The sequence below is a fragment of the Dysidea avara genome, chromosome 6, assembly GCF_963678975.1.
Source record: "Dysidea avara chromosome 6, odDysAvar1.4, whole genome shotgun sequence".
Taxonomy (NCBI): domain Eukaryota; kingdom Metazoa; phylum Porifera; class Demospongiae; order Dictyoceratida; family Dysideidae; genus Dysidea; species Dysidea avara.
In genome coordinates this window covers 21,732,834-21,844,311 of record NC_089277.1, presented here as the reverse complement: position 1 = coordinate 21,844,311, position 111,478 = coordinate 21,732,834, and the positions used below count along the sequence as shown (strand labels likewise).

The 111,478-nt window shown below is 37.3% G+C and overlaps 6 protein-coding genes and 1 non-coding gene across 8 annotated transcripts; 2 read left to right on the top strand and 5 right to left on the bottom strand.

Annotated features, from left to right (window-relative positions):
- Positions 1-1,407: 1,407 nt before the first annotated feature.
- On the bottom strand, positions 1,408-36,434 carry LOC136257425 (uncharacterized). Of its 2 annotated transcripts, XM_066050625.1 has the most exons (45): positions 36,307-36,434; positions 27,810-28,023; positions 27,625-27,758; positions 27,468-27,559; positions 26,151-26,215; positions 25,036-25,353; positions 24,256-24,588; positions 24,107-24,201; positions 23,887-24,060; positions 23,699-23,828; positions 22,750-22,872; positions 21,936-22,058; positions 21,752-21,889; positions 21,489-21,611; positions 21,298-21,441; positions 21,005-21,127; positions 20,820-20,957; positions 20,505-20,630; positions 18,061-18,201; positions 16,215-16,421; positions 15,888-16,160; positions 14,144-14,404; positions 13,976-14,086; positions 13,683-13,771; positions 13,464-13,627; positions 13,364-13,415; positions 7,428-7,493; positions 7,257-7,371; positions 7,048-7,206; positions 6,872-6,944; positions 6,692-6,791; positions 5,519-5,619; positions 5,333-5,462; positions 5,171-5,277; positions 5,012-5,120; positions 3,428-3,581; positions 3,313-3,379; positions 3,194-3,260; positions 2,608-2,696; positions 2,426-2,552; positions 2,333-2,374; positions 2,204-2,281; positions 2,107-2,146; positions 1,921-2,022; positions 1,408-1,861 (listed from the first exon to the last, which is right to left on the bottom strand). In XM_066050625.1, the coding sequence occupies exons 1-45, from the start codon at positions 36,307-36,309 to the stop codon at positions 1,608-1,610; spliced, it is 5,874 nt and encodes a 1,957-aa protein (XP_065906697.1). In that variant the 5' UTR covers positions 36,310-36,434; the 3' UTR covers positions 1,408-1,607. The 2 variants fall into 2 exon arrangements, with proteins under 2 accessions (XP_065906697.1, XP_065906698.1); XM_066050626.1 differs by lacking the exon at positions 21,298-21,441 and having other exon boundaries at positions 21,005-21,060; positions 21,548-21,611.
- A 3,247-nt stretch (positions 36,435-39,681) lies between these two features.
- On the bottom strand, positions 39,682-51,650 carry LOC136258628 (uncharacterized). Its single transcript, XM_066051968.1, has 8 exons — positions 51,159-51,650; positions 48,747-49,275; positions 48,332-48,475; positions 48,011-48,246; positions 47,812-47,949; positions 47,671-47,754; positions 45,891-46,083; positions 39,682-40,068 (listed from the first exon to the last, which is right to left on the bottom strand). Exons 1-8 carry the CDS (start codon positions 51,557-51,559, stop codon positions 39,931-39,933), a joined length of 1,863 nt encoding a protein of 620 aa, XP_065908040.1. The 5' UTR covers positions 51,560-51,650; the 3' UTR covers positions 39,682-39,930.
- Positions 51,651-59,763: 8,113 nt separating this feature from the next.
- Positions 59,764-78,677, bottom strand: LOC136257426 (uncharacterized). The gene is made up of 8 exons (XM_066050627.1): positions 78,180-78,677; positions 71,650-72,178; positions 71,244-71,387; positions 70,800-71,062; positions 68,437-68,592; positions 68,302-68,385; positions 60,715-60,913; positions 59,764-60,374 (listed from the first exon to the last, which is right to left on the bottom strand). The coding sequence occupies exons 1-8, from the start codon at positions 78,578-78,580 to the stop codon at positions 60,252-60,254; spliced, it is 1,899 nt and encodes a 632-aa protein (XP_065906699.1). The 5' UTR covers positions 78,581-78,677; the 3' UTR covers positions 59,764-60,251.
- A 1,792-nt stretch (positions 78,678-80,469) lies between these two features.
- On the bottom strand, positions 80,470-91,627 carry LOC136257409 (krev interaction trapped protein 1-like). The gene is made up of 19 exons (XM_066050602.1): positions 91,389-91,627; positions 90,778-91,055; positions 89,832-89,951; positions 89,637-89,778; positions 89,086-89,413; positions 88,955-89,037; positions 88,757-88,900; positions 88,080-88,236; positions 85,647-85,781; positions 85,225-85,266; positions 85,122-85,172; positions 84,983-85,058; positions 84,324-84,511; positions 83,407-83,534; positions 83,231-83,351; positions 83,000-83,077; positions 82,087-82,170; positions 81,644-81,760; positions 80,470-80,623 (listed from the first exon to the last, which is right to left on the bottom strand). The coding sequence occupies exons 1-19, from the start codon at positions 91,418-91,420 to the stop codon at positions 80,561-80,563; spliced, it is 2,367 nt and encodes a 788-aa protein (XP_065906674.1). The 5' UTR covers positions 91,421-91,627; the 3' UTR covers positions 80,470-80,560.
- Positions 91,624-104,720, top strand: LOC136257410 (pyruvate dehydrogenase E1 component subunit alpha, mitochondrial-like). The gene is made up of 11 exons (XM_066050603.1): positions 91,624-91,781; positions 93,001-93,069; positions 93,567-93,743; positions 94,630-94,756; positions 98,862-98,953; positions 99,189-99,287; positions 100,192-100,341; positions 100,679-100,750; positions 100,799-100,866; positions 103,295-103,403; positions 104,437-104,720. The coding sequence occupies exons 1-11, from the start codon at positions 91,740-91,742 to the stop codon at positions 104,596-104,598; spliced, it is 1,167 nt and encodes a 388-aa protein (XP_065906675.1). The 5' UTR covers positions 91,624-91,739; the 3' UTR covers positions 104,599-104,720.
- Trnay-gua (transfer RNA tyrosine (anticodon GUA)) lies at positions 92,804-92,887 on the top strand. Its single transcript is given in 2 exon segments — positions 92,804-92,840; positions 92,852-92,887. It is a non-coding gene; the product is annotated as a tRNA-Tyr (tRNA).
- An 820-nt stretch (positions 104,721-105,540) lies between the features above and the next one.
- On the bottom strand, positions 105,541-108,614 carry LOC136258693 (myosin-13-like). Its single transcript, XM_066052039.1, has 2 exons — positions 108,537-108,614; positions 105,541-108,477 (listed from the first exon to the last, which is right to left on the bottom strand). Exon 2 carries the CDS (start codon positions 108,450-108,452, stop codon positions 105,795-105,797), a length of 2,658 nt encoding a protein of 885 aa, XP_065908111.1. The 5' UTR covers positions 108,453-108,477; positions 108,537-108,614; the 3' UTR covers positions 105,541-105,794.
- Between the last annotated feature and the right edge of the window lie 2,864 nt (positions 108,615-111,478).

The following is a 111,478-nucleotide window of genomic DNA, read 5'->3' as shown; positions in this document are numbered from 1 at the left end:
GCAATTGACAGTTGTCCAATTCACTGACCGATTTTCGGTCCTTTTTGCATTTCTAAACAATAAAATCGCACTTGCTAGTATAAGTTCTAGCCACAGGGCAGGTTTATTACTATTCGCATGCATGAAATATGCGCTTATAGTCATCCTTGAAGTGTTGTCAAATCCCCTACTATGCGGGTGGGGACATAGTGGGGATTTGACAGCCGATTTTGCCCCAGTAGTGGGGAATTTGACACCATGATTTGTCAAATCCCCTGTATTCCCCATCCCCCGGGGTGGCAGGGGCGGATCCAGAGGGGGTTCAAAGGGTTCCATGAAACCCCCTTTTTGAGAGACCCTCTCTTACTCGAGATACTCTAATAGAGCAGTCAAATCGAGATACTCTAATAGAGTAGTCACAGTAGTCTTTGAGGAGCAGTGTAGCAAGTTATGTATACAGTTATAAATAAGAAAATATAGTTGGTGAGGGGCAGCTATTGTCAGTAGGTGATAACCCTTTTTTTTTGTCTTCAACCTATAGCTAGGCTGAAGTTATAATTTCAAAGTGGAACTCCCCTTTTTAAAAGTCTGGATCCGCCCCTGGGTGGGGCATGAAATTGACAAGTTCATAATAGCTAGAGCCTGTTGGTGTGCCTCAAGCCTGTAAAACTGATTATTTATTAAACAGGTACAGAAAGGCAATTGCCTATAGTATTACCTGATCATAAGTTGTACATTAGTGTGTGCATGGTGCGTGTCCAATAATTGCTTTAAATGATATACAGAGGTAGCACTAACAACTTCTACAGGAAGAAGATTCCAAGAGTTAATCACGCATTGGCTAAATGCATGTTGGCAAATCTCCCTGGTACACATTGGTTTATACAATTTGAAAGGATGACCTCTTGTAGGTAAACTTGAACAAGAGAATTATATGATTTCAGTAAAGCAAGTAAAATTTTCCAAATACTATTCTGGTTCCAGACATGTCAAGTTTTGTTAGCTACATAGCACCCTTGACTATATATGCACGATTTGCATAGAATTGGAATATTTCAACAGGAACCAAATTTAATGCTAATATATTGATTCCACTGATACATGATCTATTTTCAGTGAGTGTGTTATGGTCTTATGGACAGGCTTAAGCTTGACCACTGAACAACACATGTGATTCCATCCATATTTTATTCACCATTCTTATTTTGTTTGATTCCAATCATTGCTGGTAATTTTTGCTTATATACACAGATTTATTTTGCAGTTGGTGTATGTCAAATATTTTGAGCCCTGATATTTTCTACTCTGCTATATTTCTGTCTTCCACACCAACCACTGCATAAATAACTAACAGAATTGTGGACTATCTGATTGTTCCCTTTTGTATTCTCCAAATACTTCAGCAACATATTGCTCATGGCTATATAATTCTTTTACTGCTTGCCTCATTCTCCAATTACATTTTGAATATAAAACTTTGCACATGACAATATACTGTATGTACTGTACGCCTGTGTTATTACAACTGTACTATTAATAAGAACCTGCAAAGCATGTAGAAATTATAGCAGATGTATTTTCTGTACAAAAGTTACTTATGACAGTTAGCTACTGTTTAATCCTGTTGATTAAGGTATAAGAGTTGTATCTTCATTTCCATTTCCAACTTCAGTATCAACAGTTTTAAATGTGGATACTTGCTCATCAAAACCAGAATACTCTTTAATGGATGACTCGTTCTTCATATTTTCATTTTCGACTGTTGATTTCTTGTCTTTGGTCTCATCAGTGCACTCCTGCTTTTCAAGACCAGTACTACCCTCTTCAGCACTTGAAAAAGTCAATATTGCTGCCTGGGGTTCTTCATCTCGTATACTTTCATCTGTAATATAATATAACATTACATGCTCATATCAACACTAGCATAACTATACTGTATACCTGATGCATTACTAGAAAATCCAGTTTCCACTTGGGATTTTAATTTCTTCTCATCTGTACTATTGTTTGTAGATTCCCTTTCCATTGTATGCATGTCAGAGTCTGTGTGTAACAACAAATTACAGTATGGTAATATGTATAATGTGTATAGTGTGAAATTCTAAGTATAATGATTTTTTCGCTTACACTTTTCCTCCAATGTGTGGGTATTTGAACTGCTTCGTCCCTATACATCCAATTATTAAGACTGCGATTATCAAATGTTCAATTGTTGATTACTTACTGAACGCATCCTGTTGTAAACACTATACATGCTACCAGATCTCCAAAAGTGGTAGCGTTCTTTAAGTGTTTTAGCAACCTGTTAATCAATATAAAAAAAGTATATATACTTTATTCATATCTTGTTCACCTGTTTGTTCCTTAGCACATGGATCACAAATATGAAGACACCCTAAGATATGAATATTGAATTCATCTTGCTACATGTGGTTTGTTGACTAACTTGTAGAGAATTGAGAATTGCAAATATCCATGCAAATACTTGAGTGTTTTCATTCACAGCAAAAATACCAATTATCCATGTCAACCCAAGTACTGGCAAAAGAATTATTGTAGCCTTCAACAGTTCCCTGAGTGTCAATAGAGTACAAACTAAACATTGTTATCAAAATAATTATCACTTACTTTACTGTGTCTTTATTGGAAGAAACATTTTTGTTATTTCTACTGGTGTATATAACTTTTAATGTAATCCCCAGAAACACAAGGTTTATCTGTAAATGGAAGTCATTTTAATAATAAAGTATAGCACAACCCAAACACAAGTACTAGTTCACAATCAATATTTAATAGTGCAAGTGATATATGAGATCACTAACAAGTCTGTGATAACATGCTATTGGGCACCGATGTCTCCAGGTGTCTCTGAGAAGTACAGGTGAGAATGCTATATTCCTCCTCATACAACTCTGATTTTAAAATGTTAACAGGTACTCTATCATTACACACAAGCATAATAAATGTTAACATCATGTAGTATACTGTATGTGGTAATGAAAGCAGCTACTAGTGATAAGCAGGATTAAGACTAAGAATTAAATTGCACTGTGATCAAGTGGTTTGTCTTTAACTGGCAAGACTTGTGCAAGTAAAAGTACGTTCCCAGGACTTTGCTTTTGCAACCTGTCCACTGATGAATGTGAACTTGAGATTGGATTGCACAGCATCCTACACAGCATCCTACACAGCATCCTACACAGCATACACATACCAAGATGATAGTTACTATTGGTGCAATGAATGCTGCAATGGCTCCATCTTCTGACTCTATCCAGCAACTATAGAAAAAGAACACTACACACATGATAATTACTAATGACATACACTTACTAGTCATCATTTCCATAATGTTCATGAGCTAGTCCAACAGATATTGCAACAATTGGAATAGCTGGACCTAAAGACCAGAATACATTTGATACTTGTAAATGTAGATGGTGCTTACCCCATCCCAAGATGAAGAAGAATCGTCGACAGTTCAGTTTATTACCAAACACAGTTACTAACATCATGTAGAGCATTACTCCTTCACATAACATCCAACAGAAAGCAGAAGTGAAGAAATATTGTAGAAGAGCTGCCACCATTATGCATGTGCCCTAAGAAAACAATGTATAGTTATACTTCGTATTATTCTTAATATGGAACAATGCTATTAAAGTCTCAGCAAGTTCTAATGGGTACTCAATGACACCATGGGCAGAGAAATATGGGGGCAGGGGGGGCAACTGCCCCCCTCCCCCCACTTTTACAAGTGGAGGGGCAGTGCCTCCTCACTTTTTCCAATGCCTAGTTGCCAAAGTAAAGCAACTACTTTAGTCATTAGCCAACTTACTTTGCCTTTATTTACTGGGATTTGTGCTAAAGGTTATGCAAGCATGGAACACTGCATGAATCAGTACTGGGAGTACACAAGATCGATATACTCTAATAGAGCAGTCACTTAACTACTCTAATAGAACATTCAGCAGAATCATTATAAGTTTGCCCTGCTATATGCAATTAATTCAGTATGTCTTTACTAACACTTATATCTATATGTATATAATCAACAGAATGAGTCTATCTGAAATGCCTTCATTTGCTGATGTATCTAATTGTACAGTGCAGGGGCAGATCTAGGGGGGTTTCTGAGGTTTCCAGAAACTGGTCAAGTGTATTCAGGTTATCAAAATTATATTTTACAGTGATTTGCAATGGTACAAAAGTTCAGATCGAAATACTCTAACAGAGCAGTCAACCACTTTAATAGAACAGCCACATTTTGTATTTCTCTCAAGAACTGTAAGTAGCTAGCTAGCTACTTTATATACCTGTGCCAACACAGTGAAAATTAGTCCAAAATCTTACAACAGAGTGTTAAAATCTGAAAATCTTCCTGGGAGCATGCCCCAAGACCCCCAGAACAACATCCATGTCTCTTGTATGGTTCAAATGTAAAATTTGCTCTGTCCCTTAACTCTTTAGTCTGTACCTGATACTGTACCAGAAACAAACACAATTAAGCAGCCTACATTATATCTAAAGTATATTTTTAAACTGTCAATATTACTACCAGATTCAATTTAAAATTACACAATTTTCTGGAAAATCTTTGCCCCCATACCCCCTAGACTTAATTTTGCATATAGTAAAAGTTTGGAAACCAGTCACCAAAATTCCTGGGGCCGACCTTGCAGTGTCTCAACAATAGTCATTGCATGCATAGCAGTATCCTATTCAAGTACACATGTTCCACTGAAAATGCTCTCAGATTCAATCTCAAAGCATCCAAATCTCAACATTTCTCTGTGGGGGCATGCCTCCATACTCCCTTAGTATTGGCACGCTTTGCATGCTAGAGTGCAAAGCACACTAAGGTACAGTTAATGATTTTAAAACACTTTGTAACTTACAGCCAACCCACATGACTTGCCCCCCACTTTTAAGTACTGTTCTCCACCCATGATTGACATTCTAATGTAGTACACATCAAACTTCAAAATAATTTATTAATATACAAACAAATGTATCAATTTTAATTACTCACCCGATATTCAGTTGCAGTTTCTATGCCAGCAAGGAACACCACAAGTCCCAAAGCAAGTGCAATACTCAAATTGAGATGTATAAAGAGATGATTGATTCTATCTTTGGTACTGTAAACATGATAATGTTTAACTGTGCACATGAGTAGGTTAAGTCTTACTTTAATATAACATATGCTAATATGACTATAGCAAGGCAAAGACACACAAGAGATATAGCACATCCAATGAAAGAAATTATTGAAAGTGCCTTGTCCTCTGTAGCAGGCTGCAAAATATTAGTGATAACAGTGATGCTAATTGTAGTTAGCTACAGTACTTACTGATCTGTCATGTATGGTCACAAGTACAGCAAAACTAGTCAAGTGAGTAGTAAAACAAGTTACTCTTGTTTCATTAGAATTGTCTTTGTCCAATCTCACTCCTTCACGTGACCAACCACCAGCCCGACCACTGTAACAACAGATTGCATATATAATATGCTACCACACATGTTTTACTATACTTACAGTTGAACATCCAATATGTTGTGATCATAAAATACACATGTTCTTTCTTGCAATGACACTGAACGAGTTTGGGACAAATCAGACATTTGTGATCTGTTTTTCTAAATAGGAACAGTGCAACAGCTGTAGTACTCATATAGTTTACACAGTATGTATACAGGATAGTGGTGTAATGCTGTTACAGTAGCTACCAACTAATGTATTTGATTTAATTGACTGTTTTATGCTATGCAGGTGATTCACCAACTTTTAGCATGAAAGTCTCACAACTGCATAACAAAGACTACTCTAACAAAGCATACTCTATATAAAGGTGGACCGATACCGATACTATGCCGGTACCAGTGGTATCGGATCGGTATCGGTAATACAAGGTACAGATACCACAGTGGACACTCACCACTTTTATTAAATCATCTCTAGCTAAGTTTCCAATAGCTAATAACTTAGTTGAGTTAATCAGTAACTTAGTTGAGCTAACAAAGTAGCGAAACGAAGCCTTTGTTACTCTTTTCCAAGTATTGCTGCAATTGCTCCATGTGTATTCTAATATATTAGAGCACGTGAATCCTTTGTAATTAAATGGTAGTGCAGTTGTTCCTCAAGTAATAAGCTTATGACTACTTGGCTTGCTTTTTCATGAAAAGGTTTGGTCGAAAAGCTGTAACAAACATTGTACAATCAATGGCCGCCCACACAATTAATTGCCTTATCAATAAGCTTTCAAGAAAATCAAGAAATTAGTAAACCACAATGATGCTTATCATGTTTAGCCGTTATACAATGAATATTTTAAAACTTGATTGAACTGAGATCAATCAATTACTGTGATATTTTAATAGCTAGCTATGTATCACAACAATGAAATTTCTATAATAAACTTGTCTAGGCTTCAATGTACAGTATCGGTATCGGTATCGGCAAATTATTTCAGTACAAATACTCGTATCGGAAATATTGGTAAAAAGTGGCATCGGTCCATCTCTAACTCTATATGTCAAGTTCTAATGAATATCATACCTCTGCATGGTTATATAAATGTAAACAGTTAGGACATTTTGACCAAACAGGTTCATGGAAGTAAAAGATAACTCTGCTCATAACGTTTACAGATAGTATGTACATTGCTATCATATATACATGTATGTATATATGTGTGTAGGTGTAACTTACCACATCAAATGTCATCATTATAGACTGCTCATCTCTAACATCAACAGATACAGGTAGTAGAGCAGAAAATGTTGGAGATATTTGCATAATAGCATCAGTTCTGAAAAAAGAAAAGAAACCTGAGTTTATTCTACATGCATATGCTACAATTGAGGTAGTAAAGATCTTTTCCCAACTTACCCATTATTAGGATTTGGTAGCTGTAACGAATTATCTCTTAGTACTGTATTAGTGATCGGAAATCCTGTAGTGTCTGTAAAGCAATTAATCTAATATATTCATGCAAGAATATCCATAGATGGTGTATTGAAGTGCAGTTAACCTCATTCAAATAAAAATGTGCTAAAAATGCTTACTTGATGGAAGCTGCTCCATAACATGTCGTAGAACACTGTTAGGAATCATAATCTGAGTATCTCCTCCAGTGAAGCTTGTTAAATTATCTTGTTCATCTGGGAACACATAAGCCTCTCCAGCTTGTATATTTTCATTGGACAATCGTTGTGCTTTGACAACTGTAGGTTGTCCATGATGATTCATTATTCAAGTACAATATCACACTTACCAAAGTTGCTCTTTGCTATAGTTGCTCTTGTTGTTTCATTGTTAAGTGTCTCACCTAAAAGCCTTCCAAATTGTTCTGTGCTGTTTACTAGAATCTGGCTAGTCTCTGGTGATGTCTAATATGGCACATGTTAAATAATTTGATAACAATCAAATACTTCTATATATGTACCTGCTCCAGTTGTTGCCAAGTATTCTGGTCTGTGCCTACCAGGTTATCAATGACTGTCGATATTTCCTATGCATTATCACACAATTACGTATAAGTGTGTACTGTACAGTACATATAGTCCTAAACAAAATGCTACCCCACTGCCCCCAAAATGCAACTATTTCAGAAATAGCTAATGAAAATTTTCTTCATCTAATTTTAATCAAAATAGGCACAGAAGTACAACATTGAATTTTTGAAATCCACCCAAGTGCAGTTTCTGGTCTGTTAGAATGTGGCAACTACACTGGCAGTCAGACAGAATGAGCACAAATGAAATACTCTAATACAGCAACCAGCTAAGACTATAATACTGAAACATCCTTATAATGACCTATAATACAAAAGCAACAGCATTATTGATAAAATATGGTGGAAAAAGTTTGGTATTTCATGACCATGATTGACATATTGCCTCAAAATACTGCTGGTCCCATATAAACACAAGGCCTTATTTAGTCATCGGGGGTATTGACAGAAATAAATGCCTGAACAAATCCAAATGCAAGCCTTTCTGAACAGAAACAACAAGGTTAACAACAATGTGGAAGCCATTCCATGGCCATCCTTTCAACATTGTTATAAGCTGAGGAATACGTCAAGGAGAATAACACTCTGAGATACATATGTGACTGAATTTGACAAAACAAGGCTTCGACGCACAAAGCTTTGTTAGGAGATATGGCGATTTTAAGGAATCATTGTGTAATAACTTCCCAGTGCCTACAGCTGTGCAAACAAAATTTGCACCAATTGTTCATCTATTCACTAGCTATCATTTAGTGGGTGTATACATTTCTGATACCCAAAATTTGCCCTGTTTTGAGCAGCTTTTTTCGAGCGGGTAATAATGTCACAGGCGGTAGTAATAGGGTGGGAGGGTGGGGGTGGACGGTGGTCTTAATATACGGGTATAAAATGAAGTAAGAAGACGATTGGAATCCAGAGGCCAAGTTTGGGCTCTCCATGGCCCTCCATGGCCCTCAAATTACTCCAAATTGACTGAGAACACTATTGGCGAGCTCTCTGTGAAGTCTCAGCTCACTACACACCATTATCACAAAGCCATGGCCATTTAATGGTGCCAATTTCACACTCGTGGCTTTGACAGGGTCGGAAGAATGCTGCTACAGAAACCAGACTTGTCAGTGCTGAAGGAAGTACAGTGTGAAATATGATAGTGTATTAGACCAGCAATCCATTTCTGGTAAAATCGTAAGTTTGATTTTGTGTGTGTGGAAGCCTTGTTATGTGAAATCCGGTCACATATGTGATTGTTAGCCTTGTATATAAACATACAGTTAGTTGCCTGTCTCATTTAGTGGTCATGGTAAAAAGTTGCTTGAAAGAAATAAATGTCTGAGCCATATTCAAGACATCACAACAAGTATTTTGAGCACTACTCATGTACAATGTCATCAGCATAGTGCCTATTGGTCTGCCTGTCTGATGGCCTGGACACAATCATTAGCCTAGAAGCTAAGCAATAACTACAGTGCACAACCACTGTTTCATGCCACAATTACAAATTCCGTGTGTATAAAATAAGACAAACTGTAGTATTCTATAGCAGCACTAGGCCTACGCCAATTATGCCAGCAAAATTTAGGGCAAAATAGGTAGCCAAAAGCATTGAGCAAAATGCTAGCATAATAGGCACAGTTTTTGTGCATTAATTATCAGAGAAGCTGAAACTATGCCTAATTTGCATAATGCACAATTGGATAGTGTGTAATCATAGTAAAAATCAGATTTACAGCTACGTTGTGAAGTAAAGATTAGTTAAAGATCAATATACTCTAATAGAACAGTCACCGCTTGTTGAGTTATCCTAATAGAACGTTCACAGATGCATTAGATAATCTAATAGAGCACTCAAGACACAATTTTATATGAGTATATTTGGAGCATAATGGGACACAACTGGGCATAATTGGAACATAATAGGAGAAATTTTGGAGCATTGCATAATAGGCAATTTCAAAAGCATAATAGGCTCAGGCTTAAGGCGGTTACCTGGAAGTCGTGGTTTTGAAGCCATTACAAACGAAGCCATACTTCCTGCCACAAAAATTCATTTATTGCATCATGTGATTCGTGTTTACGTAATAATTAAAATGGCAGCTGCGCGTACTAAGGCTCACTGCCTTGTAACAAGAAGAACTTGTTACTATTGTGCGAGTATTATTAAAGAAGACATTCACTAAAGTAAGTAGAGTAGTGTAGAAGCTTTGTTCACGGGGATTCAGGTAGTTTGCACGAAACTTAGGCGGCATACGTCATTTGTGGTTTTTTATGGTATGCTAAAGTGTTAGTACAACTTTCTGCGTCAGTTTTTTCTTGTATACTAGTGAGGGAGACCTCCGTATTAGCGTAAAATAAGCGACTGGTTATTGTAGCAGGGCCACATGTCGAGAAAAAAAGATTTTTGTTTTGCCTGTTGATGTTACAGCAGGTTTTAGGTCCCTTCGCGGTGGCCAAAAGGGTTACAAAATCCCATAGCTGTGTTTCAGCCTGGTATAGGCTGAGGTTGTGTTGATTGCGCCCTGCTTATGTTGTTAAAGAATAGATTACATGTTTTACTTCACCATAATGTGCAACAAGCTTTGCGTACACTGACGCCGAAAATATTATTGCATGCTCTTACAATCGGCTCTATAGCATTATAGTTCAGCATCTAATGGCCGTACAAATCATCATGTAGGTAGAGGAAGAGCTGGGCTACAATGTAACGGTGTTTGCTTTCGCGTAGCTCTACAAATGTGTTCACAACTGAATTTTAAAAATATCCTTCAAACCGGAAATTGTGAGGTAACCGCCACCTTAACTGCAGCACAATGCAAAAAATCATGCACTTTTTCATAAAAGTATGAAAATTTCTACATAAGTAGTACTCCTCAATTTTTTTGATGTAATGCTGTAAAGAATTTTGCAGCTAATTAAAGTGATCATAACTTCAACATGGAATCACCTATTAACTTCAAAGAAAAACCAAGTTGTTTCGTTCAACAATATCTTTGGTACCATGTTTAACACATTAATTAGTGCACTATACTAACCATCCAGTACACAGAACTACATAGTAACCATATATCTAAATACTTGCTATAAACTCAGAAGGTTGACTGAGTTATCAAACAACAAAGTCTAAACTTCATTTCAAAAAAAAACAACAATGGAATCACCATGAACTATTTGCAAAGGTGTATTACACTCCAAATAACTATTCTATGCATGCAGTTTACTTACAGTGTGATCCATTCCACAGCTGGTTTCTTCATGATTTGTCCCATTATTGCTGCTGCACATGCATATCTACACTCATGTCCACCATGCCATGTCTACATAAAGCAGCTGCTTTACCTGATGTATAACACTTTCTTTGTTATCAAATGATAGTTTTCAACTTGAAGAAAAATTCAACTTGCTATTATCAAACGGTACGGTCGTACCATTTAAGTAGGAATCCATGTGAAATTTTGTGCGCCGCCCAAAATCCTGCCTTTAAAAATCATCCTAGAGATATCTTACGAGACGAAAATCACCTTTACGGAATAGTACTAGTCCATATAATACATAAAACAGCATTAAATACAACAAAACGCTTACAGGTGGTCGGATACAGAATTTTAAAAATCGCCAAAACTTTGAATTTTAGACTGACTGCCTGACTGCCTGACTGACTGACTGACCACAGTTGCAAGCCTAGAGGCCAAACAAAGCAGAGCACAGCCACCATTTTACGCAACAATAGCAAACTCACCAGTGGGATGTGCCTTTTGGGGTTTCAACGAGTGTGTGCCCTCTGTGCCTTGTCTTTTCTTTTATCTTCAATCAGGCTGCTTGTCTTCTTCTTCATCCAACGAAACCATATCGAGGCGCTAATTTTCCATATCAACACTTTCTTTAAGCAGCATAATAGATGCCACAAGATTATTTAAGACGCTTAGACTATGCTACTGTACAGAGAAATAAATTATATTCCCCCCGGTACTGTACGGATGTACTGGTACTAGATAGCTCCACGATAGGTCACAAGATCACTCCCGATCTTCATTCTACACATTATCGATCTATCAATTGAAACCACGATGACACACCCCTTTTGTACTAGCTGTATTTCAGTGACCACACACCTTCAATTTGGAAGGCTGACTCGACATACTCTATAATCTATCAAAACCATGCGCCTTTTTGGGCAAGCGCACATCTTGCAGGCTGCCTCGAGATACTCTAACACAGCAGTCACCCTAATAGAACAGTCACATGTTTATAGCTAGCTGTATGCCTTAACAAAAAAAACTAAACAAACTAGTATATTAAAAATTATAAATTTAAAAATAAAGTAGGAATCCAAGCGATGAAACAAGAGAAGAACGATGGTAGCTATTACAGCATAGCTCGGTGGGAAATTCCTACTTTGGCATTGAACACAAAACAATGGCTATATCATGCCAAAGTAGGGATTTCCCACTGAGCTATGCTGTAATAGCTACCATCGTTCTTCTCTTGTTTCACTACTTTTTATCGCTTGGATTCTTACTTTATTTTTAAATTTATAATTTTTAATATACTAGTAAAATGTTACACTTTGCACTATTGCATAACAAACGTGCACTATAGTCGGTACGCGTTCACCTGAGCCCCTGCCAAATATAGCAATATCAAAGAAGTGAACATGTGTTCACTCCCAATGGTTTTATACTGGAACAAGCATGTTTTCATGTTGTAAACATGTTTGCGTGCCTGAATCGTCCATACTAAATGTATGGGATATATTTAAAGCCTCATAACTCACTTGTTCTTGCCCGTATCAAAACGCTTTTTTGATAAACAGTTCCAGTATTAAAGGGCTTCACAGCACTACTAAATTTTTGGGCAGCTGGCCCATGTAACAAGAGTTATTAACAAGAAACGAGGGCTCAGGTGAACGAGAACAGACTATAGTGTGGGAACGATCCGGCTATCCCAGAAACGGCTCTGGGTGTGTACATTTCAGCACTAGTGCATCTTGCTATTAAACACATTTTACATGCAAGTTATAATGAGGCCAATATTTATTCTATGAGTGAGTTATGATGCCATGCTGTCATTTGGCAGCAGTGGGGCAGCAGTGGCCATTAATGGGTTAATACTGCCTATTTATCTTCTCCATGTTTTGCAAAATAACTCCGGGCAAATTGTATATTAAGCACATCTAGTTGTATATCAACAGTGTTGCTCTGGTTTCTCACCCAATAAATAATAACTTTGTCGGCACCGCAGGAGCTTCAAGATAACAAGCTAAGCCAACTGTTCAACAGTTCTAACATTCATGCCAAGGTACTTTTCAACCATTGGAGTTTGCAATTTGTTTAGTCTAAATAAGTTAGATACTGCAAGCAATGGCAGATCTAGAAATTTTCAGAGGGGGTTTCAGATTCCACTCAACTTCAGCCTAGCTGTAAGTCAAAGACCAAAAAAAAGTCACAACCTGCTGTAGAACGCCATAATTGTGATTTCAAAGGCAAAAGTATGAAGTTTATCACCAGTAGAGAGTCCTTCTATAACAGATTATGTATAACTCGATCGTGGTGATTTTATCACCCACACAACTACTCCTCAATAAATTTGGGGTGCATGCTACTTTCAGAGAGGGTTTCAGCTGAACCCATTGCAACCCCCCTGTATCCGCCACTGGAAAGCAACTGGAACTAAGCCACTCGGGACACTACAGCTTCAGGCCTTCAGGGTTACTAAATCACTTAATTCCCTTGGTCTTGGTGTCTAACTATTATATAATTGCCACACACTTACAATGATACATTACAGGTCCATAATGTCTAACAGCAGATATGTACACTTATGCGCATGTATAGCAGCCACTAGTAAGATTAAAATGTTTACAGTGTTATTACCTCAAAGAACATGTTAGTAGGGCTCAATCTGTACACCACTGGTGATGTAACACTGAAATATATATGATTACAATCAATAAAACAAAACTGGATATCATACCTGTTTAAAGATGAGACAATATCAACTGTTATATTAATCTCTGTTGCATATACAGGTTGATCTTGCACTGTAGTGAACTCTGCAAGCATTGTGGCAATTTCCTCAACTTTTCTTATTCTCTCAGTTTCATTTAGCTCATTGACAGATGCAACAAGATTCATTGACTAAACAAATCATGTATTTGGTAAGAGGGAAGATACAGTAAAGAACATAGCTCACCTGATTCAACAATACCATAGCTTCTTCTCGAAAACAAAAGATTTGTTCTTCCCATTCATTTCCACTTTTGCACCTCCTCCGTACAGTTCCTGAAATACAATGAACAAATTTAAATAGTAATTAGTAATAGTGCGGCTGTATGACAGCAAACTACATACATTTCTCAGATTTATATTTTATAATATATGCAATGATCAAATGCAACTAATCTCTCCTAAAACCTATTTGATTTTTATGTACCGCATAAAATTACAAACAGATATATTTTACAGAAATCAGCAGTAATTAAGCACCTTGTAATCCAGGTCCAGAACATGGCACCTCCACAGTAGCACCAACACGTATTTCATTCCATATAATGGTAAATCCAGTATAGTGTACTGTGACTCGATCACAAAATTGATCTTTATAAGGAAAAATATATGTACATTATATACATCATGTAAATTCTGTACACTAACTTAGTATCAGTGTAGCTACTGGTGATCTTCCAAATCCATTATATGTATTCCTAACAGTACACTGATAATTTCCTGTATTATCTCCCAAAGTTGTTACAATAAGATTTGGTGAAGTTTCTCCACTAATAGGGATTCCATTGAGTAGCCAGCCATATACAAATGTACCAACACCCACACCATTAGCTGAACATGAAAATGTGACTCTTTGTCCTCTAGTAGCATTAACTGACAATGGCATAATGTTTGCCACAGGTGGATGTGCTGTAGAAACAACATACGTATTGTACTTGAAACCTGCATATAAATACTGGCAGGTTTTCTGTGTAATATTTTTAAGTTCAAAATTAACTGTGTTACTGTATGTGACTTAGCCACCTACTCTAAAATGTCAGAAAATCTCAGTGACTAAATACCTAAGTATAAAATGCATAAAGACTTTTCCAGACATGTACATACAAATATGATCATGATAACTTCATAATGGTAATCCAGTTATCCTTGTGTATATGTACAGGTGACTTTATCAAGACACCTGGTATACTTAGTGTGTCATGTGGCTAAGAAAGCAGGTGACCACATCATGGGTATTGAAGGAAGAAAGAAAGCATGTTTTTCACACATGTATAGCTGCATGGTATTTTCTCAAAAGCACATGATTTCTGCAGTATGGCTTCCCTCCATCTTTGACACCCCTCATACCAAATTTAAGCTTTTATATGTTTGTGAAATACAAGCTTTCATATTTAGGCATAAGTTTTTTTTCTTCTTTATGTTTTGCAGTGCCCTGATTTTTCTTCTCTTGCACACTTTGCAAAAGCCAGCATGAAACACAATTCATAACTTGATTGTCATAGTGTACATTGAGGATGTATTGAGGTCAATTCTCGTACTATATACGGTGCAAATCTGATAACTATCTACACAATTAGAGATGATTATTTGCACAAAAAGATTAATTTTTTGTTATATTTACAGGGTAAAATGTTCGTGGGAATAACTTGAAGATCGGTCTGTGTATGGTTAACCATCATAACTCAAACTTTTTGTGGATTAAATAAAAGAAAGTGCAGTGACAGCTACAATAAAAATCCAACATAATATAAATTGTGTGATCAAAATACTCACCAAGTGGCAAAAGGTGCATAAAATACGTTGAAAGGAAAAAGCTGCCAGGGACCTCCATACCTAACTTCCAACCCTTAACCACAAAACCGCTGTTGTCAAATGCAATTTCTACCTTAAAATGAAAATTTTAGTTCAGATCAACTTAATTCTAAAAGTTCGTAATTATCAAAGATCTATCAATGGAAAATCTAGATTGTTCTAGAACATTCAATGTGTGTTCTATTAGAAGTCCTCGAAAAATGTGCACTCTATTGAAGTATTACAAAAGAAAGTAATGGATGGTCAAATCAAACCTATAAAACCTACAATACAATACTATTGCAACTTCTGTCTTTCATGATCATCATTGTGTCTGTAGATAAGAAGAAATTGGGTGAAAACAATCCCCAAACCATTGGCTTTAGGTTAGCTATTTAAAATACAAGTGAGATCCATGCAAAAACAGCTAAGATGTAAGAAAAGGTGTGGCTTTCAAAAGCCTGGGAGAAAAACAATTGTGAAAGTAAAGGTGGCAGTCAATGATGTTACAGTAGTTTTAATAATGCACACAGCAACACTTTTAACAGCTTAGCTGTTATTACATTTTATATACATATATTAATACAATGCTCATAACTACCTCTGATACTAAGTTTAGCATAATCTGAATAGTTGCGTCCATGTTCATTAACAGCCACACATCTGTATTCACCACCATCAGTTGGTTTTATGTTAACTAGAGGTAGTATAGTGGACTGTTCTCCCTGAACATTAACTGGGATATTATCACCCCCTCTCTTCTGCCAGTAATAAGTTGATGCTCCAGCAGCAGAACATGAAAAGTAAACACTAGTAGTATCATTGTTAATTTCAATCGTCACATTCACTGGGTGATCAATGATTTGTGGCATTGCTGTGAAAAAGAAAGCCTTACAAGTCTCATTTGTGCATGAAATTCTGTGCTTACTGGAGTCATGTATTACAGCTCTGGCAGTCGTCAAACTGCCCAGTCTTACTGTAATTCTAGTTTCAGGTATAATTTTCAAGGTAAGAATAAACACTTCATCATCTTCATCAACTACTGTATCATTTACCACAGGTATGGTGACATTGACAGTTGTTATTCCAGCTTTAAATCTAACATTTAGTGGAGCATCATCGTAGTCATCACCAGCTAATATAAATGAAAGACATAAATAAGTACGTATAAAGAATCAAGCAATCTGACAATGGACTATAAGTGACCCACTGAGTTGATTAGTCTTTTATTTTTGAGCTTTTTATGGGAAAACCAATAGGCTGTTTAAAGTTTCATCCTTATCTGGTGATTGAATACTTTTGTAGGAACAGTTTGTACACAGACTACACTGAAAATAATTACAGGCTCTCACTTATCAACCATAGGTAATAAGCACAACAGGCTATGGGGTTAGGACCAGTCTCATTGTGTTCACCATGAACTGGGGGAATTCATCAAGGTACAGTTTTTGGTTTATATTTACCCATGCCAATGCCGGATCCAGGATGGGGCATTTGAGGCAAATGGTCCCTCCCCCCTCCTCACCTTTTGGAGGAACCATACTTCTGATTAAAATACTAAACTTTTGTCAGGGCTAGATCAATTAACTCATGAAAACGATATGTACATTTTAGTAGCATTTATTACAAATTCACCTGAAATCAAAGCAAACCGAAGTCAAACTAGCTGTGAAATTGTTCCCAGCACCTTCGTGCGTACTAAGCACCTCTAAAAATTATTATCATGTTGCTGTTTAATAGATTCGTAGCCTTTTCCTATGCTTTTACACAGCTTTTAAGACTCCACAACAATCTGCAAAAGCCAAAATGTCAAAAATCAACAGTGAGACACTGCTAAGTGGTGATTATTTGCTGCTTCAAAAAAGCAGCAACTAAGAAGAGAATCTGACATTTCCCAACCACCTACAACTTAGCCTGTTTGAGCCCGCCCCCTTGCCAGCTCCTGGATCCACCCCTACATGCAAAAGGCTGTTCAAGTATAGAAATGATAACAATAAATTGACACTTTACCACTATGTAAACAAACACACATTAATTCACATTTGTGACCGGATTTGCAAAAAGGGGTCTTCCACACACATCCAATTCTATGAACTTGGAAGACCATAACTTAGTGTTCAAGTAATATATAAGCCTGAAAGTTTCTCCATCCATTACGCTAAGATGGTACTCACTGCTGACCAAAATTTCAAGTCATTAGCATTTTCCAATCTGAAGTTACAGATTGTCAAAGTTGGTAAATTGGATGTGTGTGGAAGACCCCTTTTCGCAAATCTGGTCACATTTATAGAATCCAAACTAAGATATTCATGAAGAAGTGAATCCAATGGTATACAATATCAATTTGAGCCTTCTTTCACTATTTACTGAATGATTGAAACATGTGTAAAATTATTCTTGTAGTGCACATTTTTTGCCCAATGCAATTTACTTCAAAACCATACCTAGTTGGGTAGGTATGTTGATAGCAGGTCAGCAGGTCATATAAAGATTTTAGCTTCAATCAGTGTATGCGGTAATTATAAATACACTTATAATTTCTGCAATTGTGTGAGTAAAGTTGAACAGATAAAACAGTAATTTGAAAGCAAAAAAAATACATACAAGTTAGTGGTAAATAATAGTACTAGAATCAGCCTTTATATAATAGCTGTACAGTTTTTTTTAACTTGCAAGTTTTTTAAGTAAGGTATACCCATTCATACATCAACACCATCACATAGGTGACAATCAGCCACCTAATACACTATTATGAGAATTAGCTAAGTAGTTACCTTTGGCAGAAATTGGTGATGTAATTATAGAAAAATTAAAATCATTAAATGCCACTCCCCCAACCAAGTTTATAGTAACCAGTATGGCTCCCGATGCTTCTGATCCATCAAATTCTGTTTTGCTGAACTGTATCATCAAGTCTGGGTATGTCAACATGTTGGTCATTATTATACTGTAATTGTACTTATACACATGCATGCAGAAATACAGTGTATTATGAAGTGTAGTTCATACCCCCAATACATACTTAACATGCTGCTACATCATCGCTTACTGTTCTCCAGTAATATGTCTAGTTTTTGTAGGCCCATTCACATATTTTAATTACTGAGTTTTTTTTACAAGGAGTTTCAAAACACCATGAAGCTTTTGTGCTTATATTAGTCACATGTCCAGTTAGCTCTGAATTCCAGCACATGTAATCATGAATAAGTATTAACAATGAATTATAGCCACTATAGAAGTTAAAACTCATAATGTCAGCACAAATTACATGAAGCTCTATAACATTACTGGTTGTTGCTGAGAGTGCCTTTATCTCTACCACTTCTAAAGACATACAGAACCTTATCTTTGATGTTGCTAAGGTACTACTACAGTAGCTATTAATCTCTAATATACATCAGTGGTGTAGCTACCATTGAGGCAATCTAGGCAGCTGCCTTGGTAAAAAAAATGCCCACCAAATCAGGCTGAGCAGGCCTGACACCCTGAATTTTCTACTCAAACATTACTAAACACAGGGGTGGCGGAGAAGGGGGGGCAAGGGGGGCTGCAGCCCCTGTGAAAAAAATTATGGAGGGGCTTAGCCCCCCTGAAATTATTCAATAGCATTATTCGAGATACTCTAATAGAGCAGTCAAGATCGAGATACTGTAATAGAGCAGTCACAGTATTCTTTGAGGAGCAGTGTAGTAAACTATGTACTATGTAGTTATAAATAAGGAGATATAGTCTAGTTGGTAGAGGAAAGCAGCAGGTAGCCAGCAGGCAATGACCTTTTTTTTTTTTGGTCTTGGACTTACAACTAGGCCATGGCATCATTATGCTAGACCCCCAGCCCCCCCTAAATATAAGTGTCTGCGCCGCCTCTGACTAGACAACATGACTGTACCACATAGCAGAATCTATGGCTGTAGTACTGTTGTAGTACAGAGCCCACAGTGACAAGGTCTGGCATTCGTTGGACCACTTTCTTGAATCTGTATGAAAAGATCAAGATACTCTAATAGAGCAGTCATCGTAGTATACTCGAGCATTCAGTATAGATTACAGCCACTGTTCTCATTACACTGCTTGGTCTAAATCATGTACATTTATGTTAATTGTCTTCAAATTACTTTTCAAAAGTTCCAATGAGTCAACTGCATGGCAATGCATTGAGCTAATTGATTAGCAGTTTCAATCAAAAAATAGCCTCCGCATGCCATATTTTCTTGAGGGAGCATGCCCTCAGACTCCCTAGGTTGGCATGCTTAGCACATGCAGTTGAAAGAGATAATCTCTGATTTTAATGGCACATCAGATCAATAAAAAGTATCTGACCACTCAAAATATCTCCGGAGTGAGTTTTTTTGTGTTGAGAACAATAAATTAGTCTAATAATTGAAGCATGGTAGTATACTGTAACATGAAGCAGTATAAACTTTGCTTCAGTAAAAAATTTTTTTCCTGTCTATGCCACTGTATGTATAGAGAGACCTAATGTAATGTGACTCAAGTTTAGTAATTTCAATCAAATGATTGGGCACATAAATCTACAGCATTTTGTGAATATAAAAACAGTTTTACGTAACAGCTATTGACTTGAAACAAAACCCAAATTGTATTTTAGTATGAGAACTTTTGTTTTAGTTTTAATGTTCTGGGTTATTCCTATATAAAGGAAATGAAGACAAAAGGATAAAATCTTTCTATGGACATGTTCTACCAGCTATATTTCATGCATTTAAAAACACAACAAAAATAGTCACAAATCCACTGTACTGTCATTACTTAAGCATGCAAATCCTTTAGAAATGATTCATAACTCATTGTCTGCATTCACTGCAAACATGTTTTGGTCAGTTTGCTATTCAATGATGAATCAGTCCATATGTAGCTCACATAGTTCACAAATAATATAGTTCCCAAAACTAGGAACGCAAAACTTCAAATAGTCGTTGTTCTTCATCGCTTTGTAATTAATAAACCTTTGTTGCTACATCCTACCGTTTGTAGAACAATGTTTAAACTTTCTTTTCATATAGCTTTAGGCTAATAACGTTAGGAAGGTTACCTTACCTGGCCATAAACATTCATTTAATGTACAGTATCCCTGGGTTAAAATTATACTTTAATACAATGGATCATTGGATAAAGATTGAATAATATGGTATCTACTGAGAGAAATTAATAATTTAATAAACTATTTTTTATTAAGTGTAATCCTTAATATACTTACTGTATACTGGATAACTGGTAGATATAGGCAGCAGGGAAGTCATGGATGATGTGGTGATAACTGCTGGCGTGCTGACAGAAATGATTGTTCCAGTTTCAATGGCTGTAGTTGATGTAACTGAGCTTACTATAGAATCGTGAAAAGGAAGTTTGAGTACAAATAATTAATTCCCTTAGGTATTTGAATCCATCACTTTGGCAAAGAGATTCATCCTGAGAGAAAAGTGATTGATTTCTAGCAGGCAACTTAATTAACCAAAGTGAAAATTTATTTTTCAAAGTGACAAATCCAATTGCCAAAATCTGTAGACTCTACCTGTATAACTGGTATGTGTAGGTGTTAAGGAAGTCATGGGCGAAGTGGTGGTAACTGCTGTGCTAACTAGAGAAACAATGGGAATGATTGTTCCAATTTCAATGGCTGTAGTTGATGTAACTGAGCTAACTGTAGTATCTGTGAATAGAATTTTTGAGCACATTTCCCTTATGCTAAATACATACCTGTAGGACTAGTTGGAGAAGTCATGGTGATAACTGTATGTGTGGTCACTGGAGTAGAAACAATGGGAACGATTGTTCCAGTTTTGATGGCTGCAGTTGATGGAACTGAGCTTGCTGTAGTATCTGTGAAAATTTATAGCACATTTTCCTTGTAGTTTTGTCAATTGAATTCATCACTTTGGCAAGAGATTCACCCTGAGATAAGTGATTAATTTCTTGCAGGCAATTTAACCGAAGTGACAAATTTAATTTTCATGGGGATAATCTCAAATGCCAATACCTTTAATATTTACCTGTATAACTGGTATGTGTAGGTGTTAAGGAAGCCATGGACAATGTAGTGGTAACTGGTGTGCTAACAACAGAAACAATGGGAATGATTGTTCCCATTTCTTTGGCTGTAGTTGATGTAACTCCCACTGAGCTAACTATAGTATCTGTGAATAGAATTTTTGAGCACATTTCCCTTATGCTAAATACATACCTGTATGACCAGTCGGAGACGTCATGGTGATAACCGCATGTGTGGTCACCGGAATAGAAACAATGGGAACAATTGTTCCAGTTTTGATGGCTGTAGTTGATGTAACTGAGCTTGCTGTAGTATCTGTGAATAGAAAGTTTGAGTATACATAATTCCCTTAGGCAATTGAATCCATCGCTTTGGCAACTTAATTAACCAAAGTGAAAAAGTGAAAATTTATTTTCATAGTCACAAATCCAATTGCCAAAATCTGTAGTATCTACCTGTATAACTGGTATGTGTAGATGTTAAGGAAGTCGTGAGCAATGTGGTGGTAACTGGTGTGCTAACAACAGAAACAATGGGAATGATTGTTCCCATTTCTTTAGCTGTAGTTGATGTAACTGAGCTAACTGTAGTATCTGTGAATAGAATTTTTGAGCATTTTCCCTTATGCTAAATACATACCTGTAGGACTAGTCAGAGAAGTCATGGTGATAACCGCATGTGTGGTCACTGGAATAGAAACAATGGGAATGATTGTTCCAGTTTTGATGACTGCAGTTGATGTAAATGAGCTTGCTGTAGTATCTGTGAATAGAATATTTGAGCACATTTGTGACCCAGTCTGAGAAAACTGGTCTTATCACCCATGTCAGCATATTCGAATTTTCACCAAGGACATAAAGCTACATGAATAAACTATCTAATTCCACAATCAAAATCAGCTATACTTGAGTGGTCTGGTTTTGTTGGCTACTTTTCCCAAGCTCAGTGGCGATCCGTACGTGTGGTGTGGGGCCTTAATGGAGCTTTGGTCGGCCTGGGGATGACTCTATGTGGCTATACAGCTCTGTGGCGTTGAATAAGTACCTCTGCTGTGAATTTCCTTTCATTTTAGCCAGTTTTGAGACCTCAATGGCCCAAAACTTGGCCTAATTCATCCTTTGGCCTTCCTTTTCAATTTTTGAACACCATCTTGCCCGCCTTCCAGGGCCCCCCTCCTCCCACCCAACTTGCAGCTCGCCTGATACAGTCAACCTTGGTTTTAAAACTATCTAAAATGGCAGGAAACTTAGTTGTTAGCTACTTGCACAGTGGATGCTCTGGAAGGTAAGGAATTGGTATAAAACATGTGAAAATTTGGTACACATAGTTTCAACCATTGGCGAGCTACAACACACTAAATACTTAAAACCGACGTTTCTCGATACTTTTAAATAGGCGATAAGCCCGGTTTTCCCAGACTGGGTCACATTTTTCCCTTATGCTGAATACATACCTGTAGGACTAGTCATAGATGATGTGGTGATAACTGCGTGTGTGTTCACTGGAATAGAAACAATGGGGATGATTGTTCCAGTATTGATGGCTGCAGTTGATGCAACTGGGCTTGCTATAATATCTATTAATAGAAATACATTAAAACTATATACATACACAAACAACTTCTTAACTGACTGTTTTCTGCAATATATGTAGACCGTGCTAATTAAAATAGAGGCAATTATAATAGGATATGCTCCAGCAATGGTACCTATTGATACAACAGGATAGACACCTAATAATAGTAGCAGCCAGCTAAAGCTAAGCTTCAACAGCAGCAATAGCACAGCTCTACTTTTTATTCCTTCATATCAGTATGACCCAGAACGCTTTCAACACAATTTTGACTTTTTCTGCTGACTGACTAACTGACTGACTGACTAACTAACTGATTCCTCCACACAAGTGTAACCCAATATAACAGCTAAGGCTATAGAGTTGATTGTTTCACTGCTACATGTCACTTCAGCCTGATAGGTGCCTTTTGGCATACCAACAATACATACAATGCACAAATCATGCTTTGTCCTCATTTTCCTTTACTGACAGCAGAAGGTGTCAATTTGGGTCCTACATACAGTATAAGTTAAGTCATCACCCTAACATAACAACCATATATGATTCCCAATAGAATATCTCATGTGTATATCATAGCTGTACTATAACAAAACAATAAACAAGTGTATTATTTTAAAAATGAAGACATTGCAGTAGACAGCGATGATATTATTACAACATACGTATATAGCTATATTTGGGGAATTCCCTACTTTGGTACTGAATTACCAAGATGTATTGGAACTATATATAGCATAAAACACAAACAAAAACCAGTTTACATTTACTGATATACTAGTTCAGTAAATAAAATGAAACTGGCTTTTTCTATAAACAAATCAACTTACAAGTACAAAGATTATCAGTGCATGGCCTCAAAAATACTGGACGAATATTTTCATCACATTCACTGTCTGGCACAATCATTCCCCTCCGGACACACTCCACCTCACGTATCTGACTTCCACCTTGACAACACTACAACAAACAAAAACACACTTCACTGATATTTACAATACTCAGTTGTTAACTGTACCCTGCTCCAAGGGCCAGTCCGCCAACCAGAATCATCACACTGGTCCATTCCACTACTTTCCTCCTGTTCAGGTCTTGTAAATGAATTACAAAACATATTGTCCACTGTAACATTATCATGATTACTATCTACACAAGCCACTGAACATATCTGAACATCCGAACGACAAATGCACTGCAAAGTATCGGTTCAATTTAAAGTAAAAGAATGTGATATTTACCTCTTCAGATGTTGACCATATGCCACAAATAGGGCATTCATCTGGATTAGGGTTAAGTGTTTCCACTGCTGGAATATGACACACTGGACATTCACCTAAATCAGCAATACTATGGTCAAATAACACATAAGGGGAATACAGTAACTGACTTAAAAGGGTAATATTTCCACTATCAGCTCCTGCAATATTTGTAGCTACACATTGATATATTCCAGCATCCCGTGGTTGGAAGCTATCAATAGTTAATACTTCAATGATGTAGGAGTCAGATGAGGTTGATGAGATATTGAAGTTGGTACTGTTACTAATCAATATTACATCTTTAAACCATTCGATAGTAGGTGTGTCTACACCAGTAACATTGCAGTAAACAAAGACAGTTGCACCAGTGTTAACTGTAGCTTCAGTGTGAATTCCAATGCTAACAACTACTTGTCCTGGTTCAGGAGTTGCAAGAAGGCTTGGTAAAATCTGTGATGGATCTACACATGCATAAAACACAGCAGTTATAGGCTACAGAGTTCAATACTTATTAAAAGCACATAATGACAAAATGTGACTGGCCCTGCGATAATAGGGCAATGCCATGTGGGCACATGATTTTTGCCCACTTTTTCAAACGTTCATCGTACATAATTTGTTGTACCATTATGCTATGGCAATGCAATTTTCAGCTCTTAGTACGCATTTAAATGGCATTATGATGCACGTTACAGAATGCAAATATTTAGTTCCAGTAGTGAGATATGATCTGTAGAGTGACTGGGTGTAGTTTGTGCCCACATGCCCTATTTTCACAGGCCCTGTCACAAATAATATGGCATAATGGTGATGATATTGTAATACAAGTCAACTAACATCACACAATACACATGCCATAGTTACATGACAACACCCATGGCTGTGGCCATCATCATGCAGTTCCTCACCAAACACATTTATGGTGGTAGTGTGTTCATCATATCCCACATCATTGTCAGCTCTACAGGTATAACTGTCACCGTTCATATTCAATCCTATATTAGGTAATGAAATCACAGAAGCATTGATCCATGATGAGTTGAGTACTCCATTATGAAACCATCTAACAGTTATTGGGAGTGTTCCATTAACAGTAGCACAAATAATAGTAAGATCAAATCCATCAATGATGTATACAGGAGATCCTATCTTTACAGTCTTGTTCCCAGGATCAACAGACTGTGGTCGTGGTGTGAATGGCCCTTCATCAATATGTGGAAATCTACCTGCATTACAAATAACTTCTTGAACTCATGTCATATTTAACCAAGGCTATAAAAAAGAAAAAGTTCTTTTTTCTATCAACCATACAATGTATAACAGTACGTACAATGACTACACTGCAGACATCATAATGGTACTGTTAATGGTAGTATTCTGGAGCATGTAAAGGTTTGTATGATGGTATAACATAGCAAGCAAGTGACCGTTCAATTAGATTATTGCTCAACTGTTTTATTAGATCAATTTGATAATTTGTTGTTCAGAAATTATGTACTAACAAACATGTATCCTTTCTATGGTGTGTTCTTGATTCAAATCTGCAGTCATGATTTCTCAGTGTTCTACCAGTATGCAAAATTTTCTTGAAACCTTTACAGATGAAGAGTAACCACTACCCAGGAGGAGTTTCCACTAAAACATTACAGAGTAACTATCACTCATGATAGTATGTGGTATTCCTTTCAGCTATATGTGTCTCCTTCAGTGTAATAGTTAATGTCAAGGAGCTTCCTGGTTATGGGAAGTCTTTTATGGGCATTTTTGGACATTTTGGATGATTTTATGGGCATTTTTCATCGTTTTTAACATATGTTCTTAGTATGTAATAGAGGTTACAGGTGTCAATAACACAAGAAACAGGCATAGAAAGCAACCAGGAAGTACTCTAAATAGAAATAGTGTAAAATTTAAAAGCAATATTATTTCTGTATTGGAAATCTGTCTTGAGTTTTACGCAATTAAGCAATTACAATTGTCAATTAAATTTTTTATGTCAATGCATAATACAACAATGATATACCTTCACTGATTGTAGCTGTAAACAAATTAGCCCAGTAATCAGAATATGAATCAACAAATGCAAACCTGTGAAAGAACACAAACCACACACTGTAATAGTACATTTTATAATATTAAACAGAAACCTAACAATGTAATATCATGCGGTCATTGGTAAAAAATAAAAATCTAACTTTCCAGGCTGGTATACAAACTGTGACCGTGGTTCCTCTATTAAATAAAGTGCTAATAAATATACTCTAATAGAGCATACACGTTTCTAATGGCATGTTGTACATTATTCATCAGAATACTGTAATTAAACAGTTATTCAGAGAATTCAAACAATCTTCACTGTCAGTTTGTTTATGATATTGTAGTCCATTAATGCCGTACACACATAACCTTTCAAATAACACAAAGGAAAAAATTAACAGTAAACTTGAGAAACAAATTACAGTAGTTAGCTATTAATTTGAATATACTGAAGTTAAATGCTGCATTACTAAGAGACTATAAAACAAGACAATATTCTGACATTTTCTTATGATAAGAACTGGTACAGTTGTACAGCCACAATGGTCTGTCAAACTAGATATAGGCAAAGGGTTGCATAAATTGATTGGACAGTTTCCTAAATTGTATACACTCAGATAGCAGTATGTAGAACATGATAATGTTATATGCCTTACTACAGATGCTATATGTGTGGTTCCAGAGGTTGGCAAAGGTACATTTGCAGTCATTCCTTAGGTTGCAAGAATGGTTTAGATTGATACTCTCTAATAGAACAGTCGCTTTGTAGTGAAATACTCTAATAGAGCATTCATCGATTAAAATGTTCCAAGATAATTGTTAAGAAATGTTGCTAATCTAGGAGCATAATGCAAGCATAATGGAAACAAAGAAGAGCAAAATAGTTTAAAATTTTGGGAAGTTCCAGGAAGCATTTTGGGCAAATATACTCAGACCTAATGCTATCTCATAGCAACCTTGTAACTGCAATTATTGAAAGAAAACATTGTCCCAGCTTAACCCTTAGGCTGTACTTTGATGGGATGTTATGGTTAGACATCCGTGTAAATTCAACCAGATTCTGTTTAAAAGCTGCCATAAACTGATTGTAGATAATACCTTTAAAATGAAATGAGAAGAAGTCCTAATGCATGTTTGCGGTTGATCACAAACTGCTAAGACAGTGTGAATGTACAATCTCGTTGAACAGACTCTCATGGATATGATCTCTATTATAATGTATACTGTATCTGGGCATGTGGGCATATGCTAATACACAATCAAAAATGAACACAATATTGTCTAGCAGAACTAGTACCCTCACCTAAACCTTATAGCACCAGTTCCAATAGGTGGTGCAGTCCATGAGAGAATAACTGAAGTTTTTACATTGCCGTTGGTATGTGTAGCAGCTGTCTGTGTACAGACACACCAGAATAATATCATTGTGTAGTTATATTTGATGTGAAGAACTGTCTTACATTGTTTCTACACTGTGCTTGATAGTTAGTACCAGACAGAGTAAATGTTCCAGTAGGAGAATCATCAGCAACTATCCTTCCCTGTATCATGAAGCCTCTAAAATCAGTATTTCTCTCACCACCAAACATGGTAACTGCATAATCACACTATAAAGCTAACAGTATACACAATGTATTCCACTCACTATTGTAAGTTTGACCAGCATTGTACAAGTTCCCCTTAAAACCACTGAGGTCCACAGAGAATGGAAGTGGATCAGTGGATGGAGAAGCACCATGGTCTGGCACAATATCTGTACCAGTTTCACAAGCATCAGGTGGAGCTCCACTACTCCTACCATCCACTACCACCACTATTCCATATATGCTGCTCAACAGCATGGCATAGCTAAGCAGAATCTAATACCACAAAAGCACAATACATGAACATACACGTGTATATATATATCAAGACACACGATAGTGTGTCGTGCGGCCCAAGAAGCCGGCACGCCACACCGTGAGTATATTAACAGGAAGAAAGAAAACGCAATTTTCACACCTATGTAGCTCTGTGATCCCTTATCCGATTGGAACCAAATTTGCTAGAGACGTGCCGCCCAGTTAGGGGAGTCTACATACCAAATTTGAAGAAAATCGCTCCAGCCAGTTCCGAGATACGAGCGAGCAAAGTTTCGTTTTAATTTCTTCATTTTTTTCTTCTTCTTCTTCATCTTCTTCATTTCGCACACTTTGCAAAATTCGCCATAAAACACGAATGCGTGCTCGGATTGGGCTGAAATTTGGCACACTTAAAGGGCTCATTAAGGCGGATCTCCGTACCAACTTTGGTAGGAATCCGATGAACATTCACGGAGTTATGACCGATTATTTGCGTAAAATAAGGTCGAAGGTCTGTCACGACTACAGGGTAAACCCCTTGGAGGAAACAGTTGAAAATTGATATGTAGATGGAGCAACCATCGTAGGAGTGCCTTTTTGTGGTTTGAAAGGAATCGAGATAAAGACCATGGAGATATGACACAAAACCCAACCTGTGTCAAAATTACGCGATTGATTTTTATGAATAAAAAAACTATTAGTTTTCGTGTCTATCAGGCAAACCGCTTAGAGCAACAAGCTGAAAATCAGTGTGTAGCTGGAATAATCATCATAGACAGTTCTTGCAGTAGTACAGAAGTATCGGAGTACAAATCACTGAGTTATGATTCAAAAGGAAACTACGTGCAGCAAATGCGAGATCGAGATACTCTAATAGAACAGTCACCCTAATAAAGCATTCAGCTGCATTTATAATTTACTCAGTTATATTACATTGTAAGTTATTCTGTAGGGAATTCAGCTACAAACAAGTCACCCTGTAGTCAGATCAGCTAGAAGAAGGTACCTAATAGAGAGTTCAGCTACAAAGAAGCCATCATGTAGAGAGTTCGGCTCAAATAAATCACTCTGTAGAAAATTCAGCTACAAACAAATTGCCCTGTAGAGAGATCAGCTAGAAGAAGTTACCTTGTAGAGAGTTCAGTTACAAAGAAACAATCATGCAAAGAGTTTAGCTGCAACAAATAATCACCCAGTAGAAAGTTCCGCTATGAACAGATCACACTATAGAGAGTTCAGTTAGAAACAAGTCATCCTGTAGAGAGATCAGCTCACATTGTAGAGAGTTCAGTTACAAAGAAACAATCATGCAAAGAGTTTAGCTGCAAACAAATCACCCAGTAGAAAGTTCCGCTATGAACAGATCACACTGTAGAGAGTTCAGTTAGAAACAAGTCATCCTGTAGAGAGATCAGCTAGAAGAAGTTACCTTGTAGAGAGTTCAGTTACAAAGAAACAATCATGCAAAGAGTTTAGCTGCAAACAAATCACCCAGTAGAAAGTTCCGCTATGAACAGATCACACTGTAAAGAGTTCAGTTAGAAACAAGTCATCCTGTAGAAAGATCAGCTAGAAGAAGTCACTTTGTAGAGAGTTCAGCTACAAAGAAACCACCATGTAAGAGAGTTCAGCTGCAAACAAACCACTCTGTACAGAGTTCAGCTACGAACAGATCACCCTGTAGAGAGATCAGCTAGAAACAAGTCATCCTGTAGAGAGTTCAGCTAGAAGAAGTTACATTGTAGAGAGTTCAGCTACAAAGAAACTACCATGTAGAGAGTTCAGCTGCAAACAAATCGCCCTGTAGAGAATTCAGCTACGAACAAATCACCCTGTAGAAAGATCAGCTAGAAGAAGTTACCTTGTAGAGAGTTCAGCTACAAACAAATCACCCTGTAGAGAGCTCAGCTAGAAACAAGTCACCCTGTAGAGAGTTCAGCTAGAAGAAGTTACATTGTAGAGAGTTCAGCTACAAAGAAACTACCATGTAGAGAATTCAGCTACAAACAAATCACCCTGTAGAAAGATCAGCTAGAAGAAGTTACCTTGTAGAGAATTCAGCTACAAACAAATCACCCTGTAGAGGGTTCAGCTAGAAACAAGTTACACTGTAGAGAGATCAGCTAGAAACAAGGCACCCTGTAGAGAGTTCAGCTAGAAGAAGTCACATTGTAGAGAGTTCAGCTAAAAGAAACTACCATGTAGAGAGTTCAGCTGCAAACAAATTGCCCTGTAGAGAATTCAGCTACAAACAAATCACCCTGTAGAAAGATCAGCTAGAAGAAGTTACCTTGTAGAGAGTTCAGCTAGAAACAAATCACCCTGTAGAGAGTTCAGCTAGAAACAAGTCACCCTGTAGAGAGATCAGCTAGAAACAAGCCACTTGTAGAGAGTTCAGCTAGAAGAAGTTACATTGTAGAGAGTTCAGCAGTTTAGCTGCAAACAAATCGCCCTGTAGAGAATTCAGCTACAAACAAATCACCCTGTAGAAAGATCAGCTAGAAGAAGTTACCTTGTAGAGGGTTCAGCTACAAACAAGTCACCCTGTAGAGAGATCAGCTAGAAACAAGCCACCCGTAGAGAGTTCAGCTAGAAGAAGTTACATTGTAGAGAGTTCAGCTACAAAGAAACTACCATGTAGAGAGTTCAGCTGCAAACAAATCGCCCTGTAGAGAATTCAGCTACAAACAAATTACCCTGTAGAAAGATCAGCTAGAAGTTACCTTGTAGAGAGTTCAGCTACAAACAAATCACCCTGTAGATACTTCAGCTACAAACAAGTCACCCTGTAGAGAGATCAGCTAGAAACAAGCCACCTGTAGAGAGTTCAGCTACAAAGAAACTACTATGTAGAGAGTTCAGCTGCAAACAAATCGCCCTGTAGAGAATTCAGCTACAAACCAATTACCCTGTAGAAAGATCAGCTAGAAGTTACCTTGTAGAGAGTTCAGCTACAAACAAATCACCCTGTAGATACTTCAGCTACAAACAAGTCACCCTGTAGAGAGATCAACTAGAAACAAGCCACCCGTAGAGAGTTCAGCTACAAAGAAACTACCATGTAGAGAGTTCAGCTGCAAACAAATCGCCCTGTAGAGAATTCAGCTACAAACAAATTACCCTGTAGAAAGATCAGCCAGAAGAAGTTACCTTGTAGAGAGCTCAGCTACAAACAAATCACCCTGTAGAGAGTTCAGCTAGAAACAAGTCACCCTGCAGAGAGATCAGCTAGAAACAAGCCACCCGTAGAGAGTTCAGCTAGAAGAAGTTACGCTGTAGAGAGTTCAGCTACAAAGAAACTACCATGTAGAGAGTTCAGCTGCAAACAAATCTCCCTGTAGAGAATTCAGCTACAAACAAATTACCCTGTAGAAAGATCAGCTAGAAGAAGTTACCTTGTAGAGAGTTCAGCTACAAACAAATCTCCCTGTAGAGAGTTCAGCTAGAAACAAGTCACCCTGTAGAGAGATCAGCTAGAAACAAGTCACCCGTAGAGAGTTCAGCTAGAAGAAGTTACATTGTAGAGAGTTCAGCTACAAAGAAACTACCATGTAGAAAGTTCAGCAGCAAACAAATTGCCCTGTAGAGAATTCAGCTACAAACAAGTCACCCTGTAGAGAGATCAGCTAGAAACAAGCCACCTGTAGAGAGTTCAGCTAGAAGAAGTTACACTGTAGAGAGTTCAGCTACAAAGAAACTACCATGTAGAGAGTTCAGCTGCAAACAAATCTCCCTGTAGAGAATTCAGCTACAAACAAATTACCCTGTAGAAAGATCAGCTAGAAGAAGTTACCTTGTAGAGAGTTCAGCTACAAACAAATCTCCCTGTAGAGAGTTCAGCTAGAAACAAGTCACCCTGCAGAGAGATCAGCTAGAAACAAGCCACCCGTAGAGAGTTCAGCTAGAAGAAGTTACATTGTATGGAGTTCAGCAGTTTATCTGCAAACAAATCGCCCTGTAGAGAATTCAGCTACAAACAAATCACCCTGTAGAAAGATCAGCTAGAAGAAGTTACCTGGTAGAGAGTTCATCTACAAACAAATCACCCTGTAGAGAGTTCAGCTGCAAACAAGTCATCCAGTAGAGAGATCAGCTAGAAGGATCACCTTGCAGAGAGGTCAGCTACAAAGAAATCACCCTGCTTCATCTTTTCTTCTTCCTGTAGTAAAGAAAAAAATGACAGGTTAAAAAGCCTTAAAGCCGGCCATAGGCCAGCTTTGGGGTATACAAATACAAAAAGAAGTGAAATCTAACCCAAAACAGCCAAGCTGTAAAAAAAGAGTGCGGCCCTGAGAAAGGCTATGGTGAAAAAAGATGTGAAATCCAAGGTGGCGGCCAAGAAATGGCTGTGATGGTAGGTTAATAGTAAAAATTTTAATAACAACAATTCAGTGAATTTGGTGCCGCTTGGTCTTGGCACAAAATTCACCTGAATTGTCGTTATTAAAATTTTTACTATTAACCTACCATCACAGCCATTTCTTGGCCGCCACCTTGGATTTCACATCTTTTTTCACCATAGCCTTTCTCAGGGCCGCACTCTTTTTTTACAGCTTGGCTGTTTTGGGTTAGATATATATACCAGCTATATACATTACAATGGCATATTAGGATTACGTTTGTGGACATGCAACATTTAAACTGCTCACATAATGAACACTTGAGTAGTGACTTATGCACCATCTCTGTATACCTCATGACACTATCTCAGACATTTAATCACTACTTCAGTCTTATAGCTAGTCAGTAGCATAATTTAAGCATGACCGAAGCAGAGATTAATTGTCCACCAGTAAAGCCGCAAGTGTAGGGGCCTGTCTTGTTCCATTGCTTGATGCTGTAATCTCATTAACTTTATAGATGCTTGTTTGTTCTTAGTGTGATTGGTGAGCCTACAAACACCACATCAAAGGAAAGAATGGCATAGGCCTTATCATTAAACTAATTTCACATCTGAAGGTGCACCCAACTATATCAATTACTGATAACAAAGTGGATAATCCTTAGCTATGTTTTGCCTGCTACAAATGAAGAACATTATGAGAAGCTCTGTAATTAAAACCAGTCACTACAGAAATTACTGACAATGTCTGTTAACTAGCACAAAGAAGCTATTACACACAACCTGAGAATCAGCATGCACCTACCTGGTAGTGGAGAAGCAAAGGAAAACAAAGGTAAGTCAATGATGCATCCACTACAGTTGCTGCGGTAGGTGAAAAGGCATGTCTTGGACCAAAGTGATGTTGAACAGCATTACAGCGAATCAACCCATAATGTAAATATGTTAATCATAGTTGAATTGTGCTTGGATGAAGGCATCAGTCAGCTATGTAGTTAGCCATTATAGTGGAAAGTACTCAGTTGAAATCCAATAGAAGCTTCTTATGATTGAGGTTGCTCTGGAGGCACATTTGGGTTTGATTACATCAACTAAGGTGTCATGAAGGAAATTGAGGTTGTTTTTTTGGATGAGTCAAGAATCATATGTCACTTTTATTATTACAACACAATATTATGATAATCACACATCATAGTATATGTTTAGTCTTCATTCTAATCATATTTCATTTATGGCAATATAGTTTGAAAGGATATTCAGTAAGCAGTTTTTCTGCTAAACATGACAACATATCAGCTACACTTGTAGTTATTCAAAATTTGTATGCACAATTACTGGTGTGGCTCAAGTTTTACTTTATGCTACTAGGCATGATTTATATATAATTTTCTGTTTCCATATATGTGCCTACATGAACACAACAGTTCCTTGGTAACTTTTATCAAAAGAGGTTAAAACCAATTCCTGTGTTCATGAACTTTTATGTATTCAACAGTACTAATGGCACCACTGTAATAATAACCATATATGGCTATGCTAAATAAATCTACGTTTGTGGAAGACTCTCGCTATATAGTACCTCACTGTCTAGCTAGTGTAGCCTCAATGTTGCTGGGATATGAAGTGTGAATGTCAACAATAACACCACAACTGTCTATACAACTACATTAAATTATACAGGGAACTGTTAATCACATCACTCTCATCCAGTTTATTATTCAGAGCTAAAGCTACCTTCAAACCTTTGTGTTTACCAGTGACCAGTAGACTGAAGACTTCACCTCAAAATTATCATATGTCTATTTGGTGGACAAGCCAAAAAATAATGTGGTATATGTCACTATCAGCAGAGAGGAAATAATAACATTGTAATATTGTAATACTGTTTATGATAATATATGTGTATATGCTTGCGTGTATACGTGCGTGTATGTGCAAAAAACTAATTTGGTTTTGCCACCAGTATGTAACTACTACTACTCTATTACTACTTACCACACACACACACGCACGCACGCACGCACACGCACACCACACACACACATACACCACACACATACACCACACACATACACCACACACACACAGGTGTATATATTCCTACTAGGTGGTTTCACCTAATAATTAAGACTTGGTCACCAACAGAACCAATGACTTTATAAGGACAGGTGCCTGGTGGACAGACTATCAAAATATAAAGTGCTACATAGCCCCCTGTGTTGTTTACTCTTTCATGTATTCTATTGATATAGTAGCAAATGAGAATATCATGATTAGTAGTTTTATTGTTTGATCTATTGAAATGATATCATTGTGTCTATCAATCCATCTGTTTAGAGAAACCAATAAAAGAATACTAGTATCAAGCTCAGCAAGTTACCAGTCAGGTTAAGTGAAGCCAACAAATATCACTGTTTACACAATGATTAGCAAGCCATATAAAATCATTGACACTAACTAGTCAAGTGAGGTCATGAATGTAATTAAGCAGAATGTAAATTTACACATAGAAATTAAATTAGTAGAAAATTATTTCACTTTAGTGGAAAACTTTTCAATTTGCTTAGAAACTGCAAAAAATACCTGTTCACAGTATCGTTTTGGTAGTGTGTGTGTGTGTTTGTGTGTGTGAGCACGGTCTCACATGCTTTGGCCTATTGACACCAAACTTGGAGGACATGCTCAATGGACTATGGTAACTACATTTGTATTTGTGAGAAGTACCTATATACCTAGATTTCACAGGGAAATAATAGTACAAATGGGTGTACTGTTGTAGTGATTCTGTTTGTTTACATGGTTTATACAGCAGCTATAGGCCAGGTAAACTTATGAGCTCCCATGGACATGCACTGTCTAACATTGTAGCTGTACCAGACACTATCTGCCTTTGCTTGTTTGTGTTGTTTTACCAGTTAGGCACTGTAGGGAAAACTAGAGGCAGAGCATTTACTACTAGCCTAGGAGCCTAAGTGAAAGCCCTTAACTTTGGTACTCTGTACTCAACACCATGTACTCTGTGAATGATCAATGTATATACCTGTCAACAACATACTAAACGGTCTATAAAGCTACTCTAACTGCTTGAAAGGACTACATAAATATCACCATTTGGGTGCACATCATTGCAGACGTCCAGGCCTATGACATGCTCAGTTATGGTACACTTTCATGGATAGCACCTAATTACATATCAGTATGTTAGCAGAATTTATACAGACACAAACAAGCACATGAATGCATATATGTGCATTGCAACCACATCCATAAACTGGTAGATGCAGGCCACTTCTTTTGAGTACACACACACACACACACACACACATTGATGTCTTTACATCCAACATATTAGGTACCTACTCTCACAGATGGATATAGCTATAATTTCTCCACATCAACAAGTCATGGTTAACTATGATGGTTCATGTGTGACAACACTGGATTTTAAAGGTTTTCTATCAGCATTAGTTTAATACAGGACCTTGGTATCAGGCGAGACAAATACCTCAAAGTAAGTTTAGTACACATATGTATGTATAAGCTATACATGTACATAGCCATAGCTACAAGTCAGCAGATTAATACTCCGTGTCGTCTAGAGTGTCTAAGAGTGACACAGGTAGCTAGCTACAATGCTGACTTCAAAATACATCTTGAAATGCACCTGGGTATAACTAGAGGAGCTAGCTATGACCAACATGAGTTCAAAATAGGAGATATAGACGCGTATCGTGGAGTACTTCAGTAAAACACTGCTTTCTTCAGGATAACTCAGAATGTAGATGATAACTTCACACTACACAGCGTTATATTTATACGAAGTAGAATCTACAACATTACGAACTCTTACTATGATGCTGTCTACGCCGCAAGCTAGGCAAGACACATGTAGCAGCAGGTGGGTGCGAAATGCGTGCATGGCTATATTTCTAGCTGCTTAATTTATCATGTACACATACCATTGAGAGGGTCGGTTGAGCTACAAGGCTGGTTATCAACGCGTATAGCTACCGGAACAGTTCACGTTAGGCTGTAAAACCATTAAATGTCAAAGTCACCGATGGCTCCAGTACTTTATTATTGAAATTTGCCTCACGTGATTTTTCAGGGAAACTACGTACCAAATATGGTATAAATGAAATAAAGGGATTTGAGGAACTCAGGATGTGTTGTATTATGCACCTATCAATGTTAAGCCCCACTACCCCCCTCCCGGGCTTACTAAGGGATTAGTGGGGGATTTTCGCCGATTTGATCAGAAATTTTGCCCCACTAGTGGGGCATTTGACCGTTCGAAATTTTAGGCGCTTGCTTTAGCTCGGTATTGGTAAAACCGGGAGGGGAGCGGGAGCGGGAGATTGCTTGGTAAAATCAGGAACCGGGAATCGGGAGATCACGTGTCAATCTTTGCTGTCACAAGTAACACACATACGTAGCTAGAGCGCCTGCAGTGCTGTTTTAGTTTGCACGTGATTACAAGTGGGATATTTAGGAGAAGTCGCACGTGATTTCCCGGTTCCTGATTTTACCAAGCAATCTCCCGCTCCCGCTCCCGCTCCCCTCCCGGTTTTACCAATTCCCCTTTAGCTTGCGAGCTATGAGAATTGATCTGTTTCCTAAAGTTTATTCCAGCGATACTACATGGAGATTTGACCACTAGTTGTTCCCCAGTGGGTGGAGAATTTGATTTTTCAAAAAGTCAAATCCCCACCATTTCCCCTACTACGCCCGGGAGGGGGGAGGTGGGGGATAACATGGATAGGTGCATTAGAGCAACATTTAACCGGTTTAATGGTGCATGCTTCATACTCTATAGCTAGTCCATTTTAGTTACCCATGCAGGACCAGTATTTCACCCTCTTGTATTAACATTGAGACATGTCAATACTCTAATAGAGCAGTCATTATACTAGTGTTACAATGAGACTGAGTCACATTTACAGTCTCTAATTTACACTACTATCACCACATTTACCACTGATATTTAATTAATGCAACAAGCTAGCTAACTCATCAGAATTTATTTATTAATTTATTTATTCAAGAAAAGGGTACTTCAAGATAATAAGTCGCTCTCTAAGATTCCTGTGAATAAAATATATGAAATTAACAAGGAGAAGACATCTTAACCACCTGGCAGACTTTTGTAAGCATTCAAGCATAAATTGGATGGCTGGAGGTTTGAGGCCAGTAACATACCATGAAACAGTCTGTAGGACCAGGTGTCTTACAGACCTTCAGCACTTGTGCTGTAAAGCCTAATAAATTAAACAATAAAAGTAAATAATCTACAGGCTGCATAACCAGTAAATTTGCATGTAGTCAACCTCAGCAGTCTACCTGAAGCACATGAGTCATGACACTGGAATATTGAAAAGATTAATGCATTAATTAGCTATTATGTTGTGACAACTACCAGTATCACTGACTTTTAGAGCAAACTTGACAACTATTGGACTGTAGCTGGCCATGGATATGGACATAAAGACCTTATAGCCTAATTTCAGTATCTATTGTACTGTATTGTGCTTATAATAATAAGAAGAATAAGGCAAGTTAATTTATATAGTGCTGGCAGTCACGTCAAGAGTACATAATAAAAATAGGGAGGGAGAGTGTCTAACTGCCAATACAGCCTGTACAAAATCACTGCTTATTATTGAATAGACAATGATCTTTGAACAAATTAACACTTTTACTGATGATAGAGATCTGTTGATAGGTGTTGAGTGCTGTTGATAAGTGTTGAATAATGTAAAGCTTTTGCTCTACCAATGTGTGGATTGTCTATAATACGCAGTGATTTTGGCTGAAGGTGTCCTAGTTAGACACTCTCCCTCCCTATTTTTATTATGTACTCTTGGTCACGTGCATTTAAAAAAAAACTTAGACAATAAACCTAAGAAAGCAAAAAAAAGTTGTCTCAGCAGGGGCTCGAACCCGGGCATCTATACTCATAAGCAATGATCATAACCATTATACCACTGGTGCTGCAGCTACTTACCTTTCTTAGTTTCTACCTTATAAACATCCAACTGAAGTGACTTCTATATATAACAAGGGTGAAGAAGAAACCAAAGCTGAACCCTAGCCTACCCCTAACGCTAAAGGACTACTTTTTGTGTCCCCTAAAGTTGAATGCTCAGGGCAACCTACTAGATGCGTTCCCAAAAGCCAAATTCCTGGACATATTGGATGCATACCAACTAGCTCGTCTAGAGACAACTGGTTTGTTTGATAGTCCAGCAAGAAATAGCCGTTCACATTCATAACCAGTGCCGGTACTATATCCACTTTGTAATAATACTGTGTTTTCATTTTTTCATAAGGAGGCTTTTTAGGTGCATTGGTACAGGTGTGGCATAATTAATTTAGCACTACTGCTACTGTTCTTTTTATCAGCCACAATTCTCATTCAAATGCAATTTTAAGCTGGCATTCTTCAAACTGCTGTTTAGCTATATAAATAAATCTGGGTTGTACCCTTTAGATATCCAATAACTTTACCTCACGCTCACACACATGAGTAAACTTAAGTATTTACAATTACACTTCTCCTAGCTGTACTTTTATACAGTGGACTCCTTCAGGTCCAACACTATTGGGAAATTATTGCACAAGCTATAATACTGCTGATTTGAGGCCTAGACAGATGTTCTTTATGGGGTACGGTTGTCCAGAATTCATATTAGGGGTGTCCTTTAAGAGTACATGCATAATATAACTGTAGCTCTTTGCAACTTTCTTCTACATGGCCTCCACATTATTAAGTAGGGAAGTTTGAAAGCATGTGCACCATGCATATGTACACATCACCAGCTGCAACATGTTACTTGGACGGCACTCTTCCAAAACGTTGTATATCAGCCAATAAAGTGTAAATCTTGAATTAAATATCATGTACTAAAATAGTTAGAAGCTAAGTACAGTGGTGAAAAGCAGGAAGTGAAAAGGGAAAGGCTAAGCTCCAAGTAATAACTTTACATATTCACTTGGTACAGATTAAGTTTTAAAATTGACTACATCATTACAGTAGCTATCTTATACTATATGCATTGCACTGTATCTAATTTTCAATCTAACCTCCTGCTATGTTAGACGCTATACATATTGTGTGCATGGCACTATTGAAGTATGTTGTACAAGCAAATGTCATTTGATACTGGTAATAATATTAGCTATATATCAGAGCATTTTTACATACACATTAGTGTCAAATTTTCTTCTTACCAAACAGCATACTGAGATTAACACCTTTGCAACACTGAAATAGTATCAATTGTACTATAGCTATAGGTTAAGGTTTCTATAAAAGTTTATGGTGCAACTACATAGTTATGATGCATGACATAATATGACTTAAATATACTCAGTAAATACTATAGTCACAATGGATAAAATACATGCCAAGATTACTGTAACATAGTATTCATTCCTCTGTCATTAAAGAAGCACATCATATATCTATGCCAGATATAGTAAACAATCAGTTGTAAATAGTCACTAAATGTGATTATGAGTATTTTACCATTAGTGTTAGTAGCATGTTATCACTTGTGCATGTTATTGAGTATTTGTGATCATTAAAGTTTGTTGTGTGATCTTGGTGTAGGCATTGGTGGCCTGTCAAGTATAGGGTCATGTAAAGGCTGTTTTTCGTCACATCCTTCAAAGTGACGGCCATCTTTACGTGGTAGTGGTGGAGTTTCTGCCAAACTACTCTGAAACAACAGAAAGAATATTCAGTAGAGGAATATGATAACTCATCATTAACAATAAACAGGTATGTCAAAATAATTATATCCTTGAGTGGTAAAATGCAAAATTTTGTGGTTTCTCTTCAGTGAAATTTATTTATGCTGCGCTGTTTAAAATAAAATGCTCCCCAACAATACAACACAGATTTTCACCTCTCTCCATCCTTGAAGATAACATTCCTTGAAAGCCTGTACGTATATTATTATATGTAACACTTTCACACCTCAGATCAAAGGAATTCTTTATGCTACAAATGTGATGTGGCACACTTTGCAGTGCAACATCTAGATGTCGCACACTTTGACTTTGCAGTGCAACATCTAGATGTCGCACTGCAAAGTGTGCTGACAACTCATTACTGCATTCCATAAACTGTACAGCTTTAATGCTTCTTACTATTGAATACTGTAGTAAAATGTATATGAAACCTATATGAGCAACATCCACTTTACATTGTGGGCTTCAGTGGTCTCCTGTGGCCTACAATTGAGCCCTCCTGTGGCTCTCAATTGAGACCAACCGAATCCCACAATCAAAACTGTCTCATGGTGATAAGGTTTCTTATACATTTTGAAAACCTTACATAGTAAGTACTAGTGTTATAGTAAGAGCTAATGTGAAGCTTTGATATAGTAACCATAATGATGTATTCAACCACCACAAAGGATCCTGGACAAATGCCAGACCACATTAAAAGCACCCCCAACCACATCAAAGGAATTTAACTTAAACGTGACTTTAGCAGCTTAAAAGTAACTTCAAAGGGTTAGAACTACTTTAAAAAGCACCTTCAAAAGCTTAAAAAGCTACTTTGAAGTGTAACATATTAGTTGCAATACTGTAAGTCGAGCATTACCTGATATGTACGCACTCGCCCTCGGGCCTCGTGCGTACATATCAGGCAATGCACTCCCTACAGCGTTACAACCATTACATGATACACACATGTTCACTTATTGGTATTACTACACTAACTTCCAACACCTGATGAATCAAAGACTAATTTAATTTATTACTACACTAACTTCCAACACCTGATGAATCAAAGACTAATTTAATTACACATGCTGTCTTGTGAGTAGAATTTTTGGTGAATCAATATGACTCACCATTCTGTGTTTTGATGGCTCCAATTAGCTAAAAGTAGTGCATGGTAGAAAGCATTTTCCCACCAAACTAATAATAAAATATTTGTACATAGCAAAAGCCCAACAAGTTAAACATAATATTTTAAAATAAATTGTTTATTGAACTGAATTTATACACAGCCCATACCACTTTATGTCACAAGCTTGGGGTGTCAGACTAAAAAGTGGTAAGGTAAGGCTCAGCCTAAATGACACCAAAGGCAGCTTGGGGAGGTCTGGGGGAATGCTCCCCCCCCCCCCTGAGTAAAATAAGTAGCTACTACATTTTCACTATACTCTTAGTTGTTGCTTCATCAAGTTTGAAAGTTTTGCTTTTTTTAATTTCAGCCATAAAGTGAATGGTGAGGCTCCCTCACACTTACTCTGAGAAATCCTTAGCCATTGAGTCAAGGAACCACACCAGTTTGAGAAGAACAAAAATGTGATTTTAGATCATATGTACTTGCATACTCCCTCTTTTACATAGGGTCAGGAGTTGCCTTCCAGGTATGGTAAGTGACACCACATTTCAGTAAAATCACCCAAAAGATATGTATTAAAAGTTCGGGTGACCATTGTGTATTAACTGGAAAATCAAAAAATTAATAATTACTGATTTAGTTTTATTCAATACCATAATAGCTAAGTTATTAAGTAATATAAAAGCATTGACTAGCAAGTAAAAGCAAACTTACAAGCACAAAAATAAGTGATATTCACACCAAAACAGTCAGCAATGCTACAAGTCATGCTGTATGTGTGACCAGATTTTACACAACCAATCCAATCTGGTAAAATCAACTAACACCACCAGCGGATAGCTACACTATCGCACTAATAATTTTGACTCTCAGTACTACTCAAACTACTCAAGGCTGGTTTTAACAGACGTCTGGTGTGGAGTGCTCAAAAGGCAGTTTCGGGCCTTGTGAAGGACTTGGCTTGGCACGAATCAGTGGTTTACTGGTGGATGGCTGGTGGATGGCCTGACATTATTGGCCAAATGTTCTTTCTGCTGATTTTGGCCACTAAGAAGCCAACACAGCCCCTGTAATCTCATGTCTAGACTTCAATTGTGGTCTGCCTCCATTTGAAGTCTATTTTGCCCACCTATGCCATCCCTGGCAACCTTCGCCCTTTGTGAGCACTTGTGATACTACTTTGCTCATCCAACTGCTCAGATTTTCTCTTGCTTGGTGGGAAACTCTACAAGCAGCTAGAGCTGGGCAATACTAAAATAATATCGAGTATCAAGATATTAATTTTCAAATCGTATTGTGAAATTTAGTTTCTACACTATCGTGATAGTCGTAACACTTCTAAATGACTACTAAGTAGTTCTATTCATGAACCATACTCTTGCCTTTTCACAAGAAAAGAATAATGATTAGGTGTAAACAATGTATACATTAGCAAGTTTGTTCACAAAAATTCTCAATTGTACAGGCAGCTAACTAGTGGTCTGTCATTTAGATACTATTGGGATACATATCGTTATCATGATATTTTCATTACTATTGATCATCCTGTGAAAAGTTTGCTATCGCCCACCTCTACAAGCAGCTACAAATACTGGAAGCAGTCTGAAAGGTACAGTAGTGAATAGACGCATTTCTTGTATAATTTTATAGCATGCTTGCTATCACTAGCAACTGACTTGAATTCTTAATCTTGAAACTTCTAATGTGTGATTTGGAAGGTTTTTTTTCCAGATTCCAGTCACATACTATTATACTATAATATCATTGCAGTTTTGGCTGTTGGCACCTGCATATTTCACAATTTTTAAGCCTAGCTTGTTGCAGGTAATATCTTTTATACAATTGCAACTTCCTTGTTTACAAAGGCACACAATGTGTAGTTTATTAAAGAAATGTGACTAAGTATGTAATACACACAAAAATTCAAAGCATCTTTTAATACTAAACAACACGTTACAGCTATAATTCTGCAGATTTTGTACTGGTTATCCTCAGCTTTGTGAATATATTAAGAACTTCTGTTTTGATGCAAGAATTCCCAGCAATATAGAACAGTGATTGTGTAAACCACTATTATGATGAATATAGCAGGTTAATCCACACAGTCAAGTAAAGAACAGTGCATGGATGAAAGTACTGCTAGGAGAAAGCACTGTAGACGGAACATCTAATTGGTATTCAGTAGAAGCAGACTGCTTTAGAACTGTGGTTATGTGTCAACCCACTTTCGTAAGTGAATCTCCAATAGCTATATAGTATGTTAGTAGGGATGCTGTGATTATTCCAGCATGGGAATATAGATAAGTGTGAGAATCATTCATTATTTGAAGCAATTATAAAGGCAAGTAAATGCACTTAAAAAGATCATGTACTCTAATAGAGCAGTCAGGTATTCTATTACAACTGCCACACAATTCTAATAAAGCAGTCATATTGAAATGAAATATTGTATGTAATTTAATAAAACAACCATGGAACAAGCTGAAACATCAGTATAAGGATCTAATAAACTGATGACCAAAGATGGTGGCAAAATCATGTTCATTTCTCATGAGCATAACAAGTGACACTGCTCAAAAGCATAATGCTCAAATTTTCAGAGCAAAGTAGCCTAAAAATGGTTTTAAGATGAAATATTGCAAGAGATGCCAATTGCTATTAACATTGTTCTGTTTTACCCACACTTTGGGTGTTATGTATGTTCTGCATTATAGTACTTGCAGCGTATGCACATGCTACTATTATACGCTACTATTATATAGTACTAGGTTAAGATGTTTTAAAACTGTATGGAGTCATATCTGTGTGTTTGAAGGCTTGAAGAAGATAGTGTGGTATAAGACACACAAGTTTCATAATGAAAGGTAATCATGCTATACAAGCCTGGAAGGTGGCAACAAATTGTTAACATGTATTGGTTTGACTGCTCTATTAGAATATTTGAATGTTAAATTAGAGCATTTGCCTTTCTCATAGAGCAATAATTTCAACAACATCTCATTCTTGGTTGGTAAACGCTTTCTCTTTTAGCCAATTAAGAAGAGGCACACCCATTAATCCCATCGCATGTTCCATGGACACCCAAATATTCTAAAGTTATGTCCAGTACAAAATTCTCATGAAATTGGTGACCTGTATAATTATTATAACAAGTATACAGAAAAATCTGAAATTTTTCAACTAGAGTAGAGACCATAGCACATCGATAAAAGTACTGAAACAAGCTGGAGTAGTGCATGATATTAAATCACAGTAAAACAATAAGAAGTGTTATATCCCTATTGTGCATTTCCATTATGGTATCTTGAGCACAGTACACTTTTTATTGTTTTACTGTGATTTAATATCGTGCACTACTCCAGCTTGTTTCAGTCCTTTTTATTGATGTGCTATGGTCCCTACTCTAATTGAAAATTCCAAAATTTTCTATATACTTGTTTGTTAACTTTTTTGTAAATAATTATTATGACTGGTAAACCCATGCACACAAAGCACATCTGAAATGGCACCGCACACCCCCTACCAATTTAATACCATCTGAAAAGTAAAGTATTCATTACGCTTCATTGTCAGCTATGTTCAACCCGTTACACAGCATTTCGGATCAAGAACTGTTCGAAAAGTGCCTCTGCAATCCACGCATACTGAAAGAAAAAATGGTGCTGCATACCCCAGTTATATCGATTATTGTCTGAAAAGTGAAGTATCCATTACGCTTCGTTGTTGGCTATGTTCAACCCATTACACAGCAGTACGAATCAAGAACTGTTCGAAAAGCACCTCTGCAATCAAAATAAGCCACTATGAAAAATATGGACGATTTCTGTTACAAAGGGAAGTCATCATGTGCTACTACCAAATCGACACTTTTCATTGTCAGCAAAGATGAATGGGACACAAAGGAGGACACTGGTAAGTCCATGAAGAATGCATTGTACATACTGCGGTATGCCAAAAAGCACTTCTCAGGCCGAAGCAACGTCGAACAGTCAAAACATCAAGCCTGTAGCCTTAACTGCTATCGAGTTATGCTTGTCTGAAGGCATCAGTCAGTCAGGCAGTCAGTAGAAAGTTCTGTTAAATAAATTATTTTTAAAATTCCGTAGCAATCTGTTGAAAGCATTTTGGGTCAATCTGAAAGCTTGTTTGCGCTTAGTTATACCTAACCAATACTGCCTTATCGTCCTCAGGGAAAACTGAGACTGGTTTTTAGGTGAAATTATTTCATGGGCCACACTTACTCCTTTGTGGTCCCTACTATACAGTACCATCACACTGTATGATTATGCCAGCATGTAGGTGCAATTGATTCCCCAAGCCTTTGGACTACTAATAAATATACAACTAAGAATGCACTGGCTTTCAGTAAAAATGTAGTTTTGATCAACTGGATACTGTCATCTGGATACCGTCATCTACACACCGTCTAGCTCTAATGAATGAAAAAGCTAGTGTATACAAAATGTAATGGTTTGGATCCAATTTTTTTTGTCAAATTTATGAATTCATTACAGAGGGGAGCAAAAGTTAATACAGGTACCATAGGCCAAAAAAAGTTTTATTGATATGTGCAAATAACAATCTGAACCAAAATGGCTTGTGTGTCACAATATAGCTTGTTCTCAATGAGGTTGCAATTATACACTTCATATAATCAGTAGTGTGACTGATACATACCATTGTTTTGTTACTTCTTGGTGGTGATTTTGGAGGTGTGGCAGTACCATCTGATTTCCGGTTGCTCTTTGGTGACTGATGTTGTGGAGGTGTGGCTGTGAATTGTGTTGTTTGATTACCTGGTTTTTGCCCATGCTTGCGAAGTGGGTTGTATAATCTTTTCACCATATCCAGAACACTTGACTTCTTTACTCTACAATCACATTCGCAAGACCACTACATGTTATTATGTGACCACATTCAGGCACCCACACACATCATGTTATTCCTTGAGTTGATCACTTTGTATGCTATTGATCTAATATACAATTCTTTCAGTGCATTGAACAGTAATGGATCAAAATTTGAAATAGATTAGCTTACTCCTATACATTACGTTTGTTATGGTCCTTTAAAGTGATACACCTGGTTTTTGTCAATTCCGGATCCAGTAACATAATATGTGTGACTAACTTAGTACAGTCTTACCACATTTAGTACAATTTTTTGCAGATTTATTTAATATGTTAAAATAACAATGGGGACTATGGAAGTTGACAATTGGTGCAACTAAAAATATCCTATACAGGTATGGTACTTTCAAAGTTAATTGCACTGGCAATCTTGGCATAATTGCAATGGACAGCCCGAGATGTGGACACCTGGATAATCAGCACACTTGTCCAGTTTGCATTTCAGTGCATGCATTTAAATCAGGACACCTCTCTAATAAGGACACTTTAGCATAATTCCAAGATATCTGGAATTTATAGAGGTTCCACTATACATCAACTATACATCAATCAATGCAATATCACTAGCCACCGATTGTGTACATACAGTTGTATATTATGTACACATACATAGTTCAAGTATTTATTCAGCACATTAAGGAAGAACTTCCCCATAATATTATGATACTTACTGTTCTACTACAGGTATCACTATTCTGCATAAGACTGGGGATAGGGAATGATGTCATAATAATTACAAGACCAATAATGTGTTATGTACCTACAGTATAGTTTAATCTTGAAAAGCTTCTTGGTACAGTTTGTATTAGAATAAGTAATGATCTTATCATGATTACACCTGTGTTATTGTTTGTTGAATTCTTACCTATTAGCTAGTAGCAAGATATGGTTAACTCCACACTTTGTTTTGTATGTACAACTAGTACACATATACATTTAATGTGCATTGACTGGTCATCATCATGACATACAGGTGTGCATACTACAATGGAACAGTTTGAATTTAGCTGGTTGCCAATAAATTTATGATAATAAACTTACAAGGTTGAAGGTTAATAGTTTTAGCAAGGGGTAAAGGTCAATATTGGTGAACTGTTGTGTAATCAAATCAGATACCCTACTACACAAGGTTCACTAATGTGATACTAAGTGTGATCAGAAACAATATCTCTTGTAACTGTAGGATTTTGTGGGCACACAGGAATGTGCCAGTCATCTATAAACTAAACTGTCATTATTAAAATTTTTGCTATAATATAATGTACAATCATAGTCATTTCTTAGCTGCCACTTTTGATTTCATAACTTTTTCACCCTGCTGGCCTTTTGGTAGGCCACACTCTTTTTTACAGCTTGTTTAGATAATATTTATAGCTGTAATAGATCCTTGAAAATGTTGAATCTCTTGTAGTAGCTTTCATGAAAATCTATAACATCTCCCTGTGGAAATATCTTTATGGACCCAGCTTGGATTCCATGTATAGGGGTTCTTATATTACTAGCACCTTTTAAACAAAATTAATGCATAAAACTCCATGCATACTTACAAGGCCCAATGATTAGCTTGAGCCCTTGCCAAATCCTTTTCACACTCCACAGAGCTGTGTCTTCTGATAAGTACTGCTTTAGGCCTAATACATACCAACAACAACACTGTGAATACCTTGATATGACAAACATCAGTATACCTCAACTTGTTGTCCTTCTTTATATCTGGAGACTGGACAAGATCAGTTTGGCATTGTGATGGTGTATCAGGTGGACTATCATGATCATCAGTGTCTTCGTATTTATGGATGTGATGTGGTTGCATTGATCTCGGAAAGCTGCAAGAAGAACACAAACTAAATTAATGCCCAACTATAATAAAGTAATGGCTATACAAACCTCTTACAGGATGCATACTCGGTGACCATCACTTCGACATTTGGTGAGAATTTTTTCAATATTGATTCATTTTGCCAAAGTCGTGCAACATTTTGTGGCATATTGAAGCCATTTATACCTTTGTCGACCTTCTCATACTCATGAATGCGTTTTGATCGTGTCAGTTTGGGACTGCCACTGCAAACTTCTCTTCTAGGTAAACTATTTGACTTGCCACATGGACTCTCTGAACGTACCTGTAACATGATATAACAATCATAGTGCTGGTACATATATTGCTATTAATTGAGCACTTCTGAAATATGATAAGAGATCAGTTACCTGAGTGACATTCTTCACTGTGCTGGAGTCAGGTTGTTGTACTTCATTGTGGTATTGAAATGGATTCTGTAAATGATCGATTTCCTCTTTAAGTTGGTCAATTTCTTTGGCCTGCTGAACAATTTGACTCTCCAGAACTTTATTCTAATAACAACAAGTACATAATCAATTGTTCATGAGACACGAGAAACAATAAAACTGTGAATAATGACTGAGCAAGCTCTAATTTTTGCAAATAATTTTTAGGGGTATGTAAAGTCTGAGAAGGGAGAGATCTGTATGTGGATCTATACGTATGCGTAGATGTTGGACATCACTGGTAAGACAATTATAACTAAAATTTCATATAGGATACTTACACTTACATCTTAGACACTATGTTAGACAGGGCTACAATATTTAAGCAACATCATACCTGTTCATTAGCTTGGTCTAGCAGTGTTGTTAAACTAACTGATGAATGTTCCTTCTTTGTTTTCTTAAGATTCTCTGACACTTCAATAATGCTGGGTCGTTCAGATGGGTCATCATCCAAACATGATATTATCAGGGGCTTGAGATCGCTAGTAACACCTGTTACCTTATCAAGGTAAGGTTGACGCCTCTCAACTTCAGTTAATGCCGTAGGCTTCCTTTTCTGTTTATCATACATTTTAATTGCTAGTGGTCTGGGCCATTCTTGGGTAGCAACATGTAACATAACTGCCCCAAATGAGAACACATCCAAAGCAATTCCATACTCTAATGATGAAGCGTCAGACATTGCCTCAGGAGGCATGAAATCAACAGTGCCTGGTATTTTTGTAAGAGACATTTTATGGTCCGGTCTAATAACTTTAGCTACTCCCAGATCACTGATCTTGGCTCGTAAAAATGTTGTCAACAAAATGTTATTTGATGATAAGTCACGATGAACAATGGGGGGATTGTGAGAATGCAAGTACCTGTCAAAAAGTGTGTGTTTCTAAGATACAAAGAAGAAATGACACAGTACTTAAACTGGTATGCAACTTGACCAATATAAAGTTCCAGTTTTCAGAAACATTTAATGCTTCACACGTAGGGATGCCATTTCAGAGATATTTTATTACATAACATATAGTATGGTTTGATTGCAGCGCATTCACCTAAGCAGTAGCTGACATGTAGCAGCAGTAATATGTAATCAGAAACCATTGTAGTAGTTTTAAATCCATTTAACAGTTTTCATTAAGTACATATTCATGAGGGATGTTTCATATTGTGCAACAGTTCAGGTTGCCAGGTACTAATTGTACCCATTGAATGCAGTTGCATACCTTGTGACATTCAGAAATGACCATCTGCATTACACTCCATTTTCAACTATGTTCAGTTCAGCCCGTTACAGTTTTACAAATGAAGAACACTACGAGAAGGACCTCTGCAATAAATCCAGTCACAACGGAAAACTCGGATGATTCCCAATACAAATGTAGGGAAGCCATCATGTGATGTTACTATGAATTGACACCTTGCACTGTCAGCAAAGATAAATGGGACACAAAGGAGGACACAGATAAATCCATTAAGCATGCATTGTACATACTGCAGTATACCAAAAGGCAGGCTGAAGCGACGTCAAACAGTGAAAAAATAAATCCTGTATCCTTAGCCAGTATCAAGTTTTGCTTGTTTAGAAGTATCACTCAGTCAGTCAGTCAGTCAGTCAGTAGAAAATTCTACTGGATAATTTTTAAAAATTGTAGCAACCTACTAGCAGTGTTTGCAATAACATGTTACTTATGTAATGAGTTACATAATATTATTACTTCTTGTGGTAACTAAGTAAATAACAAAATACACTTATATAAAAACTAGCAATATATTGTAACTCAAGTTACTTTACTTACAAATGTAACATGTTACCTAAGTAATGACGTTAATGTAACAACAGGAATAATTTAGTAATTTTATTACTAAATCTCATTACTAATCCACTGAGTAACTCCTAGCCACAACGGAGTAAACAAAGCCCATTAATCTTACTGACCAGCTGCTTTCTCTTGTAGCCAAGATTTATGCATTGTCCAACAAGGTGATCATATCACATGATAAGTTGGTAGCTGCACACATGACAGTGTACACAAAGTAATTATAATACTGTAGTTACTTTATTTTAAGGAAATAGCTATGTAACTGTAACTAAAGTAACGATTTACTTTTATAAAAAGTAACTACCCCAACACTGCCTACTGGAAGCTATAGCACAACTAACCAATATTGAGTAGCAGCAACATGAACGTATTGTGAGGCTGATTAGAAAGTGCAAACCCGCTCTGTGATCTCTAGTCATTTACACAGTAGCTAGCTATTACCGTACAATATGATATTGTACATACAGGATAGGGTCTACTAGCCACCACATTGATTCATGCATAGCTAGCAACAGAGTAGCTATAGTATGTACGCGTTGAGCTGAATCCTCAAAAACATTTAATAACTCATGGATGCAATTACACACGATCTTGAAATTTGGCTCATTTGTAGTACAGCTTGCATGATCTGCTAAAAATATTTCAAAATCTTTTCGTTCGAATGTCCAACATACTATTTATGGCCAATCAAAATTTCACCATACATTTCCAATTGGGAAACCATAAAAGTACAGCGTCCATTACAGCCCTTACCCGAACTTGTAATGGAGCCAAATCGTATGTGTCTGTTGTTGACACCTTTGCTGTCACCACTAATCATCTGGTTGGCTGAATGTTAACTCTTTTAAGAAAAAAAAACACTTGATTTTTAGCTGTTTTTCAGGATCCAGCTCAACTTGTACATACGTACTATACCTAGCTATGTAGCCTACCTCAGACCAAGAGACACATCCTCCAGGATACACAACTTGGCTGTAAGGGGGATCTTCTGTTGACGTTCTAACGACTTTCGCAGACTCTCGTTCATCTTCTCCATAAACATAATGGGTGTAGGGGTGCCATGCCTGAAGTAAACTCCCAAGAATTGCACCACGTTTGGATGCCGCAGGTCGGCACATTGCTGACATTCTCTTAAGAAGTTTTCCTTCACTCGCAGTGAGCCACCAGGATTTACGTCACGTAGCAGAATAGAATGAACCTCCTTGGCGGCGCATATCGTTCCACAATAGTCCACTTCAAACACTCTACCATAAGCTCCCACTCCAATTTCCACGCCTGTCTCCTTCACTCCACTTACTAACAAACTTGTTAAGGGTCCAGAGGAGACAGCCATTAATAGCTACAAAGACGTACTAAAGATAAGTCTGGTCAGTACACTTGCGCAGATGGAATGTATTAAATTGTGTACAGCTAGAGAGAAGGCCGGTCTGGCTTGAAGCATCCTTATAAGAAAGCCGGGCGTCTGCCTTTTTGTGTGTGCACGTGAGTCCATACGTATAAGGTCAATGCAGGGAGGTATAATTGTTGCATATATATGCTCAGTGCCTACTAGGTACAAGTCGCTAGAGTGCATCAAAGTATTATCTGGCCTGGGTTGCAGCGCGCAGTATGTCGAGCTAGCTATTATTTCAAAGTGGCTAAAACATGTTATCACTCTTAAAAAAGGGCTTTGATTTTTTTAATTTTGATTCAGCAGGCTAACCTTACGCCACTCCAAATAAATTCTCTGTTTCCCGTCCACCGCCCACATCTGGTTACTAAATATTCTATTATTCCGTATTCGTTCATTATTTTCGGGTTATTCTTGCATACTAATAGGCTCTTGAAACAGTGTCAGCTCACGTGTCAGCAGTGCTACGAAGTCAGCACAAACTTCCCGTTTGAGCTATTTTTGCAACTTACAGAGGAAAGAACAAGCTTAAGCATGCTTTTATGCAGCCTTTTTGGCTGTGTCAGGCAAATAATGGCTTGAAGAGCTAGCCAATCTTATAAGAAATAGACCCCCCCGCCCTAATGCAAATATACCTGAAACTAGGACGGGAAACAGAGAATTTATTTGGAGTGGCCTTTACCTTATAGTTATCTTTATGCATATGGTCAGTTTTATTACCTACACGGTATCCACCCTGCTGAGGTCTATTTTCAGTAGCTACTTTTCATTAATATAGAAACCGTAGAACATAACATTTTGACAGAAACAGGCAATAGTCTATAACTATACTTACACAACACATGAAGTGCTGTGGTAGCACCTCCAGATCTAGGTGCTATTTTTTTTTACTGAAATAGGCAAACTTTAGCACTTCTAGGTGCTACCATAGCATCTTTAGGTAGTTTTAACAGTGTGCTTTTCTTCTTTGCCACTATTTTTAAATTTATTTATATAGTGTGTAGAAACTCTAAGCGTGACACACAGATGCAAAGTGATTACTTAATACTAAATCTACATAATCTAAAATAAATAACTATACAATAATCCTTCAAAGATGGCGACCCCCTTTACAATTGTGCATGTGCATGTTGTCCATACTGAGAGATGCATGTAGAATTAACTCTAGAGCTGATGTAGTCTCCCTTTAATCATAATCAATCTGAACGTTCTATAGTGGCAGACTGTTGAAAAAGTGCAAAGTATTAGCTAGTACAAAACAATTGCTAGTATAATACCTAGATAGCCTAAGAAAGTGTCTGAAGAGTCACATGGCCTGGGATCCACAATTTCCCCTGTGTTCAACCAGCATAATTTCTTGTATTTATTGATGGTTTACAAGAAGTGGCTAAGATAGCTAGCCTAGCAGTGAAAAAAGGAATCAGCCTTCACAACAACCAGGATTAAGTCAAGTTTGGCAATGGCTTCAGTGATGTTCAAATAATGACATTGTGATTAAGTCATTACTAACATCACCACTATTGCAGCCATTTCTTGACAGCTATAATTTTTGCACCATCTTCCATAGAAATTAGTTAAAACTGTCTTGATATGCTTTAAACGTGAAAGACAATGTAAAGAACATTACTCCTCACGATCAGTTTATTCTGCTTGGTAAAAGTCCTGTGGTTTCTTTGGTAAAATGCTACAAAGGTACATGTCTATACCATAACCTTACCTAGAGGTGGTTATAGTACATGTATTTTAAAATTATCTAAGTGTGATATGGGTTGAGGAGCAAACAAACAGATCAACTTGCACCACAGAGGTCAAATTATGGCCTAAAGGGGAGAGTAACTATATGCTGTCACAGTCCTCAAGGGCTAATCCAACCACTTTTTCCCATCCTTCTCAGTATAGCTATCCTGAGAATTCAGCATATCTTCTCTTTTTACAATACACTTAACTCAGCATAAAAATTAATGACATGGCAATGCAGCTATAACAATAATAATTATAATATATAAGTATAACGTCTAGCTACTTTTACGTAAATGTCACTTTACTAATTGGACATGACATTGTGTAGCTCTGATCATGAATTCATGATGATATCTAGCTATAAGCTCTGACCACTAGTGGTTGATATATATAAGTATATAATTTCAGGATGCTATTATAAATTATTGGCAAGATACATACATGCAGGAGGTTAGGTTGCCACATAATAATTGACATCAAACAATCTTAATGACCACTCTATTGGCTACTAGCAGGCCTTCAGTGCAGCATAAGTAGTTAATTATTTTTTGTAATTGTATTCTATTTGCGCTGTACTGTAAAGCTTCTATTACTATTGCTAAAGTGTACTTTATTTGATAGTTCCTTTAAAATATGTCACTGCTCTATTAGAGTAAATTATGAGAATCTACATACACTCATATACTTTTCCTGTATATTAGGTGATATATATCAACTGCAGAAAATCTGTTCAATGCATTCTGCATTATATTGGTAAACTTCCAAGGTATCAAGACACACGGTAGTGTGTCGTGCGGCCCAAGAAGCCGGCGCGTAACACCCGTGAGTATATTGACAGGAAGAAAGAAAACGCAATTTTCGCACCTCCGTAGCTCTGTGCTTCCTTGATGAAACAAGACGATTTTTGCTGTGGACATGCCCCCCAACTGCAGCACTCTACATTCCAAATTTGAGCGAAATCGCTTCGCGCGTTCCCGAGATACGCGACTTCAAAAATTGGCTGAGTTTCTTCGTTTTTTTTCTTCTTCTTCTTCTTCTTCTTCTTCTTATTTTTCTTTTTCTTGTCGCACACTTACAAAAACTGCTATAAAACTCGAACGCGTTATCCGATTGCCTTGAAATTTGGCACACAGAAGGGGGGTATAAAGGCGCATCTCGGTACCAACTTTGGCTGGAATACCATAAACAGACAAAGAGTTATGAGCGATTATGCACGAAAAATAACACCAATATGTTGTCACGCCTACAGGGTAAACCGCGTATGGGAAGAAGCTGAAAATCGGTGGGTGAATAGGTTAACTATTGAACCTCAAACCTTTTGTGGTTTGAAAGAAATCGAGCTAAAAACCAGGAAGATACAGCGAAAAAATCAACAGTGTGTAACAATTACGCAATCGAGATTAGCTAATTTTTAATATTTTTATTTTATTATTATTATTATTATTATGCTTGCCACGCCTACCAGGTAAACCGCTTGGGGTAATGCTTTCAAAATCGCTGTACAGATGGAGTTATCATCTTAGAAAGGCTCTTCAATGGTGTAGAAGAATCAGACTTAAATCCACGGAGTTATAACACGAAATCCAACTTGGTGTAGCAAGTGCGAGATCGAGATACTCTAATAGAGCAGTCATCCTAATAGAGCAGTCACCCTGAACAGAATTAAAGAGATCAGTTAGAAATAAGTAACCTGTATAGAGATCAGCTACAAACAAATCACCCTGTAGAGAGTTCAGCTACAAACAATTCACCCTGTTAAAACATCAGTTAGAAGAAGATTTCTTGTAGAGAGTTCAAATACAAACAAATCACCCTGTTGAAAGATCAGCTAGAAGATGTCACCTTGTAGATAGTTCAGTTACAAAGAAACCACCATGTAGAGAATTCAGCTACAAACTAGTGACCCTGTAGATACATCAGCTAGAAGAAGTTACCTTGTAGAGAGTTCAGCTACAAAGAAACCATTCTGTAAAGAGCTCAGCTGCAAACAAATCACCTATACAGAATTCAGCTACAAACAAATCACCCTGTAGAGAGATCAGCTAGAAGAAGTTACCTTGTAGATAGTTCAGCTACAAACAAATCATCCTGTAGAGAGATCAGCTAGAAGAAGTTACCTTGTAGATAGTTCAGCTACAAACAATTCACCCTGTACAGAGCTCAGTTAAAAGAGGTTTCCTTGTAAAAAGTTCAGCTACAAACAAATCACCCTGTAGAGAGATAAGTAAGAAGAAGTTACCTTGTAGATCGTTCTGCTACAAACAATTCACCCTGTAAAGAGATCAGCTAGAAGAAGTTACCTTGTAGAGAGTTCAGCTACAAAGAAACCATCATGTAGAGAATTCAGCCGCAAACAAATCATGTATAGAGAGTTCAGCTACAAACAAATCTCCCTGTAGAGAGATCAGCTAGAAGAAGTTTCCTTGTAGAGAGTTCTGCTACAAACAAATCACCCTGTAGAAAGATCAGCTAGAAGAAATCACCTTGTAGAGAGTTCAGCTTCAAAGAAACAATCATGTGAGAGTTCAGGTACAAACAAATTGTCCTGTAGAGAGATCAGCTAGAAGAAGTTACCTTGTAGAGAGTTCAGCTACAAAGAAACCATCATGTAGATAGTTCAGGTACAAACAAATCACCCTGTAGAAAGATCAGCTATAGAAGAAATCACCTTGTAGAGAGTTCAGCTACAAAGAATCTATCGTGTAGAGAGTTTAACTACAAACAAATCACCCTGTAGAAAGATCAGCTATAGAAGAAATCACCTTGTAGAGAGTTCAGCTACAAAGAAACCATCATGTAGAGAGTTCAGCTACAAACAAATCGGCCTGTAGAGAGATCAGCTAGAAGAAATTACCTTGTAGAGAGTTCAGCTACAAAGAAACAATCATGTAGAGAGTTCAGCTGCAAACAAATCACCTGTAGAGAGTTCAGCTAGAAACAAGTCACCCTGTAGAGAGATCAGCTAGAAACAAGTCACCTTGTAGAGAGTTCAGCTAGAAGAAGTAACATTGTAGAGCTACAAAGAAGCTACCATGTAGAGTTCAGCTGCAAACAAATCACCCTGTAGAGAACTCAGCTACAAACAAATCGCCCTGTAGAAAGATTAGCTAGAAGAAGTTACTTTATAGGGAGTTCAGCTATGAACAGATCACCCTGTAGAGAGTTCAGCTACAAACAAATCACCCTGTAGAGAGTTAAGTTACAAAGAAACCACCATGTAGAGAGTTCAGCTGCAAAAAAAATCAATCACTCTGTAGAGAGTTCAGCTAGAAGAAGTCACCTTGTAGAGAGTTAAGCTGCAAATAAATCACCCTGTAGAGAATTCAGCTACAAACAAATCACCCTGTAGAAAGATCAGCTAGAAGAAGTTACCTTGTAGAGAGTTCAGCTACAAAGAAACCACCATGTAGAGAGTTCAGCTGCAAACAAATCACCTGTAGAGAATTCAGCTAGAAACAAGTCACCCTGTAGAGAGATCAGCTAGAAACAAGTCACCCTGTAGAGAGTTCAGCTAGAAGAAGTCACATTGTAGAGAGTTCAGCTACAAAGAAACTACCACGTAGAGAATCCAGCTGCAAACAAATCATCCTGTAGAGAGTTCAGCTAGAAGAAGTCACCTTTTAGAGAGTTCAGCTACAAAGCAACCACCATGTAAAGAGTTCAGCTGCAAAAAACTCAATCACCTTGTAGAAAGATCGGCTAGAAGAAGTTACCTTGTAGAGAGTTCAGCTACAAAGAAACCACCATGTAGAGAGTTCAGCTGCAAACAAATCACCTGTAGAGAGTTCAGCTAGAAACAAGTCACCCGTAGAGAGTTCAGCTAGAAGAAGTCACATTGTAGAGAGTTCAGCTACAATGAAACTCCCATGTAGAGAGTTCAGCTGCAAACAAATCACCCTGTAGAGAACTCAGCTACAAACAAATATGCAGTGAAAAAGATCAGCTAGAAGAAGTTACCTTGTAGAGAGTTCAGCTACAACGAAACCACCATGTAGAGAGTTCAGCTACAAACAAATCACCTGTAGAGAGTTCAGCTAGAAACAAGTCACCCTGTAGAGAGATCAGCTAGAAACAAGTCACCTTGTAGAGAGTTCAGCTAGAAGAAGTCACATTGTAGAGAGTTCAGCTACAAAGAAACCACCATTTAGAGAGTTCAGCTGCAAACAAATCACCCAGTAGAAAGTTCAGCTATGAACAGATCACCCTGTTGAGAGTTCAGTTAGAAACAAGGAATCCTGTAGAGAAATCACCTAGAAGTATCACCTTGTAGAGTTCAGCTACAAACAAATCACCTGTAGAGAGTTCAGCTACAAACAAATCACCCTGTAGAGAGATCAGCTAGAAGAAGTTACCTTGTAGGGATTTCAGCTACAAACAAATCACCCTGTAGAGAGTTCAGCTACAAAGAAACTATTCTGTAAAGAGCTCAGCTGCAAACAAATCACTTGTACAGAATTCAGCTACAAACAAATCGCCCTGTAGAGAGATCAGCTAGAAGAAATTACCTTGTAGATAGTTCAGCTACAAACAAATCACCCTGTAGAAAGATCAGTTAGAAGAACTTACCTTGGAGAAAGTTCAGCTACAAAGAAACCATTTTGTAAAGAGCTCAGCTGCAAACAAATCACCTGTACAGAATTCAACTACGAACAAATCACCCTGTAGAGATCAGCTATAAGAAGTTACCTTGTAGATAGTTCAGCTACAAACAAATCTCCCTGTAGAGAGATCAGCTAGAAGAAATTACCTTGTAGAGAGTTCAGCTACAAAGAAACCACCATGTAGAGAGTTCAGCTGCAAAGAAATCACCCTGTAGAAAATTCTGCCAGAAACAAATTGCCCTGTAGAAAGATCAGTTAGAAGAAGTTACCTTTTAGAGAGTTCAGCTACAAAGAAACCATTCTGTAAAGAGCTCAGCTGCAAACAAATCACCTATACAAAATTCAGCTACAAACACATCACCTGTAGAGAGATCAGCTAGAAGAAGTTACCTTGTAGATCGTTCAGCTACAAACAATTCACCCTGTAGAGAGAGCAATTAGAAGAAGTCACCTTGTAGAGTGTTCAGTTACAAAGAAACCACCATGGAGATTTCTGTAATCAATATATGTGACCGGATTTGCGAAAAGGGGTCTTCCACACACATCCAATTCCGTAAATGTTGGAGACCATAACTCAGTGTTCAAGTAACATAATTATTAACCTGAACATTTCACCATGTATTCAGCTATAGTGGTGCTCACCACTGCCCAAATATCAAGGCAATAGCTCTTTCCAATCTGAAGTTATCAATTGTCAAAGTTGGCAAATTGGACCCCTTTTCGCAAATCCGGTCACATATGTATTATACAGTATATATAATTTGTACATTTACTGATAAAATATTTAAAGTACATCTACTTCATCTTTTCTTCTTCCTGTAGTAAAGAAAAAAACATAGGTTAAAAAAGTCCCAAAGCTGGCCATAGGCCGGCTTTGGGGTATACAAATACAAAAAGAAATGAAATCTAATCCAAAACAGCCAAGCTGTAAAAAAAGTGTGCGGCCCTCAGAAAGGCTATGGTGAAAAAAGATGTGAAATCCAAGGTGGCGGCCAAGAAATGGCTGTGATGGTAGGTTAGTGGTAAAAATTTTAATAACGACAATTCAGGTGAATTTTTGTGAAGCGGCACAAAAATTCACCTGAATTGTCATTATTAAAATTTTTACCACTAACCTACCATCACAGCCATTTCTTGGCCGCCACCTTGGATTTCACATCTTTTTTCACCATAGCCTTTCTGAGGGCCGCACACTTTTTTTACAGCTTGGCTGTTTTGGATTAGATATTATCTATTTCTAGGTATAGCTACTTCACACACCTCCATATATACCATCAATTTGAACTGTGCCTTATTGTATAGTCCCTGGCATACATATGGATCCTTATGGGTAGTCTTAAAAATACAACCTTTAATACTCACTGTATATCTAGTCATGACACAAAAAATTGAAGTTAAAGTGTGATAATGTTTGTGCATATTAAGACAAATACCTGACAATATTTGGTCATCTAACAATTGTTATACTGTATAGTGCTACAGTGGAACCTCAGTTATCTGAGCCTCTTGGGACCAGGGGTGGTCCATAATTATGAAACGTCTGTATCTTTGAAACTGTGTGTAAATAACCTTAAATATATAGCATAAAGAACATCTTTAAAATTTCAGTATTAACTAATAACTACCCTAATAGAACAGTCATTACTCTTATAGAGCAGTAATTTCCGTAGTTTAGTTAACCGAGAATCCGGATAAGTGGGGTCCAGATATATGAGGTTCCACTGTACATGTCATGACTATAAATCTTGTAGGAAATTAATCACAATATCACAATTAACAACTCAGTTTGTACAACTAAATAGGCACTACAAGGTAACAATGATTATAATCAATGATGATTAAGGAACAATGATTATAATGATTAAAATCATTGTCCAGTACTTAAAACCAGTTAAAGGTATTTCAGGGTATTGTAAATTTCGTTGAATTATTTCACCTGTCATGATGGTGTGACATTATGCTTTATTTTCCCTATGATGGCTTAGTAACTTATACATGCTAAATTGTTCAAAGTCCTACCAAAACACGAGTGAACATTACTTTTGAGGAGAAAGCTTCCTGGGTTCTTTATACCTATCAACGGATTTGCAATGCATCTATCCAAGTTTGGCAGTAATGCAAAGACTTTTCAGTGTTGGCTCAATAGTGGAATGGAATATGTATGCTTGACTATATGGAGACATGTGGAGAAATACATTCATCATTTGCATAATTACTGTATGATAGTGTATCATCACTTGTGTACATATCTGCTACTATACTGGATGTTGCTATAGCCTGTCATTTTAGTTGTGTCATCTTTTTGGTGTAGGCATGGGTGGCCGGTCAAGGATAGGATCCCGTGCAGAAATCTTGCTGTCAGACTCTCCAAAGTGATCATTTTTACATGGCAGTGGTGGAGTTCCTGTCAAGTTTACCTGTAAAACGTGAAGTAGAAGTAATATTTGTAGATAAAAAATATCATGACAACACATCTATTGTGATACTTATACCATTAAACTTTTTGGGAAAAAAATTCTGTGGATATTTGTACTTTCTAACTCTAAAGGGATTTAGCAATCTAAGGGCTGAAAGCCTGCAAAGCACGAAGTCAGAAACTTAATGCTACATGTAAAACGGTACTGAGGTACTGAACGCAGACTAAAAATTCCAGCCCAAGTAGTGACTTGTTAACTTGCAGTCTAGGACAAGTGCCTGAGAAGCCACGTGGATTTTCATCTGCATTCAATCCTCACTTAACAAGTATGAATAATATACCATTGAATGATTTGGCGATGATGATTGTGGAGGTGTGGCAGTAACATCTGATTTCTTCCTGCTCTTTGGTGACTGGTGCTGTGGTACTGGTGGAGAGGTAGATCTAAACCATTTTGATGAGTTGGCTGATTTCAGTCTCTGTTTGGGTTTTGGACGATATATTCTTTTCATCACATCTGGAATGAATGACCACTTCCCTCTACAATGATAAGATATAGAACGCCATATATAACATGTACTAACTATAAACGTGGACAGTTTTATAACTGAAACTGACTGAGTAATCACACAATGTACAAATTTTTTTTTTGTTTGTTTGTTTCTGTTATATTTCTTGAATGTGAAACGGGCTGCAATATACAGATTCAGTATTATTTGGTATGTATATATATATATATATTGGGTAGTTTTGGTGACTAGCTATAGTGAGACTTAGCTCAGTATGTTCCCATGAACTGCTCAACAAATCCATTACTATAAGAACTGCCATACACACACATGTATATGTATACATTGTATCTTAGTAAACACATACAAGTAGAAGGAATTTTAAGTTGAATTCTAAGGATTAAAATCAATGTCCACTAGTATATCTGCAGTTATAGGCAACTTTCCTTGTTCCTTTGTTTCACTACTTTTTCTTCTTTGATCCCTAATCCAACTTAAAATTTCTAATTTTACCTTCTACTTGTTGATAATAACATGATTATAACAAATGAACCAGTGCATATTGCATTAAGTGCAAGGAATGTCATAAAAGTAATTTTGCTTCAGTAACGCAAGCCCCAACAATCAATTACATTACAGAAAGGGAGGTGGCCATTATGCTTTGTTTTCAACTATGCTCCACCCATCACACAGGGCTACAAATGAAGAATAGCACGAGAAGCGTGTCTCTGCAATCAATCCAGTCACTATGGAAAATATGGGTGATTAGCCAACACAGCCACAGGGAAGCCGCATCGTGCTATCACAAATTGACACCTTGCATTGTCAGCAAAAAGAATTGGAACACAAAGGAGGACAAAGGCAAGTCAATGATGCGTGTATTGTACATACTGTGATTCACGAAAAGGCATATCTCGGGAAGAAGCAATGTTGAACAATGAAGAAATCAAGCCCGTAGCCTAATCCATTGTCAAGTTATGTTTGGTTAGAGGCATCAGTTAGTTAGTTAGTCAGTCAGCATAAAAATCCGTTAAATAGAAAAATTTAAAAAAAAATTGTTTTGGAAGGGGCCATTTTTTGGCTTGGCTGTACCTGCCCAGCTGTCATGAAGGGAAATTGAAGCTGGTTTTAGGGTGATATTTTTGGCTGGAAAAGCCCAGTTCTTCATGATTCTTAATATTATACTGTATGATAAAAGAGGTCTTATAGCATTTCCAATTGCATGTGTTTTGCAACCAATAACTTGAATATGTATATCACTACCCTGGAATTTGGTCACATTTTACTCCTAACAAGCCACTCTTGCTTGGTGTAATATGAAGGTGATAAAGTTAGGAGTTATGATTAGTCAAACTTGGGAATTTGGAAAGGTTATAACACCATTTTTCCCAGATCCGACCACATGCTACGCTCTATGCATATAGAGAGTATTTGTGGCAATGTCAAAGCAAGAGTTCATAATATTTGTATGGGGGAAAGCATCTAACTGGAGTACATTCAGCAAACACACTGCTGCAAGTAACACCTCAGGATTGTCTTAGAAGAAAGGCTTGACCTTTTCAATGCCAGTCATCACCTATCAACAGTTCTTTGCCATCAGTAGAATCAGGCTAGAGGTGTACATACAGTATGATTAAAAGTGAACTTGTAGCAGTGTGTTTGTACAGGCCATATTGGCAAGTAGACACTCTTCCCCATACAAATATTATGAACTCTTGGTCAAAGTTTTCTCCTATACTGCAACATTACTAATACCTCAGACAAACTGTAAATTAACACTGATACTCACATTAAAGGGGCTATGCACTTGATGAAGCTGTTTAATATTTTACTGCTAGTGAAATCATGAACAATACATAATATTTCATTTTAGTACGTAACATGCTGACATCAAGCCAATAGCTGCATGGGAGAGCAATGTCAAAAATCACCAACGATTAACATTGTACTGCTGCAAAGGAATAAACAAGCAGCTGAGGACTAATTAACACTACACAACAACTTGTGTTTTGCGATGTTATTGCGATAAAATGAAGGGCTCATCTCGGGCAGAATTATCACGCCTTCTACTACAATGTAGCATCTTTGTCATGATGTCAGGCAACTCAGGAAACATTCTAAGCTTGCTCACCTAGCTTACAATCGTTGTACAAGGCCAGCAAAAACAAATCATACCATTTTACAGCACACGTGTTTGTATATAATGACGTGTTTTGTTATGATAAACTTAAACAGCTTCACGATGTCAACAAACTGAGCGCATAGCCCCTTTAAGGGCAAACACTATACAGTAGGATCTTGATTATCCGAACTTCGATTATCCAAACCCTCGATTATCCGAACAGTAGTGGTGACTGTTCTATTAAGGTATTTTGTCAACAGTTATATGTTCTATTAAAGTATTTTGCACAGGTGTATATTCTATTAGAGTAGTTCAACAGAGTTCTGTATATATTCATTTATCCAAACAAATTCACTTATCTGAACACTTTTGTGATTCAGCTGGCACACAGGTGTTCGGATAATGGAGGTCCTACTGTATCAATAAGATTCACTGATTGATTGATTCTGCTAAAATCCAGAATAACTAACATATGCATGTGTCTCTTTAACAGGCACACATAGGAATTTTGAAGCATTTTTTTTCCTAAGAATTGTTATACTAGAGTATTTAATATTGCTTGACTGCTTCATTAGAATCCAAATTACTACAAGTATAAGAAAAAATTAGGACTTTTAAATTAGAGTAGGGAAAGTGTATAGTGCTGCAATAAAAAGTACTGAAACAAGCTGGATTGGAATAGTACGTAATGTCCAAATACTGTAAAATAATAAGAAGTGAACATCTCTACTGTGCTACACTCAATGCACAGTAGGGATATTCAATTCTACAGTATTTGGACATTACGTACTACTTCGATCCAGCTTGTTTCAGTACTTTTTATTGCAACACTATACACTGTCCCTACTCTAATTTAAAATTCCTAATTTTTTCTTATATTGTTTGTGAAGTTTTTTTGCAACCTCATGACCACAAAATAGCCTGCTTTTCACAAAACCTGTCGCAATACTTTAACCCTTAAACGCGCAAAGGCCATTATAAGTGGCCCTCACGCATGGCAGTAAACAAAGCGCTGTAACTTCCGAACCATTGTCCCTATGGCTACGCAACTGCCATCATTTAATTCGTGATGTAATAGCAAATGAAATGATATGTAGGGTTTTACCCTACACTGAAACACAGGGCCAAAACTCGCCATGAAACTAACTTTTTACGAAATGAACACGTAAAACTGTTTACATACCTTTGGAAAAAGACTCGTATCTCCTTCCCAGTTCATTCTATTGTTCTGCAATAAACGCTGATCAATTCGCCATTCAATTATGCCTCAGGCCATATATGGGTCACGTGACTCAGCCAATTACAAATATGGCTGCCACTGGAAGGAATACGAAATCGCGAAAAGTCAAGACGCTGTTCTTCATCGCTTCATAACAAGTGAGCGCCTATTGTTACAGTGGTTATTTAAACTTCCCCTGATAGCCTATTGAATAAACTTTCTGTTTATATAAGATGTTAGGCTAATTCAGTTTAGCAAACTCTCACCACTTTCAATATAAAACCAATTTTGGTAAACACGCATTTCTCGCGTTTAAGGGTTAAGAGTTAATCACAGCACTATTATACTAGATTATGACTCATACAATAACAACTGATCAGTGGGCGTGGCTCTACATAAGCCTGCAGGAAATAATGGACATGAATTCGTGTATACCTACAGACTGATGAATGGGCGTGGCTACCATGTGTCCACAGAGAGTAATTTACGTAAGTGGGCGTGGCTCACAAAAGAAGCAGGGCTACGCTATGACGTGTAGTAACACATCCACATTTAGTTTAGCAAGTGGGGTCAGACCCGAGTAATCTGTAAAGCGGGACCTGGATGACCAGACTCGGTTTAACAGTGTTACTAAATAAACTATATTAACTGACTTACACATTGCTAAATAGTTCGCCGCGAGTTGCTCTCACTGATCGATATCAACAGCAAGTCACGTACGTGTGTAGTTTGGTACACCTGGCGACCACGTATATTCGAATAGTTTGATGCAATATACATTGGTAGATGGAAGCCATACTGTAGTCTATTAACACTCAGCGGTAGAACCTTGACTGATGGCCATGGTAAAGAAGGATAAAGGGTTACGACAATAGCGTAAGCATTGTATGTTTATCAATATACCAAAGGTTTTTTCTTAAGCGATCTAGAAAAGTTTCTGCGAAAGAATTAGGGCCGTAGCTGTAACCAGTTTTCCGCTACACTTGACTGAAGACGTCAGGCAGGCAGGCAGGCGGGCGGGCGGGCAGGCAGGCAGGCAGTAGAAAATTCCATTGACTAAAATTTTTTAAAAATTCTGTAGCAACTTGACGGAAACGTTTCGGGTCGATCTGAAGACACTTTTGGGCTTGGTTTTACCCAACCAATACTGTCATGTTGTTGTGAGGAAAAATCGCGGCAGGTTTTTGGGTTATATTATATCACGGATCGCCCCCACACCTTTGATGTCCCTACTATACAGTACTATCGTACTGTACGATTCAGGTAATACTTAAATACACTAAATAGACTTGTTCTCACTATAATTATGTGCAACTCAGCTGTTGACCGGATTTGCTTCGTAAGTGCATTCTTCATCCTCAGTACTAGCTTCACTAACACCATCCTCAAATTGATATACTGGTTCTCCCCTTAGTAGCCATTCCCTTGGTTTCCGTAAATTTTGTTACAGAGAGTGTTTCACCATATCATGCAATTTACGGACTCGTTTCCAATCCATGTGCAGCATTTATATTATCTGCAAGTCTAAATTTTACAGTATAAACAACTGATCACAATGGGTACAAAAATACATGCTTGCCAAATGCGTATCTTAAAAAATTCTGTAAATTTTTAAGTGCATTTTTCTTTGTGAAGAAACCATCTGATGGTAACTTGAACATCATCTTAGTCACCTAATTAAGAGGAGTTCGCAAATCTTTGTTTCGTTGCAGTGTACCAACAAATACGTGAGTATTTGTGGGCATTTGTTTACATTACATTGAAATGATTTTAGTAGGGTTGAGGCTGAAACTTCACCAGAGCATACATTTGGCTATGTAGATTACAATTATTTAACAATGAAAAAAATTGAAACTACATCAATGTCAAAGTTTTCACAGATCCTGTCACAAATGAAGGTCATAGACCTCTGTACTTGAATATAGACACATGGTCTAATGCAGACAAATTAGATAGAGTACATAGCACAACCAACTATTATTATGAATGTTCTGTTAGAGTAGTTAGGTGACTGCTCTCTATTCAAGTATCTTGATCTCGTGTACACCTAATACTAATTCAGAGAGTATTCCATTGTTGCATAACCTCTAGCACAAATTCTACTACATCAAGGCAAAGTAAGTTGGCATAATGAGTAAAGAGACTTACGACAGTTACTCTAATTTATTATAGAAAATGAGGGTGAAATGTTTTCTTTGCCTCAGGATAGTATTCGAAGTCAGTCCCACTGTTCAGTGGCAGTGTTCAGCACAATACATAACCTCAAAAGTGGTAACTATTCAAATGTTTCTAACAATTTTCTATGGGCACTAAAATGAGGAAGAGCAGATGAAAGAGTTTGAGCTACAGCGCATGTATATACATGCTCAGATACACAATGTAGATGACTAATGTTCTCTTGCTTACTGTCCATATTATATAACACTTAAAGCACCACTCTAGGGGTTTCAAATGTATAATACAGCTATCAATGTTATGCCCCGCCCCCTCACCCCCCAGGTAGGGTGGGGGAATACAGAAGATTTGACAAAGTCTCATGTCAAATTCCCCAGTGCTTGGGCTAAGAAGCTTGTCAAAACCCCACTATGTGCCCACCTTGATAGAGGGGTTTCTATAGTGGGATCTGATTTGTCTATTAAAATAAATTTTGGTTCAGCAAACTTCCACCGTCAAAAGCCTCAGGGTGGGGCAAGATGTAGATGTCAAATCTCCAGTAGGTGTATGGGGATTCCCGAGGGTGGGAGGTGGGGTTTGACATTGACAGGTGCATAAGATTGACAAATAGGAAGCACATTTATCATGCATGCTCTGCATGCATGTGGGTCTGGAGGCATGTTCCCATTATATAGATGCTCTGAGACTGCATTAAATTTTAGATGACAAAAAGGTATACCATTGCACAAGGTTCTGTACATGCCACGTTTGTTGAATTGCAATTCATCTTTTTTATAGGGCTTCACACATGACCAAGCCACAACAACTGTAGCTAACTGTTAGTGTAATCACTTAATTAGCTAATCCATCATTATGTAAGGACTAGAATTTTTAATGGAGAGCTTGGCATCCACACCAGTGCAATTTTTCAAAGGGGTTTCCATAAACCAGTTATGATTGCACATTGTCAAAAATGCTGTACCGCATACCTTAGTCTGTTAGTCTGTTAGCATGCTCCTCTAGTGCTATTTTTTTTTCATATATATGAAAGGCAGTACTAATAAGTATGGCTGTAAATGCACGCAACACACACTGCTGGAAAGAGATATTTTGACTATATATAGCAGAATGATAAGTACCAATGTCCCCACAAATTGTATTCATATACCAAGTAACAATATTCACAGTATTTCCTAGAAAAGTGAGGAAGTCATTTGCAGTGTCACACTGTCATATTTTTCATAGACATTCATTTGTCTACTCACATAGAATAGCTATAAAGTCACACGACTGCTGTTTGATTCTACAGCTTATAGGGCCATTGCCACTGAGAGACATCATATCAATGGTCTCATTCTCTCAAAATGGTCACAATGAAGTGTACTGTGTTTACTTGGTTACGCAACACACACTGCCTCATGTTCTGTCTAAACAGAATAGTCGGCTACTATAATAACAGTTGTACAGTTAGGTGCTGTTGGTGGTCTCTTTAAGCTATTAGTGGACTCCTTTGAATTAAAGGAAGTGTGTCCCTTTCTTAAAATGAAAAGCAGCCTTGAGATTTTATCTAGAGAATCTTTATTAAAAAAATACGACAACTGAGAAGAAACTTCTGTGCATAATTTCTGCAGTTTGTTATAGTTACCATACCTTGGAAAGATCATTTAACTAATTCTGTAATATGTAAGACTAATGATAATATTTCTCACATCATTCAGGCTACTATTTGTCTTTCTTAAAATCAGTGTGACCTTATAGGTAGTTGTCACCTACACTAGGTAACATTTAGTAGATACTGTACATATACAACATTCTACACTGTAGAACTTTGTGTATAAAATATACTGTAGGCGCTACACACACATTGACTCACACAAGATAATATTTATTGACTTATTGGAATCACATAAAATAATGTGCTTACATGGCCTCGTGGTCAGCTTTAGCTTTCAACATATCCCTTTCACACTCAACAGAGCTGTGTCTCCTAACAAGCACCGCCTTACGTCTATCAATAAGATAAAATGTGAGTATCTATACATGTGATGTACTATTATACCTCGATTTTTTAGCATCCTTCATTTCTGGTGACTGAGCAACTCTAAGAAAATCAGTTTGAAGTTGTGGTGATGGATCAGGTGGTACATCATCATCATCATCATCATCAATTTCTTCATATTCATGAGCATGACCTGGCTGTACTGACCTGGGGAAGCTGTACATTTCGTAACGAATTATAACAATACAATAAGTGACCAGATCTGCAAGAATCCCACATGTCAGTGCATGCTTAGTTATTTAATTTACAGTAACAATGTAATAAATGCAATGAATGAAATATTTACAAAATATTTTAAAAAATTCTGCAAACTTTTCGAGCTCTGAATTAAGGTGCTAACAGCAAAAATCTTGGTAGCATTGTGTTCCCCAAAAGCAAGATCAAGGAGTCCAAAAATCAATGCTTTGTGAGATGGACGGTATATAGAAGCATTAGCCTGCCTCGCATTGGACGAATGGCTCACTGTCATTTTTTCCTCATTTTTTCACTTTCACCCTGGTCTTAGGAAAGACAATTTACCCAACAATGGATTTGTCTACTCATGAAGAATGTGACAACATATATACATTGCATTTTGGTAGAGGACAACATTCATAAGCCATGACCGTTTAATTGAGCTTCTGCAGTTTATTTTCCATATAGTCACTGCACAAATCAATCACTCTGTTGTTACCATTTTGTAGTTCTGAAACTTCAAAAGTTCTTGGTTTCAACTCTGGTTGGCCTATCTGAAAAATGCACTAACATGTTGGGGATTTTGTAGATCCAGTCATATATAGTAATGCTACATATACAGTGGAATCTCTCTTAACGGTCACCTGAGTTGGGTGGTCACCTCAGCATAACTACAGTCCCGACCAATTCCCAATCAGTTTGTACAGAAATAGTTTGCATTAAGCGGTCACCTCTATAACACGTATAACAGCCAGTTTTTGGAGTCTCAAACAGCATTTCTTTACATAAAAAAGCCTCTCACAAAGCAGCCAGCAACAGCCATGACAGTGAGTAAACTATGTACACTACTTTATACTTCTATTAATAACGTTTTTATACTCACACTTGTGTTCTGTACAGATAAGTTTATAGCCACTTCCTGGCTTTGTCTCTTCATGTTATTCTAATTAAAGCTCACCTCATGATATGCTAATTTCCTGAATTTACAATTGTGTAGTTACCAGCTAACTATCTTTCCAGTCTAAAATAAAGGTTAAACCACAGCTTTTCCTCACTGGCTTTGTAGCAAGGCAGCCTTATGATAGTGTCTCCATACAGTGGCTTCTGGCTCTGTTTGCTGATCCTTTCCACTACTTTGTTTATGTCTGTTATGGATTGAAGTGTAGGCATGTGTGAGGAGAACCTTTGTATAAAGGCCAAACTGCTTTATAGAGGATATTGAGTTAGGCAACTCCCTCTTTATAAAGGCCAAAAATTTCTGGCCTGAAGGTGACCGCTTTAGACAGGTTCCATTGTAATTATAAACACAGAAGACACCTATGACCTAGGCACAACACTTTTGTCAAACAGTATGGTAGTACTGCATAGTAGTGATCCCCCCAAAATAAAGTACCAGCCAAAATGTTGTCACAACAAATCATTATGCAAGTAGAAATACCATACATGAAGAAAACCATCCTTATGAGAAAAGTCTACATATATATGTTGTACTGGGAAGATTTTTCATTTATAATCTCCTGTTTTACTACTTTTATCACTATTTCATTTTAGTACACTAGTATACATTATACGATACGTGACCGTCTCAGCAAAACCTGACTTGTTCGCACAAGCATGCATTTGGAGAAAAACAAAATTTTAAAATAATCATAATATTACACATGCTACATAGAAAAAACACACAAGATTTTATTGGGCCATTACTCCATTCAATTAAAACTATATACCATCTTACTTTGCCTGCCCTGACATGGAGCTTTGTTTCATTTCTGTAGCCCCAACAGTCATGCGCATTTATGTATAACGCAAGATCGTCGTCATTTATTCAATTAAACTGCCTTCATACCCATATGCATAAGTGACTACAGGGATAAAACTATAATGTGGCTGATTTGCTTCTCCATGGTGAACATTTTAAGCCAAATCCCAATGTTGTAGACTTATCCAAACGGAAGTTATGGCTGCAAGTGTAAGTGCCTGTATGTAGTTTATTTTTGGTTTGGTCACTGTACAAATCAATTTTTATTTCTCACTCTTCCTACTGTCAAAGCACTATAATTCCAAAACTACTCATCACAAAAGGCTGAAACTTAGGTAATCCATTCCTTGGAATCCTGGAAGTTGTGCAAACAAGTCAGGATTTTGCTAAGACAGTCACATACAGTATATACTATCATAATTACACAAACCTTTTACTGGACACGTGATCACTGATAACCACATTGATTTTTGGCAAATGTTCCTTCAACGTAGATTCATTCTGAAAAAGTTGTTGTACATTTTGCATATCAACATCATCTAACATGTCATCATCGACTTCCTCATACTCGTGAATACGTTTCCACCGCGGTAGTCTCGAAATACCTCTACCAACTTCTTTTGCTGGTAAACTTTTTGACTTGTCATGCACACCAACAGGATCATGCACACCAACAGGATGTTCAGGGTTTGTCTGTATAACAAGACATGAACATTAAAAAGTTGATGATGTTACTTAGTGACAGTACAATACAAATTTACATCATTATAATCATGCTGATTTGATCTGATTATTACATTCTGTACCATCTGTCACATGAATACAATTTTATGTGATAGTTTCACATCCTACTAAAAGTGACACGACATGATACCTGTGTGACGGTGCTGATTGTGTTGGAGTGAGTTCGATGTGCAGCATTGTGATGTTGACCTGGATTTTGTAAACGGTCAATCTCCTTCTTAAGCCGATCAATTTCCTTTGTCTTTTGATCAATTTGGCTCTCGAGAGCTTCATTCTAACAACGTATGTATACAGTACATTAGAGACTGTGAGACAAAATGAAGTCTGTGTTACTGAATCATGCATGCATGCTTGATATGAAAAATGCACGACTCCACGCTTAACACAATCACTAGACTATACTGTATGTATGAACATAAATACTCTGAGACCAGTAAGTAGTTAAAGGTTCATGCACTGTGTATAATATTTATATATTTGTACAATATTTATAGACTTATGCATATATAGTTCAACAAGGACTGCTTACACAATACCTGTTCAGCAGCTTTGTCTAGCAGTGTTATCAAACTAACTGGTGAATGTTCCTTCTTTGCTTTCTTAATATTCTCTGACACTTTAATAATACTGGGTCGTACTGATGGGTCATCATCCAAACATGATATTATCAGTGGAGTCAGGCTGCTAGTAACTCCTGTTATCTTATCAAGGTAAGGTTGACGTCTCTCTACTTCAGTTAATGCCGTTGGCCTTCTTTTTGCTGTATCATACGTTTTAGTAGCTAGTGGCATGGGCCATTCTTGGGTAGCAACATGTAGCATTACTGCCCCAAATGAGAACACGTCAAGAGCAGCGTCATATTTTAAAGATGTAGTATCATACATTGCCTCAGGGGGCATGAAATCAGCTGTGCCCGGTACCTTGGTCAGTGACTTCTTCTGGTCAGGTTTGATCACTTTGGCTACCCCTAGATCACTAATCTTGGCTCGTAAAAATGTTGTTAACAAAACATTATTTGATGACAAGTCACGGTGAACAATGGGAGGCTTGTGCGAATGCAAATATCTGTCAAGAGAATAGTACATTTATATACAGTAGCCACTATAAGTTCTCTAGTAAAGTACATAGCTACAGTACTATAACTATGTATACTATTAACTTGCACAGTCTTTGCAGCTCACAGAATGGATGCATGGAATATACAGCATTATGTATATACATCATGTGAATCTGTAAGGACCCTCTTAAAATTGCTGTCATAGTGGTAGCAAGGCTAAGGCCACTCTAAATTAACTCCTGCATCTAATTACTGTAAGCTCTAAATATTTCATTATTCTGAATTATTTTTTCCATTATTTACTAGATATTCTTGCATATTGTGCAGGCTCAGTAAAAGCGAACTAGTAAGGGTGTCAGCTCACATATCAGTGTGCTTTTTGTCATCACAAACTCATGTTTGTGTGCATTTTGAAAGGAAGTTACAGTGGAACCCCTCTAAAACGGACACCATTGGGAAAATGAAATATGTCCTTTATATGGAGTAGGGCTGAGCGATACTGCCATTTTAGTATCACGATCGATACTAAAGCTACTATTCACGATACTGAATAGTTCACGATACTTACAAATAAGTCAATCATAGCTGGTGCTACATAGTGTATTGCTCAGCATTCCTAAACGAAGTCCTTATAGGTGATAGCAAACTAGCCACTATCATCCTTGTTTACAGTAACAGTTATTGTAACACATGCTTTGAGGTTGTTATGGTGTTCACACCTCTCTGCAGGGGAAACCAGATGGGTGGACTTTATCATTTATAAGGATTCTTAGCCTAGTACTGCATAACAAATGGTTTTTAATGACAGTAATGTACAGGCATGGTATCATGATAGTTAATAACAAAATATCGCGATATTGATACTTTCTAAATATCGCGATATATCGCGAAAACGGTAGTATCGCTCAGCCCTAATATGGAGGTGTCCTTATTTAAGAGGTTTTCTAAAATTTTAAAATAATCAGTTTTAATGCACAATACTAGGCCAAGTGGTGGGGCAAGATGGGTTACGGTACCATGTGAACCAGATATGATCAGTTTAATTGGGGCGACCCTGAGTAAGCCCCACACTAGCAGGACTTTCGTAGCATGGTTCATGCACAAAAAACGACGAAAATCGGAACACTTACACATACGTCGTTGATAACATAGAGAATAATCGGTGTCATTTACTAATCATCCATATAAGGTACGTACATCATTGATAACACAAGATAATAATCGGTGTTGTTTACTGATCATCCATATAAGGTACGTACGTTGTTGATAACACAGAGATAATAATCGGTGCCGTTTACTGATCATCCATATAAGGTACATACGTCGTTGACAACATGGAGAGTAATCATGAACAGAGAAGACTAGCTTAGAAGAAATGAGCGTGAGAGATATAGAAGAATAAGAGAATCACCACAGCAAAGGGAATCTAGATTAGCCAAGAGAAGAGAAAGGACAGAACTAAACGGGCTGCAATCGCTCCCGCTATCAAACAAAGAGATGCCATCCTTCAAGCAACCTCGGGATATCTATATACGTTTACACAACATTTCTAACAGTACACGTTTACAAGAACAAGTTTCTGGAGATCAACGTTTACGTATTTTACAGCAGGAAAGCTCATCTACATCACAAACCGGTCTAACTTTAAATAAAGTGGTAATAGACATAGGTAAAAATGAATTTTGCTCAGGCCTAACTTTTGTTGCTTGTTCTCGAGTTAGACAACTTAATGATCTTTTGTTTGCTGCTCCATTTTCATATCTACATTTACACAACATTTCTAACAGTACACGTTTACAAGAACGACTTTCTGAACATCAACATTTATACACTTTACATCAACATCAGGGAAACTCATCTACATCACAAACCCTTACATTACAGTCAACACCTACCACTAACAATCAATCACCAATATCATCTCACCCTACTACATCATATTGTACAACACATATAATGCTACACGATACAGCACCATCTCCCCCTAAGATGTTACATAGGCCAACACCATCATCACCCTTGTTAACACACGATACAACACCATCTCTATCACATAAGAACACACCATCACCTCCTATCATCTCACATACAACACAGTCACCCTCAGCTCCATTTCTATGACAACAATATAATAATATTTTAATCAAAAAAATAACTAGCTGTACAAAAATTATTTCTTCATGTTATGTATACTGTATAATATATGTGAATATGTTAATTATCTTCTAAAAATCCATTTACATTAAGCAATTAATATTAAATTACTATACTCAGTGTTAACCATTTCCACCTTATTCAGTATTAAGCATTTAAACACACTACATGCTTTCCAAAATCCATTTAAATGACCTCCCAACTTCTATTCTTGCTTTCAGTTTCCACTTATAGTACTACACACATTTTTCCACTACCATTTAAATACTAGTCTCAGTACAAATCAAATTATCCTTCTTCACACAATTCAGATCACCATGCACCTACAAAATACCCTACAACTGGCTATGTCCATAAAGTCAGTAAATCACACACACAAATTAAACTACCTCAAGCTCACCCCATGATGTTATAAACATCTGTATAGTAGCAACAGAAGTGATGTTATTGAGCAAGGGTTACCTATGGTGTGTGGCCTCTACTACCCTACCCAGACAATTAGGCACCACAAAAATTTTATACATACTCCCATAAGACTTCTCCAGATTACTCTGTATTTCATTAGTTATCAAGATGTAGATTAATGCAGTTTATTCTTAAAGTGAACTAGCTACTATTTTCAGAAGACCTGGGTAAGAACATTGACAGCAGTACTTGTATATGCATTCGTACTTTAGCACTTCGTCTTGCACTTTCTACATTAGCTACACGATGTAGTTCAAACGGTTGTTGTAACTGACTTTTGTTACTTGTGTCCACGTTTAGCGAGGTGTTATATTGTAGTGTTTGACATGTCTGGAAATTGTGCAGTATCCGGTTTACGGAATAGAGAGGTGTCTGCTATTGATGGGGCATTAATACACACATGTATTGGAGGTTGCATTTGGGACTTTATTAATTGTCCGTTATAAAGAGGTTGTCCGCCATTCAGGGGTCTCCGTTAAAGAGGGGTTCCACTGTACAAACTTTTAAGCATGCAGTTTTTATGGTTGTGCCTTGCAATTAATGGCTCGAAAAGCAACCAATCTTATATTGGAATGAGATGAAAATGGACCACCTGTTCGCATACAATTATGCCTGGGTGCAGGACAGGAAACAGAATTTACTTGTAGTGGTCTAAGCAACTGTCCACACTGCCATCTACTAAGGCCACTCCAAGGAAATTCTGTCCACCACTTACATCTGTTTGTTATTAGTACTAAATTCCATATTATGTTTCTGTTGTTTCTTGCATACTATGCAGGCTCAATAAAAATGATCTTGCAAAGGTAAGTTGTGCCAGGCAAAATATGGCTTGGAAGTCGCTAATCTTATAATGAAACATGGATCACCTACCCACATGAAAACATGCCTGATTGAAGACAGACATTAAGGCCACAATTTAATGATTTTCTGTTTTTCATCAGTGCCCACATATATTTACTGCCACACATATTTATGCATTATTAAAGAAATAACCATTATTTCATCAAATCAACCAAATATTGAGGATGTGCAGTTCAGTTTTTAAGATTGCTGGACTAGCTATACCTTGTGCATTAATTGTAACTAAGAGATTGGTGCAATGAAGTTTACAAGTAAGAAGTTGATCCTTGAGTGGAACTGATCACGTTGACAAAGGACAGCTATATACCAGTCGGACAAAACCGGTCTTATCACCCATGTCAGCAGATTCGATTTTTAATCCAGGACACAAAGCTACATGAATAAACTATCTAATTCCACAATTAAAATCAGCTAGACTTGGTTTTGCTGGCTGCTTTTCCCAAGCCCAGTGGCGATCGGTATGTGCGGCGTGGGGCATTAATGGAGCTCTGGTCAGCCTGGGGATGACTGTATGTGGCTGTACAGCTCTGTAGTGTTGAATAAGTACCTCTGCTGTGAATTTCCTTTTATTTTAGCCAGTTTTGAGACCTCAATGGCTCAAAACTTAGCCTAATTCATCCCTACACCTTCCTTTTCAATTTTTGAACACCATCTTGCCCACTTTCCAGCCCCCCCCACCTCCCACCCCTTTTGCAGCTCGCCTGATACAGTCAACCTTGGTTTAAAACCTATCTAAAATAATGGCGGGAAACTTAGTTGTTGGCTACTCGCACAGTAGATGCTGTGGAAGGTAAGGAATTGGTGTAAAGCGTGTGAAAATTTGGTACACATAGCTTTAACCATTGGCAAGCTACAACACACTAAATACTTAAAACCGGCGTTTCTTGGTACTTTTAAATAGGCGATAAGCCTGGTTTTCCCAGACTGGGTCACATATGGCTATATATAGCTACATCTAAAGAGGATACTTGCCAAACTAGCTACATTGTGTTAGCTAAGTTAGCAAATTTCCAGAGAGTATCAGGTCCTAGAGAGTATAGAATAGGAAATCAAATGTTGCTAATGTTATTATGCAAAGCAACCACAAGAAATCGCTAAACTGTATTAATTGTTTATTATTGTTCTAATGGAGAGGCAGGTGCCCCTCAGCAACAAGGTCTACAGCTGGAGGCACACAGGGACCCTTTGATCGAGAACGTGATCCCCTAATGTGTGCACATTATTGAAGAGCAAAGCAAGGAGAACCCCAACTGCAATGAGCCAGCCTATAAACACAGAATACGGATAACTCCAGCAAGTGGGCAAGATGTTTATAAGTGGTGGTAACTGCTATATTATTATTATTATTATCAATTTTGTCAAAAGACCGGGTTGTACAAAAGGACAAGCCTGTAGGCGTACTTACCACACATACACACCAGAAATTACAAAAACAATGACATAAGCAAATACACCTGAAAAACAAAATAACTACTACAAGAACAAAAATAAATACCAACAAAACAAGAACATTAAGTATAGAGAAGATTCAAAAAAGAAAATGACGGAGGGCTAAACGGAACAAGGGTGGCTGTTTAATTTGCAGGATGGTATGGGGTATGGTATTACACAGAAATGGGCTGTTCACAAAGAAAGAGTACCAAAAAGAATTAATAGACGATGTCACAGGCCGGATAGATAGAGGGTGACACCTTGTGGGAGCTTGGGACGACTGAAAATGTTCACTAAATGGTAAGGAATTCCTGTGGTGGAGACTACCAGATGTGAAAAATGCAAGGGGTGTAAAACTTAAGTCAAATAGCTAATTATGGCCAAGTACTAGGGATAATGGTGATGACCTACCCGCCAACACTCTACATCATGAAAAACAGAAAATCACAAAATAGTGACCTAAGGCCAGGCAAACTTGATTACTTGTTTCTCATCTACGGATTTCCACACGGGAGGGAGGTCATTTTTATTATTCATTATTAAAAAAAATACTCGAAATCATGCTGTCTGTTACTATAAGCCAAAGCCTTTTAAGAAACTAGTACTTACATTTTACCACTGTTTCTGAGGCGAAAGTGGCATTTGCTGCGCTGTAAAATGATACCAACCGTTCTTAGCATCAAATCATGTGTACGTGATAACAGCAATTATGAAATTCAGGCGGTGGGGTAAAAAGGGACACGGGCAGGGATGAGAAAAAATTAATCAAGTTTTCCTGGCCTAATTTGGAGTGGTCTAATGGTCTAAGATAACAATGCTATTTACAACTTCCATCATAATGATCAGTGACGATAGGGTTACTACACATCTGTAATAGATTAGATTAGATTAGATTATCCATTTTTGTCAAAAGACAAGGGTACACAAAAGGCTAAGCCTGTAAACGTGCTCCCCTTCACAAAAAGCACATACAAAACAACACACACACATGTACACTGAATAAAAAACAAACAAACAAACAAAAAAACACAACAGCTGTATAAGTACCTTGACACACATAGCGGCTATACACTGGCATATACAATACTGGCACGGTACCTTAGACCAAGAGACACATCCAATAAAATACTCAATTTAAAGGCCAGAGGAATTGCCTGGCTGCGGCGCTCCAATGAATTCCGTAAACTCTCGTCCATCTTCTCCATCAGCATAATAGGCGTGGGGGTGCCAGGCCTGTAATAGACGCCCAAGAATTGCACCACGTTTGGATGTCGCAGGTCGGCACATTGCTGGCATTCTCTTAAGAAGTTTTCCTTCACTCGCAGTGAGCCACTAGGACTTGTGTCACGTAGCAGAATAGAATGAACCTCCTTGGCGGCGCATGTCGTCCCACAATACTCCACTTCAAACACTCTACCATAAGCTCCCACTCCAATTTCCACGCCTGTCTCTTTTACTCCACTCACTAGCAAACTTTTTTTGCCCTGGAGGGCAGCCATTAGCTCCGAGACGCAAGTTAACAAACGCGAGTAACGAACCTTATCTGAGGTCGAGGCTCGGGTCGAGGGTCAAGCTAAAATTGTCCGAAAACCACAAAGGGAATTATGTCGACAGACGGGAAATTGCGGGCGCCCCCAGGGAAAAATTTGCTGGTTGCACTTTAATTTTATTTTGGCAGTGCATACTGAACCGAAAGTCGGTTCAACGATAAGCGTTAGCCGGACTCGCTATTGAACCGACAGTAAATCTTAGACAAAAAAGGGTCACTAAACGAAAAAAAACCCCACAAAACTCAGCCAGGACTCACCACTGGAACTCAGTAGACAGGAGCTTATCCACTATGCTACCGCTTCTAGCTACCCACTACTCCCACTTTCCTACATTATTAATTTAATGTTACTCATGTATAGTAGTAGTCTCACTTTATAGTAAGAAGAAGGTAACCTAAAGGCGAAGAAGAAACCACCCGACCCTAACCTACTTTTTGCGTCCCCTAAAGTCGAATGCTTGGGGCAACTACTAGATGCAAAAATAAACACCTTTAATTTCGATTTAGTAACCACTTCCTTTTATTTTACTCGTGAATGACAGCAACCAGCCAATGGATAGTTGATTTTCTGCTGTGCCCTGGTACATAGCTATATACAACAATTATGTGCGTGATTCCTGGTTTTAGCTATACTTTTATACGCCAGCTGCACAATTTAGAGCATAATTACAGGGTGGTATAGACAACTAAGACAACAGATTTTTTTTTAATTTTTAACCCAGGCTAGATGGATTGCCCTTGCCTACCACCCCCAGTACTGGCTGTCAATAGATACTGGCATGGTATAAAATTATGGAATCCTGAAAGTATTCTTCAAAAAAAGTAATTAAGTTGTATAAGTAACTATAGAGTATAACTAGGTCTGGCAATCAGAAAATATGCAGAATCATATTTTGAGGAGGATCGACAGTTGGGGCACAATAAGATAACTTGGTTACTTTAGTCATTATTGTTTCTTGACACTCAATATAGTCAAAACTTAACAGATCTATCTGATGGACCTAGTCACAGTTCTAGATCAAGTTGGTTTTCATATTCATGGCATACACATTACAAACTTAAAAATGAATTCATGGGTAAGTTAATTACTTTCCTTTGGTCTATATGGTTCACTATAAGAAATCAGTTTGTTATGTGAACGAAGCATAATTATTATGTAATAACATTTGAATTAGATGCAGTAGTTATTAGCACCATGCAGAGAGGAACAACATTATATGTAGAATACTGTACCTCAGAATTGATTGTCAGTAGACATTATAGCTATCAGTGTTGGGACAGTTACTTTTTAAATGTAACTCGTTACATATTATTACAACTAAACTATTTAGTTACAGTTACATATTACCCATATGATAAAGTAACTATAATAATATTACATATATTACATTACTTTGTGTCCACAGCCTTAAGTTGTCACGTGTGAAACTACCACTTTATCACGTGAAATGATTACGTTTTTGAACAATGTGCAAATCTTGGTTATAAGCAAGAAGCTGGTGAATAAGCTTCATTTAGTAGGCTTCATTACTTTATAGTGGCTAGGTGTTACTCAGTGGAATACTAACAAGATTAGTAACTCCATTACTTAAAGTATTAATATTATGTAATACGTATTAGACTCGTTACAGTAACTTTATTACTTAGGTAACGCGTTACATTTACAAGTAAATAGCTTTAGTTATATTACCAGTTTTTTACAGCATATTTCGTTACATTACTTCGTTACCACAAAAGTAATCATTATTATGTAACGCGTTACCCCCAACACTGATAGCTATAGTTTAGAAATTTATATTTCCGGTTATTTTGCATTGCATGCTTACGTGTACTTTTGAGTACAATGGGTAGAAAGCTCTGTATGCATGCTTATAAATAATTACGACAATACTGTATAAATGTCAACTTTTCAGCAAGCATCAGTAACAAATTATGATGAGTTTTCTTTCTTCTTTTCATCAATCTTTTGCACAATCTTTTGGATAATCTGGATCTAAAATTACACACAGAAAACGAGACAGTGTAATTACATAGCTAAATGTGTCCTAAACACATTTATAACCACATCCTACATTTGAGATATGTTATATTGCTAATCAAAACAATAACGTGTTGAGTGACCTAACATTAATTTTATCAGTACATACATCTTTCGTATGCACATACAATGTAATATCAATATTTCACTCAAACAACATGTAATTGCACACACACCAGGCATTCTACTACCAACCTATACTTCGGTTAAACACACAATCATTGTAAAATTTGTGTCATTCCAAAAGGTCGGACCGGCACTGTCATTTAATCACTAGAGACATAGGCTACATATATGATCTCTTCAAAGCTGATACTCATGTATTATGAGCAGAAGTATCATTGAAACTAAATGTATTATTGCATACTTTTGACTGCTGTATTAGAATGAGTGACTGCAAGTATACAGTGGAACCTCAGTTATCCGGTTAACCAAACTCTAAAAGTGATTGTTCTATTAGAGTAGTAAATGTGTTACTAAAGTAGCCAAATATTTCAATAAAATTTGTATTGTTTGTGACAGTGTTGAATACACTGTTTTAGGTGACTATACAGACTTTTTAGTTACAGTATCTGAGCACCTCAAGGATTGGGATAACCGAGGTTCTACTGTATTTTGACCAGGCCTGCAAAAATAGGGCAGTGGGCACATGATTTTTACCTACTTTTTCAAACTTCCATCACACATAACTTTTTATACCATTACGCTATTGCAATACAATTTTACAGTAATCGTAGGCATTTAATGTGCTTTATGATGTAAGTTACAGAATGCAAATATTTTGTTCTAATACTGAGATATGACCTGTAGTGTGACAGGGTGTAGTTTGTGCCCACATACCCTGTTTTTGCAGGCCCGGTCACATTTTGTAAAGTGACGAAGGAATAGCAAATAAACATAGGATCTAGCTAGTCTGGATCATTAACCCTTACATTTTAATTTTGCTACTAGTCAAAGTTAAAGTTAAACACTCACATATTTAGATTTGATCACAGTAGAAGATTCACTTCCTTGAACTTTTAATGTAATTTCTTTCCTTTCAGTAGAGAAGCTCCAATGTGTTCCCTCAAAACCGACTGTTTCACTTAAGACCTAAGTACAACAAGGTCATAGAAAGTTCAATAGTACAGTGGAACCTGTTTTAGTGGCCACCTGTATAAAGGCCACCTGTATAAAAGGCCACTTCTTTTAAAAACCAACTTTAATTTCCTCCAGCTATATAAAGCAACTACCTGCATATCAAGGCCAAGAAATTTTGGCCCAAAAGTGACCGGCTTAGACAGGTTTCATTGTAATAAATTTAAACATTCCTTTTACTCAAAATATTAAACCAAGTACCGGCCCCTAATGATGGTGGATGATTGATTTTCTTGTGACTAAATGATCAGTTTATGATATCAGTATGCACATTGACTTACGTTTTCCTCGGCACTGACAATGTGAAATCCCATGTGGTTGATTCCAAGTCTAATTGATACACTGCGTCCCAATACTGTTTGAGGCTGAAAGGTAAGAACATAATTATACTTATAGCATACATTGGAGTATGTTGTATGCATAACACGATTCCACGAGTGCCCAATAAACTAATGGCCAGAAAGTATACCTAATTTTGTGTACATACATCGCAAACATCTTAACTTAAACACTGCAAAACAGATGTAACTAAACTTGATTGTGGAGTATGAATTGTCGGTATACAAGGTCATGAATAATTGGATGTTATCAGGAAACAATATTTTAATGTTGTATTGTTTACTGAATATTTAACTGATTGCTCTATTAAAGTGTTTCGTATAGTATTTAATACATAGGAGGGCGGAATGGTGGGGTTTACCGATAATTGAATTAAGAAGTTTTAAAATGGTACGTTTGTGTTTTTAAAATCCCTTTAGTTTAAGGTGATATTAACAATGTATCATAGGCAATTACCTCAGCCCTTCTCATGCCATACGAAGTAGCAATAAACACTGCTGGGTAACTTCTGTAGTAAGCTTAGTGCTCTTCAACACATTTTATAAATGAACCATTTGTATAAAATATTTTAGCAGCGCTTAAATCGTGTCCTCTCTTTTCTGACTTTAATATTACTGAATCAATACAAAGTACTCAGTTTATTAATAAAAAAATACACCTAATTTTAAGCTTCAGTACATAATATGTTACAGGAAGTTAATACTGATGTTAGAGCTAAAGTTATGCAATTGCTCTATTAGAGCGTTTAATGCTTTTGTATCAGTATTACACTGCAGACTGGTTCTTTAAACACAATAGTCACTGTATTCATCCACTAGGTGTTGTTCTATATACATACATACACAAAGAGTGTACCTTGATAGTGGCCGGGAAGAATATAGCTCCATAATACTGCCACTGCCAGCAATACTTCACATACTTTAAGTGCAGAGCCTGTGAAAATACCCACAGATTCTGGAGATGCTTAAGGTATTATGTACGTACTTTGTATATTATACTTATGTGCGTACACATGCTGGAGTTACATGCTACCATAAAGACTTTGTGTGCATTGAGTATGTACGTATGTATATACGCACATCTTACCATTCGATCAGGAATATCCTCTTGTGATATACCTTCGTATTGTGACAAAATTCTTTTGATGTAGTCATTTTTCTTTTTAGCATTTATCATTGCCCTGGGGATCAGTTGTGTTAGTTTGTCCCTGTTAAAAGGTACATTATAATGCAGTACAGTACGTTTATAGCAAAATGTCATACTTGAGGAAGTCCGTAGTATGCAAGGCTTTATTGTAATCCCCATGTGTGATGGAAAGCAATATTCCAGCTAGATAGATTGCAGCATCTTCAGAACATGGGTAATAACTGTTTAGAACATGGCGATAAGCCTAGCAAAAATAAAAACCCAGTTATATGTCCGTAAGAGCAAGCATATAAACAAACATACGTATATGCATACATATGTACATACATACATCTGTATGTACGTAATGTGCATGTACAAACGTACGCATACTATGCACACAAATATAACACGCTTACGAGGGATATGACTGAATATACGCATGACTCCCAAGAGCGCACAGTGCTCAAAGGAGAGTGCATATATTTCAGTCATATCTTGAGTAATCGTGTTATAACTGTTACATTCTACACCCCAGTAGATGAAACGATTATAGATAGCAGTTTATAGTGAAATAGTACTTGTTAGATATTGAAATCAATAGAAATCATTGATGGATTAGACATTCAGAGTCTTTAGCAATGCCACACCCATCTGCTCATGATTAATTCATGAAGGAGAGAAGAGTTCATCAACTACAGCTCAGGTAAATAAATGTTGGTTGATTTAGGCACTTTATATTAGTGACTTGTTTATTGTTTAGGTAAGGATTTTGTGATTTTACACCATAATAAGCATAGCCACAAAACGTGGTATATCACTTATACCATTATAATATTATATCAGTTATATAGTGCATGCATGTATACTTATTTATGCATGCATGTAAGCATGTGTTTAAAATTTTATTTATTTATTTATTATTTTTATTAAGGCTTTACAGCACAAGTGCTGAAGGTCTGTAGGACACCTGGTCCTACAGCCTGTTTAAAGTCAGTTGTTACAGAAAGTGCGTTTTTATGTTGTTATACCTATGTATACAACAGAGACTTACATCAGAAAACAGGTACTTTAGTGCAATTGGGTCTGTTATCTGCTTTTCTTTTTCAACTGGATAGTGTACATTTCGTCTCAAAAATACAACTGGTGTTTCAACAGTGTGTAATGATAAATCATTGACAATATGGTGCCAGTTCTTATTCAGGACCACCAGAGGTTTGTCATTGTTACCAAGAAGAAGCTCTGAATGAAACAGAACAACACAGTGATGGCAATAAAACACTCTAATAAAACATACAATGCACAAATGTTATACATATAACGCACAATACTAATGCTCAAATAAAACTGTTTTTGTTAGGTATACAGCCTAATCATAGCATATGCATACATTATATACACACTGCTCTCACACAAACGCCACAAATAGTTATGGTTGAAAGAAATACAGCTAAGCGTATGGTAACTGGAAACTACTGAATAGGATTTTTGGAAGGACTAGAGTGTTCACATATTGTTGAAGAAGGTATGCACTAAACATCCTGTTAAATGTCCCCTACACAAGCCCATTATTGTTGCCCTCACATAATAAACACTGTAGTTACATCTCCATATACACTGTAACAAGCCCTGAAAATGGTACATGTCCATGTATGACATTACGTAGCACTAATATCAAAGGAAACACTACTATCCATACCTCTATTTACTTACCAACACTTTCTGATACAATCCACAAATTGAAAACAGCATAGAAATTCGGTGATAATTCAATGTTGTTGTAGATTTCCTGTGAAGGTCAGTTGAGACAACATTGTTGGACATTCTCCAACACAGGTTAAATGGGACACACCTTTAATATAGTTGATGATGTTGTATTTTGACCTTCAGGTAATGTCACGATCTGAGAAATAATTAACTGTTAATAAAAAGGTTATGAAATTGCTTGTCCTTACTTGGTGACCTCCACTGGTAAAGTCTACTCTTAACCTTACAGCCTGTATGATGCATTACCATAATACATCAGTAACAAGAATGATTCTGTAATATAGTTTATTCATGTTTACCTGAGCCCTCGTATTTCTTAATTATTTACACATGCCATCTGATAAAATTAAAGCCATTTGATAATCGATTCAGTAATGCTACAAGCTCTGAAAATGTAAAAATTGCTCATTGTGTATTTCGAAAAGAGAAACAGCATAATATTATGCTTGAAAGCTTTCCTGCACCTTTTAGAATCAAATGGGAAAGTGCATTGACATATTAAAATATACAAAAACGGTTACTACTACACATCATAGAGTTCACGTTTTTGACATGACTGACTTCAAAAGAGCTCAGGTGAACACGAACAGACTTATACAAAAATTTCAACCTTTGAAGGTGCTGATTCGGACTGAGATGGTATTGGGTGTGCATCCTTAAGCATATCCACAACTGACTCCCAATCATTTTGCTTATTATCCAAGCATAGTTGTAGTGGAGTTTTATCTTCCCTGTCTGTAACATTCTATGTAGAAAACAATAGTTTAACATATGTATGTAGTATATACTAGTGGGGCAAAAAAATTATTAATTTTCAACAAGTAGAATAGGGATCAAAGATTTGATTTAGAAAAAAACTGTGTAAACAAGAAGTAATAGGGATGATAATCCACAAAATTCTATGCATCATCAGTTCAAAGCAAGTTATTTGAATAGTGTACACTCAATTTGCGATTCCTATTTCAACATTTTAACAAAATTTAACCACAAGTTGAAATAGGAATCGCAAATTGAGTGTACACTATTCAAATAACTTGCTTTGAACTGATGATGCATAGAATTTTGTGGATTATCATCCCTATTACTTCTTGTTTACACAGTTTTTTTCTAAATCAAATCTTTGATCCCTATTCTACTTGTTGAAAATTAATAATTTTTTTGCCCCACTAGTTTCATGATTTTTTTCATGTCCATGCACATGGACTACTTCTTAAATATACGTTCAACAGTACATGATTGTTTAATAAAGAAACCCATTGTAATATCAACTGGCAATAAACAATTACATAAATAAGTTTAATAAACAATTAGTTAACAATACAGTTAACAATACAGTAAACAATACCACTTTCCTTTGACGAGTAGATAAATCCACTAGTGTGACCGTTTACTGCAACGAAGCGGTGCGAAATCTCAACACGAGTAAAACACACGCTTGACAAAACGTGGTCGACTCCAATTAAAGTGCTGAGTATACGGAGTATCCCGCTTTTTATTTTTCAATCGCGTACGGAAGGGACACACCCCTTTTTAATTCGAAATTTACCAGTGTGTTCCAATAGCTTACAAGCCTTGTTATGTCGACTCTTAGCTGGTAAACAGCTGAAGAATATAATAGAAAGTATACACGAAAGGCGTACAGTAATAGTTTAAGTGACGAGGTGCGGGCCACACCCCCTTCACTGTCTCGTAATGAAGGAAGTCTAAAACCCGAGTTTCAGTGAACAATAGTTATGTTTAATGTTTAGTGTGATACAACTTGATGCATTTTAGTCCTGTGAGCTAAAGCAATGGAATTTTAAACAATTCTATATTATCATCTGTATGGCTTCTCGATCGAATGGCGTCTCGAAGAGTGATTCTTGCTCTATATCTCGCAATCGCATTAGAGAGGGAAGATTTTAATACCACACAGACCTGGGTACGAATGTTTTTTAAATACGCCATACGTTTTTAGGGCTGATATCTACTTCCTACGAGCTGTAGGCGCGCGAAACAAGAAAGAAAGAAGAAAGAAAGAAGAAGATGGAGAATCTAACCATTTTTCAAAATTTTAAAAAACACCTAAAACCATTTCCCTTACTTTTAATACTTGTTGGCTAGTGTTGTAAACACAAAAGAAAGGTCTAGAATGTTTTAGAAATAAAATCTAAAGCCCGGAAGGCTGCTTTTGGCGTGCGTTCTATTAGAGTGTTTTGAAAAATTTCTGCCTGATCCCTATTATGTACCACTACCGTGGTACATGATACCACTACCGTGGTACATGATATACACTCAGATGTTTAATACGATCAATCTATGAAAAATAGCAAACATATAATGTTTCAATATAAGAGTTCTTTACTAACAAGTGCATGTGTAAAGTTAGACTGAGTATACCACACTATTCACACAAACAATATTTACAAACTTCAAGTACAGTGGACCTGATCCCCCGGAGACCACTTAGTATTAATAATATAATATGGTAATGATATTATATGGTAGCATAATTTTGTAAAATCGCTTTAAAATGTTAGAGTGAAACTTCTGCATTAATACTGTGCATTTTTCAACTACTCTACTTGAACCCTCACATGGCATAGAAGCCAAGCAGAAGGAATTAATTTCTATAAATGATTGTGGACTTGCTAGCCTGGTGTCTATTCAGGTATTCATTTTATTGTGTCTCATGTAGTACACTGTGACATCAAGCGTGGGATGGTAATAGTTAAAGTTATGGTAAAATAGCTCAGAATCTTCACTAATGACAATGAAACATGGCGAAAGCAGGTTTTCCCAGTGTATTATGTACCAGTGTTTATGGTTTTGTGTTCAAGCACCCCCAGGCATATATAAACAGACCCAAGCATGTGTTCTACACCTTGCAATGAAGTATCTGGAGTGTAGTTGAGCCCATGAGTGTATAAATCCTGGCTTTAAACACAGTACTAGAACACTCGCTATACTCTAATAGAACAATCATCATTAGCATTCACAAAATTGTTAGATAACAACACTTGAGATTCCACTGTAATGAGGATTTGCTGACTTAGTCACTTACTGGGTCAATTCCAGGCTGTGTTAACAGAAAAGACACAATGTTGGCATGACCATTCTTGGCAGCAGCATGTAAAGGAGTAAAACCAACCCGATCCTTAACCCTCACATCAGCTTGTAGTTCTGTCACCAACAACTTAGCAATATCCATGTGTCCACACCTACAGACAACAATCAGCGTAATACCACAATTCACTTTATCTTCATGTAACAAATTTTCAACATTCATGAAAAAAAAAATTTGCATGGTTCATACTGAGTGATACATGTATGACTGTCCTTTAGAGTATCTTGATCTTTTTTGCAGCATTGGTAGTAGCTATGTACTATATGTGTATAGAGTAGTAAAAAGATTTAGCCACGTTTTGATTCTTATTATGTCTTAGTTGAAAGTTAGCCAATAGCTAATAATAGGTGGTACGCCACATGATAAAAACTTGAGAGAACTTTCCTATTGCATACAAACAGTTTTTATGTAAGAAATTTTTATGAAAATTTTGCTTTACAAAGCAATTATGTAGTATACTTTAAAATTTTGACAAAGTCTGTCACTGCTCTACGTATTAGAGTATTATACTGAATATTGTATCTTTTCTAAGTTCAACTACAAGCTGAATACAGTTCTTCATTTCATTTTTTTTGGCTCAATAATTTCCACCACCTATGGTCAAATATACATACCAGCAAGCATAATGTAGAGGGGTCCAAGATTCTTCATCTTTGTCATTGACTGATAAACCACTACTAGCAGTAGTCCTCACTCCATCCACATTAGCACTGATAGCATATCGGTGAAGTGGGAAATCTGATGGCATTTCCTTGATCCTGAGACAGAGTATGTTTTTAATAAGTTGACCTCCTGTATATAGTGATGCTTACTGTGCAGTGGAGGGACTCTTCCTGATAGCATCATAATTTGGAATTCCTTTTCCAAAGTGTTCATTGACCACAAAGATGTTGACCTGAAACAAATACAATCACCATTGGTACTTACATACTTTCTTTCATGCCTTTCCCAATTGTCGAGGCTTTTTTCCAAAGTACATATTTACAACAAATCTGTCTGCTGGAGCTGATTCTTCTTGGTTTTCATTGTAATCAGCAGTGTCTTCATTCTTATTTAATGATGGTACAGGCAGAGAAAATGAGTTTGTGCTGGCAGCGAGTCCTTGGAACAAATGTGAAGAGCTAATGAATGAATCAACAAGGTTTAGAACTGGTGGCTTGTTTTCTGAACGATATGTTGGGTTTATGCAGTACTGCTGTAATCTCTGGTTCAAGTTTTGTGTGAACAGATGGTTAACAGTGTCAGGTATGGAGTGTCTTTCTCTAAGCCAGCTACAAAGGAAATAAACCCCAGCAACGTGTGTAATTTCATGACACTCGCATACATAGACACAAAGATATGCACATACATACATACATATATGTATGCACGCATCATACATACATACGTACATAGTACGTACATATGTGTGTATGTACATACGTACGTACATTCATCTGTATGCACACTATCACACATGTACTTTAATAGCGTGGTACAACACAATATATGTACTTGTCTAAACTTGATAACATCTCCATAGTGAAGGGATGAACAATAAAATCTCCACTTCTCATACCTCTAAGTACCGTCTTCAGGCATTTAAATGCTGGATATTTTGAAGGTTCATCAGGGTATGAGTCAATAACACTTGAAGCTAAAACAATACACCTTATTGATGGTAGCTACACTACATAGTTTCAGCTGTACCTCTGTGTGTTGTTGGTAGTATATAACAGAGAACAACAGATGGACTGCCAAACTTCAAGGCATTACTACTCTTTGATGTACCAGATCCACCATGAATTGAGAGGAACACTGCTCTCTTACCTGTATGTGTGTACATATTATTGTTACACAATCACTCTGTTACTTCTAAAGACAGTCCACATCTGTATAGATGTGGTCTCTTGAAATTATATATGTGACAATTTTTTTTGATTATCTTTGATCTACGTACACCAGTGACGTTCACTTTTCACCATAAATGGATAGCCACACCAATATATCACACATTTGTACCACAGCCATACTACTGATTTGCTCAGGTCGCTTTTCATGAGTAGATTTCTAGAGACGTGTACCAGTCACTAGGGGACAGTCTGGCATCTTGAAATGCCACTGGCCAGCTGAAATATGAAACTAGAGACATGGAAATCCTTGGACAGTTGCCCAAATATTTTCCACATAAATTTCTTTAGTTTTCAGTGGCAAAGGTGGTCTTGAAGAGTCCAACACTAAGGATGGACACACCATAATACCCACTTGACTATTTTCTGTTCATATACCAATTTACCACCCAAGGTGACATGCTTGTGTTACAGACTGACGCGAAAAGTTCTCAGCATCATGGTTATATCAATAGCTAGCTTGCATGCTTAGGATTAAAGGGAGATAACACTATGGATGGCTGCATTCATGGTAAAAATTTCAAACTCGTAGCTTTTGACTTTCCCACGCATTGAAATGTTCGAAATCACACATCTCACAATCTATTGGTGTGCATAGATCAACCAAACCAAGTCACATACATTATTTATGAACTGAATACATTTACATGTTAAAACGGATTCTAGTCATTCAACAAAGTCGCACAGTCAATCAACTGAGTAATGACATATTACATACAGTAAGTATGCTATATTTTTCTGCTTACTCCTAACTCCGATGGGTTGTGTTGATGTAGTCTTGCCAGCTAGTGACTTAGTCCAAGCGAACATGTCTTGTATGATGGCCTTCTGCGGGTCCCTGCCAGCCTTCAGGCCAGTGCAGGTGATCTCCCAGTATTGTTGTGTTGCGTGGGCTCCTGACTGATACTTTAGTAGTACTTCATAGTCTTCTGGGTCATACAGTGGAAGACGAGAGAATATCTCCTTGTCTTTTTTCTTTCTTATACAAAGACCAGCTACAAATATGTCTGGTGAAGGAGCATCCCTATAAATATTTGCATATTTATTTTAATGATGCAATGATGAGGACAAGTGTATGTGCATGAATGATTAACTACATAGCTAGCTAGGCCGTGTGATCTGGTCACAAAGGGTCTCATGTTGGAGAAATATGTCTTGTCAACTCCCATCTACAATCCTTAAAACTTAGCTACCACCCCTAACCTTCAAGTAACACTTATTGCTGTCAGAGTAATCATAGTACCAGGAGTCACAAACACGACACACCCATTGTGAAATCACAACTGTACTGGTGTTGGTCTATTAACCTGGTTGTGTGCGCTAACTTTTTAACCACTACATCTATCAAGTCACTCACTTGTAATACATTGAATTACGTAGCCCAGCCATTGTATTGTAGTCTCGTCCCAGCAAAGGGTGTGGCAGTCGAAAAAGAGCAGAAATAAATATCTCCTAATAATATGGTTTACTCCCTAATGTCAGTGATTCAACACAGCTTCGATCATCTGATCAAATGTTTGAAGAAAAACAGTATACAAACGAAATTACGTCTTCTTTCCTCCCTGAAGTTTTTAATGGCCACACCCAGTTTTATTTATTTAAACGCCTGTAATATTATTAAGGCGCATAATTATTTTATTTGTAGCGCTTGTTGGCCTGTTTAGAAATTCTTGTGACTAGCACACCACTACTCCGGTCTGAGGAAGAGATGTTAAGGACGTTATTTAACCAACGACACTCACTGATTAGGGTAAGGTTGTATTAGTAACTTATTGTGTACAGTAGGTCGAACTTGAATGCGGTAAAAACGAAACGCCCTACAGTTTTATCGTGCCAAAATGAAAAGGCATGCTTAGCTTTATCATAGATAGTATATTCTTCGTACGGGTACGGAGAATATACTATCTATGGCTTTATGTACTTGTTAAATAGAAAAGTGTTTATTCTACTAAAAAGGGGTGTGAACTGTTTGTTAAAAAAATTGTACCTGTTTTGTGGGCAAAAAATTGGGGGAGTAGCCGTGGCCACTGTACACGTGTACACTGGTGTAGCCAGGACACACGTTTGGACTTGTTTAAATGTTTGTAGAGTTGTGGTCATAGCTTATCAATGACCTAATGCAAATGGGACCGTAAATACTATTTACCAAGTTCTCAACATTTCACCTGTACTTATTTGGTCTGTATGAACAAGTGTACATGTTGTATGGTTACTAAAATTCCAAGATGCAAGGACAAATTCCAGAAACTTACACTCCAAATGTTTTGTGCTATATACAAACATTATTCATAACCAACTAACACAGTCTTCTAGTAACTACTATCTGTTGATAACTCAGTTAGTAGAGTGACTCAGCAATGAATTTGCATGTTCATGGAGAATCTGATGGCATAAATTCTATCTCGGTAGAGGAAGACTGCATTCTTAGTTATGATCATTTGTTACGTGCCTGTAGTTTATTTTCCACATTGTCACTGTACAAATTGATTTTTCTGTTGTTACCACTTTATAGTACTGTAGCTTTGAAAGTTCTTTGCTCTATAAAGAAATGTAATAAAAAGGGGGGGTTGAAAATGCACTAACATGTGGGGTTCTTGCATATCTGGTCACATATAGTAGTAATCGACTGGTCAGTGGTGGTTTAAGTCTAACTCAAGGACTTAATTTTATTCTTTTACCACCTGCTTCTTTTCTATTCCATGTATGTATTTGGAATAGTTAAGGTTACATATTAATCATAAATAATCAACTAATATAGCCACTCTCAACTATCCCTTGATAGCTCAGTTGGTAGAGCGGTGGACTGTAGTGTGTGTAGTAATCCATAGGTCGCTGGTTCAAATCCGGCTCAAGGGATATAATTTTTACTTCTTGTTTTTGAATGCTAAATCCGTGCTGGGTTCATGCCCAATATATATTTCAATTGACATTGTATAATTCTGTAAGAATATTGTATCTTATCATTGCAGAGTGTGCCACGACTTTGTACAAGATGGATGTCTTCAGGTTCTGATTCTTTCTCATTTGATGTGACACAGGTAAAGTTGTATTGTGTACCATTCTCTGTATGTGAATGTAACATTTTAGTGCTACTATTTTTTTCCTTATAATGGACATTAGGGCTAATTTAATGTTCAATATACAGTGAGGTAACATTCAAAATATAGTGAGTTTGATTGTATGAACTGAACAGGCAGTAAAAGGTATGGAAGAAGCTGCCTCCGCGTGTTTATCAAAACTTCCTTTTGTGCACCAAGTTCGTCAGGTCATGTCCTTGTAGGGTTAATGCCATTCATGCACAAACATGCATTGTGTAGAAATTCATAACATACTTGATATTTTTGTGCTGTCACAATATATATAGTTAAAATGTCAGCCCTAGTATAACACCATCCAAAGAGTCTAGTTCTACACTGCAGTACATACGTACAACACTTGCAGATACTTTTTACACAGAAGGTTGATTTAATAGTTCATTAAGAAGTTATTGTAATTTTACAGTACATGTACTGTACACTTGTATGTGCATTTGTAGTCATTTCGATATCACAAGTTGGAGCCACTGTCCATTTCTGAGACAGTCACTGCAACAAAGGATGAGTTGATGCACTACTATCGTGAGATGCAGATCATCAGAATCATGGAGGAGAGAGCTAAGGAATTATATGAACAGAGGAAGATCAGAGGATTCTGTCATCTATACATCGGCATGGTGTGTGTGTGTGTATGCACTTAGTGCTGTAGAAGAGGTCCTGTGTGAAATTAAAAGTTATAACATAACTCAATGCACTACTTTAGCACATAGATGAATGTGTGCAACATCTGTACTGATTGTGCTTTGCATGCAAGGCAAAAACAGACATTGTAAGTGTAACAACATAAAACAAGTGAGTCAGATCAGTCTCTACCACTACTCTACCATGCTTCCTTACGGCGAAATCTTCTTCCAACGCTGTTTTCAGCAAGTTTCAACAAAACTTATCTTCGTGCATGCGTTTAACAGCACGTGGCCATTTCTTTTGTTCTTCAGATGATGGGAGAACAATCATCACAAGTACTATCGATCTGTTTCACTTTACTGTAATACAAGACACTATTAGTGACTACTACCCTATTCTAGCAAGTTAACTTTTCCCGTTTTTTTCATGTTTATTGTTTAATAACAACTTTGTGGTTAACGTTATGTAAACAACAACATTCAGCAATATTCCTTGGTTCATAGCTAACAAATTCTTGTATAGTTTTGATATAATTTCAACCCACATATACTTTGTCTGATATAAAGTAGCACATTTTGGTGGGCACTGTACAGCATTCTAAATTATTAATTTGCAAAATTAAAAAATCATTAAATTTATTAGCTTAACTATTTACTTAATTTTGTTAATTGTAATTCACCTTATATCAAAGCTATAATAGGGCGAATTGCAATTAACAAGCTGCAAAATTCATGCTGGACAGTTAATAGGTTAATTAGTAATCAGCATTGTAGGGCACCTATATGTCTGTTAACACACTAATGTAAGACATATTGACAACATACATATGTACAGTATATTCACACGTTTGGTTACTTGTGATTCTGTTGAACAATGTAGGAAGCTTGTGCAGTAGGGATGGAGGCCAGTATTAGGAGAGATGATCCGGTGATCTCTGCTTATCGTGTACATGGATTGTGCTACACTAGGGGGTTATCTGTTAAGGAGATCTTAGCTGAGTTGATGGGTATGTGTGTGCTGTGAACACTCATATATGTGCGTGTGTGCGTGTGTGTGTGTGTGTATTGGTATTTGTGTAGTATATGCGACTATATTGTATATTATTTATGGTATGTACTGTATGTACAAAGCAGTTAGAAATGTGTTTTGTAATGTCATACTTACAGTAGCAGACAAGAGTTTCCATTTCGTTCAACAGCATTTACGAACTTTTCTGTTAGCGTTGGCGTTTTCTTTCAATAAGCAGTTTTATATCACAGTAACCCCAGCACGTACAGTATCAAGTAAGCTAAGCATCATTCTCCATGTTGTTGAAAATAGGCTATGGCCAAGGTATAATACAGCACTGTCAGCTTTGTGACTTGTTAGAGCTCAAGCAAGAGCTAAAAGCAACATGTTAGCAGTGAATATAGACTCTACTATACTGCATGTATGATTTTTAGCTGCGCTTGACTCAGAGTGCTTTCATTAATGACAAGCTAGGGAAGCCAACGAAGCTAGCTACCACTGCTACTGCTGAAGTTGTGATGACAACTGACAAGCTGGAGCAACAAAGCCAACATGCACACAAGTTTTGCATTTTGTGTGTTATTAACTATGGTACCACCCAAGAGCAATATTGTTTCTCACGAGATATGATTAAATAACTTACTAATTAAAGGGCATGGCAGCCATTTCGCTAGCGAGTCATTATCCTTCAGGGATAACAATTTGCTAGGTTAATGACTCCTAGCGAAATGGTTGCCACACCCTTTAATTAGTAAGTTTTTACCAGAAATGGGATCTTTATGGGCGTGTCCATTTCAGTACTAGTGCATCTTGCTTTGAAACGCGTTTTACAAGTTATAATGAGACTAAAGTTTATTTTGTGAATGAGTTATAAAGCCATGCCACCATATGGTGGCCGTTAATGGATTCATGACAAGCCAGGGATGCCAACAGAAGCTAGCTACCACTGTTGCTGTAATAACAACTGACAAGCTGGAGCAACAAAGCCAACATGCAACATGCACACAAGTATTTTTACATTTTGTGTGTTTAAAAAGTCCATTTACTATGGTACCACCCAAGTACAACGTTGTTTCTCTCAAGTGCATGTGATTAAAAACTTACTAATTAAAGGGTGTGGCGGCCATTTCACTACCATAGAATAGGCTGTCAAAATAATGACTGAGTAGCCAAGTACGCAAATGGCTACAAGCTACAAGAAGCAGTTTCATCTCTAATTGCCATTGCTTACAGACCATCCGTGCGATATGCATACCACTGATACAGAACGATTAATGTTAACCCGTCTATCTTGAATATGATGTTTTGCCTTGTACCTGGGTGGAGACAAAGCGTCATATTCAAAATTCTAGAATAACCAGTCAGCATTATTGTTTTGTGTAGTGCAAGGTTTGGTGCATTAGATTTTTCTGCTGTAATGTTGCAGTTAACAATTACAATGCACAAAAAAATGTTTGAAATTTTTTACTAGAGTAGGGACCATAGCATATCGACAAAAAGTACTAAAACAAGCTGAAGTAGTGCACGATATTAAATCACAGTAAAACAATAAGAAGTGTTGTATCCCTACTGTGCTCAAGATACCATAATGAAAATGCACAGTAGGGATATAACACTTCTTAATGTGACGCACTACTCCAGCTTGTTTCAGTACTTTTTATCGATGTACTATGAGTTGAAAATTCTAAGTGTACTTGTTTGTTAACTCTTTGTAAAATAAAATTATTATGACTGGTGAACCCGCATCAAAAGATAGAAATGGTGCCATATGCTTCAGCTATCAATTATCTTCTGAAAGGTGAAGCATCTATTACACTTCGTTTCAGCCCATTACACAGCATTACAAATTGAGTACTGTTCAAAAGCACCTCTGCAATCAAAGTAGCCACTATGAAAAATACAGACTATTTCCATTACGAAGGGAAGCCATGATACGTTACTGCCAAATTAACACCTTTCACTATCAGCAAAGATGAATGGGACACAAAAGAGGACACTGGTAAGTCTGTGAAGAATGCATTGTACATTCTGCAGTATGGCAAAAAGGCACGTGTGACGTCAAACAGTGAAAAAATTAAGCCCATAGCCTTAGCTCTTATTGAGTTACGCTTGTCTGAAGGCATCGGTCAGTTACTCAGTCAGTCAGTCAGTCACTAGAAAATTCTGTTAAATTTTCAACTTGTTGAAAGCATTTTGGGTCAATCTGAAGGCTTTAGTTTTACCTAACCAATACTGCCTCCTCCTCGTCAGGGAAAAGCGAGGCTGGTTTTTGAGAGATTTTGTTTCTTGGGCCACTCCCATACTCTTGTTGCTGATACAGACGCCAGGATGCCAGCCATTACAGCTGTTCAGTTGCTTCCTACAACTGTAACACCTGTTCATTCTTTCATACTGGCTGTCACTTCAACAACAAAACACTATCAAAATGGAATAACAATGTTTGTGTTTTCTTCTCATTATGAAAACGTTTTGTTTTTGTGCAAAGTAAACAGAATGGAAACGGGAACTTTTTAATCTGATCTCTGGAATGTTGCATTTAACAACAAAAAAATGTTTGAAATTTTTGATTAGAGTAGGGACCATAACACATCAATAAAAAGTACTGAAACAAGCTGGAATAGTGCACAATATTAAATCGCAGTAAAACAACAAGAAGTGTTATATCCCTACCATGCTTAAGATACCATAAATGAAAATGCACAGTAGGGATATAACACTTCTTAGACTATGGTATGCATAGTATACTTTGAAGTTTGGTCATTAATGAGGTATTTAAAATCCAATAGATACCTGTGGGTAGGTATCTAAACTGGTTAGATACCTGTGACAAACTTTTTTGTCACGTGCGTCACATGTTTAGCTGGATTCCAGTCACAACAGCCATCAGAAATCATCACTAGAGTGTGAAGAAAGCATTGCTGGATAATAGAGATAGTTGTATTCATCTAGGAAGCCTACCAGTGAGTTGTTTTAAGACTAATTCGATCAGGAAGCCGCCATTATTGGCAGTGACCAGAGCTGTACGAGCCATAGTCTAAATTGGTTATTGCCCAAATCCACAGTATTCGCCCTCAGTGATTATTGTGCCATTCCTCAGGTCTCTAAAATAGCAAAGATACTTCGATTTGTGCGATAACCTACACTTGTTGTTTTACTGTGATTTAATATTGTGCACTACTCCAGCTTGTTTCAGTATTTTTTATCAATGTGCTATGAGTTGAAAATTCCATATTGTTTTGTGTACTCGTTTGTTAACTTTTTTTTTTGTAAAATAAAGTTATTATGACTGGTGAATCCACATCAAAAGAGAAATGGCACCAAGTGTCTCAGCTATCAATTATCGTTTGAAAGGTGAAGTATCTATTACGCTTCATTTTAATCCGTTACACAGCATTGCGAATCAAGAACTGTTCAAAAAGCACCTCTGCAATTAAAGTAGCCACTATGAAAACTACAGACAATTTCCGTTACAAAGGGAAGCCACATGTGCTACTGCCAAATTAACACCTTTCACTGTCAGCGAAGATGAATGGGACACAAAGGAGGACACTGGTAAGTCAATGAAGAATGCATTGTACATTCTGCAGTATAGCAAAAGGCACGTGTGACACTGAACAGTGAAAAAATTGAGCCCATAGCCTTAGCCGTTATCAAGTTACGCTTGCCTGGTCAGTTAGTTAGTCGGTCAGTCAGTCACTAGAAAATCCTGTTTAATAAATTTTCATAGCAACTTATTGAAAGCGTTTTGGGTCGACCTGAAGGCTTTAGTTTTACCTAACAATAGTATCTCATCATCATCAGGGAAAAGCGAGGCTGGTTTTTGAGTATTTTGTTTCATGGGCCACTCCCATACTCTTGTTGCTGATACAGACGCCAGGATGCCAGCCATTACAATTGTTCAGTTGCTTCCCACAACTGTAACACCTGTTCATTCTTTCATACTGGCTGTCACTTCAACAACAAAACACTATCAAAATGGAATAACAATGTTTGCGTTTTTTTTCTCATGAAAACATTTTGTTTTTGTGCAAGTAAACAGAATGGAACCGGGAACTTTATTTTGTCCACTACTGTACAAACTTATCCTAATGCTATGCATGTAGGTCGGAGTGATGGTAATGTCAGAGGTAAAGGTGGCTCGATGCACATGTACAATGACAACTTTTATGGTGGAAATGGAATTGTCGGTGCTCAGGTACGTGTGTACATGTGTCGCTGTAGTTATGTACATCCGTAATATAACTACTTATAGTTACACATGCATGATATTGTGTGCACTGCTGTCACCAAACATGTAGATCAGTGATTATGGCTAGTAATTTGTGTTATAAGAATTTATCTGTTCCATTCTGCATGTGTATGTGTTTAATTATCCCTTAAACTTGCTAGACTTACATATCTGCATAATTCATTTTACTAATTCTTTATAGGTACCACTGGGAACTGGATTAGCCTTTGCCATCAAGTACAGAGAAGAGGACAATGTTTGTATGTGCTTGTATGGTGATGGTGGAGCCAACCAGGGACAGGTAAGCATTAGTAAAAGTGCTACATATGTTCATAGTTCATATTGTAAGTGTGATACTGTAATTATTTGCTCCTGCTGTAACTTCCAATATATTCACACACGTGCATGTGTGTGGGTGTGGTCCCCAGTTAATGCTCAACTGTCCTCGTCTTTCTTAGCAGTGTTGAGGTCGTTGTGGAACTTTAAGTTCTGTGACTTCTCTCCGTGAGACCTGGACAGTCCTCCTGTGGGTTACTAGCCCTGCCCCAGGAAGATTTTCCTGCTCAAGGCTCAAGCGCCTGAGTGGTGCACAGACATCCCAGTGCTGGTTCGCTGGGTGGCAATAGTTGTGCTTCATACGGCTGCCATAGGCTTTGCTTTATGTGTGTGGTCATGATGCAGCCGCACAAAAACCAAAGGACCTAGCAAACTTCAACAGCACGTGCCCTGGCATTGTAACAATATCCACCAAACTGTGCCTGTCCTTCGTGTACCCCTCAGAGACACTAAGTAGGTGTATGTCAAGTGATACCATCAGGCAGTATCCTGGGTGGTAGACAGTAACCCAACCTTGTGATCATTGTCAACTAAAAGTTGTTGCTCATGGATTACCTTGTGGAGGTGTTGGCCAACGTATTGTTTAAAAATGCACCACACCCATGCATACACACATGTACATATGCACACACGCACGCACACACACACACACACACACGCACGCACGCACACACATCACGCACACACAACACAACACACACACACACACACATGCACTACACACACATCCATTTTTTAATCCTTGGTTTATGCTGTATGTCTACATTTAACCTACTACATCATAAACAAAAAATTTCATATGGTAAAAGAAATTGTACGTATGTATGTTCAAACTTCAGTTATGTAAACACATGTATGCATGCACATAGGTGTTTGAGTCATACAACATGGCATCCCTATGGAATCTACCCATCATTTACATATGTGAGAACAACAAGTATGGGATGGGTACCTCAGAAGTGAGGTCATCAGCCAGCACTGATTATTACACCCGTGGTGACTTCATACCAGGAATATGGGTAGGTTGTTATATGTAGCTATAAGCTGTCCATCGGTTATACAGATGCATATATCTATGCACTGCAATTGAAAAGAGTAGTTTAGTAGGATGTGTTAGAAAACTGTATTTGATTGATGCTTTGTACAGGCGTAGATAGATGATTGATGATTTACTTATTGCAAATGCTTGCATTATTTTTATGAGAGAGCTAACAGATGGCTATTGTACTTATTACATTTACGTAGTTACTGTAATAAGGTAGTTATTGTTATTCTCACCATATATAATAGCAATATTGTTTTGTTCCATAGAGTAAACATTTAGTACTAAATGTGACTATCCCACTGTACATGTAGGTTGATGGGATGGATGTGTTAGCTGTTAAAGAGGCAATACGTTGGGCCACTGAATATGTACGATCAGGACAAGTATGTCTATTTTGTTTATAGAGTTATTTTGTTAATGTGATGTTACAGGGTCCACTAGTTATGGAGTTCGACACATATCGATACTTTGGGCACAGTATGAGTGACCCAGGGAAAAGGCTAGTTGCTGTTGTATGAATATACACACCGCATGTATACATTGTTTAGTGAAGCCTATGTACTTTCAAACTTGTCAAAGTTCACTGGTAGAATGTATATTGCTACACTACCATTGTATGTATGTGATTAGAACTCTTAGATTTCTGTGCTACAACAGTCCAAATGCCAAGCCTTGGTAGGAGCATACATTAAAACAGTTGTGGGTCACTGCAGTCAGTACCCAAAAAAAATGTTAGCATCAAATCAATACGTCTCTAGTTATTTCTGAATAAAAGTTTAGCATACTTATTAGAAAAATATTTGTGATACTAATTCAGGGACATATCCAAGGTGGTTTCCAGAGTTGGGTCTGGGGGCACAGACCCCGCTGACAGATTTAAAATTATTTTATGAATAGTATTAACATATGCCTGGTCAGGCTAGGTGCAATGATCCAAACACATATGTGACTGGATATACAAAAACCGTTCTTTTCGCCCAAGAGAGGAAGTTTGATTTTTGTCACAAAACACCAAGCTTAATGAATACACTATCAAGTTTCACTGCCACAGTCGACCACAGTAAAGTAGTTTGCTTTTGCTGGCTGCTTTTTTAAAGCACAGTGGCGAGCCGTACGAGTGGTCTGGGGTCTTGATGGAACCCTGGTCAACCAGGAGATAGCTGTGTGTGGTTGTACAGCTCCGTGGTGCTGGACAATGACCTGTGCTGTAAATTTCCTTTCATTTTAGCCAGTTGTGAGGTCTGAATGGCCCATAACTTGGCCTAATTCATCCCAACACGTTTCTCTTCAATTTTTGAATACCATCTTGCCCGCCTTCCAGGGCCCCCGCCTCCCACCCTTCTGGAGCTCGCCTGATACAGACAACCTCGGTTTAAAAACTATCTAAAATGGTGGGAAACTTAGCTGTTGGCTACTTCTTCAGTGGATGATCAGGAAGGTAAGAAATTGCTGTGAAACGTGTCAAAATTTGGTATGCGTAGCTACCACCATTGGCCAGCTACAACACTCTGAATATTTAAAACCGACGTTTCTTGATACTTTTTAATGGGTGATAAGACCGGTTTTCCTAGAGACAGTCACATATACAAATTCTCCAAATAAAACAAAAAGCTCAAAAGTTAGCTCCTGCATGTAAATCATTCTTTAAAATGTGTACATTGGTATATGGAGTTTTTCATTAGAATCTCCCATATGAATGTTCACTAGAGTAGTTGTGACTGCTCTATTAGAATATAACTGACTGTTCTATTAGAGTATCTTGGTCTTTATAAAGATTTTAAAATTTATTAGATTAATTTTTATATGAAGGTAAGGTGAATACAAAAGGCAATACATACCTTTGTTCTCCCTTAACCCTTACACCCGCAAAGAACTTTTGGGGAATGCATGTTTACACAATATGGGCACACATGGCGATGTTGAGTGGGTAACTTAATTATTGTAGCCTAAAACAACACATTGTTCAAAAATCTGTACGCTGGGCTACTTGGAGAAGATACTGTAACTACAGCGGCTTACTTGTTATGAAGCGATGAACAACAGCGAGTCGTGTCTCCATATTTCAAAGTTCTTGCCACGTCTTTAATTTTGATTGTGGGTTTACTCACGTAAGCCATATATGGCCTAATAGGAATTTTATGACCAAACAAACGGAATTTGTTGCAAGTTGATAGGAACAACCACCATTGAGTTATGGATCATTTTATAAAGGTATGTGAAGGGTTTACATGTCTCCTTGCCAAAGGTTATTTATATGGCTACACTGTAGTTTTGGCCTCATTAGGATAAAATCCTAGGTATCATTTTAATCCTCAAGTAGAATGACGTGAATTGTGTAGCTATAGGATGGATAATTCAAAAGTTACAATGCTTTGTGCAAAGCATGCGTATTTGGGACAGTTTTCTGGCCTATGCATGTTTAAGGGTTAATACACTTTCAGTAATCAGCTCTGCCATGTTCAGATTTTCTGTATTATTTGTGTTTCCAAACTAAGATAGTCTGATGTTTTGCTGCAAGCCCACAAGTTTACATTTCAGAGGTTTCCGAAACCCCCTGAATACGCTCCTGTAATTTCTCAGACTCTAGAGATTCTGTTTGTGAAGTAGGATTATGATATACTGTATTTCCCTGTTTCCTTTTTCTGCCCAGTACAACAACATTGAGATTCATTCATTTATTTAGATTTTAATGACATTAACATCGTTGTATGTACTTGACTTAGTAGTCCAATACACACAGTTCTTTTTCTTAACACATACCACAGGTTCCCTATGGGTGTTCACTGCAGTCATTTTCTGTATACTGTCACTTGCTCTAAAAAAAACAACCTTCAACTGAATTCTGGTAGAGATTATGTGCTCAATGTTTTATGCAAACATGCCACTGTGTGTAGAGGTTTATCGAATTGGATGGTTTTCATTTGTAGTTACCGTGAGCCAGAGGAAGTGAAGCAAGTGAGGAAGGAACGGGATCCCATCAAAACATTGAGTAATAGAATGATTGATGGTCAGGTTGCCACTAAAGATGAATTAAAGGTTTGTGTGAATAGGTGTTCTAGTATTTCTGTTTATCATTGTGTTTCTCTGCATAAAGTGTATTTGTGACTGTCTCAGCAAAAACCCAACTTGTTTGCACAGTTTTTTTGGTTTTTTTCTCAGTGATATTTGTAGTGTCCAGGGAATGGATTGCCAAAGTTTCAGCCTTCTGTGGCGAGTAGTTTTGGAATAGTAGTGCTAGACAGTAGGAACAGCAAGGATAATTGATTTATACAGTGACTTTACTGAAAATAAACTACAGGTGCTTACATTCACAGCCATAGCTTCCGTTTGGCACAACGTTACCATTTGGCTTTGAATGTTCACTAAGCAGGCAAATAAGATGGTGTATAGTTTTTATTGATTTTCTTTGAGTACTGGTCCAATAAAAACTTTCGTATTTTTTCTTAGTGGCATGCGTAAATTTACGAATTAAAAAAAAATTTTTTTCTTATTACACATGCTCGTGCGAACAAGTTGGGGTTTTTGCTGAGACAGTCACATTTATGTATTCTTGGTGTAGTTAACATTTTGTTGTTTCTGAGTTTGAGGATTTATAACTTACGTACCGTACACTGAAAAACAAGTTGTGCATTTATACAGTTCATTAGATGATTCTTTCCTGTCTGTCTATAGTCTGTAATATATGTATGTAAAAGCACAATATTTAACTGCTGAGCCAGGCTGTTTTAGTACTTATGTATGTACCATTAAACTATTGATCTGTTTGAGCAAACACCTCAATGATTAAGTGACTGTTTAATTTTGAGTATTTCATTGTAATTTGAGTAATTGAACAGAACTCTATATACAACAATGTGCTTCCTTCTTCTTAACAAGTTCACTTAAAAGTGATTTAAATAAACACTTTGTCTAATTAGCTGTTTCAAGCCTGCAGTAGTCTAGCTCTTGACACAACAAAAGTATACGGGGTGTAAATAAAAACAATAGTGTCTTACCAACGTCCACATTTGAGACAACAATAAAAGTGTTTTGTGCACACCTAGTCACCACGTTCACCTGTGTCATGTAGGATATTGATAAAGAAGTTAAGAAACATATTGATGAAGCAGTAGAGTTTTGTGAAGCTTCACCTCCACCTGACGTCATGGAAACCTTTTATCATCTCTACAAGGATGCCCCCAATATTCTTGTCCGTGGATGTGACCCACTGTCTTATCATCCTCATCAATAATGGGATAAAAATTTTAATATAGTTATTTAATTGTACTTGTATGTCTTTATGTATGTATCATGCTGTATAACTGCAAACTGAGAATATTTTAACTGTGAATGCATTTGTAGAAAATCTCATAATTGTAGCTACTCCGCCTTGGTTTCTGATATACTCCATGCCTTCAGGCATAATATATCATATGCTCAGGTTTATCCAATGAGTTTGCATTCTTAACATGTAGTGATGGTACTAAATTGTGTCATATGAACACCATGGCACTAGTATTATATTATCACAAAGATTCAAGCCATTTTAATAGATACTACAATAGAAACAGCAATGTAAGTGTGAATGTAATGTAAAATAAAGCAGTTACACAGTAACAATGTGGAATCAGTGGAATTTATAAACCCTCAGTATAACACCCTTTCTTCACTTGTACTCGGGCCTTCAGGTTTATAAATTCCATAGAGCCCGTATATTATGTACCTAGCTTGCATGTTATGCTATACAGTTTGACAAAGTTAATGCTAATTAATGCTGTATATCAGAGTGCAATACATGTATTAGCTAGTTTCTATCTGCATATGATTATACTTATATTCTATAGCAGGACCAGCTGTAGTATACATTTATACTGTATGTATTTGGCTCTTTAACAGTTGCTTAATGCCTACTAGTTAGTGGAATACAGTCAATAATAGCCAAGCTACGTATAAAAGGTGTATCCTTCAAAACCTGAGGTTAAATATATGAAACCAAAGGTGATTAACAGATGTGTGCGTTTGAAGATTGACGCAAGCTTAAGTACCGTAATTTGCTTTTTTTTTTTGTTGTAAAATAATTTTTGTATGCAAAATTTGTACAAAAAAATTCTTGCATGAAAATTTTTATACAAGATCGAACTACTCTAATAGAGCAGTCATTACCTAAATCATACGAAAATGTTTTTACACGAAATTTTTTTGCATGAAAATAAAGCGAAATACGGTAGTGTACTCCATAATGATTTCTTAATAGACACTGCACCATGCTAATTTTTTCATTACTGTGTATTGAGTTGCAATAATGAGAGGCCAACAATTGTGTGAATTTACAATGATTTCATTCTCACACTAAAATCATATTTTTAAAAAAAATACTTATCCTACTTTTCCAATTGTATATTGTACAATTTACGTTAGCAAGTATGCATGGGTTTGGTATTATTCATATTAGTCTACTTTGTAGTTGACTTGAAGAAAGAAGCTGTCATCTTTGAGGTACATACGTGTGGCCGTAACCTTCTCAAGTTCTTTAAGAGAAATGAAATTCCCACAGCCCCAGAAGTTACTCTGATTTCGCTCCCCAACGATAACTCTCTCATGATATTTTTGAAAACATGAAAAATTAGATGACAAATGATGTTCACTGTCACCGATCTGGTTCAATATTTTCACCTCACTCTGTACTGTCATTGGCCACCTTAACTGATCATCATATGGACCCTTCATGAGATGCGGGTAACATCCTAGGGATCCCCGAGCATCAATGCGTATGCACATCTTGTATCCCATGTCATGAGTGTAGAATGGGTTACTGTACCAATTGACTCCATCTCTCTTGATCTTTGCATACTCTGACATCTTCACTATCACTGGAACAACTTGATCACGTAATGATAACTTTGATGCTTGGTAGTTAATAGTGTTGTACCAGACTATCTTTGGGTCCGATATCATCAGTTCAATTTGTTGTGTCTTCTGTTCTAGTTTAGTTTCCAGTTCAGTGATCCTCTTTTGAGCAGCACCTTCAATCTTGGTGATCTTAGCTTGGAATATGGTCTCCAGTTTAGCTAGTGCCTCATCAGTATTAGCAGCTAGTGTGGTGTGTTCTTTTTCAGCTTTTGTAAGGTTTTGATTAGTTGTGGCTAGTTGTTGTTTTGTAGTGTAAAGTTCTCTTTCAGTGTTAGTAAGTTTCTGAGTTAGTTCATCTTTTGTCTTCTTTGTTTCTTGTTGAGTTATTGTAAGTCTTTGAATGAGATTTTTTTCTCTCTTAGTAGCATCCTCTTGTGCAGTTGTGAGCTTCTGAATGGCAAGAGTCAGTTCTTTTTGAGAAGTTGTATTCTTTTGAAACATTTCATTTTTAGTAGCTAAAAGATTTTGATGAAACTCTGTGGCAAGATTGTCTTTTGTCTGGTCAATAAGTTGAGTGAGTTCACGTTTATTCTCCATAAGTTTCTGTGTAAGGCTCACAATCTTATTTTGTGCTTTATGTGCTTCATCTTCAAAGGACTTCTGTAGAGACCTTTTAGCTGCGTTTAGCTCTTGTTCAGTCACCTTCAGGCTCCCTTTGATTATTTCTATCTTCTCACCTTGATCTTGTTGAATGTGTGATAAATTCTTCTTGACTGCAGCCAATTCAGCAGTATAAGCTTTTGTCATTTCCTCCAGCTGTTTCCCAGTCTGCTTTACATCTTGTTTAGTTTGAGTAACGTCATCTTGTAAGGCTGTCAATTCTTGCACGGTAACAGCCAACTCTTGTTGAGTAGCTTCCAGGTTCTCTTTATTGATGGCTACTCCTTCTTTAAAAGCATCCTTTGTTTCTTGAAGTTTAAGAGTGACATTGTCTTTAGTGGCTGCTAATTGTTCTGCAGACTTCATATCCACCTGTTGAAGTTTCTGACTAAGTTCAACTTCATATTGTTCTAGTTTAGCTGCTGTTAGCTTTTTGTTAGTTGCGAGATCTTTTTCTATTTCCTGTATTCTTAGTATGAGTCTATCCATTGTTTTGACAGTCTCAATTTGAGTATTGGTAGTGGTAGCCAAGTCTTTTCCTGTCTGTGTTACCCTTGTTGTTAGTTCCTTTCTAGAGATATCCACCTCAATCTTGTTTGTTGCTAAATTGTGTTGAGTGTTGGTGAGCTGATGTGTGGTAAGAGACAAGTGTTCTTCTATCATTTCCTTGTTGTGTTTCTTCTGATTCTTACGAGCGACTCTCTCCTTACAACCCACCACGTGATACTCACACTGGATTAGCTCTAATGGGCACACCCTCATGTGTTCTTCTACATCATCTCTTGGGACGCTACCAACATCACACTCATTGGGACAGATGATGGGGAACTTGGGACAAAGCTCCTTGTGTCCACCATTGATGAACTGCTGTTCCCCTATAATGTGGCAATACTGACACTTGACTTTTAGATTTGGGCACTCCATCTCAACGTGACTGGTTAGGCTTTTTCGAAGCACACTTATTCCACATTCATTAGGGCAAGTAGCTTTTTCAAGTGGACACATCTTCCTGTGCTCATCAATATCCTCACGGCATATGTTATCAGCTTCACACTTGTTAGGACAGGCTATGGGGAACTTGGGACACTGTTCCTTGTGTTCACCTTCAATAAACTGATATTCTTCTTTAATGTGGCAATATTGACAGTCAACCTTACGACGTACACATTCATACTCAACATGACTGGTCAAGTATTGTCGTTGTAAACACTTTCCGCAATCATTCGAGCAAGTCACCTTTTCAAACTTACAACCGTCACTGTATTCTGTATGTTTGATTACATCGTTTAATTCACCCTGCCAATCACATCCTCTCTCCTTGTTAGTACAAAACACATAGAGACCTCTGACAATTCGGTTAGCCTGTTGGTGTGATATTGTACCAAACTCTTCTTTTTTGCGGCAAATTGGGCAAGCATCAGCAATGACAGTGGCCTTTTTTGCACCTTCAAGACAGGATTTGCAAAATGTATTACCACAGCAGACACTAAGATGAGGTTCTCTACTGGGATATTGACAAATATTACATATCAACCAATCTGGTGGTGGCGTCACAAACTGATATTCGTACCCGCCCATGGGTGGGGCTATCGCCATGCTCTCAGTAGTGGTCAACACTGACCTAACGGTGAAAAAACACGAGCATAATAATAACATTGTTAGCTATAATAATTAGTTCACCGTTAAAATGTCTCCTTTGAGTTGATAAAAGGAGTTAATTGCTACTCCCCATTAAAATCTCGTGACTTCCAGTTGACTCTAATTTATTCGTGCACACGTACCTCTAGTCTCGTGCCCAGACCCCACCCACTGATTGAGTAGTAAGCTGACCTTTGTCTGCAATTTCTTTATTACAGGTTAATACGATGGAATCAGTTCGTAAAGCTACTCTAGACAGGTTCGTTTCCCGCACTAATGAATGTCAAGCCCCACCCCCGGGGTCTCCATACACGTACCTACTGGGGATTTTACATTAATTAATTAATTAATTATTTTATTTATTAATTTTTTTTTATTATTAAGGTTTTACAGCACAAGTGCTGAAGATCTGTAGGACACCCGGTCCCACAGCCTGTTTAGAGTTGTTTAACAGAAATGCAGAAAGTATCTTTGAAAAGGTGAAACTGAAAGGAGAAAAATCCATGACTGGATCTTGGCAGCCTCGAACCTGCAGCCATCCGATTGTTCATTTATTGATTATTACTGGGCAAGCATAGTCTCGTCCTCGCAGACCCATTCTCCGGGGTGGCGCTTATCGACGGGAGGGGGCGCTTATAATCTCTAATCGATAAACGCCACTCCGGAGAATGGGTCTGCGAGTAGGGCAGGCAGCTCTGCTGACATCTCTATCTTGCCCCATCCTTGGGGCTTTTGACGATGGGAATCAAAATCTGGGCCGACATCCGCAAATTTCTTTTTAGGTGGGGACACTGAAGCTTCTTATGCACTTGTCAATTTCATGCCCCACACCTCAGGTGGGGATTTGACATTGTTTCTTTACCCCACCCCTGGGGCAATTGACAGTTGTCCAATTCATTGACCGATTTTCGGTAGTTGCATTTCTAAACAACAAAATCGCACTTGCTACGATAATTTTACTAGCTACAGGGCAGGTTTATTACTAGTCGCATGCATGAAATATGCGCTTAGTCATCCTTGAAGTGTTGTCAAATCCCCTACTATGGGGGTGGGGACATAGTGGGGATTTGACAGCCGATTTTGCCCCAGTAGTGGGGAATTTGACACCACGATGTCAAATCCCCTGTATTCGGGGGGTGGGACATGAAATTGACAAGTGCATTAGTCCCAGTAGCTACTGGGAAGTTTGACACTAGACTTCCCTGATGGGGGAGGGGAAAGGGCATGACATTGATACGTAGGTGCATAACTCACTCCTCTATTATTATGTGTATGCTGATTTAGCTAAAGCCTCGTGATCAGCAGATGATCATGAATTTATAAGTCACTATGACATCATTGGGAAATCTCATCATAGAAGACACCAAGATCAACACTCCAGTCCATGCAGTCCTTCTTCACCTGCTGGAAAAGCCTGGATAGATCATTCAGTCCACTGATAGTAGCTACACCTATAAGGATGTACACTGTTGTATTTGTTGCAATTGCAGCTGTCAATCATGGTCTGTGACCATTAGTTACTGAGCACTCTTTCTCTACATTCTGTCAGTATGTGTTGGAATGAAGGGTTATGGAACTTGCCGGAGCTCAGTATCTAGTGTGGGTGTATCCATTCACTGGACTGGACTACTGGACTGGATTACTGGTACTGGACTGGACTACTGGACTCACATAAAATTGCTCAAACACATTTTTTCAACCACAAACACCTTTTTCAACCACTAAAAGTGATTTCATACAGTAGTACACCACACTTGAAGCTAGGGCTTTCCTCTCCATGTCTTATCTTGCATTAAAAAGAGGCACATGCAGCTAACTGTAGTCTATCTTTTTTTAAATTAGGCACAAGTGCTGAAGGTCTGTATAAGATACCTGGTCCTACAGCTTGTTTAAAGATGTTATATTAAGTATAATTGAAAAGGTGCTATATAGTTTTGGAGGTCTATAACTTTGGTTTGAACCCCTGTTACACTCACTGTATTTTTTTGCAAATATGTGTAACCTTACCTTCCTGTTTGAAAGTGTGTGCATTGGGAAGCAATTCTTTAACACTGCACACTCGTCACTATTTACAAACATTATAAACCAAAGAGCCGGCAAAGCTAGAGTGAAGGCACAGACTACAGGCAATTTCTATATCATAATAGTGTAAAACGTATATATGGTGGCTATTTTACAAAAGAAGACTAAATAGATAAGACAGCAGTGTTAACAGTGCTTGAAATATTGCTAGCAGTAGGCAAATTACGATAAAAGAACTGTACCAAGGTTTTAGTGTAGTTTTTGTGATCAATGTACAAGTTTTATGTCTCATGGTGAATGGTGTCAGTTTCTAAGACACTTATTTTAGTCAAGTTTGGTGAGAAAACAAAAAAAATTGAGTCCAGTAGTCCAGTCCAGTAATCCAGTCCAGTAGTCCAGTCTAGTGAATGGATACACCCATCTAGTGTTGTGTAGCCAGACCACTTTTTCTTTTTATGTACTGGATTGGAAAAGAACTTTTTCTTCTTTTGTATTGGGTCGGGAAGAAAATATGAATGTCTGGTGAACACAATATAGCAGCCTTTTCCTTCCTAACCCAATTCAAAAGAAGAATAGTGGTCTGGCTACGCGAGACTAGCTACTCAGTATCTGCAAGACGCATGCATTGTGGGTGCCCAACCTTGTAACAGTATAGATATAACCAGTCTTGCAATGTTATTGTAGCATATGATAGTAAAAGTTGTAAGATGACTTTGTACCAGACAACCTGTTTGAGAAGGGCGTTGGAGAAAAACTCCATTTATACCATACACACATTGTAGTCTCCTTGCAGCACAAAAGAAACCTTTTGCCTTCATACAGAGTGAGAGCAACACATGCACAATTACAATTAGTTGGAGCTGCAGATTCATCACATCTGCTGAATCTGTCAAAGATTTAATTGTCATTGACTAGTCCCATACTCACACTGCTACAGTATGTAGTTGCTAGTGCTATAAAAC

What these genes read in the sequence shown, in the direction of transcription:
- LOC136257425 (XM_066050625.1), bottom strand. An exon ending in TTCTGGACCTGGATTACAAG is followed by an intron (nt 13,772 to 13,975) that starts GTGCTTAATTAC and finishes ATTGTATTTCAG; the next exon opens with GAACTGTACGGAGGAGGTGC. An exon ending in CTTCTTCATCTTGGGATGGG is followed by an intron (nt 3,380 to 3,427) that starts GTAAGCACCATC and finishes TCTGGTCTTTAG; the next exon opens with GTCCAGCTATTCCAATTGTT.
- LOC136257426 (XM_066050627.1), bottom strand. Translation starts at nt 78,580, where the DNA reads ATGGCTGCCCTCCAGGGCAAAAAAAGTTTGCTAGTGAGTGGAGTAAAA. An exon ending in CAATCAGCACCGTCACACAG is followed by an intron (nt 71,063 to 71,243) that starts GTATCATGTCGT and finishes CTTGTTATACAG; the next exon opens with ACAAACCCTGAACATCCTGT. An exon ending in GATCACGTGTCCAGTAAAAG is followed by an intron (nt 68,593 to 70,799) that starts GTTTGTGTAATT and finishes CGAAATGTACAG; the next exon opens with CTTCCCCAGGTCAGTACAGC.
- LOC136257409 (XM_066050602.1), bottom strand. Translation starts at nt 91,420, where the DNA reads ATGGCTGGGCTACGTAATTCAATGTATTACAA. An exon ending in CCTCTACATTATGCTTGCTG is followed by an intron (nt 88,237 to 88,756) that starts GTATGTATATTT and finishes TGTTGTCTGTAG; the next exon opens with GTGTGGACACATGGATATTG. An exon ending in CATCATCAACTATATTAAAG is followed by an intron (nt 85,059 to 85,121) that starts GTGTGTCCCATT and finishes TGACCTTCACAG; the next exon opens with GAAATCTACAACAACATTGA.
- LOC136258628 (XM_066051968.1), bottom strand. Translation starts at nt 51,559, where the DNA reads ATGGCTGTCTCCTCTGGACCCTTAACAAGTTTGTTAGTAAGTGGAGTG. An exon ending in CAGTGAAGAATGTCACTCAG is followed by an intron (nt 48,247 to 48,331) that starts GTAACTGATCTC and finishes ATCATGTTACAG; the next exon opens with GTACGTTCAGAGAGTCCATG. An exon ending in CAAGAAGTAACAAAACAATG is followed by an intron (nt 40,069 to 45,890) that starts GTATGTATCAGT and finishes CTGTTGTTTCAG; the next exon opens with AGTAGTTTGGCAGAAACTCC.
- LOC136258693 (XM_066052039.1), bottom strand. Translation starts at nt 108,452, where the DNA reads ATGGCGATAGCCCCACCCATGGGCGGGTACGAATATCAGTTTGTGACG.
- LOC136257410 (XM_066050603.1), top strand. Translation starts at nt 91,740, where the DNA reads ATGTTAAGGACGTTATTTAACCAACGACACTCACTGATTAGG. An exon ending in GTGGAGCCAACCAGGGACAG is followed by an intron (nt 99,288 to 100,191) that starts GTAAGCATTAGT and finishes GCATGCACATAG; the next exon opens with GTGTTTGAGTCATACAACAT. An exon ending in AATATGTACGATCAGGACAA is followed by an intron (nt 100,751 to 100,798) that starts GTATGTCTATTT and finishes GTGATGTTACAG; the next exon opens with GGTCCACTAGTTATGGAGTT.